Source organism: Spinacia oleracea, chromosome 4, assembly GCF_020520425.1.
Source record: "Spinacia oleracea cultivar Varoflay chromosome 4, BTI_SOV_V1, whole genome shotgun sequence".
In the NCBI taxonomy this organism is placed as follows: domain Eukaryota; kingdom Viridiplantae; phylum Streptophyta; class Magnoliopsida; order Caryophyllales; family Amaranthaceae; genus Spinacia; species Spinacia oleracea.
Genome location: NC_079490.1, coordinates 171,564,333 through 171,681,952, shown reverse-complemented (window position 1 = coordinate 171,681,952; position 117,620 = coordinate 171,564,333). Strand labels below are relative to the sequence as shown.

The 117,620-nt window shown below is 35.6% G+C and overlaps 7 protein-coding genes and 1 non-coding gene across 11 annotated transcripts; 6 read left to right on the top strand and 2 right to left on the bottom strand.

Annotated features, from left to right (window-relative positions):
• Positions 1-1,218: 1,218 nt before the first annotated feature.
• Positions 1,219-8,589, bottom strand: LOC110787771 (probable sulfate transporter 3.4). The gene is made up of 12 exons (XM_021992416.2): positions 8,134-8,589; positions 7,709-7,757; positions 7,370-7,577; positions 5,986-6,157; positions 5,697-5,762; positions 5,317-5,430; positions 5,045-5,161; positions 4,748-4,874; positions 3,548-3,834; positions 2,467-2,657; positions 2,282-2,367; positions 1,219-1,777 (listed from the first exon to the last, which is right to left on the bottom strand). Exons 1-12 carry the CDS (start codon positions 8,479-8,481, stop codon positions 1,557-1,559), a joined length of 1,986 nt encoding a protein of 661 aa, XP_021848108.1. The 5' UTR covers positions 8,482-8,589; the 3' UTR covers positions 1,219-1,556.
• Positions 8,590-63,371: 54,782 nt separating this feature from the next.
• LOC110787773 (40S ribosomal protein S21-2-like) lies at positions 63,372-65,557 on the top strand. The gene is made up of 4 exons (XM_021992418.2): positions 63,372-63,440; positions 64,272-64,359; positions 64,663-64,795; positions 65,295-65,557. The coding sequence occupies exons 2-4, from the start codon at positions 64,310-64,312 to the stop codon at positions 65,355-65,357; spliced, it is 246 nt and encodes an 81-aa protein (XP_021848110.1). The 5' UTR covers positions 63,372-63,440; positions 64,272-64,309; the 3' UTR covers positions 65,358-65,557.
• Positions 65,558-68,412: 2,855 nt separating this feature from the next.
• Positions 68,413-80,150, top strand: LOC110787770 (coatomer subunit beta'-2). 4 transcript variants are annotated; one of them, XM_056842862.1, is made up of 26 exons: positions 68,413-68,696; positions 68,879-68,899; positions 69,011-69,072; positions 69,176-69,230; positions 70,842-70,878; positions 70,973-71,298; positions 71,386-71,517; positions 71,607-71,755; positions 72,257-72,325; positions 72,625-72,775; positions 72,880-72,945; positions 73,323-73,511; positions 73,822-73,962; positions 74,095-74,169; positions 74,296-74,472; positions 74,562-74,653; positions 74,751-74,867; positions 75,626-75,740; positions 75,817-75,888; positions 76,120-76,316; positions 76,403-76,496; positions 77,749-77,855; positions 78,039-78,204; positions 78,436-78,532; positions 79,082-79,147; positions 79,681-80,150. In XM_056842862.1, the coding sequence occupies exons 1-25, from the start codon at positions 68,694-68,696 to the stop codon at positions 79,099-79,101; spliced, it is 2,730 nt and encodes a 909-aa protein (XP_056698840.1). In that variant the 5' UTR covers positions 68,413-68,693; the 3' UTR covers positions 79,102-79,147; positions 79,681-80,150. The 4 variants fall into 4 exon arrangements, 2 of the variants coding, with proteins under 2 accessions (XP_056698840.1, XP_056698841.1); XM_056842863.1 differs by having other exon boundaries at positions 68,415-68,696; positions 79,684-80,150; XR_008932340.1 differs by having other exon boundaries at positions 68,416-68,696; positions 78,436-78,609; positions 79,684-80,150.
• A 1,120-nt stretch (positions 80,151-81,270) lies between these two features.
• On the top strand, positions 81,271-81,358 carry TRNAY-GUA (transfer RNA tyrosine (anticodon GUA)). The gene is given in 2 exon segments: positions 81,271-81,307; positions 81,323-81,358. It is a non-coding gene; the product is annotated as a tRNA-Tyr (tRNA).
• Positions 81,359-82,991: 1,633 nt separating this feature from the next.
• LOC110787756 (terpene synthase 10-like) lies at positions 82,992-92,563 on the bottom strand. Its single transcript, XM_021992396.2, has 7 exons — positions 92,200-92,563; positions 91,134-91,389; positions 88,722-89,073; positions 87,523-87,741; positions 86,605-86,743; positions 85,554-85,802; positions 82,992-83,453 (listed from the first exon to the last, which is right to left on the bottom strand). Exons 1-7 carry the CDS (start codon positions 92,443-92,445, stop codon positions 83,160-83,162), a joined length of 1,755 nt encoding a protein of 584 aa, XP_021848088.2. The 5' UTR covers positions 92,446-92,563; the 3' UTR covers positions 82,992-83,159.
• A 5,518-nt stretch (positions 92,564-98,081) lies between these two features.
• On the top strand, positions 98,082-99,551 carry LOC110787757 (uncharacterized). Its single transcript, XM_056842638.1, has 2 exons — positions 98,082-98,136; positions 98,857-99,551. The coding sequence occupies exons 1-2, from the start codon at positions 98,082-98,084 to the stop codon at positions 99,534-99,536; spliced, it is 735 nt and encodes a 244-aa protein (XP_056698616.1). The 3' UTR covers positions 99,537-99,551.
• A 3,679-nt stretch (positions 99,552-103,230) lies between these two features.
• On the top strand, positions 103,231-107,007 carry LOC110787774 (nuclear pore complex protein NUP50A). The gene is made up of 2 exons (XM_021992419.2): positions 103,231-103,428; positions 105,397-107,007. Exon 2 carries the CDS (start codon positions 105,430-105,432, stop codon positions 106,708-106,710), a length of 1,281 nt encoding a protein of 426 aa, XP_021848111.1. The 5' UTR covers positions 103,231-103,428; positions 105,397-105,429; the 3' UTR covers positions 106,711-107,007.
• A 7,093-nt stretch (positions 107,008-114,100) lies between these two features.
• On the top strand, positions 114,101-117,400 carry LOC110787775 (F-box protein At1g10110). Its single transcript, XM_021992420.2, has 2 exons — positions 114,101-114,249; positions 116,103-117,400. Exon 2 carries the CDS (start codon positions 116,111-116,113, stop codon positions 116,927-116,929), a length of 819 nt encoding a protein of 272 aa, XP_021848112.1. The 5' UTR covers positions 114,101-114,249; positions 116,103-116,110; the 3' UTR covers positions 116,930-117,400.
• Positions 117,401-117,620: the final 220 nt, after the last annotated feature.

Below are 117,620 nucleotides of genomic sequence, written 5' to 3'. Positions count from 1 at the left end.
GCCATTTTTGTTTTTCGCAATATCATGTGTTTTGTGCAATATCACGATTCGAAGATGGAGGCATCACCCCTCTTGTCTTTGTCTTCTCTGTTGTGTGAAAGTGAAAGCCATTTTTGCTATGGATAATGATGTTCATGATGCATTAGTAACCCTAACCTAGCTTATGTTTTGGATAAGTTTGTTTCAACTTAGGTGTCAAAGACACACTCTAGTAAAAAATGTGATCTTTAATCAACTTTAATCAATAATTATGTAGTATCATATAATTAAGCACTTTTACACTATGAAATTAGTAACTTTTTTAAGTTAAGCATAAAATAATTCACACTTGTGTTGTGACAAAGACAAGAAGTCAGTTTTCTGATTGACTATTACATCCTACTCTCAATGGTTGAGAGTCAGCTCAACTTGGCAATTCAGCCCCATCTCAAACATTGCATTTTGCCTAAAACAGATAACAAACACATACTTTTAAATTATTTCAAAATATTTAGTGCTTTTGATCTTTGCTTTTTTTTTTTCTTCCTTTTTCTGGAAGAGTTAGGGAGCGTTCTCTTTACCTTGTAACACCTAAATTTAAATTCAACTTGTTTAAACCTGATTGAGACTTATTAGACTAATAGACTTGACCATACTTAATTTCAAGAGAGTAGATTTGAGAGAATAAATTTACAAATTTACAGGATCTGATTGGAACTTATAAGACCTGATTGCAACTTATCTAAACTTATGTTGACTTTATTAGACCTGAAACTTACTTTTTTTTTCTTTTTTTTTTTAATAATAGAACGCCCTCTGACTCATCTTTGAGATGAGAAGGCAGTTTTTCATGGTTTGTATTTATCAATTAGCCACTTCCCACTTTTTTTTTATAAGAAAAAAATGATTCTGTTTTGCAAAAAGTAGAATTGTGGTAGGGTTAGTCTATAATATGCTTATCACTTGCTTAATGGTTTGTACTGTTATCTCTTCTAATGTTTTCTGTAGAATCTTGTTAATGGGGTATCCCATATTTTTGGCAATTTTTTTCCAAAAAATCTATACCAATTAGCCAAATATACACACACTTTTCTTACTTTTTCTCCAACCATTCATTTAAATATGACAATGTTTTGGAACCACATTTCCCTTTACTTTCTAAACATGAGGTTGATTATTCTTTTTGATGAGGCTCTTCAACATTAAAGCGAAAACGACTAGAGAACGAACCGAAGAGAGGGCAAGAAAACCAACGGTTTATTTCTACCGTCTTTTGTTAGGATATTTTGACTATTACTCCGTGTTATACAACAACCTCGATCAAGGTTATAACAACGAGGTCTCTTTCGTGTTATTTTTTACGAACCTCTTTACATAATAGGGGACAAAAACCAAATTGATTGTACCAAAAAAGACTCGAAAACTCGTTCTTGAAAGAGCTCGAGCTTAATGGTTTATATTGGTTAATTACATTTACTTATATGATAATACACTACTAGGACTCTCTTCTTAGCTAGTTTCTAATCTAAAAACAATTCCGATTTTTTGTTAATGTTCTACTTATTGAGGGAGTTTATTCAAGGTTGAGCTTTCCATGATGAAGAAATATCAGCTATGGCTTCTCCTACAGTCATGTAAAGTCCTTGTGAACCAAAGGATTCCAATGCTTGTGATTGGTGCAGTTTTTCCATCACATTTCCTGCAGGATTTGCTAGTACAAGGTGCAGTGACATTCTTTCAAGCATCTTTCTCAGCTCACCAAGTAGTTCTATCCCACTTGTATCTATAGCTGTTACAGCTGCACGAAAGAGACAACGAATGGGTGAATTAGGTTGTGTAACATACTTTCTAGGAAAACTCGGTTTTGAGTTTGGAATCGGGTAGGGGTTAGTCTTTATAGACTTCACTAGAAAAATCAGATCATATTAGAAAAATTCAGATCAAAGCAGACTAGAAAAGGCAAAAATCACTCACAGAAAACGTTCAGCCCAAAACAAATCAGAAAGAATCAGACCAAGAGGGAGGGAGTAAAACATTAGACCGGACTAGACTAGGAAAATAGACCACATCAGACAAGAAACAAGAAAAATCATACCAGAACCAGACGAGGTGAAGAGAACAAAGGTTTGATGGCCAATTTTAAAAAGAAGGTGGCTAATAAATTGAGATATGTACAGATTAAACCGAATTTTTCTCACCCCATAGGGCATTGTAAAGAATTTCTTGAACATTTTTATGTGAATGACTTGAAAGAGATTGATCAAGTTACATAAGGCAAGAGATGCTAGATTTTCAAGCTTACCACTTGTGTCTAAGATTACACATTTGATCATGCTCTCATTATTAGCCTTAACCCTATCTTCCTCCTCTCTAATCCATCTTAGTATCCTGTATATGACAAGTTTACATTAATTAAGTTAGTAAACATCATTAATTTTCTTTAATAAGAATGCTAGGAAAATTAATTAATTAGGATAGAAATCGAACCTTTCTTGAAGATATGTTGAGTTTGCAAAGTAAATAGGAGATTCAATAGAGAGGATGAGAAATGAAGGGATCCTTATTGCTTCTCTATATCTTCCAATGCTTTGGAATATCTGAGTTCCGGGAATGTTTCCTAGAACTATTGTGTTTGGCCTTGTTACATGAAGCAAAATTTTGAATACTGAAATTCCTACCTGAAAAGTTACAAGTACACATAGATGTGAGCCATGGTTGTTACTTGTTACTACGTAGTTAAAAAGTCTAGGAAAATTTGCTAATTACTACCACCTACCCCCTCCGTTCCTTAATGTTTTTCCCATTTGAAATTTTGACACTATTCATAATTGAAGGAAATCTTTGAATTACTACCAATATAGTAATGTGATGTCTTATTTGATTTGTCTCGATGCGTACTTTAACAATATGAAAATTTTATAATTTTTAATAACACGTAATTAGAGATTTTAATGATGTAAAATATGCATTGACAAATGTGCCAAAATAAAATGGGAAAAACATTTAGGAACAGAGGGAGTAAACTTTTAGTGATTTTGCAAATTATTACCTACGTTGTTAAAAATTGTCAATTACTACTTAGGTGTTTAGTTATTGTTGTCAATTACTAGCTTAATCCATATCCGGTCAATTAGTCACTAATTATATGATAATCAACTATTAATCGAACTTTAATTAATTGATAAAATTAAAATTAGAATTAAAAAAAAAAACCCAAAACTAATTAAATCAGAAAATCCGAAAAACCCCCAAAATAAATCCCAGAATCCTTTTTAATAGTTTTTGGGTTTTTTTGGGTATGTTTAGTTTTGATTTTTTTTAAAAAAAAAAAACTTAATTTTAATTTCATTAATGAATTAAAATAATTAAAGTACAATTAATTATGATATGATTAGTGGCTAATTAGCCAGAATATGGCTGATTAAGGCAACAAATAACTAAACACCTAGGTAGTAATTTACAAATTTTAATAAGCTTGGTAGTAATTAGCAAAAAGTCATTAAAAACCTAGGTAGTAATTAACAATTTTTCTTTTTTTAAAAAAAGGTATTGAAACAGAGTAGCTTACAGAAATGGCGAGTCCAAGAGGAACTGAAACAAAGAGCACACCGAAGAAGGAGCAAACGCAAGCCAAGAAATCGATTTTATCAACTTTCCATAAACGAAATGCAGCTTGATAATCGATCAAACCAATTACTGCTGTAATTATGATACAACCTAATATAACTGTAGGTGTGTAATGGAATAGTGGCATCAAGAACAAAAGAGTAATCAGTACTGCTGTTGCCATTACTATGTTTGAGATTGCTGTTTGAGCTCCTGCGTTGTAGTTTACAGCAGACCTGGAAAATGATCCTACAAAGTCATGGTGTTTAGAGAGAATTAGTCAAGTAATTAAAGTATTTACAAAAACAATTAAAAAAAGCTAAAGATTATATTGTCTCCATTTCTGAAAGTGCTTTACCCTATGTCCAAAGTATACATCAAAAAGCTATCATGTAAGATCTGAATTCTCACTATTAGACCTGTCAAAAATCAACCCGACTCGAAAATCGACTCGAACCCGACCCGAAAATATTGGGTCCTGAACAAGATTTTGTGACCCGTAACCCGATTTTATATGAACTCTAGTAACCCGAAAAGTAATTGGTCAAAATCCGACCGAATTCCGTTTTTGACCTGACCGATTGAAAATCATTGTATTTATAGTAATAAATGAGATTATGAGAAAATTTAAGCATAATAAACACGTTGTTTTTACTATTGTTGTGTGTAATATGATTTTAATTTGAATTATACTCTGTTGAATTTTACTAAATATAAACTTGTGTAGGAAAATTTGTTAACTTGTGCCTATATGTTGTATATTCATTATCTAAATTAATGAAAATATAATGCGCGTTTTAAAATCTCTAATATGTTGGGTCGACCCGAACCCGAAAGTTCTGGATCTTGAACAAGCATTTGTAAACCCGAATTCGAAAGTAACGACCCGATTCAACTCGAACCCGAAAATAATTTTTTACAACCCGACCCGACCGACCCGTTTGACAGGTCTACTCACTATCATATACCCATCAAAAAGTTATCATGTAAGATCTTATTAGATTGGTTTCGGTCTGTATTTTAAAAATATCAAGTTTTTATAATTTTTACACATACGGAATTGGATATATTAGTGTTTAGGTATTGCATTAGAGTTTGTGTAAATAGTAAGCGTACGTAAAGAACTCTAAGGAATAGAGGTAGTAGGATCTGAATTTATTACCTGTTGTGACATAGCAAGACGAGCAAGAACCGGCCATGTTCATGAGACCAATGGCCATCATTTCTTTGTTGCCATCAACTTGGTAGTTGTTAAGGGTTGCAAATGTTCTTCCAACCGCTATTCCTTCCTACAAAACAAAAAGGTAAGCAGAAAACATCTGTTTGATTAGGCTCTGTTTTGTTCAACTTATTCCCACATATTTCAAGAAAAATAAGTTCAGACAAGTTCAATTAAGTTCTAATAAGTTCAGATAAGATAAATTCAGAAAAATATACTGAAAGGAGACAGAAAGCTTACGGTGAGAGCGAGAATGCCACTAACAATGCCGGTTTTGATGGCAAGAGCAAGGTGTGAGCCATGGAAATAGAGCATGTTTGTTGAAGGTGGATTGAGGCCTTTGGGTAAGTAACCAATCTAGTAAAATAGCAAGAGAATTAACATGACATTATGAAGATCTCTAAACAATGACATGAACTCAAACTACCAACAATGTTTTTTTTTCTTTTCTTAATATGACATAAATGTTTATGTTTAAATGTATGAAAATGTAAGTATAGGAATTTTCTTACGATTGGAATTTGTCGAGAGTTGGGTTTGATAGCGAAAACTATGACCGTAGAGAGGATCACTGATGTTAGAGGTGCAGCTGCTGATAACCAGAACAGTTTAGGCTTTTTGGCACTCTGAGAAAAATCAGTGGAAATTTTGTGTCAAGACATAGTAAACACCAAACAAATTACCTTTTAGTTTTACCAATTTCGGGTGTTACCCTTTTACTTTGTTTTGTGTAAACAACTACTTTAAACTCTGTTTTTGTGTTGGAAATACTATCACTTTACAGTTTGCTCATTTTAATATCTCTTTCGTTTCTTAATCGTTTTAACTGATTCAAAGCTCATAAACATGCAACAGAAAAAGAAGCAAAACCAATAGAAACAATGCTACTTACAATTTGTCTTGCTGAAAGTAGAAAGAAGAGGAAGCAGAAGCCCATCACAATTGTTTGCCATGCCCACTGCCACCCAAAAAAAAAAAAAGTTTATCAGTACGAATCTAGATCGGAAAGAAATAACAACCATGGTTTCGCTAATAGAATTACAGTTCTAGACAAATAAGAAATAACAACTTCATCGAGATGTACTCGATAAAAAAATAAAACTAGATTATACCCGTGCAACGGAAGAACTAAATAACAAAAGTAGAATATTTTAAAAAAAATAAATGTTAATGCAATTTACCTCATGTCTGTACTTCAAAACAGAGGACAAAACAGGAATTATCTGCATCTGGTTAGTAAAGTGGACCATCCCAAGCAGACCCTTGAGTTGTTGCAATGACACTATGACTGCTGCCCCAGCCATGAATCCAATTAGGGTTGCTTTTGACAGAAAATCTATTACAAATCCCAACCTGCATACATTTTTTCATACATTATTTTACAACTCATTTCTTTACAAAATTTTCTACTATAAATTATTGTTTTTGTACGAAGAATGGGAAAAAAAAAAAAAAAAAAAATCAAATTTTTCGGTTCATCTCTTTTGGTAAAAGTCCAAATTCCTTTGGCCTTTCTAACATCTCCACCGCTCCAAATTTCTATCATTTCATATTGATTACATTTCATGCAATATTATAATCAGGTGTCACTACAAGAAATTGTATCATTAATAACGGAATATTCCATCGTTAAAGATCAATAATCGTTGATTAATGGCGGAATTTCTTGTCACGAACCCACCATAAAAGGGGACCGTCATTCATGAAATTTTTTGTCGTTAACCCTTGGTAAAAGACATGTGCAACGGTTGTTCCCGTCTTTGTTTGATTGTTAGCCCGTTATAAAAGGCTCTTGCGACGGATTTTTGACCCGTCATTATTAGATTGTCATTAAAAATACAGATTCTTGTAGTGTGTCAAAGAGTTAGATGGGTAGATGTCAACCAGTTTAGCTCGTAAAATCTTTACCTTTTAGTAAAACTTATCACAATATAAAGTATATCTAATTGTGTCATCTAATAATTTGAGAAATCTCCCTCAAGTTAGGGGTTACATAGTCCTACACCTTTTAAGATATACAACGGTTATACTGAATTATTTACGTGGCGTACATACTCGAATGGACAATCACTATACTTTTACTTCTAACACGTTCAAATGGTATCACTGATTGGTTTTTTTTTTTTTTTTTGGTGCGAATGAATTATAAGGGTAGGGACGGGAGATTCATACCTGAGATTTATCATACACAGTCATTCAGTCTTAACCTATATTACCGAATGGTCTCACCGATTGTGAATTTATACCATCATTGATTTCTCTAAACAATTCAAATGCTCCGAACATTAAACATACATTTATCACAACATTTTGCAACCATCCAAAATATAATTTTATACATTGTTATTAATTATGATTATTAATTGTTATTTATTATTATTAGGGTAACTGAATTCAATAAAGTAAAGATCACATACACACTACCAATACTACATCATGATGATTATTTCCCATAAATTGTGATTCAACCAATTTTCTACCCCACCAAAAAACAAGGGAATATTCTCATAATATTCTTCACACAAAAAATAAAAAGAGTAAAAATTAAATTAAATAAAAACAAACCTGAGAAAACCAAGGGCAGCCTGAAAAACACCAGCAAAAAAAGTAGAAGTAAAAGCAAGCTTCAAATACAAGATTGGTTCTTCAGTTGGAGAAACAACTTCACTAAGCATTGTTCCCATCACTAATGAAGCTATTGAAACTGGGCCCACTGCTAAATGCTTTGAACTTCCAAGAATTGAGTATATCAATGGTGGCACAAAGCTCGAATCTGGTAATCGTTTACAAAAACGAAAGTATTAGTTGTTCGCAAAAGTTGTTACATTTTTTTTTTACTATATGGTATAATTTGTTATTTTGTTATAATATGTGAAAATTATACAATATGAAAATGATACTTACATAATCCAATGATTGGTGGTAAGTTTGCAAGTTTTGCATAGCTTATTCCCTGCAATCCAAGTAATATAAAGATTTGGTCAATTTATTTCATTATTGATTAAGACTTTTTATTTCAATTTTCCTGAAATAAAGGCTACGTATAAGCATTAAATATTTGTCTACAAGAACAATATTGTTATGTTATTGTTATGATAAAATCATATACGTACGTCCTTTGATACACTATAATATTATTATATACTTCCTCTGTTCTTTTTTTATTTTTTATTACGATCCCTGTATTATTCAGGGGATGTTGAGAGGATAAAACACAAAAACAAATATTTTCTTGAAAAATAAAATGTTCCCATGTGTTAGACACAAGCAAAAGACCCCCAAAAAAAAAAAAAAAAAAACTAGAGAGAGAAAGTAGAGAGAGAAACTACCTGAGGGATAGCAAGACTAGCAATGGTGAGGCCAGAGATAAGATCAGACCTAAGGAGTTTAAGGCTATAAGTGGGGCCCCATTGAAAAACAGGGAAGAAAAACTCAAGGGCAAGAACAAATTTCTTAAGCCATGTTTGGTTGTGAAATCTATGGAGGGGATTATCATAGAAGAAAATATCAGAAAGCCTTTGTTTAAGTTTTTGGAGGGTGGTTCTTTTAGGGGGAAGGCAAACATGGTGTATCTCTATAGGGGAGGGGTTGTTTGGTAATTGTATATCGAGGGTGGTTTCAAAGCATGCATGGTGGTGGCTTGAAAGAGCTTCTACTCTATTTGAGTTTACTCCCATTTCTTTGAATTTTTAATTTTTTTTTTAATTTTTTTTTTTTTTGAAATGAAATTTGTAAGGAAAATGGTTTTTCTTTTTGTATTGTGTTTTGTTTTTCGAGTTGGGGAAATGAGGGGAGTTTGGGATTGGAATTTATAGAGGTGGGGTGTTAATGTGTTATGGCCTGGGGAGGAATTTGGTGTAAGGGGTATTTTGGTAATTTTGATTTTACTAATGTTTTTTCTTTTTTGAAAAGTGTATTTTTATTTTGTTTTGGTTTTAATAAATAAAAGGGAATTTTAGGAGAAAGTGGACCAATAAGGTTTCTACAAGATTTGGGACAACAAGGTTTGAGCCTTTGAGGGGTGTTTGACTCGAAGAGTGTGACTCATTTATGTTCCTATTTGGCTCTATGTGCGTGTGTTATGTTCTTGTAGCAATTGTAAGTTGTAGCACAATGGTTTCTCTGTTGCATGCTTCTCTGAACAAATTGGAATTTATGGAGTGTATAAAAAAGTACATTGTATATGTATTTAGTATACACATTGTTTTATTTAAACGGGTAATTAAGGAGAAATGTTGTATCGGATTGGAAACTCGTAGCTTACTTATAATACTTCTTTATCATTCAAACGCTTTTTATCTATAAGGATAAGAGGGAGAATATCCGTTAGCACCCGGTTCACCCTTAGGGCTAATCCGGATTCGGAGCAAGTTATGGGTGGATAGGTTTAAGTCCCCTTCCAATTGTTATTGCGGGGGATCGAACACGAGTTCTTCCTACTAAGTTCAACATCAATCACCACTGAACCAACAAGCGATTGGTTGTGTTGGTTATAGAATGTGCCACTTTATTACAAGCTCTTCCATTAAAACCAAAACAACAAGAACTAAACAAGCTAGCTATTAACTTATTAAGTGAATAGTATCATAACTTATAAACCATGTACTTTAAATTGGCTCATTTATGTTTCTATTTGGCTCTTTGTGCCCGTGTTGTGCTCTTGGAGCTTATAACACAATGATTTCTCAGTTGCATTGCATGCCCCCTCTTCAAAAATTGTAATCTACGCATCCACCAAAAAGTACATTGTATATGTTTTGTTTGTTGATAGTGAAAGTACATAGTATTTTAGTATTTATATGCACATTGTTTTATTCAAATTGGTGTGGAGAGTGTCTTATTGGATTTGAATCTCATGTAGGTTAATCCGACAGAAAAATTATCGTATCAGATTTGAATCTCATGCAGGTTAATTCGAAACTCGTTAATATAGGCTATATACCTCGGGAATATATCAACATTCATATGAGAAAAGTAAAAGCCTAAAAGGCATCAATATCTCTAAGGCCAATAGTGTAACAAGTCATGAAATACATAAGTTTACAAGTAGATTATGAACTAATTGAATAGCTACTCCGTGGAGTATTATGTATGGGTGAAGTGGATGTTTATGGAATAAACTTTAATATAACTAAATCCAAGTGTTAATATTTAAAATTATTTGTGTCTAATACTTCTAAGATAATACTTAACATAATTACACAACACGGAGTAATTATCTTTATTCAAAATACGATATGTCAGTTTATTATTCTAGTAGACAAATTAACAATGATTTTTTCTTAATTTAAATGGTAATTCTGTGAATTAGCAACATAGTTAATTACCGGATTCAAATATCGGTTGTACATCTTGTATGACTTTTAATCAGTAACTAGTTGTTGGTTCGGGTGATATCTTATGTCATTTCAGATAATAAATATGGTCAGTTTTGATCGATACATATGAGCCAAACATGCAATATTTACTTTCAAATGAATGGGAATTCGGATATAAAATATTTCGTACACAGGCACTCAGTCTTAACTTTAAGCCAAGACCTCATTGGAAAAACACATATCATGTTCTGGTTCTCATTTGTCATTTCTCATTCCAGCAAAACATACAACATGTTCTAACTTGTAATGAGCAAAACATAGTTTAGTTGTGTTATGAGGCGTATGTTGACTCTTCTTTTGGGTTGGACGTCTTGAAAGATAACCAAAACTCTAACTTAGTTTCCCGGAAGCTGCTACATGTACCCCAGGGTACTAAATAGTAACATACCCTGGGTTCTCATTGGTTGTTTTCACATAAGCAACCCCACAAAGATTAAAATTTAAATCTAAAATATCAAATGGTATTTGAATTTGAAATTTTAAACCAATCACAGCCAAGGGTTTCATACCCTGAGGGTACATGTAGCCTTTTCGTAGTTTCCCGGATCAATTTGAATTGTCAACTTGAAATCAGTCAGAAAAGTCTCTTCTTTCCGATTAGACTTCTACTTCTTATATTGCATTAAGCTTTGTTTTCTTCACCTGATCTGGTCTGATTTTTTTAGTTTCTGGTTTTGTCCGGATTTTTCTTGTGAGTTTTTTTTGCTTTTTCTGACTTGTCTAATTGGTCTAAATTTTTCTAATCTGATCTAATAAGTAATAAGAATAAGGTGAATAGAACTAAACCTAAGTACATACGGATTATATTACACTCTAATTTAAGAACAAGAGCTTGATTAAGGAAAGTGTGCTGATTCATAAAATGGGTATATGAGAGTGATGGATAGCTCAGTTGGTTAGAGCTTCCATCCCGGTTCCAGGTGATCCTGGGATCGATTCTCATCCCCGTCCTTGTGGCTCATTTGCACCAAAAAAATAAAATGGGTATATCCTATATGGGTAATCTCACCGGTAATTGGGCCTTAGTAGTTCCAGGCCCAAACAATATGCAAGGAATAATCAAGTAAAACTGTGGTGAATAATCCAAGATAATAAAATAATAATAATTTCGATCAATAGTTAAATACACCACTCATCAATTGCTTGTTTCCTAGCCAGTAAGAAGAAAAGAGATCAGTTACCAAGTTACCATCACTGTTGCAAGTTTGCAACTTGGTGACCAAAACATTACAAAATCCAGTTTAAAGTAACCTTTTTACCTAATTGAACTTTCCACTATGGAAAGTGCGAGCAAGTAAATATACCTTTTTATATTGAGTTTATTTTTCTCTTTCAAAACTAACAAGTCATTCTCAAGAAAAATGATTATCTTGTTTTAAATTAACCTCTCAATTTGGCTGTATGCCCTAGAAATCAAAACTAGGATACCAATTAACTAACAATGATTTAATAATAATATTAATGGAAGTATGTGCTAACGAACTAATCTAAATGGAGCTAGTTATTAGCTACATGTGCGAGAAATACCCAACGGTGCAAGATTTGTAAGTAATGTTGTAATGTTCTCTAACAATTGTGTTATTGATGAATAATTTCTTTGTTTGATTCAATTTGTTATGTATATTTGTCAGATTTATATATATTTCTTTTGTATATATTGTTTACTTTTTATGACTGTATTGAATTTAATATTAAAAAGCGTTTTAGCTAGATTTAGATTCTGCTAAATTTTGATTTAATTAACTAGGATATCCTATTCAACAATCACACAAACAACATATAAATACGTTACATAGTACTCCATATTATTGAACGGTCACAAAATTCGTGGGTAGATTCTTGAGAAATTGCTAGCTAAGGTATTCTTCAGAAAATGTTTGATGGTAAGTTATGATTTTCCCAAGATCTCTAGCTAGCATCACAAGTTTTGTATTACTTGAGTATTGAATAATATATCAACATCTCAAAGTAGTTTAATCAATACATGAATCAACAGGCTAAGGCTTATGTTAGAGAGCATAACAAGTTGCCCTAGTGGCACACATCATATTCATACATGCCGAACCTAGTCAGGAACAAGACATACTCTCCGTTGTATATAGCCATATAGGGGTGGTAAGGGTGTGCTCGTTGTTGTACTAATATAACAATTACAGAGTATACAGGGTGGCGCATGATTGGACCTGGTTATTGAACAAGTCGGTTCATGTTTGGTGCGGGTCAAAACAGGTTGGTTCAAGAAATGGTCCTTTTAACAGGTCAATAATGGTCGGGTCAAAGCAGGTCATGGGCCAATAAACAAGCAAGGAAAAATGAAAAAAAGAAAAAACAAAAGTCAAATGCAAGTACAAGTGAATATAAACCTATACATGTAAATTTTCACTATCATAACTATTTAATTTCTCAAATTTATTGTGCTATCAGTTTGACCATATATCTAATATATCAAATAAAACCCCATATTAACTCAACCCTAATCCAATACCCATTAGGCTACGTGCCTTGTTTAATAACCATGTTTATACCTGATTATGTTTTTCTTAAGTATGTAAATTGTCAAACACAATTAAAGTAAAGTACTAAATCGAGCCAACTCTTGAGCACTTTGGTGTTTATGTAAAATATCAACAGTATTTACTAAATTTTTAATTAAAATGCACATTAAAATACATTATTAGAGTGTTGCAACCTTCTTGGCATATAAAATCCGATTTTTGAAATTACGTGCTCATCGCGTGGATCGGATACTAGTATCAAAAAACAAAGGGAGAAAGCATGAATTAAGCTCATCCGATGAGGGCATTCCCCCTTAATTGAGTAGTTAAATCGATCAACCATTAATTCCTTTAAAAGATTAGTTCGTTGCACAAGCTAAATAGTTTGGTAGGATATTCTAAAATATGCCAACACTATGCTATTCCATATATGGTCAATATTGTAAAATTCTTGTAATAGTGAAAAGAAAAAGGAAAAACCAAGTATGGACGGTTAAAAATGAGAGCCAATCTTTTTAATTGGATTGTCAAATATAGAATCCAAAAATGGACAGTCAAAAGTTTCAGCTTCTTAAACTACTCTAATATCACTCTATGTGCCTTCTGCCAACATCACATGATCGAGGAACCACTACTGATGTTGTCATAGGAGAATATTTTCCAATATGACTTTTATGAATAATAGACTAAATTTGAACTGAAATTACACCAATGGAAGTATTGATTGAATTAAAATTTCGGCAACTTTTGTGTAAGACCGCCTTATTGAAAAAACCGTTTTGATTATTTAACTAATTGTTTATATTTCTTAACTAATTAATTACATTGTTTAACTAATCGGTTTCAGTGTTTAACTAATTAGTTACATTTATTACTTTATACTAGCTAGAACAGACACCAGGAATGACACGTGTCACTTCCTGGTGCAAAATTTTCCCGCCAAAATCAAATTTCCTAAAAAGTATAAATGTTTAATATTTTTATTCTTTACCCTTTTTATAAACAATTTAAGTATGGAAAAAAGTTATTACTTTATAAATTATGGCAATAACATATATCACGCAATAATAATTTTGTTAATATATTTTTGGTAATATTTTAATCAAATTGTTATATTAGTGGTGATAAATATATGAACTCAATATTTTTGTAAAATTGGCATATTACGCATATTAAATATGCATATTAGATGATTAAATTATATTAGTATGTTCAAAATGTAATAATTATGTAGTTTGAGAGATATTAAATTAAATATTTTGTAAAAAACGTTGATCAAAATCCGTGTGTGTACGGGATCTAATCTAGTTGTTTAACTAATGGTTTCAGTGCTTAACTAATTAGTTACATTGTTTAACTAATTGATTTCAGTGCTTAACTAATTAGTTACATTGTTTAATTAATTGGTTCCATTACTTAATTTATATGACACTAAGACAGTTTTTGTGTATAGTAAGACCGCCTTATATAAAAGTTTGTATTAAAACTTTCCGAAAATGTGAAACCCTCCCCCAAGGTCCCCAATCCCCACTATCCGACCCCTCGAATATCATAGAGTGGATAAGCCGACAAGTCGCAACATGTGCCTCAATTAATTAGAACTTTAAACTGTAATTAATTGAATGAGTATTGATTAATTCTATTAGTGGTGGTTTCTAATTATCCAAATAATACCGAAGTAGGTTTTTTTTAAAAGAACTGGTCAGACCAATTAAATTTTTTAGAAGGCATTGACAAATAACAACAACAAAAAGTAAATATACATTTATGGTAATTCAGTAATACCTAGCTATTCTTTTTCCATCACATGATTGAAATATAGTAGTGGCATATCCATATACGGAACAATTTTTTATTTTGATCTAGAGAGAGTCATGATGACAAATGATATTAATCAAATTTACATTCTTCATAATTCTTATTTAAAGATGTGTACAATGAATATTGTATATCAGAGTATAACTCAAAATGTTTAAAAATTACCCCGGTCTAACATAAAAGTTATTTATCTTTTGGTGATAAAAAATTTCATTTTAATAAATATTTTTATCTAAATAACTCATAATGTATAAACCAATTATTTAATTCTTTAACATGTTTATCCATCAATTTTTTTCATAAGGTAAAAGCAATCAAAACATATTAAAAATTCAAAAGGTCTTGCATGCACAAGGTGTACAAAACATAACTTTTACCCAGTTTTCTCTAACTTTTACTCAGTTTTCTCTAACTTTTATATTATTAAAAAAAAAATTAATAGATAAACATTTTAAAGTATTAAATGATTAATTTTATAGATTATTAGTGATTTTGAAGAAATATTTTTTATTAAAATGAAAAAATTTATTACTAAAAAGTAGATAACTTTTACATATATAAGGGTAACTTTTAAGCATTTTACGTAAATTTTAACTTCGGTGTACAATATTTATTGTACATCCCATGTAAATAAGAATTTGTGTTAAAAATTACTCCCTCCATTTCTTTTTGATGTATCCATTTGGAATCTGGTGTGGTTTTTAAGAAAATTGGAATATTGGTTTGTATGGGTATAAGTGTAATGATTGGGTGTAAGAGATTATAATAAATAAAGGAGTGAGAAAATAATAAAGAAATAAGGTAAGAGAGAGGAGTGATAATGATGGGTGATAAAGGAGGTGAGAGAGTGGGTATATAGGGAAGGGAAAAAGAATTAAATATTATGGGTGGGGAAAATTAGGTGGGAATATGGGTAGAATCTTTAGGTATTTTGGTAATTAGATAGAAATGTAAGGGTATTTTAGGATAAAATATATGTCCAAAAATAGAATAGATTCTAAATGGATACAACAATATGAAACGCTTAAAATGGAATACGGATACAACAATAAAAAACGGAGGGAGTACAAAAAAAAATGAATAAAAGTTATCTCAATGTACTATAAATTTATTCTACACCTTTATGCGGCAAGACCTTTTGACCTTTTATTAGATTGACTATCAAAATCGAACAATAAAAGTAAAGAATGAAAAAAAAAAATCAAAAAACAAGAATGATTTGTTCTCTATACGCGGCGAGGGGCTAGGGCTTATACCCATATATTATAGGGTAATGACTAATGAAAATGACCCCATTATCGTTTATGGGACAACCACAATGGGTGAACCAGATTCAATCAAATTTACTTTTTTTGTTAAGGATTCAACTATTTTCTCCTCTAGGTGAAAGAGAATATTCTTGTTCTAATTTTGAGGCCAAAATAATGTTATGATGTGTACACTTGTAGCTCGATCATTGGATTTTATTATTCTTGATTTCTTATTGCTTATTCTTAATTTCTTATTGCTTTAATTTTCTATTTGGTATAAGCTTTTTAAGCTAGGGTTAGCAACAATTTTTAGCTTATATAACACTTGGTAGGAATTTGATTCTTCCCTTTTTGTGTATGCTTGAGTATGCCTTTAGTTACGAGTTTGACAAGTTCACAATAAGTATCTTAAACTCTGTAAGTGGACTAAAGTTTTTCTTTTTCAAAGTGTGTTGTTGATAGTTCGAAAACATCAAAAGACAATGTGTTGTGATTGCGGTTGATAAATTATTATCTGCTTTAAGATACCTGCTTATGTATGTATATAAAAATAACATCTATATAAAGTATTCAAACTTATAGAGTAAGATTACTTTGACCTTCCATCCTCCCAACTAATACAACCCGACCTAGCTAAAGAGAAATATTTAACTCTATTATGTACATAAAAAAGTTAGAATGTATTTAAATTTGTTCAAATTATGAGCTTCAGGGGTTTTTAGAATTCTTGGCAAACTGTCCTATTGAAGCTGAAGAGGAGAGTTAGGACTTGCCAGACGAGCAAATTCTAATGACAAGTGACGATAGTTGGCCGTTACACTTCGACGATGCATCAAACTATATACGAGGTTTGTAAGTAATAATGATGCTTGCTATGTGGTGCTGCTACTGAGAACCATAAGGCTGTCACTACAGCTCTCAATGTTGGGCTCACATTGCTGGTTTTTCGCACATTAGTCCCAGTAATAGATGTCTGCCTCAGTTGATTAGATGGATACATAGGAGGAACATATCAAAGTTCAGAAAAGGGGTGTATTTCACCTTTGTCTGGTGCACTGTCTATCACATATGGAAAGAAAAGAACAATGCCTTGTGGAACAATCAGATTAGCTGCATTGATAAACTGTGTAGCACTGTAAAGAGTAGTGCCTGTAATAGACTGCATTCTGTTCTGCCTAGAATTACACCCTTGTTGAAGGGTAGTTTGTTTGGCTTTGTGCCTGTCTGTCAGTTCCAGTGGAGATTTGTTCCACTTGATACCAGTTTGTAATTGTTGTGAATAATATATACTAATACTTGCTTACCAAAAAAGTAAGTAATAATGCAAAAACTTATGGAGAGTGGTAGTGTGTACATTTTATTTATAGTCCATACTTGACTCTTTTTTTTCCTTCAAATTAAAAATATTTAGACCATAATTTATTTATTTTTTAAAAGGATATGTTGGATCGCAAACTTTATTAAGTTACCACGAGGTTTATTTCGAAAGTACTTTTGTTGTCAGTATAGTTTTATTTTTATTCTGTAAAGCATGCATGTATTCTTTTAAATATATTAATTTATTCTTAAATTCAAAGCATAAGGAAATATAAATAAAATATAGCATTCTGTTATGCATTTCAACATAAATAAACGATCACCATTTCACCAATTGCTAAAATCGATTGTAAATACTTTGATTGAGATCACATTATGCATGCATGGGACCGCCATCTATCGACCATTCGACTGCTACATGTTCGTTAATTACCTATTTACCCAATTCTTTTACGGGACCGGAAACTTAAATAATATTCACACCATATTTTTTTTAGAAGTTACATATATACCGGTATAAGTTTTACAAAATCTTATTTGAATTTGATGTAATAATGATGTTGTTTCGGGGTTGAAACGATGGTAGGAGCGTCCTTGATATCCTGAGTTCCGGTCTCGTACGGTGCCTGCAAGATGAACTCCGGGCCAAGGGGGGGTCCCCGAGGCGGAGCCTCCGACGCTCAAGTCAGTACAATTTGATGTATAAAATGAGGTGTTTAGGGGAGAGAGAGAGTAGGGTGACTTCTCTAGGGTTAGAGAATGGCCCCTTTTTACCTTGCCCTTTGAGGGATATATATAGTGCCATTGTTGGGCCTTTGAGGCCATGTAAGTGATATTGGGCTTGAGTGGGTTTTATTGGCTTTTGGGTTAAAATGGTGGGCCCATTTTAACACCCCAACAAATGCCCCCAGACCCAATTCTATTTGAAAAATGGGTTGGGTTTTGATTTTGATCACTTGGCAGTGAAAGTTAATTTCAGCTCGGAATTTTAACCTCGGCTCGGATTGTAACATCGGTTCGAGTTGTAATCTCGGCTCGATTTTTAACCTCGGCTCGGATTGTAACATCGGTTCGAGTTGTAATCTCGGCTCGGATTTTTCCTTCGGATTTTTCCTTCGGATTTTTCCTTCGGATTTTTCCTTCAGATTTTTCCTTCGGATTTTACCTTCGGATTTTACCTTCGGATTTTTCCTTCGGATTTTACCTTCGGATTTTTTTTTGTCCAAGTTTCTTCAAATCCTTAGATTTTGCTAAGAGACTCGTCTTGCTTTGAGTTTTCAAATCCGTAGATTTTGCTAAGAGACTCGGTAGCTTTGGGACCTTTAAGGTCTGTAGATTTGTTTAGAGTCTTCTTTTGAGCTCTTCAGATCCGTGGATCTGTTAAGAGGCTGCTTTTGACCTCTTTAAAGTGTTGGACATGTTTAGAGTCTGCTTTTGAGCTCTTCAGATCCGTGGATCTGTTAAGAGTCTACTTTTGAGCTCTTTAACGTTTGTAGAAATGTTTAGAGTCTGCTTCCGAGCTCTTCAGATCCGTGGATCTGTTAAGAGTCTACTTTTGAGCTCTTTAACGTCTACTTCTGCTCTTCCGAGTTCTTGTGGTTCGGAAACTCCAAGTTATGGTGACCCGGAGATCGCTCCATAACTTGCTTGTTTATCCAAGGGACTTGCTTGGTTTCTATTCTTCCGATTTCTTGTGGTTCGGAAACCTGGGCAAGAAATCGCTAGTCTGACTCTTAGTTATGACTTTGGCGATCCATGGATCTGAGCCGAAGTTTTATAACTTGATTTGAGCGACTTTTGTTGCGAACAGAATTTTCCAAGACTTGCTCCAAGTTATGGTGACCCGGAGATCGCTCCATAACTTGCTTGCTCCAAGTTCTTCAAATCCGAGGATCTGGGCAAGAGTTTGCTGAATATCCGAGCGGATGAACCTTGGTTAGGTGAGATGCTCTATCACAAAAAGGGAATTTTAACATTATTCTTTGTTCATTTTGCTGTTATGAAGTTGACTTGCAAATTCGATAGTGTGATACATCAACAAATAAGTAATATGAGTATATGCAGTTTGCACTGTTTGACATATGTTCATGAAACTTGATTTCGTTTCTAAAAGAAATATTAATTTCTTACTCTCCGATACGTATTCTCATCATGCCCCCTACTCATGAGTTGAGTTTTGGTTGACTTATGAGTAGTATTGGATAAGGTAAGTATAATCTATATATAGTGTACTTATGTTTGTCAAACATGAATTTATAATTCATTTTGAACATGATGAACAATTTGAGGTGTATGCTCTTGCAAAATGACTTATTGTTAGACAATGTCTGTCAAATTAAGTCTCCAAGAATAGTTTGCATTTTACCAAATTAATCAAGTCAAGTAAATTATATATGCTGACAAAATATGAAGTACAAAACTTAAATAGATGGAGGACTTAGCTTTGGGCTGCAGAATGGGCAATTTGCCTAGGGAGATATTTGGGCCAGGGGACGAAGTCGGCCCACTCCTTTGTTGTGCAAAAACGACTTTAAGTGTTTAGGAAACACAAAATCATTTTGGTCGGCTCACCCATGCTAGACAGATTTCTTGATCATTTTGCCCATAATTAATGCATTTTAATGCCCACCTGATTTAATACATTTTGATTGCATTGAATATGCCTTCAAAATTAATGCTTCACTACTCAAGCGAGGGACCTTCCCTTTTGATCAATTCAAGCAACTGAAGTTATATGCCTCTTTGATTTTTGTGGGCTTTAGCATGTAATCCGGTTTCTAATCTTTAGTTAACCTTCTGATGGGTTAATTTTGGGAGCTTGGATTCGGACTTCAGGAACCAACTTCGGGAGTCATTGAGCTTCGATATTGAGCTCCGGTCCTGAGCCTCGGCACTGACTTTGGCACTGAGTTGGCTTTGAGTTCGGCACCGCTATATACGGGAGGTGAGATTCGGAACTCGGCTCAACCATGCTCGGCTTTGTCGGCCATTTATCATCACTATCCACCAAAATTAGGGTGCAGTCCTCGGAACTGAACAATGACCTTCGACACTGAGCTTCGGTGGTCATACCTCGGAGCCATGAAATTGCTTTGGGAAGCCTCTGGTTAGTTCCGCACCTTTCCTGACTTTTCTCTCGGTGTTCGACCTCGGTGCACCTTGGTTCAGATTTTGGGAAGGCATAACACTTACCTCTGGCACTGAGATTCGGTTCTGAGCTTCGTCATTGATTTGAGAGGTTCGGCCTTGCTCGGGAGCTTCGGCACTGAGCTTAGGGTGGCAAACAACTCCTATCAATGAGCCTCAACTGCTGAACTTCATTTGGGCATTTTAACAAACACCTTGTGGGCATCAACTGGAGTTGCAATAATGGAGTTTCCTTCGCAAGATAATAGTAGTTGCTTTGCTACTTTGCTCGGCATACTCTCTTGTAGTATGCTCTGCTTCGGGGTGCCTTATCTCGGACCTCGGGAAGCATGAGCTCGGTCCTTTCGGTAGATGATCTTCGTATTCAGTTCTGATGCAAGGAGGTTATTCTGCTTTCGGCAACACTTCTTTTGGCTCCGATGTTGGTGACATGAAGTACTCTATATCTCACCACCTTATTTTGCTTTGCATAGCTCTTAGTCTGCTAAAATGGAATACAACCTTGGTGGTGAACTTCGTCACCCGTGGCTGAGCTTCGGGAGCAGTTGCTCAATTTCGGCACTGACCTCAGCAAATGACCTCGGTGCTGAGTATATACGAACTGAGTGGAAATGCTCGGAACTGAGCTACAACCATGAGCTTCGGGAGCTTCTATGCTCGGCCCTGCTCTTCGGCACCGACTTCGGCATTCAGCTTGACTATGAGTTTCGGAGCTTTGCCTTGATAAACAGTCAGTATGAATCAATTCAATTCAAGCCGAGCTGGTAATGATGTCGTGAAGTATCACCAATTATGGAGCACTTGATCAAACCAAGTGAGTCCCTGCACCTTTTATTATTACTCAAACAAAGAGTAATATATGTATGAGCTTTATGATTTTGACATTCTGATAAAAATGAAGGCTGGTATTAGCATAGCTATGTAATGAGCAGTCAATGTCTTATTTTATGACAAGTCTCTTTTACTCAGTTAATAACATAATCTTCTTAATTATGTCTTGATGCATAGGCAATGTGCAGCAATCAAAATAGATAAAGTATAATGATTTTTCAAACATCAAAAAATAGATGGTGAAACTTAGCTCTTAGCTTGTGATTGAGGCATGGAGCTCGGCTCGGCAGGTCATCCCCGGGGGTTCGAGGGGGTTGTGCTCAGGAGCTGCTCTTTGGCAATCATCCTCGCCGATCAACCTCGACACTGTGCTCTGCTCCTGGCTCGGAGTTGGCATCTTGGGCTTCGACGTTGGAGGTGAGCTTCGGGAAGTTGTTAACCTCGGGACCGGGCTTCGGAACTGCTGTGTTTGGCACTGAGCTTATATGCTCGGCTCAATAGCTGGTGTTCTCAGCATACTCTTTTGCAGTATACTCTGCTTCGGGGTGCCTTATCTCGGACATCGGAAGCTTGAACTCGGACCTCGGGAAGCTTTGGCTCGGGCCACGAGGGATCAGTTGTTAGGTTATGATACATATGATATTACATAAATCATGCGGAAACAACCATTAACCCAGGATTACATATTATTTACACATAATCATATAGCATAATTTAGATGCATACTCTTTGTTGCGTGCCCTCCCTAGCTGCGCCCGAACCGAACAAGAACAAGTCTTTAGGACTCCAAGTGTCGTCCCTCCGTAGATAGTCCACAGCACGTCCGGATCCGCCTTAAGATTGACCAACTAGAATCGCCCTTAAGGTACTAGAATTTTCGGCACTTTTGAGCAAGATGTGTGACTGAATTTTTCTCTCAAAAACTCACTTTGAATACTTTGAAAAACTCGTTATAAATTGTGAGCCCAAGCCACATATTTATAGGGGTATGGAAAGGGAATTGGAATCCTATTCAGATACAAATTAATTAAACCTAGAATCCTACAAGAATTCTAATTAATTAATTTATCAAATAGAATTAGGAATTTAATCATTAACCGAACTCTGCACGTTTTAGGAATCGTGCATGAACACAAACACTTACGCACACACACACGGCAGCCACGATGGGCCGCCCATGCGCGTGCGTGCGAGCAGCCCACGCAGCGAGGCCTACGCGAGCTACAAGCCCACGTAGCTCCTGCGCGCGCTGCGCGCGCTGTGCGCGCTGCCACGGCCTGCTGGGCCTGGCCTTGCGCTGGGCCTGGCGTGGCCTTGGCTGTTCGTGTGGCGCGCTTGGCTTGCTGGGCGATGGCCTGGCTTCGTGCTGGGCCCTCGTCCGGCAGGCCTCGTCCGATGCTTATTCGTACGATACGCTTCCGATTAAATTTCCGATTCCGGAATTCATTTCCGATACGAACAATATTCAACATTTCCGATTTCGGAATTAATTTCCGTTTCGAACAAATATTTAATATTTCCGTTTCCGGAATTATTTTCCGATTCCGATAATATTTCCGATTCTGACAATATTTCCGTTTCCGGCAATATTTCCGATTCTGGTAATATTTCCATTTCCGATAATATTTTCCGATACGTACCATGTTTCCGTTTCCGGCAACATCTACGACTTGGATAATATTTATATTTCCGATACGATCCATATTTCCGTTTCTGGCAATATCATCGTTTCCGGAGTATTCATTTCTTGCCTGTGACGATCTCAGCTCCCACTGAAACCAAGATCCGTCGATTCCGAATATCCATAGATAGAGTATTTAATGCCATTAAATACTTGATCCGTTTACGTACTATTTGTGTGACCCTACGGGTTCAGTCAAGAGTAAGCTGTGGATTAATATCATTAATTCCACTTGAACTGAAGCGGCCTCTAGCTAGGCATTCAGCTCACTTGATCTCACTGAATTATTAACTTGTTAATTAATACTGAACCGCATTTATTAGACTTAACATAGAATGCATACTTGGACCAAGGGCATTATTTCCTTCAGTCTCCCACTTGTCCTTAGGGACAAGTGTGCATTTCCTAATTCCTTTGTCGCTCGATGCTTGCTCTTGAACATAAGGTAAGAGTTGTCATCCTTATTATGTCCAGAGGTGTTCCTCGGTTTCAGAGTTCAACTGATCAAATAAACAGATAATCATAGCCTATGATTCATCCGAGCACGGCCATGCATTTCACAGTTTCTAGCTCTCCGAGTGGCCTTGTACAACTTTTAAGCATCTCATCCCGATTTATGGGAGGACAATCCCAATCTTGCGATCTTGAGATTAGACTTCGTTTGATAGGTGATTACCTGAGCGTTGCCTTTATAGCCTCCTTTTACGGTGCGACGGTTGGTCAACGTCAAAGCAACCAGTTCTCAAACAAGTAATCTCAAATCACTCAGGTATTGAGGATTTAGTGTCTAATAATTTTAATGAAATTTACTTATGACAGATTTTCATCTCTTACAGTAAAGTTTCATAGGTCTTGTCCGATACTAGTCTTCCCAAAGTAAGTATCTATGCAAATGATTATGACATTGCCATGTCCACATAGTTCAAGAAACAGAACTACTGGTCATCTTGCATTCTAATCGTCTAACGTTTTCTATGCGTCCAATTTTATAGAAAACTCCGACCAGGGACCTTTTTCAACCTTTGACATTCAAGTTCACTTGATAGACATTTCTTAGTCACAGGACTGGTCCTGACAGTCTATCTTGAATATATCGTCAAATTTGAAGGGACTCATCATTTAATACTAAACCAAGATTAAATGGAATATGAAAATACATTTCATATATGATAAATGTTCAACCCCAATGTTTTATAACCATGGGCCTCAAACCCATCTTCTAAAACAATTCATGGAATTCAAAGCTATGCTTGATTTCCAGTGCTCCAACGTGAGTGTTGCTTCTCACTTGTTGCATAGGTTTAGTTATCATGCTTTGCCAATCTTAATATCCTTTTCATCGAATGTTCTTCGAGATATGATGATAAGATCTTTTCGAGTTTGTTTATTATGTGATCTAGTCTTTCTTACTTCGATGGTGGTTTTACTCATTTTGCAATGAAGAACCATCAAGTTAGCAGACGTTTTTCTTGCTTCAAGAGTGGTTCTACGCATTTTTCAATGAAGAACCATCAAGCCAGCAGATAGGTGATCTTCCCAAGTTTAATGAAGAACTCATTAATATAAACAACTCTGTTTTATTGCTTCTTAGGCAATAAGTACTTTTACTTCAACTGTTTAGGTTGCTAGTGATGCTTTGTTTGGATTTGCTTATCCAAGAAGTTCACAGATATGTGGAAGACTCTCCAACTATATCTTAGAACATAGAAATTATTATTTTAATTTCCCACGCAACAACTCATGGTCTCCAATCCATGTTGCCATTTCAAAACACAATGCTCTATAGCTCGTCCTTGTCAATGGTTAACTTCAAAGGAATCTTGCTTGATCCTTTGCCAGTGTTTATGCGTGTAGCATCAATATTTAGCATATCTTTATTTCCTTGAATCAAGAAGTAATCCTATGTACCTTTTCAAGTACCATAAGTTTTTCTTGATCTCAATCTAATTGGTCTTCACTTAGATCAATAGAGATTGGTATATGTTCGTCATGCCTAAAGTCATACGATACGGTTTTGGCGATCCTCATATTATATCATACATGATAAATTCTTTTGCAGAATAATTCCCAATTGAATTCTATTCATGTAACTTTAGCTCATTCAATTTCAGTAGATACTGAATCCAGCTAAATTCTTTGACATATAATATAGGTGAAGAATCTCATTAGATTCTTTGATGTTAACTTAGTAAATGCTTATACATAGTTCAAACATTCTTTTACTTAGATTTATTCACATGGGTCGAATATCTCCAATGGAGACTTTCGTGTTTGATTCAGTAAATGCCATTACTTAATCCAAAACATTAATATAAGATCTTTGTAAATAGATCTTAATACCCAGTATGCACTAAGTTTCGCCTTGGTCCGTCATTGATGAATAATCTCAAATCTAAGTATTTAGGATTTGAATGTTATTTCACAATAGAGAGATATGTGTGTGATACACATAGGACCAATTAAGTTTTATGTACTCCCACTAAACTTCTTATATATCTATAAGAATCATGTACATTTTATGAAACTAAAATGCTTATTAGCTTCACTTAAAATACAGTTCCAATTCCCAATTGCTTGCTTAAATCTGTACTTAGATTTTATAAGCTAGCTTTCCTTTTCAAGCATTTATTTGGATCCACAAATCCTATGACATTCCATGTACATAGTTTCTTCCATCATTTGATTGAGGAATACGTTTTGTCATCCAATTGTCATATGTACCAATATGCAATCATTGCTTGAATTATAGACTTGAGCATTATGATTATGCATGAGGTTTCAACACAATCCATGCCATGAATTTGCTTGTAACCTTTAGCAACTAATCTAGCTTTGTGTGTGAACACAATTTCATGTTTGATGGTTTTTATCCTTAAAACAAACTTGCAACCAATAGGTGTGAAACTATTCTTGCAAATCAACAAAATTTCAATTTTGTCATCAAAACATTGAGTATGTTTTATGGCCTCTAACCATTTAAAACATTTGGGTCTATATATGGCCTCTAACCATTTTAGGGAATCTGGGTGTCGTCATAGCTTTCTTACAGGTCACAAACTCATTAATAGTTTGACTGCAAGTTGTAGGTTTCTTTACTATCTAATAGAAGAATTGCATAGCTTCAGTGACCTGAACTCCATGTTTCTTCACTATCTAATAGAAGAATCTCATAGTTTCAGTGACTTGAACTCTATGCCTACTTGGGTATAGAACATCAAACAATAGAATATCAATAGCCACTTGAAAGTCCTTTGAATATTCTGTTCTCCTTGAAGCACTTGTAAAGTCTTCTAAGAGATGTCTATTCTTTAAAGCCACTTCTAAAGTCCTTAAAGAATAAGTTCGGTCTTTCTGAAGTACTTCGAAAAGCCTCCGGAATGTCCGTTTATGTTTGTTGTTCGCCTCGAAGACTTTCGAAGTCTATTTTCTCCCATTTGTCATTTTGGAAACGAATCTCCAAAATGACATTATTTCGAGCAAACAAACATTATGTTCTCAAAAATTCGTGGTAGAAACAATACCCTTGTGTCTCATTTGAATAAATTACAATGAAACATATATCTAGACTTGGGCCTTAGTTTGTTGAATAACAAACACTAAGCTCCCACTGAGTTTAGCAACTCTTTAGATATATATAATTGAAAAGATATCCTGAAATTACTTTTCAATAGCTTTGACGAATTTGGTTTAGTTTGGTGGTAGTTGAGCATTTTGTTTTAGAAATTATAGAAAAAGTCTTTATGATTCATCATTGATCGAATCAAGTACTAATTGACTTCGATTATTCCAACTAAGATATGCCATATCTTATGGACCTAGATTGTGAAATTACAACACACAATCATTGATGATCATATTTGGTCTCAAGTAATCATCAACATGATCTAACCTAGATCTTTATGATTTCTTGCCAAGTGGATTTTATACTTCTGAGTCTTTGAACTAGCCAAACAGATTCAACTTATATCACATTTGAGTAAATAAACCTATATTCACTCAAATCCATGTGAAATAATAAAGTCATAAAATCTTTCTTTAGCTTTGAACTCTATTGTCTAGGCGTTCTAACAATAGTTCATATCTTTTGTTACTTTCAACAAGTAAGACTAGTTGTCTTAAAATGATCTAGAAATCAATCATCTTTCAAAAGTCCATCAAAATAGAGCTTTTGAATGTTAACTTGTTGATATGGTCTAAGCAACAATGCCAAAGATTAGTGGAACTCAAATCAAGGGGTTGATTTGAACTTAGTAAAGTTCTTTAAAGAGTTGTTTGTTTTAATCAAGCATATTGACTCAACCTGTAATTGACCATTTCATTCAAATAAACAAACAAACATTGTTTTTGTTTTTCTTGAATGTGAGTCTTTTTGTGTTTGAAAACAGAAATTTAGGTATGTTGATTATGGAACAAAAATAGTCATTAAGTTCCAGCCTTTGAAAGGACTTAAAACAAACTAGATGACCCTACAACTAATGTAGCATTGCCATGCTCCATTTCCCACTTGTAGGTCATTAGTGTATCCTAGCTTCCATTGTTTGAGTTATTACCGAAGTAAGAACCTCAAGCGGTATATGATACCAAGGAAGTTTGATTGCTAGGTCACTTCTCTTTAAACATAAACTTATAGGTAGAAACGGAATCGTAAATTCCTTTCATATGTTCCTTTGTTTTCCTATTTCTTGTACCCTTTCTTATAGTCTTAAGAATTGAATTCTTTAGTGTTGACTTTTATACTTTGTTAGACATGTCCAATGTCACCAACAAGGTTCTTTACCATTTTATTGATGTTGAATATTTTGTTTCAACTAGATGATCTTACCAGAAGCTTCTAAAGTTCTCTAAGTATCGATCTATTCGAATGTCTAGGGACTAGACTCATTCGAGAAATAAATGGACAAAGATATTAGGTTGTTAACCATTGGTAAGGCTGAGCGTTTAAACTCAATGCTTTATGATCTCAAAACTACATTGTATTTTGAATTCACAAGCACCAATTGGTTTGCCATTCGATTTTGATATCCGAAAACAACCATAAGAGTCGATATAAGAAACGTACATTTTAAATTGCTCACTTTCTCTCTTTTCCGTGAATCGTTCTTGGATTCACTACCAATCGAGGAAATTTACTGTTACCTTTCTAAAAGGATTTACTACAGTGCAAGATATTTAATTATAAACAATAATTAAAACATATATTGAAGCATGCAAAGTCTAAACATTTATCATGAATAATAACTTGAAAATGAAAGCAATCATGCAATTTAAACAAGTCATTAGCATTTTATTCGAATTATGTGTTCTGGCAGGTGTGAATAAAATGATTCCAAGATCCTAAAATCATTGAAGAATTAAGCACAGTTTGTCGACTCAATTCTAAAACATTTTAGGTAAGCAAAAGCCTTTTGCTAATAGTCTAGAAACTATTCTTGGTTGATAGGTACGTCTAAGAACTTATTAGGTAAACCTATCGATTTTGCCACGACATAAAAGGACTCCTTACTTATATCGTTGAGTTTCACCAAAACTAACATGTACTCACAATTGTTTGTGTACCTTGCCCCTTTAGGACCAATAAGTAACACCTCGCTGAGCGAAAACTATTACTAGATTGATGTAAAGGATATCCAAGCAAGTGTATATTTTGGCATGGCACCTTTTAACTCAATTTTTTTAAGTTTGGAACTTAAGGCTCTTACTATGTTGGTTAGATTTTAAGTGAACTAAAATCCTTAATCATGCAACATAATCAAGCTTTTGATCTCATGCATTTTAAGACATATTTAAAAGCAATAAATAACTTAAAACATGCATAAGATAAATGTGATCTAGTATGGCCCGACTTCATCTTGAAGCTTTGACTTCAAAGTCCGTCTTGAAAATCTCCGTGGGAGGCACCATTTTCTTCAAATAGGATAAGCTATAACTAATTACAACTATTTGATGGTTCGCAGACCATATTTGAATTGAAAAATAACTTTGGTACTTTAGACCAATTACATTCAAATTAATGGTACGCAGACCATATTTTCTATCCTATTTGGGTCATACTAGTCACTTCATAACCTGCAAAACAGTACATATACAATATATATACCATTCACCCATTCATTATCATGAATGGCCCACATAGCTGGTTAGTAAAACACATTATGCATCACGTAAACATTTGCAGCAATTAATCAAGGGCACCAATAATCTACCAATTATTCAGTCCTTATTAATTCTAATCAAGTTGTTTTAACCTTAAGGATTTGTAGACCTAATCAAGAGTTTATGACTAAAAAGCGCTCCCACTTAAACCAATAAATTCATATGCTTTACTAATTTTAAACATAAAAATGTATTTCTAGTCTAACCGGAAACATACAAATTTAATTAAAATTTAAAGCTCACATAAATTTATAATTGAATCCAAAAAGTTTAATTTAATTTCAGTCGTCATTTAAATTAATTCATGATTTTAATTTTAGTAAAATAATTAGAATAAATAAAATTTATTATAATTACAATATTCAAAATTAAAATCCAAGAAAATAATTTAAATTATTAATTTTAAAATTAATTAAAATTACGTGAACTGAAATTTTTAAATTAAACATTCAAAACGACCTAATCGTAACGCAAATACCCTACGCATTGCACGCCCATGGGCCGCACGCACACAGCCATTGCTGGCCATGTGCGCGCAGCCCATGCGCTCGTCGCATAGCTGCTGCATCTTCCATCGCAAGCCATCGCACGCTGTGGTGCTCGCTGCGCGCGCGCCAGCGCTCGTCGCACGCGAGCCATCGCTCGCAGTGCGCGCTCGCCAGCGCTCGCTGCGCGCGCTCCATAGCTCGCTGTGCGCGCGAGCCACTGCTCGCTGTGCGCGCGAGCCATCGCTCGCTGGGCGCGCGACATCGCTCGCTGTGCGCGCGAGCAACGCTGGGAGCAGCGCTCGTGGCACACGAGCTTGCGCTCGCTGCGCGCGAGGCTGCGCGCTCTTGCGCGAGGCAGTGCGCGTTGTGGCGCAGCTCGCTTGCTGCCCACACGCGACTGCCTTGGCTTGCCTTTCGCCCATGCCCATTTGTTCATAGCTCGTGGCTCACGACACAAGGCAGGGCTGCTGCCTTGTGCCCGTGCACTACGCCCTTGCTCATTGCATTCGTGCCGCACGGGCGACGAGCTCCCTTGCTCGTCGTCGCATGCCCGCACTATACAACACCCCTTAAGGGTAACACGAAGCGTCCATTGCTTTGTGCGTGCAAGTTTTATGAACGAATCGAATAAAAATTTAAAATTTATATTTAAAATTAATGACAAATTAATAAATAATATTAATTTCATAATTTTAGGGCGAAAAATCGAAAATTTATTATTCAATTGATTTCCGATTTACATGGATTCAAGTCTAGGTCATAAAAATTTAAAATTTATCATAAATTTACAATTTTTATGGTGGTTTTTAATCATAGGTTTCTAATTAAATTATAATTAATTATGAAAATCAAATTAATTCTAAATTATTCTAATTTTCAACAAATTAATCATAATTACAAATTAGATTGCATAATTAACAAGGCTAGGCATTCAAACTTGTTAAACATATACAGTAGGTCAATCAAAAATTCAAGATTTATCAACAAGAATCGCAAATATTTAATTTAACATCTTAAATTTACGAAATTTTGCATTCGAAAAACTAAAACCTTCGAAAAGTCATAGTTAGGCTTCGAATTTGAGAGTTCTGGGTTCGGCAGAAAAATACTAATTTTGTCAAAATTTTAGAATGCCTTTTACGTGCGGAATTGACACAAAAATCACTCGATTTGGATGAGTAACGAAGTAACTGCCGAAAAACTGCGTACGTATAATTAAATAAACGCAATTTGCAATTAATTAACAATTACGAAAATTAATCACCCCTTTTAATTCTTGCAAATTTGTAATATTTAACCATGTTCATGCAAATTAGATTATGAAAATAATAAGGGGCTCGTGATACCACTGTTAGGTTATGATACATATGATATTACATAAATCATGCGGAAACAACCATTAACCCAGGATTACATATTATTTACACATAATCATATAGCATAATTTAGATGCATACTCTTTGTTGCGTGCCCTCCCTAGCTGCGCCCGAACCGAACAAGAACAAGTCTTTAGGACTCCAAGTGTCGTCCCTCCGTAGATAGTCCACAGCACGTCCGGATCCGCCTTAAGATTGACCAACTAGAATCGCCCTTAAGGTACTAGAATTTTCGGCACTTTTGAGCAAGATGTGTGACTGAATTTTTCTCTCAAAAACTCACTTTGAATACTTTGAAAAACTCGTTATAAATTGTGAGCCCAAGCCACATATTTATAGGGGTATGGAAAGGGAATTGGAATCCTATTCAGATACAAATTAATTAAACCTAGAATCCTACAAGAACTCTAATTAATTAATTTATCAAATAGAATTAGGAATTTAATCATTAACCGAACTCTGCACGTTTTAGGAATCGTGCATGAACACAAACACTTACGCACACACGGCAGCCACGATGGGCCGCCCATGCGCGTGCGTGCGAGCAGCCCACGCAGCGAGGCCTACGCGAGCTACAAGCCCACGTAGCTCCTGCGCGCGCTGCGCGCGCTGTGCGCGCTGCCACGGCCTGCTGGGCCTGGCCTTGCGCTGGGCCTGGCGTGGCCTTGGCTGTTCGTGTGGCGCGCTTGGCTTGCTGGGCGATGGCCTGGCTTCGTGCTGGGCCCTCGTCCGGCAGGCCTCGTCCGATGCTTATTCGTACGATACGCTTCCGATTAAATTTCCGATTCCGGAATTCATTTCCGATACGAACAATATTCAACATTTCCGATTTCGGAATTAATTTCCGTTTCGAACAAATATTTAATATTTCCGTTTCCGGAATTATTTTCCGATTCCGATAATATTTCCGATTCTGACAATATTTCCGTTTCCGGCAATATTTCCGATTCTGGTAATATTTCCATTTCCGATAATATTTTCCGATACGTACCATGTTTCCGTTTCCGGCAACATCTACGACTTGGATAATATTTATATTTCCGATACGATCCATATTTCCGTTTCCGGCAATATCATCGTTTCCGGAGTATTCATTTCTTGCCTGTGACGATCTCAGCTCCCACTGAAACCAAGATCCGTCGATTCCGAATATCCATAGATAGAGTATTTAATGCCATTAAATACTTGATCCGTTTACGTACTATTTGTGTGACCCTACGGGTTCAGTCAAGAGTAAGCTGTGGATTAATATCATTAATTCCACTTGAACTGAAGCGGCCTCTAGCTAGGCATTCAGCTCACTTGATCTCACTGAATTATTAACTTGTTAATTAATACTGAACCGCATTTATTAGACTTAACATTGAATGCATACTTGGACCAAGGGCATTATTTCCTTCATCAGTTTGCTCTTTCTCCGGAACTTCGTTAAGTAGCTATTACTTTAGCTACTTTGAAGGTCTTTGGGAAGGAACTGTTACTTTAGCAACTTTGAATATTTTCGTGGTAGCTTTCACTTTGCCTTGGGCCATATATACCTCGGCACCGAGCTTCGGGAGCTTTTGGGTTAGCCCTCCCTTCGGTGGTCTCAGTCGCAAAGCTTTGCTGGGTATAGACCTCAGCAATCGAGCTTCTGAAGTTTTGGTTAGGAGCCTCGACCTTGTCTTCGGCACTGAGCTCGGGAGCTTCGGCATTGCTTGAGAGCTTCGACGCTTAGTTCGGGAACCTTTGGTTGGACTTTTGTAGGCGTGCTATTTTGCCCAGACTCATCAGTTGAGGTAGTATCTAAACTTGCGGCCAACTCGCTGCAGTCATTGATATCCCAAAAATGGCACAAAATTGTGTAGCTAGCCCGACAAACAATAGTTTGACATCCCGAAGCTTATTTTTTTTTGTTGGAGCTTTCCTCTTTATCATTAATTAATGTAAATAGGGACCTACAAAATAAATTGCAACTTGTTTTAATCATTTACCGCCAGGAAGATGCTTTTCTTGTAGTCAAAGATTGTTTATCTTTTAAACAGATCTTTCTCTTGGCTCTTGATAAATGGAACTTGGTCATTAGATGTTTTGCTCGTAATTGATTTGTTTGTTTGCGACTGAAGTGTCGTCAAATGAGTTTTCCAAACACATTATCCACCTTCGAATGATGAAGATCTGTTAGTAAACTAGTAGTTATGGCCGGCTATCTTCAAATTTTCCGGCCACTTTTGTGCTTGAACACGATAGCCATGTAAGAGTGGATCTTTATGGGTTATTGTACTCTCTCCCCACAGACGGCGCCAAATTGTTTCGGGGTTGAAACGATGGTAGGAGCGTCCTTGATATCCTGAGTTCCGGTCTCGTACGGTGCCTGCAAGATGAACTCCGGGCCAAGGGGGGGTCCCCGAGGCGGAGCCTCCGACGCTCAAGTCAGTACAATTTGATGTATAAAATGAGGTGTTTAGGGGAGAGAGAGAGTAGGGTGGCTTCTCTAGGGTTAGAGAATTGCCCCTTTTTACCTTGCCCTTTGAGGGATATATATAGTGCCATTGTTGGGCCTTTGAGGCCTTGTAAGTGATATTGGGCTTGAGTGGGTTTTATTGGCTTTTGGGTTAAAATGGTGGGCCCATTTTAACACCCCAACAGATGTAAATGGGCAAAATATGGTTTATGCACCTGGGTGCACAATGCTCACTGTGCACCCTGTTTTACAAAGAACATATAGTTCAAATACAAAGAACATATTGTTCATACTCAAAGAACATATAGCCAATGAACATATAGTTCAAATCCATAGAACATATAGTTAAATATATATTTCACTAGTACATGTACATTAAAATCGTTCTCAATGTTCAATAGTTTTTCAATAAATGTTCAACAGGGTGCACAATGAGCACTGTGCATCCGGGTGTATAATCCAAATTGCGGTAAATGGGATAGTTAACAATAAATAGTAGAAAAAAAACAAGTGTGTGAAAAACTTACCAAAAATAAAAGTGTTTATGATTTAAGTTGGCCCACAAGAAAATATAAAATGATAAACAATTAGGCAGTGTAAAAATTACAAAAAACACGGTCTAAAGTAGTAATTGTAACTTCTTATAAAAAACACTAATACCTTATAACACTTCTACATTATGCAAAGTTGATCAAATGGTGTACAGTGTACGTATAATTTTGAAGAATTAATAACCAATGAAACAGAAAATTAGGGGAATTAAATTTTTAGTTATAGTCGATCAGTTGGAGTGTTGGACCTCCAAATCCCACATATATATGGTGAGTATTCTACTTTTAATTTTAATTTTTTTTTTAATTTAATTGGGGCCTAGCTAGAGAAATGGTGCCCTTTGAACATGGATATATGATTAATCAATTTTGTAGGATTTGGATTGTGCCGACCATATCGATCTTCAACTAATTCAAGTCGTTACCATCAACTATAATTAGATATGATACTCGTTATTATTTTTGGTTGCATATATAGAAAGTTTCCCTTGAATTTGCAATTCCAATTGAATGGGAGTCTCACTGCATAAAAGTGATTAAAATTGTTTGGTTGAATTCATAAAGGAAGTTCTACTTATTAAGGGGAGAACAGCTAAGTAAGCAACTTCAGGTCATATTAATTTTCAGTTCTTCACCTATTTCAAGGTGTTACCTATCACATAATTATATGATCCATCACCATCAACGATGGATCTTAGTGATTGCCAGGCCCAACTTGACCCCCCAATCGAAAAATTTGATAGTGTATTTATAAAAATCGTGTACTATATTGCTTAATTATCTATCGGCCCCGGTAATTAATTTGTTCAAGATCCGATACTGACCACCACAGAATATTTTATGATTTAGATTACCTCAAGTCTTATATGTGACCAGCCACACCATTAACTTGATGGTGTGGCATGTTCACATTTATAAATAAGCGCAATATGTTTAAAGCCCATAAAATAAAGTAACATCAGCATAGAAAATAAAGTAACATCAGAATAGAAAATAAAGTAACATCAGTATATACAAAGAACATGTAACCTGAAATTGAAGAAAATGCAATAAAACAAGAAAAGTAACAACGAATACAATGTATAAATAACACCAGCATAGAAAGTCAATAACACCCGTCTATACAAGTAACATCTAACATGAAATTGAAGAAACTGCAATAACTAAAAGTAACACCGACATAAAAAGTCAAGTAACACCAGTCTATTTAAGAAACCTCGAACAAAAAATCCAAGAAATTGTAGTAAAACAAGAAAATAACAGTAAATACAGCGTATAAGTAACATTATCATAGAAAATCAAGTAACATCAGTCTATATACAAGTAACTTCTAACATGAAACTGCAATAAAACAAGAAAGTAGCAACGAATACAATGTATAAGTAACACTAGCATAAAAAGTCAAGTAACACCCGTTTATAACTTTTCCATATCAGTTGCGCGCGTCTCACCATCAAGTTGATGGTGTACGTGGCTGGTCACACATGAAACGCATTGTTTAGATTATTAGAAATACCACTTAATATGGTCCCATACATTAATCCACCTATATATTATGTAGACATCTCAACAATTTACCAAAATATCCCTAATGCTTGAAGTTCTTATAATTAGCTTCGCTTTGAACTTGTTTAGAAAGAACCCTAAGATTTTGTACTTTGAAGCAAAGTATGTTTAATGTTCGATGTTTTGTAGTCGTAGCTACGTACGTAGTTTCCGGCATGAAGTGGTGGTTACTAAAAGTTTGTTGGAGAATACCCGGATATGCTACGAATATACCACTGACCCAACCCAACACATTCATGCGGTTACGGGTTACCTCTATTCGATCATGTGCAACCCTAGCTATACTTCTACTTTCTACTTTCTATTCTATACTTTATATTTCTCTGTAACTAAATAATATTCCATTATTTAAGTACATAATAAAGTCAAGTAAACACAAATAAATAAATTAAGTACTCCGTAACAACAAGTTGGGGTAAAATAAAAGTCACAATTTTTTTTTGAGGGAAAATTAGGCAGAGAATATTATTGTAAATTAAGTTCTGCTAGAGTAGCGATACCTGCGGATAATTATATAAGAGTTTTTACATATTAATTCAGAGCTATTCCAAGTATCTCACCTTGCCACTAAGTGAACTACCGTATTCCCTGCCCTCTTAACATGAGAAATTACAAAAGTCACATTTTATTTGACAATTTTGTTTTAGAGAGAGCCACAGAGGATAATGTGACAAATGATGTACACAAGATTCGATACCAGGTCTTAAACCCCAATTCTTCGGACTTAACAAATTGAAATAGAGTAATAAATTTAAGGAAAGCCTCAAAGTGAAGGTGAAAAGACTCCCATCATTTTATGCTCACATGATGAAATTTATATTAAGATGCTTACGTTTTTAACATGTCATACATTTAAGAACGAAAAAGATCTTGATCACAAACTAAGTCTTTTTTTTTTTTTTTTTTTTTTGCATATATGCTCGTAAGGTATAAGCACATAAGCAAAAATATAAATTGGTGGTTGTACCATGCAAAACAGCAAAAGGCATAACTTTGTGCATATAGAAAATGCGAATTGAAGAAGTGCATATATCATATAGTGGTATAAATATGATCGTTTACAGTACCACATAACGATCACATTACTGTCATAAATGGAATTGGAAGTGTCATGCTTAATTGATTGGTGTCCAAAGTGGAGGATATATAAGCGCAATTTAGATGGTGGACCAAGGTACACAGTGAGTATGGTACATTTAAATAACACAAGTACACATCTAAAAGAACATTGCCTTATATGTTAACAAGAGTATATTTATTTTTTCTTTTGTCGTAACGTCGTCACGTTCTTTTGCATGTGCACATATGTTATTTGGGTGCACCATGTTCATCGTGCACCCTGGTCTATGGTCCAAGAATTGAAGGATAAGCTAACATTTCGACATATAATTGTTCATCATTTTGCGCTGCATTTTCCCTCAATCTTAACCACAAGACTAAGACATTTACGAACATGCACTTTCAATGGTAAACCTTTTGAGTTTATCTCAAACAAGCAATGTTAGGTATTGTAGGAACTAGGAAGAGGAAAAGAACATTAATTTTTAAAGGAACTAAAATGCATATAGATACACTCATACACTCATTTACAACACCACAATGACAAATACAGGATTATGAAAGCATGTTTTATTTTACCGAAATGTTGCATGTTTTTCGTATTGTTTACTCTTAAGTGAAAAGGTCAACTGCTTACAGATCAGATAATTGTAATCTATGGTCTATTAAATTGGAAGTCCTTCGTGTCCAAACTAGTGATAACCTAACTCTTTCACATCGGATTCGACATTGGGAGTATGACGGTCCCTTTTACTACCAGCCTATAAATGTAATCCCGTCGTAATTAATTAATTGATGTTTATGTTGGACTAACAACTGAATTTGTCGTTAATAATACATTTTCTTGTAGAGAAAGAACTGTTTTTTACATTTGAAAACTTATATATACTCGTGTAAAATCGGAGATACTTACACTGTGTTTGGGAACTCTAGTTTAATGAGGGAAAATGTGTAAAATTGTGGAAATATGAGAATTCTTTAATTTTAACTTGTTTGGTAATTTAAAACGAAAAGAGAGGAAAATGAAATGCATGTGTGAATATCTGTGGAAATCAACCTAGTGGAGATGGATTTTGATAAAAACTAGTAATATATATTGCGTATATAAAACTTGAGAATCTAAGAGTTTTCCCTACCCGAACCTTTAAAGGGATTTTGGCAATTGTTCGTGAACATCGCATTTGTTAAGATAAATCTCTATTATATAAGAGAACGTCTAATTAAGAGGCATAAATAGTGATTGAATATTTTATCCTTTACTAAAATTAGAAAAATAAAAACAAATTAAACACAATATTACAATATATAAGGGAACCAATTATAAGACAGTTACTAAAATAACCAAATATATATTAAAACTAAAAATTATCAATAAAAGGGTAAAAAATTGTTTATGCATTTTTAATTACAAGCATGCATAGAAATATAGTTAGATAATATTGGAACCTAGCGGGGGAAAAAATCTTTAGAGTTTACTATTTATTCACGAGTTAAGAAAAAAAGTTTTTTACTTACGAATCAGCCAAAAAAAAAAAAAAACACATGCTAGAAATTTAACAAAATTGGGCACATGATCGAGTCACAAGCCACTTTGCTAGCTATTCGGACCACGGACCACACCTTAACGCCTTTCTTAATTGTTCTTTTCATTTTAATGATGGTAGTTGTAAAAGCAATTCTAGAAACAAATTAAAAAATTGATTGGATTATTATAAAATTACTCATCATTGGATATTCATATCTATTGAAAAAAAATTAGAAAATCATTGTGTTCCAAGACAACACATTAACTTGTTGAATGTTATTGGATTCACTTTAATATAAATTTTCCAAATAAGAATATTTTATAATTTTTATTGATACATAATCAAAGATATTAATATTTAAAAAAGTACATTGCACACCACGCTTGATTCAAAAGTGAGGAACTTAATGGAACGAATTGAGTACTATGGAGTATATAACTAATAGTCGATATGATTCATGATTCTATTGTTTATAAGCAAGGTTAGTTATATTTATTGTGCAATTATACGTCGATATATACTTTGTATGACGTTAGGTGTGTGCTCAACTTTTCGTTGACATGTGTGCTTATTTAAAATGTGTATTTACAAATGTGTCCTCTTCTTATGATGGCCCTATGACAACCCATCACACAATGTGCTTATAATCTACTCCGTACTATGCTAGTTCTCGAAGAAGATAGTTACTCATAATTTTAGCTTTTCCAATTACTTTTTCCCTAATTGTTGACTATGTACATGTATATGTCAAATATTGTGTAATCTCGTATCATTCTCATTAATCACACACGTATATATAGTACAACTCAATTACCTAAACCCTATGTTACACATTAGGTAACATACCATAGTTAGGACTCTACAGAATATTCACAGAATAATATCTAATATCTTAACATATCTTAACATCCCCCCTCAAGGTGGAGCATGTAGACATCGAATGCCCATCTTGTTCAAAAATACTCAAATTGCGCCTTCCCCAACGCTTTGGTGAAGATATCTGCTAACTGAACCTTCGTCGACACGTACGACGGACTGATGATCCCTTCCTTGATTGCATCTCGAATGAAATGACAATCTGACTCGATATGTTTTGTCCTTTCATGGAAAATCGGATTCTGTGCGATATGCAACGCAGACTGACTGTCGCAGTACATCCTCATGCCTTGGTCGTGTGTCACCCCCAAGTCGCGTAGTAGTTGTTTCAACCACTTCAACTCACACGTCAGAGCTGCCATCGACCGATATTCTGCCTCAGCAGACGACCGAGAAATAGTATGTTGTTTCTTGGTCTTCCAAGAAACTGGCGACATACCAAGTGACACAAACCATCCAGTCACCGACCGACGCGTCATTGGACACCCCGCCCAATCTGAATCGCACCACCCCTCCAACTGCAACGCACTATCCGACCGGAGTAGTATACCTTGACCCGGACACTTCTTCAAGTATATCACTACTCGCAAAGCTGCTTGCATAAATTGAGATAGGACATGTACGGAGTAAGCGACGTCTGGTTCCGTGACAACCAAATAAACCAGACGTCCGATCAGACGCCTGTACTGCTCACTATCCGGCAGGTCTGGCCCGTCTGCCAATGCCAACTTATGATTTTGTTCCATGGGAAAGTCCACAGGCTTTGCTCCCAACAATCCAGCCTCTGAGATGATATCGAGGGCATATTTTCTCTGACACACATAGAACCCTTGACTACTTCGTGCCACCTCTAACCCAAGAAAGTACTTCAGAGCCCCGAGGTCTTTCATTTTAAAGCACTCCCTCAAGTATGCCTTAAAATTCTCAAGCGCAAACTTGTTATTGCCTGCGATAATCATGTCGTCCACATAAATGAGCACACTCAGCTGCAACGTACCTTTAGACAGAGTAAAGAGCAAATAATCCGACATCGACTGTCGAAAGCCATAGTGCGTCAGTGCCGTCGACAACTTCTGGAACCAACATCTAGGTGCTTGTTTCAACCCATACAACGACTTTCTCATTCGACACACCTTGTCAGAGTTATTCTTCTGGAATCCAGGAGGAATCTTCATATAGATCTCTTCCTCCAAGTCACCGTGCAAGAAAGCATTGTGTACGTCCATCTGATGCACGTCCCACTGGTTGACAGCTGCGACAGCTAGGAAAGTTCGAACTGTCGCCATCTTCGCGACGGGAGCAAATGTCTCATTATAGTCCAACCCTTCCTCCTGATGATTCCCTAGACATACCAATCGGGCCTTCAGTCTCAACAAATTCCCATCCTCATCACGCTTCTCAGTATACACCCATTTACTCCCCAGTGCTTTCTTCCCTTCCGACAAATTTTCCAACGTCCATGTCCCATGTTCCTCCAACGCGTCGATTTCAGCAGCCATTGCTTGACGCCACCACTCATGCTGCATCGCTTGTTTAAAACTCTTAGGAACTTTCCCTTCTTGCAATGCTGCTATATAATGCATGTGCTTTGACGAAAAACGCTCATAATTAACAAAATATGTGAAAGCATAAGGAGTACCTGAGGGTGGTGACGCCGTAGGTGTTTTGTCGGAAGTACTATATTTTTCCTGTATTGTATGTATCACACAGTCTTTCAGCTTTGTCGACGGAAACTTCGCACGCTTCCCCCTTCCTAACTCCGTATCCTCCACACACTGCCTTGTCTCACTCTCATCACTACCCGTCGTCTCATCTACACCTGAGACGATGTCTGATTCCACTCGACTAGGTGTATCATGTTGTTGTTCCTCCCTCACAGTCGACGAGACCTCCTCCATGTCACCCGCAGGCAAAGACACCTCCTCAGTGGCACCTGCAGGTGACGACACTTCCTCATTGTCACCTGCAGGTGACACCTCCTGAGCACATCCAGTCCCACTCTCATCCAAACTGAAGGAAATAATGCCCTTGGTCCAAGTATGCATTCAATGTTAAGTGATGAGTCATATTTGTATAGGGTATTTTAGGCGCATTTAGGTTGCATTAATAGGCATTTATATCATTTTAGTTGCATTTAGGATCACATTTGCATAAGTTATCGTTGTCGTACTCTATTACGCCCCGTTTGTGTTTTCTTAATGTTTCAGGTGATTTTACGGTCATTTGGATGCTTTCGGAGTGTTATGAGTTGATTTGGATGATGAACGGATGGAATGTTGACTCGAGGATCATTGCATGTCTCTAGGGATAATTTTGAGTCAACAACGAAGCTAAACGCTATTTTTCTAAGCATCAAAACGGACAAGCGTTCACTCTTTTGATGATATCTCAAGTTCTACATGTCGGAATGAGACGAATTTGATTGGGCTAGAAAGTAGACTTCAAGAGCTTTCCAACGACAGGTCACACGCCCTTATAGGCATTGTAGAACAAGAGTTATGACATAAACAAGATGGCTCGACTATCCGATTCGCCTACGGCCCAAAACGCAGGCCCAACTCTCCTCCTTGGGCGCGAAAACCAGCGACCAACCAGCGGGCCCGCTGGTTTCTGCGCCCAAGTGATTTCCGCGCGTGTTTTGGTCTTCGTGATCGTCCAATTAAATCTTAGCTTATGTAATTGTTATTTTTTCCTATTTTGTTTAGAATTTGAGAAGCATATAAATACTTCAAGGGAATGCTTTTATCCCTCATGCTTTTATTTCCTCTAGGTTTCAATTCCCTAGATTTCGAATTCACGTTCTTTTTCTCTCTTTTCTTCTTCATGAACCCTAGTTTTTCTACATACTCCATCAATGTAATTCTTTGAGGTATAATTGATTTTTCTCTTTATTTTATTTATTGCTTTTAATTATGTTTTCATTCTTAGAATTGATTTTCATTGTTCGTTTCATGATTGAGTAGTTCGCTTTCTAGGGTTTGGGAATCCATGTTTATATTATGAATCCTTATTATTATTGTTGATGGTTTGATTATTCATTGATATTTCTAGTTGATTAGGTTTATATTGTTAATCTTTGCAATCTGATCAATTGTTTGATTAAATCATGCTAATAGGATTTAGAATCGAAAGATCGAATTTTAGAGGCTTACCTACAACTAGCAATTCTGATTATGTTAGCGATCGTACTGCATATGTTGAATTGAGAGTGTTAAGACCCGACCGTAGGATTAACTTGTGCTCTAGATAATTTGAATATTTGAGTTGTTGATGATGTTTTGATTGATTCTGAACTATGAATATGGTGAACCGTTGCCCTAGATATTTTAGTTTATTTTTCTATTTATTTTAGTTTAAACATTGAATCCTAAATTTCGTGACATTGTTAGTTTCGCCATACCTTGAAAGCTAGATTTAAATAGCCATCTCTCTGTGGATTCGACCCTGCTTACCCTACTACATTGTTAGGAGGTTTCGTTAGGATTTTATTTTTGACGGGTGTACGACAACCTATCAAATTTTGGCGCCGTTGCCGGGGAGACGGTTTTATTTTTCTTTTTAGCTTTTATTTTTGGTGAGGCTACATTGTATATAGTTTTTTGGTTTGTGTATAGAATTCCTTTTTTTTAAACAAAATACACATGGCTTCTATTTGTTTTCCTCAATTCGAGAATGAAGTGTTTTGGAGGTATTATTATAGGCTCGGAGATTTTCTTGGTCCAAATCATCTTTTTGAACAATGGGAACTATGTATGGTGATTTATGAGGGATTGAATGAAGATACAAGATTGGTGTTGGATTCCATGAGTAGTTATATATTTGTGGAGAAGACTCCAGAAGAGTGTTGGGATTTGATTGAGCAATTAGCTAGGGATACATATGAGTGGGAGACGACAATGTTTGTTGAACCTACTCTGCAAAATTTCTCTTTTCCTATTTCTCAAACTCACACCCCTCCCCCATATTATTGTTCTTATTGTCATTGTCATGACCTTGATACTTCTCTTTGTCCCTATAACGAGTCATATGTTAGTACTGTTAACCCTTTCCTTCGATTTAATATGCAAAATTTCCAACTCGAACCATCTTATTGTGACATGAAAATCCTTTATAATGATGATGATGATGATGGTGGATTTGTTGAGAATGTTAGTTCATTAGAGGAAGGTTATCATTTGACTCTTGGTACTGATGAGGAAAAGTTGGACATAACGGAGACTTTGGAGGATGAAGAAGCGCTAATGGTTGTAGAATCGTTGGTTGAGAAACCATTGGTTGCGAAACTTTTGGTTGAAGATTTTAGTGATAAGCTTATTCACGAGGGTGGAATTGTAGGTAAAAGCATTAATGTTGAGCCTATATCTCCTCCCGCCTATATCCCGTTCTCGCGGAGGCTTAATCTTGTTCCTTCATCCCCCATGTTAAGTCTTTCGAACTTTATCAATAGGTCTCCATTCCATGATACATTTGACCTTACCGACCTTGACGCTCATTCAAAATCGTTTACATTGCCCAAGGAGCAATTAGAGGGAAGTTGTAAATATTCTTCTTTTTCTTTTGATTTTTCTTCTACTTTTGACTCTTTTTCTTTTGGTTTTATTTTTTCTGCTTATTTATCTAATACCCTATTTGCGAGGATGAATGTGGTTTTACTCAAGCCATACGTAGTGCTCAATGACATGTTTGCAGGGGCATTTGATAAATTACTCAAGGCGTTGGATTCTTCTGATTAACAATTTGAGTGAAGTCAAGCTAATGACTTAAAACGAGCGCTTATCGGGAGGCAACCCGATTCCTAATTTTCCCTCACTTCATTTTTTTCATTTTTTTTCAATTTTAATTTTTTTTTTTTTTTCGATATTAATTTAGTATTCTTTTTTTATTTGGTTAATTTATTGAAAATAAAAAAAAATGAAAAAACAACAAAAGCCAAAAATATTTTTCTTTGGGTTCACTTGAATTCATAATTTTATTTTATTTTTAGATTAGTTTTCGTTAATCGTCTTTATTTATTTATTTACTTTGTGTTTAATTTTACTAACGATTCTAATTTTTGAGTTTAGTGGTGCTTGATTTTTTTTTAGGATGAGTAGGTGCACGATCAAGTTAATTCCAAGAATTTTGATGCATCGACAAGCTTGCAGCTCGCTCCAACACAAGCACAAACCAGCGACCAGCCAGCTAGCTCGCTGGCCGTTCTCCACTCGCGCTTGCACTTTCTGCCATACACGCTGGCGAACCAGCGCCCTCGCTGGACTTCCCTCCCAACAAAATTCAAAAAATAATAATAATAATAATAATAATAATAATAAAATCCCCTTCAACCTTCGCCAATCAACCACCAGAGCCGCCGTCCTTCGACCTTCTCTCCGCCGCCGCTGCACAACCAGTGGTCGGAGCGCCACCTGCACCACCGACTGTCACCACCACCTAACTGCTTCCCTCACCCAACAACGCCCCTCCACCCTCTCCCTCACCCACGAAACAGCCCACCAGCACCAACCAACACCAACCCGCCAGCCTTCCCTCTCCCTCCTTTGAACACCACCACCCGCCACCTGCACCACAGTCGGACGGCGCCACCACTTCTCACTCGCCAGAGCACGACCGCCTTCCCTTCGCCAACCACCATCACCCGTCGCCCCTCCACTCACGCAAAGCACCCCTCCCCTCGCCATCTTCCTCTGCCCACCAAATCTTCCACCTTCTCCCACTCTACGCCGTCCACTAGAAGCATCCGCCGCCGGCCCCTGCACCACGGTGGTCGGCGCGTCAGCCTTCCACCACCACGCCACCTTTCCCTCCTCTCCAACTCTCCAACTTCCACCTTCACCATTATTTTATTTATTCATGAATTTAAAACCCTAACTTTTGAAATCAATTTGGGGGTTTTTAATTTATTTGGCATTGGCAAATTGTAGTATTGGTGCTCGTTTCCGAAATTCATGAGAATTTGCAACCAAATTCTGGTTCAGTATTAATTAACAAGTTAATAATTCAGTGAGATCAAGTGAGCTGAATGCCTAGCTAGAGGCCGCTTCAGTTCAAGTGGAATTAATGATATTAATCCACAGCTTACTCTTGACTGAACCCGTAGGGTCACACAAATAGTACTTAAACGGATCAAGTATTTAATGGCATTAAATACTCCATCTATGGATATTCGGAATCGACGGATCTTGGTTTCAGTGGGAGCTGAGATCGTCACAGGCAAGAAATGAATACTCCGGAAACGATGATATTGCCGGAAACGGAAATATGGATCGTATCGGAAATATAAATATTATCCAAGTCGTAGATGTTGCCGGAAACGGAAACATGGTACGTATCGGAAAATATTATCGGAAATGGAAATATTGCCGGAATCGGAAATATTGCCGGAAACGGAAATATTGTCAGAATCGGAAATATTATCGGAATCGGAAAATAATTCCGGAAACGGAAATAATAAATATTTGTTCGAAACGGAAATTGATTCCGGAATCGGAAATATTAAATATTGTTCGTATCGGAAATGAATTCCGGAATCGGGAATTTAATCGGAAGCGTATCGTACGATTTAGCATCGGACGAGGCCCGCTAGACGAAGGCCCAACACGAAGCCAGGCCATCGCCCAGCGAGCCAACACGCACCATCGCGTGCCAAGCCTCGACCAGGCCCAGCGCAAGGCCAGGCCCAGCCAAGGCCTGGGGCGCGCGCGCGAGAGCACAGCAGCAGTGGGCCGAGCGCTGTGCGCCTAGCGTAGGCCGCAAGGCTTGCGCGGGTGTACGGTGCTCGTGCAATGCTTGTGCGGGAATCCTAAAGCAATCGGGATTCGAAATATGATTAAATCCTAAAACTATTAGATAATGATTATTTAATTAGAGTCCTAGTAGGGTTATAATTAAATAAATTAGTATCCTAATAGGATTCCAAATCCTTTTCCATAACTCTATAAATAGGTGCCTAGGGTCACATATTTATACAGATTATTCAAGTATTCAAAGTGAGTTTTTGAGAGAAAAATTCAGTCACACATTTGCCTATAAAGTGCCGAAAATAATAGTACCTTAAGGGCGATCCTAGTTGGTCAATCTTAAGGCGGATCCGGACGTGCTGTGGACTATCTACGGAGGGACGACACTTGGAGTCCTAAAGACTTGTTCTTGTTCGGTTCGGGCGCAGCTAGGGAAGACACGCAACAAAGAGTATGCATCTAAACTATGCTAAATGATTATGTGTAAATAATATGTTTTCCTGGCTTAATGGTTTTTCCGCATGATTTATGAATTGTCATATGTATCATAACCTAACAGTGGTATCACGAGCCTCTTATAATTTTCATAATCTAAATTGCATGAACATGGTTAAATATTACAAATTTGCAAGAATTAAAAGGGGTGATTAATTTTCGTAATTGTTAATTAATTGCAAATTGCGTTTATTTAATTATACGTACGCAGTTTTTCGGCAGTTTCTTCGTTACTCATCCAAATCGAGTGATTTTTGTGTCAATTCCGCATGTAAAAGGCATTCTAAAATTTTGACAAAAAGATTATTTTTCGGCCGAACCCAGAATTCTCAAATTCGAAGCCTAACTATGACTTTTCGAAGGTTTTAGTTTTTCGAATGCAAAATTTCGTAAATTTAAGATGTTAAATTAAATATTTGCGGTTTTTGTTGATAAATCTTGAATTTTTGATTGACCTACTGTATATTTTTAACAAGTTTGAATGCCTAGCCTTGTTAATTATGCAATCTAATTTGTAATTATGATTAATTTGTTGAAAATTAGAATAATTTAGAATTAATTTGATTTTCATAATAATTATAATTTAATTAGATACCTATGATTAAAAACCACCATAAAAATTGTAAATTTATGATAAATTTTAAATTTTTATGACCTAGACTTGAATCCATGTTAATCGGAAATCAATTGAATAATAAATTTTCGATTTTTCGCCCTAAAATTATGAAATTAATATTATTTATTAATTTGTCATTAATTTTAAATATAAATTTTTTAAATTTTATGCGATTCGTTCATATAACTTGCACGCACAAAGCAATGGACGCTACGTGTTACCCTTAAGGGGTGTTGTATAGTGCGGGCATGTGACGACGAGCAAGGGAGCTCGTCGCCCATGCGGCACGAATGCAATGAGCAAGGCCATGGTGCACGAGCACAAGGCAGCAGCCCTGCCTTGTGCCGTGGGCTATGAGCAATGGACGAATGGGCGAGGGCGAATGCAAGGCACATCAGTCGCGTGTGGGCAGCAAGCGAGCTGCGCCACAACGCGCACTGCCTGGCGCAAGCGCGCAGAGCCTCGCGTGCAGCGAGCGCAAGCTCGCGTGCCACGAGTGCTACGCCCAGCGTCGATGCCTCGCGCAGCGAGCGCTGGCTCGCACAAAGCGAGCGCTGGCAAGCGCGCGCTGGCCCGCATAAAGCGCGCGCAGCGAGCGCTGGCTCGCATAAAGCGAGCGCTGGCGAGCGAACGCAGCGAGCGATGGCTCGCGTGCATCGAGCGCTGGCGCGCGCGCAGCGAGCACCAGCTCGCGTGGTGCCTTGCGAAGGATAGCAGCAGCAGCGATGCGACGCAGCGCATGGGCTGCGCGCACATGGCCAGCGATGGCTGTGTGCGTGTGGCCCATGGGCGTACGTTGCGTAGGGTGTTTGCGTTGCGATTAGATCGTTTTGAAATTTTAATTTGAAATTTTCAGTTTACGTAATTTTAATTAATTTTAAAATTAATAATTTAAATTATTTTCTTGGATTTTAATTTTGAATATTGTAATTATAATAAATTTTATTTATTCTAATTATTTTACTAAAATTAAAATCATGAATTAATTTAAATACGACTGAAATTAAATTAAACCTTTTGGATTCAATTATAAATTTATATGAGCTTTAAATTTTAATTAAATTTGTATGTTTCCGGTTAGACTAGAAATACATTTTTATGTTTAAAATTAGTAAAGCATATGAATTTATTGGTTTAAGCGGGAGCCCTTTTAGTCATAAACTCTTGATTAGGTCTACAAATCCTTAAGGTTAAAACAACTTGATTAGAATTAATAAGGACTGAATAATTGGTAGATTATTGGTGCCCTTGATTAATTGCTGCAAATGTTTACGTGATGCATAATGTGTTTTACTAACCAGCTGTGTGGGCCATTCATGATAATGAATGGGTGAATGGTATATATTGTATATGTACTGTTTTGCAGGTTATGAAGTGACTAGTATGGCCCAAATAGGATAGAAAATATGGTCTGCGTACCATTAATTTGAATGTTATTGGTCTAAAGTACCAAAGTTGTTTTTCAATTCAAATATGGTCTGCGTACCATCAAATAGTTGTAATTAGTTTTAATTATAGCTTATCCTATTTGAAGAAAATGGTGCCTCCCACGGAGATTTTCAAGACGGACTTTGAAGTTAAAGCTTCAAGATGAAGTCGGGCCATACTAGATCACATTTATCTTATGCATGTTTTAAGTTATTTATTGCTTTTAAATATGTCTTAAAATGCATGAGATCAAAAGCTTGATTATGTTGCATGATTAAGGATTTTAGTTCACTTAAAATCTAACCAACATAGTAAGAGCCTTAAGTTCCAAACTTAAAAATTGAGTTAAAAGGTGCCATGCCAAAATATACACTTGCTTGGATATCCTTTACATCAATCTAGTAATAGTTTTCGCTCAGCGAGGTGTTACTTATTGGTCCTAAAGGGGCAAGGTACACAAATAATTGTGAGTACATGTTAGTTTTGGTGAAACTCAACGATATAAGTAAGGAGTCCTTTTATGTCGTGGCAAAATCGATAGGTTTACCTAATAAGTTCTTAGACGTACCTATCAACCAAGAATAGTTTCTAGACTATTAGCAAAAGGCTTTTGCTTACCTAAGATGTTTTAGGATTAAGTCGACAAACTGTGCTTAGTTCTTCAATGATTTTAGGATCTTGGAATCATTTTATTCACACCTGCCGGAACACATAACTTGAATAAAATGCTTAATAAACATTGAATTATGCATGTATGCTAGAATTTAAGTTTATTAAGAGAAACTGTGAATGGTTATTTATTTGTTTATTCTTTTCAATTGTAGTTTTAAAAATGGCAAACAACAATCAAAACATCATCATAGGTTCTGAGCTTATGGTCAAGCTGAACCTGGCAAATTTTCTTGAATGGGAAGCTAAGCTAGTTGAAATAGTCAAACTCAATGGACTTGAGTATGTACTGTCACATCCCATGCCAAGCTACTATGCCAGAGACATGACCCCTGAGAGATTTTACGCCTGGGATGCGGATCTCAAAAAGGTTATGAGTCTCATGCTGAACTATATCCCTGATGATTGGGCTAGAAGGTTTGTAGCCTATGAACCTTTTACGCTCATCAAGAATCTGAGGGATATCTGTCGTGGAAGCACGGAGGACAGGGACCTGAACGTCCATGAGTTGATTGAATCAATGTCTGGTCTAAAGGTTAGTTCTCCCAACAGGTGTTATAGGATGGAGGTCCAAGAAACACATGTTCAGCTCCTTCGCACTAAACAGAGGGTAGGCGTCCCACTGAGGTTCCATGTGGATCTTATGCGTTCATACTTTGATCGCCTAAGTCTACTAGGAACACCAATAAGCGAAAGAATGGCAGTCTCTATCTTGCTCAATTCACTACACAGTGGGTTTGGTCGCTTCAAGCAACTATACCTAAGTGAACCAAGAGAAGAAACAGTTGCAGAATTTGTTCACCTTGTCAGAAAGGCTGAAATAATACTGGACTGTGAAGCCAAAGATTTACTCAAGGCTAGAAGGAGACCGTTCAAGAAAAGTGGAAAGTCCAAGGGCAATGCTAAATCAAAGCAGGACAAGTCCACATCAAGCTGTCTTTATTGTGATGGAATAGGCCATTACAAAAGAGAATGTCCAAAGCTAAAGGAAGATCAGAAGAACGGAACAGTCGTTCCATCTTCAGGTATTTTCGTTATAGACTGTATACTTTCTAATTCAACTTCTTGGGTATTAGATACAGGTTGTGGCTCACACTTATGTTCCAATCCACAGGGACTAAGAAGAAGTAGAAAGTTAAGCAAGGGTGAAGTCGACCTACGAGTGGGAAATGGAGCACGGATTGCTGCATTAGCTGTAGGAACTTACTATTTGTCGTTGCCCTCCGGGCTAGTTTTGGAACTGGAAGAATGTTTCCATGTTCCAAGTCTTACTAAAAACATCATTTCAGTTTCTTGCTTAGATGCTAAGGGATTTTCCTTTTTAATAAAAGACAATAGTTGTTCGTTTTATTTTAAAGAGATGTTTTATGGATCTGCTAGATTAGTCAATGGACTTTATTTATTAGATCACGACAAACAAGTATATAACATAAATACCAAAAAGGCCAAAAAGGATGATTCAGATCTCACCTATCTGTGGCATTGTCGATTAGGCCATATAAACTTGAAACGCTTAGAAAGACTTCAAAAGGAAGGAATTCTAGAACCATTTGACTTAGAGGATTATGGTAAATGTGAATCATGTTTACTTGGCAAAATGACAAATCAACCTTTCTCTAAAGTTGGAGAAAGAGCAAATGAACTATTGGGTTTAATCCATACAGATGTATGTGGACCAATGAGTACAAATTCTAGAGGTGGTTTCAGCTACTTTATCACTTTCACTGATGACTTCAGTAGATATGGTTATGTCTACCTAATGAAGCATAAGTCTGAATCCTTTGACAAATTCAAGGAATTTCAGAGTGAAGTAGAGAATCAATTAGGCAAGAAGATTAAGGCACTGCGGTCTGATAGAGGCGGTGAATATCTGAGCTATGAATTTGATGACCATCTGAAAGAATGTGGAATTCTATCAGAATTGACTCCTCCAGGAACACCACAATGGAACGGTGTGTCAGAACGGAGGAACAGAACCTTGCTAGACATGGTCATGTCAATGATGGGTCAGGCCAAACTTCCATTAGAATTTTGGGGACATGCACTAAATACAGCTGCACTCACTATAAATAGAGCTCCGTCTAAAGCTGTCGAAAAGACTCCATATGAGTTATGGTTTGGAAAGCCTCCAAATGTGTCTTTTCTTAAGATTTGGGGATGTGAAGTATACGTCAAACGATTAATTTCAGACAAACTTCATCCAAAATCTGACAAATGTATCCTTGTGGGCTATCCAAAGGAAACAAAGGGGTATTACTTCTACAATACATCTGAGAACAAGGTGTTTGTTGCTCGAGATGGTGTCTTTTTGGAGAAAGATCACATTTCCAAAATGACAAGTGGGAGAAAAGTAGACCTCGAAGAAATTCGAGTCGAACAACAAACTCTAGAGAATGCTCAAGATGACATTCAGGATGAAACACAGAGATCTTTAGAAGAATCTGGTGAGAATCATGGTCAATCTAGAAATGTTACCCCGCATAGATCGCAAAGATATAGATCTCAACCGGAAAGGTACTTAGGTATTTTGACGAACGAGAGCTATGACGTTCTATTACTTGAAAGTGATGAACCTGCGACTTACAAACAAGAAATGACGAGCCCTAGCTCCAAGCAATGGCAAGAAGCCATGCAATCTGAATTAGACTCCATGTCTGAAAACCAAGTATGGGATTTGGTCGATTTGCCAGATGGCTACCAAGCCATTGGAAGCAAATGGGTTTTCAAACTGAAAAAGGACAAGGATGGGAAACTTGAAGTTTTCAAAGCTAGATTGGTTGCAAAAGGTTACAGGCAAGTCCACGGTGTGGATTACGATGAAACCTTTTCACCAGTTGCAATGCTAAAGTCTATTCGGATAATGTTAGCAATCGCTGCATATTACGATTACGAAATATGGCAGATGGATGTCAAAACTGCTTTCTTAAACGGCGTTTTAACAGAAACTGTGTTTATGACACAGCCAGAAGGTTTTGAGGATCCAAAGAATGCTAAAAAGGTATGCAAGCTAAAGAAGTCAATCTACGGATTGAAGCAGGCATCCAGGAGCTGGAATATACGTTTTGATGAAGCAGTCAGTGACTTTGGTTTCATCAAGAACGCAGACGAATCTTGTGTATACAAGAAGGTCAGTGGGAGCAAAATTGCTTTCCTAGTATTATATGTCGACGACATATTACTTATCGGAAATGACATTCCTATGTTGAACTCTGTCAAGATTTGGCTTGGGAAATGTTTTTCGATGAAAGATCTAGGAGAAGCACAGTACATATTGGGCATCAAGATTTACAAAGATAGATCTAAAAAGATGATTGGACTTAGTCAAAGCACTTATATCAATAAGGTGCTTGATAGGTTCAAGATGGCGGACTCCAAGCGAGGCTACCTACCCATGTCTCATGGAATGACTCTAAACAAGAATCAGTGCCCAAAAACACTTGATGAGCGTAGACGAATGAATGGGATTCCATATGCATCATTGATTGGTTCAATAATGTATGCTATGATATGTACACGCCCGGATGTTGCGTACGCACTCAGTGCTACGAGCAGATACCAGTCAGACCCAGGAGAGGCGCATTGGACTGCTGCCAAGAATATTCTGAAGTACCTGAAAAGGCACAAAGATGACTTCCTGGTCTATGGTGGAGATGATGAATTAATTGTTAAAGGCTATACGGACGCAAGTTTCCAAACCGACAAAGATGATTTCAGATCACAGTCTGGGTTTGTCTTCTGCCTCAACGGAGGAGCAGTAAGCTGGAAAAGTGCTAAGCAAAGCACCATTGCGGATTCTACAACTGAAGCGGAGTACATTGCTGCACATGAAGCAGCAAAGGAAGCTATATGGCTAAGGAAGTTCATAGGTGAACTTGGTGTAGTCCCCTCCATTAAAGGACCAATAGCCCTGTATTGTGATAATAACGGAGCTATTGCACAGGCGAAGGAGCCTAGACACCACCAGAGAGTCAAGCATGTACTTCGTAGATTTCACCTTCTACGAGAGTTCGTTGAAAGAAAAGAAGTCGAGATAAGCAAAATTGGAACTGATAACAACATATCAGATCCATTGACTAAACCTCTGCCGCAGGCGAAGCACAACTCGCACACTGCAGCTATGGGAATCAAGCATATTGGGAATCAAGCAAAATTGGAACTAATAACAACAATAAATGAAAAGAATTCATTTTTCCATTTAATTTATGGTTTATTAAATGATGAGTCCCTTCAATTTGACGATATATTCAAGATAGACTGTCAGGACCAGTCCTGTGACTAAGAAATGTCTATCAAGTGAACTTGAATGTCAAAGGTTGAAAATGGTCCCTAGTCGGAGTTTTCTATAAAATTGGACGCATAGAAAACGTTAGACGACTAGAATGCAAGATGACTAGTAGTTCTGTTTCTTGAACTATGTGGACATGGCAATGTCATAATCATTTGCATAGATACTTACTTTGGGAAGACTAGTATCGGACAAGACCTATGAAACTTTACTGTAAGAGATGAAAATCTGTCATAAGTAAATTTCATTAAAATTATTAGACACTGAATCCTCAATACCTGAGTGATTTGAGATTACTTGTTTGAGAACTGGTTGCTTTGACGTTGACCAACCGTCGCACCGTAAAAGGAGGCTATAAAGGCAACGCTCAGGTAATCACCTATCAAACGAAGTCTAATCTCAAGATCGCAAGATTGGGATTGTCCTCCCATAAATCGGGATGAGATGCTTAAAAGTTGTACAAGGCCACTCGGAGAGCTAGAAACTGTGAATGCCTGGCCGTGCTCGGATGAATCATAGGCTATGATTATCTGTTTATTTGATCAGTTGAACTCTGAAACCGAGAAACACCTCTGGACATAATAAGGATGACAACTCTTACCTTATGTTCAAGAGCAAGCATCGAGCGACAAAGGAATTAGGAAATGCACACTTGTCCCTAAGGACAAGTGGGAGACTGAAGGAAATAATGCCCTTGGTCCAAGTATGCATTCAATGTTAAGTCTAATAAATGCGGTTCATTATTAATTAACAAGTTAATAATTCAGTGAGATCAAGTGAGCTGAATGCCTAGCTAGAGGCCGCTTCAGTTCAAGTGGAATTAATGATATTAATCCACAGCTTACTCTTGACTGAACCCGTAGGGTCACACAAATAGTACGTAAACGGATCAAGTATTTAATGGCATTAAATACTCCATCTATGGATATTCGGAATCGACGGATCTTGGTTTCAGTGGGAGCTGAGATCGTCACAGGCAAGAAATGAATACTCCGGAAACGATGATATTGCCGGAAACGGAAATATGGATCGTATCGGAAATATAAATATTATCCAAGTCGTAGATGTTGCCGGAAACGGAAACATAGTACGTATCGGAAAATATTATCGGAAATGGAAATATTGCCGGAATCGGAAATATTGCCGGAAACGGAAATATTGTCAGAATCGGAAATATTATCGGAATCGGAAAATAATTCCGGAAACGGAAATATTAAATATTTGTTCGAAACGGAAATTGATTCCGGAATCGGAAATATTAAATATTGTTCGTATCGGAAATGAATTCCGGAATCGGGAATTTAATCGGAAGCGTATCGTACGAATTAGCATCGGACGAGGCCCGCTAGACGAAGGCCCAGCACGAAGCCAGGCCATCGCCCAGCGAGCCAACACGCACCATCGCGTGCCAAGCCTCGGCCAGGCCCAGCGCAAGGCCAGGCCCAGCCAAGGCCTGGGGCGCGCGCGCGAGAGCACAGCAGCAGTGGGCCGAGCGCTGTGCGCCTAGCGTGGGCCGCAAGGCTTGCGCGGGTGTACGGTGCTCGTGCAATGCTTGTGCGGGAATCCTAAAGCAATCGGGATTCGAAATATGATTAAATCCTAAAACTATTAGATAATGATTATTTAATTAGAGTCCTAGTAGGGTTATAATTAAATAAATTAGTATCCTAATAGGATTCCAAATCCTTTTCCATAACTCTATAAATAGGTGCCTAGGGTCACATATTTATACAGATTATTCAAGTATTCAAAGTGAGTTTTTGAGAGAAAAATTCAGTCACACATTTGCCTATAAAGTGCCGAAAATAATAGTACCTTAAGGGCGATCCTAGTTGGTCAATCTTAAGGCGGATCCGGACGTGCTGTGGACTATCTACGGAGGGACGACACTTGGAGTCCTAAAGACTTGTTCTTGTTCGGTTCGGGCGCAGCTAGGGAAGGCACGCAACAAAGAGTATGCATCTAAACTATGCTAAATGATTATGTGTAAATAATATGTTTTCCTGGCTTAATGGTTTTTCCGCATGATTTATGAATTGTCATATGTATCATAACCTAACACAAACCCCACTGGTCAAGCACCCCATCACCATCATGCATTGCAGGCAACATAGGCGACGTGTCTCCAAATGAAAACGTCCGTTCATGAAATTTGACATCCCTTGAGACAAAGAACTCGTGTGTCTCTAGGTCGTACAGTTGCCATCCCTTCCTGCCAAACGGGTAACCCAGAAACACACATTTGCGACCACGAGACGCAAACTTATCCCCTTTAATCCGGAGATTATACGCATAAATAGACACCCAAATACCCGGATAGACACATACGATGGTGGTTTTCCAAATAACATCTCATAAGGGGTTTTATTGTCAAGGACCGGTGTAGGTGTACGATTGATCAAGTGACAAGCAGCCAGAATACATTCCCCCCAAAATTTTATAGGAAGATTCCCTTGAAACCGTAACGCTCTCCCAACATTCAAAATATGTTGGTGCTTCCTCTCGACTCTCCCATTCTGTTGAGGTGTCCCAACACACGAAGACTCAAACAGAATCCCATTTTTAAGGAAATAACCTTGCAAACAATTAAACTCAGTACCATTGTCACTGCAAACAACTCTCAGGGATCGATTAAACTGACATTTAATCATGGCAACAAAATTAAGAAACGACGATTCAACTTCCATTTTATTGCACAATAAATAAATCCACACGCCCCTAGAAAAATCATCCACAATGGTAAGAAAATACTTCGCCCCACTCGACGAGGGTGTTTTGTAAGGCCCCCATAAATCAAGATGAACAAGGTCGAATGGGAGACTTGCACGACTATCACTATTTGGAAAACTCTCCCTACATTGTTTCGCCCCCGGGCATACATCACAAATGTTTTTATTCTTCCTAATCTTATGACTCACAGGAGGAAGTAACTGCAACACTTTTTCCGACGGATGCCCCATACGTTGATACCACAAGTCGACCACACACTCCACTGCTAGCACACGAACCCTCGGAGCCCCACGGAAAAAATATAGTCCTTCCTGTTGATCACCCACGCCAATCACCATCCTCGTCGAGCGGTCCTGAAGAACACACATTTTGTTAGTAAATTGAGCAGCACAATGTAATTCATCACTTAATTGAGTTACAGAAATTAAATTGCAGTTCAATTTAGGCACAAATAGAACGTTATCGAGCACGAAACCATCCTCCAAGACCACTGAACCATATTGATTTGAATTTGCAGGTTGACCGTCTGGTAACACAACCTGTTGATTTCTTGATGTTTTGATATTTCTCAGAATTGAAATATCACCAGTCACATGACGTGAGGCCCCACTGTCAACAATCCATCGTAAATCAAGATTACCTTGCAACTTGTTTGGTGGTCGTGACAAGATGTCAACAATTTGCTGGACTTGCTCCTTTGTCACACCAACAAGCTCATGATTGGTTGTCGTCACTACTCCCTGCGATCCGCCTCCACTCGTCACAGTGGTTGTCGCCCCTCCTGTGGCATTTCTCATGGTATTGGCACGAGCGACACCACTAGTCGCCGACGCTGCCCCACGAGCTCCTCTGCCTCCTCTAACCGACGGCCTGCCTCCTCGAACAGGCCCTCTTCCACCTCATTTCTTCTCATCCCACCATTCGGGAAATCCAATTAGCTGATAACAAGTTTCCTCCTCATGACCCTCACGGTTGCAATGACCACAAAATCTGTCACTCGCATCTCCCGACCTCGACCGAGCCTTAGTCTCGACCTTGAAAGCCATGACACTCTCCGGACCTCTCGTTGCCTTGGCGCGCATGGTCTCGGTATTCATAACCGTCTGGTACGCCTCGTCGAGGCCTGGCAACGGCGATCTTGCTAACAGTTGTGCACGAATGGCTTCATAGTGGTCATCTAGACCAATTAAGAAATAGTGCAGACGGTCTTCATCATGAATGTCCCCCACCTGCTTCGCTATGTTGCATGTACAACCCGCACATATACACCTTGGTACTCGTGCATACTGTATGTACTCCTTCCATACCTTGCGACAAGCGGCCATAGTACTCCATGACGCCCTTAGACGTGCCCTGTTTGCAGCCACTCAGAGCCATCTTAATATGACAAACCCTAGTGCCTGACACGACGCAGTACCGCGTCCTCAAATGACTCCACAACTCGTGAGCAATATCAAAGTCTTCCAGATTCGAACGCAAACTCTCGTCTATGGTGTTTGTGATCCAAGACACCACCATCGAATTGACCGCAATCCAATGTTTCATCTTCGTCGCGTCCGTAATGGGTTCCTTCACAGAACCATCAAGAAAACCAAATTTGAATTTTGAAATCATCGAGCGACGAACGGCTTTGGCCCATTCATCGTAGTTCGACGCTCCTCTCAGTTTCACAGGGGTGATAACAATATCGGGGTTGTCGCCTGACCCGAGATAATAGTCTAGGTCGACGGCGGCGGAAACTGTCTTTTGTGATGGCTCCTCTTCGGTACCCATTGTTATACTCGAGGAATTTGTAACTCCTAATATCTCAGTACTCAACTAACGAAGGAATTCAATGTTCTCAAAACTCTCTCAAACTCGTGCGGAAAAAAAATCTAGGGTTTTTAACCTAGGCTCTTGATACCATGTCAAATATTGTGTAATCTCGTATCATTCCCATTAATCACACACGTATATATAGTACAACTCAGTTACCTAAACCCTATGTTACACATTAGGTAACATACCATAGTTAGGACTCTGCAGAATATTCACAGAATAATATCTAATATCTTAACATATCTTAACAGTATATGAAAAGTTCATTTATATATATAGTACTCCCTCTGTTCCTAAATAAGTGTCACTTTTCCATTTTTGGCGTTCCCTTATAAGTGTCACATTTCTATTTTTGAACATGTACTTTTCCCGCTTTTCCATACACTTTTCACACTTTTCCATACACTTTTCCCACTTTTCTATAAATCATTACTAGCAATTTTACCCGTGCAACGCACGAGAGCATCATATGAATTGTTTGAAAAACTTAAACAGTTCGTAATACAAACTTTAGATGAGGTATCACAATTTTTTTTTTATGCTACGACAAATATTTGATTAGCGTAAATAGAACCATTTTATGTCTATGAATCTTTCTTTACATTAAGCTACGATTATTATAAAATTACTTCAAACAAAGTTTTGGGGAAACAATTAACGACAATGGTATAATTTTGAAGGATAATGTAACGTACAATATAATTTCTCTAAAATAGCAAAGAAAAATATTTAGCAATGAACATAATCAAAACAAATGAGAAAAATTGAGATTATACCATAGAAAAGAGGAACATACATAAAGTAAAAACATATTACCTTTGAAAATTGTACGATGAATTGGTACGGGGTAATATAGTTTGTTGTGTGAATTATATAACAAATAATGGTTGGTAGTCAAATTTATTTATAAGGGGCTTGGAATATGAGGGGTTGATGGTTAATTGGGAAAAGATGTTTAGCTTTCTTGTACTTTTGTAAGGTAAGAATTTAAAAAGACTATTAAGTAATAACATATCAGTACTAATATAAAATATTATTTTTATTGGCATAAAACATTAATTGATTAATCACAATTTATGTTAGTTTATTGATTAGTGATTATACCTAAATTTTTATTATGAGTGTCTTTTGAGTTGTTTATGTTATGGGAAGTATTGAATTAACATTAAAATGAGACAAACAACAAAAAAAAAGGAAAAATAAAAATAAAAAAAATGAAAAAAAAGAAGATAATGGAGAAGGTGACACATGTCAGTGATGTAACTATGGTTTGGGTTTTTAAATACTAGGTATAGATTACTTTTACTTACACATTCTACACTTTTACACTTTTCAATCCCCACATACACTTTTATTTGTACTTTATTCAATTAAACAATTATCTACTTTATCCTTTCCCCAAAAAAAACATTCTCAATCATTAACTCTTACACACTTTACAATTTTCTTAAGCACAATGCCGAGACCCAAAAGTGACACTTATTTAGGGAAAATGTTTGGTTGACCCTAAGGGTTGGCAACCCCTAAGATACATATAACATAAAATAATATATAAGCACAATTAATTGGAGAGAGAATGTGTTGTATGTAAAGTTTCAATGCATTTGTAACCAATGAAAATTCAATATTAGAAGGGTTACCAACCCTTATGGTCACTCTATCATCGTCCCTTATTTAGAAAAGGAAGGAGTACTAATATAAGAGGCAGTGATTATGAGTCTGTAATGGTGTTGGGATCTTCAAAGAATATTCTGTGTAAAAAAGGAGAAATTACTACAACTACTAAACCTAAGCTAGTGTACATGTAGCTAGGATACTTGATTTGATTTTCTTTTGCCTAAATATTGCTTGTAAAAATAGCTATTTTTGGTGTAAACTAAAGATGAACCGTAGATAGTGCGATAAAGATTGAGTCAACAATATACCTAATCATGAACATCCCATTGCGCGCATTTAAGCTTCTCTAAGTGAAAGAAACAACAAGCAATTTAACTGAATGCAACCGAGGTTTTGGCCATTTGGTTAAAATAAAGTTTATGCGGATAATAAGTCTCGTATTCGAATCCTTTCTCTCTTAGGGGGCGTTTGGTTGGGGGTATTCATCAAAGGGAAAGGGAATCAACTTGTATGATTCCTTTTGTTGTTGTTTGTTAAGCATCTTTTGTCATTCCCTTTACCCATTTTCCTTTTTGACTTACCCCAAAAAGTCCTCTACATTGAAACCCTACCCCCCACAAGGTATTTCCATTCCCTTTCCTCCCACACCACCCAAAATCGTTGACCACCATTGACCACCATTATAACAACATCACCACCACCTGAACCACCTTCACCGTCGACCCACCCCACCTAACCCCACCACCACCCCACCTTCTCCTTCGCAACACGGCCGCCTTCGCCTCCCTCCACCACGAAACCACCCTTCACCACCACACAACCACCATTGTCACATTAGAAATCACCCAAACTTCCACCTAACACCACCGAAACTCCACCCCAGCCACCAACCGCCACAAATCGGCCACCAAATAAACCTACCTAGCTTCGGCGGCGCACAACGAGGGAGAAGAAGGCCGCGCGAAGGCGAGGGAGAAGAAGGTCGCGCGAAGGTGAGGGGGAAGAAGGTCGCGCGAAGGTGAGGGAGAAGTCGCTGCTAGGGTGAAGCCGTTGCTAGGGTGGAGAAGGTGAGGGAGAAGCCGGCGAGGGTGAAGCCGTCGCTAGGGTGGAGACGACGAGGGAGAAGCCGGCGAGGGAGATGTCATTGCTAGGGTGAAAAAGGTCGTCGGCGGCTGCTGCAAGGGGTGGAGCTATTGTGAGAGTAGGAAATACGGAGAATTGAACAAAGTATCACCAAACAACATTTTAAATCAAAGGGATTCATTCCCATTCTCTTTCTTTCCCTTTGTTGATTCCATTCCGTTTACCCCGTGCGAACCAAACGCCCCCTTAGTCTCTTATTTGTAATTTATATAACAGCTCTTATGTCTCATACTATATCAGTTTTAAAATTATCTTTACAGTTACTATTTGCACAAATATTAAGACAAAATAGTGAAAATGTGTAAAAAAGTGGGTTGATATAACAAAATATGGATAAAACATGGTAAATGGGTAAAAAAGTGAGTGGGTGTAAGAAAAAAAAAAAAAGTTGTAAATGTTGTGGGGTAAAAGGGCTAAGATAATGAATTTTCATGTCCAAAAATAGAATAAAACAAAGTTTACTTTTCATTGTCACGGATCAAAGAAAAATGGACTCAAACGGAAAGTGTAAAGATCATTTTGAAACAGAGGTAGTACGCACCAAAAAAATATAACGGAATGAAAAGTAATAGTTTGGTTGAACGTATGAAATAGAGTCGTTTGGTTGAACGTTGGAAATAAAAATTCTTGGGAAATCTTTTTTCCCATATATGCATTTCCTATAAATTAGGGAATATTGTTGAACATGGAAAGTAAGTTCCCATGGAAAGTTCTACTTAGGGGGATCCAGATAAGCAACTTCCTCCATTTTGTAGAAACTGTGACTCTTCCATACTTTTGTCAACCAAACAACCATCGCAAATTTTCACTTCCTAAGAAGTTATACTTCGATTACTTCCCATGATTTTCCTTATAAACCAAACAACACCATAGATTTTATGAGATATACAAAGTAGGTTACTAATTAAAGAGGTAACTTGCGGACCAAACCAAACCAAACCATCCATAAGGAATTGCTCGAGGGTAAAGGTCTAATACATGCTATTGTGCAACGGCGGTTTTGAGGCGCATCGGGTGAGTGACGGTACAAGATCCTCTAATCTAAGATATGGTTATAATTATATGGTTTCTTAAATATAAATAAAAACAAATATAGAGTAATGGTTAAAGTGTTGTTGGGTAATACCCAATTTCTTAGGTTCAATTCTTAACAAATACTACTTTTTTTTCCAATTCTCTTTCCTTTTAAAAATAAATAAATAAAGGACTCATTTTGAGAAATTGCACAAGATTTATAAGTCGTGTTGCCCGGCACTGTATTGTGTTATTGGTTATGTTATTTTTGTTGGCTTTAGGTTGTAATTTTAAGGCTCGAGGAGGAAAATGTTTGCTCTACCACAAGAACTTTGTATTGCATGGTGTTTTTTGATTGACTGATTTTAATAAAAATTTAGTTACATTTCGGTAATGCATGATATATATCGGCTATGATTAGAAAAACCAAAACTGAAAAAACGTACAAAAGGTTAAAAAAATCGGATAAAACATGGTAAATGTATCAAGAAATTGACACAACCGGTTCAATTAAATGGCCCGATCGATTATTGTTTTGGTTTTTGACATAAAGGAAAATAGGAAAAGCAAATATATATTTTGTAAAGTTATACTTTTTCCGTTTTATTTTAATTGCGTCATTTGAGTTGCGCATAAATATTAAGGAGAAAAATATATATAATATCCATGTGAAATAAATAAATAGGAGAGAAAAGAACGGTAACAACTAATAAGAGTAAATATAAAATGTGTACAAGAGTAAAATTGGTATTTGGTGTGTGAAAACATTCCATAAAAGGAAATAATGCAATTAATATGCTACTTCGGGCGTGTTCGCCAATAGTGTTTAAGGTAGCGAATAACGTTTTAACCTATTCAAACCGTTATCTGTAAAATTTGCAAATATTTGGCATAATAGCGGTAAGCGATAGAGGCAATAATTACGTAGCTTTTCTCAAACATTAAAAAACATTGAACGGAAATGATAAAGGTCGCAACATGCGACTTTTAAGCCGTGTCACAGTAGTGACATGACACGCCTACGTGTCATAAATATATTTGGAAACTAATATATTTAGATTATATAACCTATTATATATGTTATAAAGAAGGTAGGGAAATCTTAATATTCTAATTTACAAATTGAATAATGTAATTTTTTATTTTAGAAAAATAATTATAATTTGTATAGGAAATTAGAAAAAAATACAATTTACTAATTTATACTTAGAAATATACAATACATTACTGTAGAAAATAAAAGATTAGAAAAGGTATTTCATCTTTATTAGTTTATTGAGTTTGTTCTTTCACATTCGTCTTTCCCGTTTACCCTGGCGCGCCAACAGAGTTGCTTGCGTTGATTAAGTTTATGGCTCAATTGCTTGCGTTCTAGTCTATGACTCAATTCCAAATTAAAATAATATTTTAAAGTAATGTATAATTATGAAGTTTTATTTACATAGAATATATTATTAAATTATAAATTAGTGTATTTTTTAAAATTAATTATATTATTATATTATAATTTTTATTTTATTTATTTGTAATTTATAAGATAAAAGGAAATATATATTTACTATAAATATAATAAATATTTGTTTACTTATTTTTATTCACTACCTTATTCATATATTTTCATAGTAAAAATATTAAATTGATAGTAAAAAAAATTGATGACGCGTAGCCTACATGAGGCCTATATATACCAATAAAATGCCAACACGTAAGATCGCGACAACATTTTGTTGTTGCAACTTACGACCTATATCATCGTCCTTCTACATTGAAATGTAGCATTTTATGAATCAACGCTCTTTCAACTACTCCTTAGTTTGGTAATTGAAAAAATATGAATATTAAAGGTAAATTAGACCGATTAAAACTGATTTTAGTGAAATAATGCATTGCTCCAAGTGATTAAAAGCTGCAATCATTCATTTCGGTGTGGGAGCCTGGGAGGAACACCGCTCTAAAATGAAAAGAAAGTACTAGGCCCAAAAGTGAAAAAAGTAACAGGCCCATGAAAACAAAAGCCCAAAATTAGCCCAAAACTTTTATTAAAAAAAGCCTAGAATTTATTGACACTTTATTTCTTCTCTTGGTCTTCGTCACTCTTGTGCCCTTCTCTCTCCTCTGATTCTCTTCAGGTTTCTCTCTTCTTTCACCTTTTCCTTCGAATTACTGTTCCTGCTTTTTCATGTGGCTTTGAATTGATTTGATGTTAATATATGATTTACACCATGCTTTTAGCTTCTTAGATTCGCAGTTTTGTATTTTGATTTTGATTCTAATTTGTGGCGTTTGTTGTAGTTGTTTTTGTATTAATTTTCCGATTTTTCTGGGCGAAATAATTATGAAAATGGTTGATATTGTTGCTTTGAAAGTATAAAGAATCGTAATATAATTTGGGTTTTAAATTATTTTGATCTAAATTTATGGGAAACAATTTTTGATACGAGTGTTTGATCCTTATAATTGGTGATTGTCAGATCAAAAAATGTGGGATTTATGAAATAATCTTAGTTAGATATGAGTGTTTTACCCTAGTTTTAGTTGTATCATGTTGTTACTGAATTGTTTGGTATACTGAACAAAATTTTAGAGTTTCTTTCATTTGATAAATATGAATTTAATCCGCATATTGTATATTCACGTTTTCAAACTCTGCCAAATCAATTCTATGTTCTCTTCTAGGTTAAAATATGCGACATTTGGGTAACAAACAGTATTAAACTGGAATTATTAATCATTGCCGTTTGTTAGTAGGTAGTAATCTATGGTTTCTGTAAAGTTCTTAATTGTTAGATATACTTGGTTTAATCCATTTAGTATGGTTTAGACCGCACCCATTTTGCCCACTGCTATTTTGAACTCTCTAATACTCTAATTAATAGAAGTAGTAAGTGTATATAATGCACTCTTTGTACCAAGGGTTATGGTTTAGCTTGGATTCTTATATTTTATTGTTTATGAACTAGGTATTTGCATTCTGTGATCACCTCAAAACTAAGCAAAGATGCAGAACGATGAGGGTGAGATTATCGATCTTTACATCCCCAGGAAATGGTATTTTTTTTGTTTATTTGATGCTAATTTGCTTCCGCTTCTTTAGTATACTATACTTCTGTTTATATGTTGCTAATTTGCTTCCGCTTCTGTAGGCTCTATTCAGACAAAATAAGTTCATATAATATAAGTTCAGAAAAATAAGTTTTTTTAAAAAAAATTCACACGACAAACTAAGTTTTTTTGGATAAAATAAGTACATATAAGTTTAGATAAGTTCAGTTAAAATAAATCTAATAGAACATAGCCTGTGTAGTCCATGTTCGATTTGAATAAGTGACCTAACTTTTTGGTTTGTTTCAGTTCGGCAACTAACAGGCTGATCTATTCCAAGGACCATGCCTCAGTCCAAATCAATGTCGGTCACTTGGATGACAAGGGTGTTTACACGGGTAGTGCCTCTACCTTTGCTCTGTGTGGCTTTGTTCGTGCTCAGGTATGGATTATGGATTATCTGTGTTCGTTGTAATTCATCTATGCATAATTACCTAGTCTATAAAAAGCAAAACCATAGATAATCAAGTGACACATAGCATCCCCTACTTTCATTATTTATTTTATTTATTTTTAATTCTCTTTTGTTCTTTGCTATATTTTACTGATATAACGCCTCTTCCACCTCATTTTCCTCATTGAACATCAATTCAACATTTAATTCATAAATTCATTCAACCTCTTTCACTCCATCTCCCTTTTTAACACTCAATATTAATTCACCATTTAACTTGTATATTCTTCTAACCTTCAAATTCCTCCTCTGTTTAAATCATATATATTCTCACTAAAATCACAAACCCTCAATAAAACTAGAACCCTAAAAGACGTTTATACAACCATTATATAATTGTCTGTTCGCTCAAAAGCTAGTTCTTGTTTACTTGTTGTCTGTGATAGTTAACCTTACAAAAAAATATTGGTTATGTCTTTATGTACAGGGTGATGCCGATAGTGCTCTAGATCGCCTCTGGCAGAAGAAGAAGGTCCAAAGTGGCCAGTAAGGAGTTTACAATTAGTGTTCCTAGTTAGCAATCAATCAGGAGGGAGTGGAAAAGTTTTAATTCTGATGTTATGAATTAAAAAGATTGGAAAACTCAAATTTGTGTTAATTTTTACTCCTTTGAAGTTTAGAGTTTTTTGTTGAACTTTATGGTAGTTAATTTTTACACATTATGAATCATACAACTACAGATTAGTCTCACCAACTTTATGAATCTCATAATGTGTGAACTATTAGCAGCTGACAGTCTCTGCTTTGGCAAAATACAGGGGAAAGATCAAAAACAGGTTTTATTTCGTGCAGCACTTCTTGTTGCAGGATTCAATAGTGTCAAATTTCATCATCTATTAGAGTATTACACACCAAAGTTGACTAAACTATGTGCCCACTAGGCCAGTATCCATGCTCAATGTTTTTCGTGTGCATTTATATCCATGTCCATGATAGAGCTGATCAACATGGGCCCGGCCTGTTTGCCTGACCCGATCCAGTCCAAAAATTATTGGGTTTTGGCAGAATATTTCGAGCCCGGTCCAAAAGGCCCGAAAGCATGCTATTTTTGGCCCGAACTAGTGGGCTTTGGGCATAAATAATTGGCCTGGAGCTTGGCCCGACTTAGCCCGACATAATTGGTATGTCCTCGGGTCGGGCCGACTTGCTTTTTGATCAGGTCTAGTCCATGACTTCGTCCTTCCATTAATTATCTTTATCCCAGTGCCTTTAAAAAGCTCCTGGTACAAGCGGGTTAAAGTAGGGCTGGATGTATGCAACCTTACCCCTATAATTGGAGAATTGCACATGTTCGAATAGGATAATAGTAGTATATTGTTTCAACCTCTTATTCATAGATAAAACCATAATGAGTGTGATGGATTTATGAATAGGATTTCAATTCCTGGTTTAGTTTAACAAGGTTCCTTCTCCTTCGAGCATGAATTATAAATTGATTGAATTAATTTCTCGATTCAATCAAATCAAATCCTAATGATCGTGTTTGAGAATTATAAGCTATGCGATGAATAGTGAATATGAAATTCACCAATTAAATTCGATAAAAATTAGAATGAATCATATAGGATAGACTCTTAAAGTGCCTCAGTGGGGAATGACCCTAACCTCAAGGTTGGAATTTGCTCTCCTTTTCACCTAGTCAAACTTAGATTGTTGAATTGAGTTCTTATATACTGCGTGCTCTCGTTAATACGAAATAGACAATTGATTGCAATAATTGATTTTGATCAATACTCCAGTGTACGGTTTTAATTTCTATTTTTTTATTACATAATCCAGTGATATAAAGGTTTATAAATTATAGACGGTATAATAAGCTTTTTTGGGGTTTTTTAATAAAACAATGCTTCAAAAATTCAACAAAATGTAAAAAAAGAGCATTGTTAGACTAACATATAAGTTTATTTATCAAGATTTTACTCAATTCAAAATATGTTGTATTTGACTAACTCGGTTATGCCCGGGTCTTTTCGAAAAATAGTCTTGAGTCATTCGGGTTTGTTTAACGTTGTTAAATCCTTCTACATACAAGTAAACGACTATAATTTTTAACTTTGTATAGTAATATGCAAATTTAGTTCATTTGAATATTTTTTTACACAACTTTGAATTTATAATTTTTCACATATCCTTTTTACTTTCATGTTTTCTTAATATCACAAGTCTTTTAATTACTATTAAAATAATAAATTGTTTTAGTAGTTACCGTGCGTTGCACGGGCCCTAAACTAGTAGGTACTGAAGCTATGTTATGTTCACCTTATTTCCACTTATTTTAGGAAAAATAAGTTCAGATAAATCTAGTTAAGTTTAGATAAGCTCAGATATAAGCTTAGTTAAATTTAGAAAAAATAAAGGTTATTTAAGTACAGTTAATAACTAAAATAAGTTTTATTTCATTTTCTGCATTTCATCAATTGATTTAGTCCTAAGTTTTTGAAGCAAAGTTGAACTTCCTCATCATAAAAAAAAACATCTTAAAAACTTGTTATACATTCTCATTACTTTTAAACACTGGCTCAGTGATGCATTAGAAACAAAAAAAAGCATTTTGAATTTTTTTACTTGTACGATACGCAAAGAAAGAAGATATTGTACAAAGTATTATGCGGATAAAGCTAATGGGCTTTAACTATAGAAATGAAACAATGTCTATGATATGTTGTCTTTTAGTAGTGGAACATAAGAAACAAAATAATTAACAAGCATTGGCGGATGTACATTCACTTAACTGAGGTCACATTGGCAAAATCAAAAGGTTCGAAGATTAGAAAATAGCCTGGTCATTTTCTAGAACATAGATCAATCTTGAATCACCTTGATTAATTGCCCCTGAATCCACATCACCACAATGACCTCCATTTCCTTGCTTTCTTCGTTAGTACTCTAATTCTAGGAGTATTCTTGTTTGCCTTTGTCGCTTAAAATTTTAAATCCTTAAATTGAATTAGCAATTCTGATGTCGCACTAACACCCATAACGCAACTAATCACTTTCCTAAAGCCTGTTTTTTTTTGGCGCACTTTCCTTGTTACTATCAGTTCCCCTTTACAAGGCTTGCCTATCCCGAGAACCGTGATTAATTTGGATTAAAGTCGATCACCTGCTTTTGCCCCAATTTTCCGCATTTGAAGCAAATTTGCTTGAAACCTTCATACCGATATCCCATACTCTTCCATTCAATTCAAATATCGAAAGAAGAGGTTTGTCTAAATCCAGTTCAACACCAAGACGAATATGTGGTCCTCGATCCATTGATCCAGTGTTCTTACAAAACCACCATACATAACTAATCATTAGATAGCTGAATTCCTAATATGTTCATTCGTTTTCATTTAATTAGTTTTTATTATATGCCTATATTTGTATATTATCTTACTACGTAATACTTATCGATATATTTGTATATTATCTTAATCCGTAATACTTATCATTCAAAACAATAACTAATAAATTATGAATTACACAACACTAATTATTTTTTTATTAAGCACCCCCAAATCTTAATTACTAAGCCAATAGAAAGTCTTTCTTCAAATTAATTTCATTTCGAGAGAGAAACGAAGTCACATTTTGGGTCTCCCCCAATATCAATCTCATCAAGAAATATTACACTCTCCAAAACGCCAACCCCCCTTCTCTCTCTCTTTCATTTCTCGTTGCTCACTTCACTTCGGGGCCATTGAAGCTCCGCTTACCTGAGATCTCTTTCTCTCTCCTCACTCACTCTCTCGTTTCGCAAATTGTTCATCGCTCGATTCTAAAATTCGATTCCGATTTCGATCACTACTCACACTTGATTGTCGGCAGATTTAATCCTCCAACAATGGTGCGTACTCTTTCAATTTCTCTGCATTTCTCACGAATTCCAGATCTGATTTGGTTTTAATTTGCTTCGATCCCTATTCCTCCAATTCGCATCATGAATTTAGGTTTTGTTTGTCTTTCGTTTGAATTTGCTTGAGATCTGATGGAATTTTTTGTTGTTTTTGTGTTCGCTTCAATTGCCAGCCTCTCCGCCTCAATATCAAGGTAATTTGATCGATTATGTTTTTGAGTTATGCTTGAGATCTTCTGCTTGTTTGTTTTGATTTGATTTCGCATTGCCGTTCAATTTGTTGATGGTTGATTTTGTTGGATCAGAGGAAACTTGCTCAAAGATCAGAGAGAGTAAAGTCTGTGGATCTACATCCAACAGAACCATGGTGATTTTCTTCTCTACATTCAACGCTATACTTATGCTACATTACGATTGCGACACTAGTGAAACCGATTACAATGGCATAATTTGTGATTAATGTGTTGCAGGATATTAGCGAGTCTTTATTCAGGAACTGTTGTTATCTGGAACTACCAGTCACAGGTATGATCATAATAATGGAAGCTATTTTTTTTTATTTTTTTAATTGATTTTATCTTATGTTGTTATTAGCTTGCCTTTTGGGGATCAGACATTTTTGTAATGTATGATCGTGCCAAAGTACTATACATTGCATGATAAGTCGATGTTTAGTCACTTATCGAACATGTTTCTACAAATTTTAAGCTTGAGATGGTTGATAACTTGATATGTAACTAGAACACTGAACGTTGAAGACATCATTGTACACCATGTCTTTAGTCTGCTTGTCATTTTGTGGATTGCACCTTTTTGGTTGGTTCTCAGATAGTATTTTGACCGTATGTCTGAAATAGACTGGAAGTTTAATTACGACTTATTCTTTTTCGTCAAGTTTATCAAGGGACTAGGCCCGGCCTGCATATTGGTATTCAATCACTGAACATGTTGGACATATTGGTTTATGCCCTACAATTGTGTGGATAGAACCCTGAGAGAGCGTGTGTTTCAAGGCTGGAATGACTACTAATGCTGTTAGTTTAAATTACTCCTGTGCTGTCAAGCCTGCCAAGGGACTAGGTTGATCTGAGCTATCATAGATTTAAGCAATTTTTCCAAGACAACAGATTGATTTCCGGCCATTACAGGTTGCATATGCTTTTATCTATTTGTGGGTTGGAAGTTTGGTGCTTCATGATCAATAACCAGTTTTAGTGTGAAGCACTACCAACTAACGCAAAGGCAGACTTCTTGAATGTCCTTCTTCAAATTTTTTGTTGACCCAAATGGCCCAACTATCAGTTGTTTGGAGTCCGTGCCTTTCTTTCATCTTTGTTCCCACATATGGCGTATTTCCATGTAAACGGGAAGGGTTAGATAGGCTCAAAATCCGGAGCTTCTGCAAGGAGAAGCCAAAAGACTGAAAAAGTCTGAGCTTGAAAACACAAAAAGTGCATACTCCAAAAGTTTAGGGCCTTCTATAGTTGCATTCCAGCTTCCTGTTATGAACTTAAGCCTTTCCCACTTATTTCATCCGCCTATAAAAAGGTCTTACCTAGTGCACAAGACACCCTTTCATAGAGAGGTTGTTTCCAGAGGATAGCAAGTAGATGCTTGGCCATCGTATTGATTTTTTTCTTGTGGCCATCTTCACCATCTTTGGACTATATCCATCTTTTGCCTTTTTCTAACCTGTGATAAGATAATTATCTTTCCCTTTTTTGTTTTAAATTCCTATCATCTCTGAGTTATCTAGGTCCTGTAATGTATGACATGTGAAGGTTAACTGGAATCCCAAATTTGGAAGATATTATCTGAATCTCTGTCTTCTTATTGATGTGAGGGTTTTTAGTTTAATGCTTTAAGCACCTGTGGCTAATCTGGGTAGCAATTCTATCAGTTCCTGTTTGTGTGGTTAACCATATGAAAGAGTTGTCTTGCCTCTGTTAGATTGTTTACATGCAGTTGAAGCTATTGCATTAGGTCTGTTATTTTAACATTTAAAATTGTGTTGTATTTAAAGTGGGTTGCAAGACTTACAATCAAGATGCTAATATTTTGAAAGTTCTGGTGTCTATATTGAAATTCTTATAAATCATCATCATTGACATCAAACACAATGTCTTCGTTTTACAGTCCATGGCAAAGTCGTTCGAAGTGTCTGAGTTACCAGGTATATCTTTTTTCTTTTTTTAAAACAGAAATTTGCACGCAGATGTACCATTATCTTCCCAATAGATTAAATTTGTTTCTTTAACTGTTTACAGTTAGGTCAGCAAAGTTTATTTCACGGAAACAATGGGTTGTTGCCGGAGCGGATGACATGTATATACGTGTGTACAACTACAACACCATGGATAAAGTTAAAGTATATGAGGCTCATACAGATTATATTAGGTGTGTAGCTGTACACCCCACACTCCCATATGTGCTTTCATCATCTGATGATATGCTCATTAAGCTTTGGGATTGGGAGAAGGGTTGGGTTTGCACTCAAATATTTGAAGGACATTCCCACTATGTGATGCAAGTCACTATTAACCCCAAAGATACCAACACCTTTGCCAGTGCTTCCCTTGATCGTACCATAAAGGTATGTGCTTGAGTATACGTTTACGTTCTATGCACTTTCCTTTCCATATAATTTTTAGCAGAATCATGTTAGTGTATTATTTTTCAGATCTGGAATCTTGGCTCACCTGATCCAAATTTTACTTTGGATGCCCATCTAAAAGGGGTAAATTGTGTTGACTACTTTACCGGCGGTGACAAGCCATATCTGATTACTGGTTCTGATGATCACACTGCGAAGGTTTGACATTTTGCTGAGGCTTGATTTTGTTTTTTGAACTGCTAAGACTTGATAATTGCAATATTAACGAGGATATCATTCTTATACAGGTCTGGGATTATCAGACAAAAAGCTGTGTTCAGACTTTGGAAGGGCACACACACAACGTTTCTGCTGTCTGTTTTCATCCAGAACTTCCCATAATTATTACCGGTTCTGAGGATGGAACAGTTCGAATATGGCATTCAACTACGTACAGGTGAGTTGCTACTTGACTCTCTGTTTTATACTCAAAATTCTGTTCATGGAGGGGTTTTGAAGATGGCATTGCTTTCTAGCTGCGGGCTGCGGTCTTTTCTTTCATGGTCTGAGGAGTTGGTTTATTGATTTTGAGTCCCAACTATTGGTTTTCTCCCCCTTCATGTTGATGAACAAAGTAATTGGCTTTTGGTTCTGTTTGGAATTGGTTGTTGAGATTTTCTGCCTAGGTCCTTTATTTTAGTTGGACTGGTAGAAGAATAAGGACATTGTATCCCAAGGATCTGACGGGCAATTTACATTTTTGAGAAACCCAGGCAGTAGCTTGATTTCTGGATTCTTTTGGATTGTTTCTTCTTCTTTACGCAGTATATACTCTTTTGTATATTAGTATGTTATTTATAGTGTATATATTAAAGCTTATGTTTCATCCTATGATTTATAAAATAATATTTTCCGACGTTTGAACTTCAGTCCCTAATTCCTTGAATTTGATTTGCAGGCTTGAGAATACCCTTAACTATGGTCTTGAAAGGGTTTGGGCTATCGGATACATGAAGAGCTCTCGTCGGTAAGTTCTTCTCTATTGTGCTATTTGTGAGTCACCTACTAGTTTTAAAATAACCTAACTCTAGGTTTAGAGGGACATCGGTTGAGTGCTTATTTGTTTGCTCCACTAGTAATGAAACTCCTATTTGTTTCTCCGTATTTATTCTAAAGAAAATTCATCTTTATTTATCTCTTGTTGGAAGAAAGTGTCGTGAGGAAGCCTTGGTATTTGAATTTTATACTGTACTTTATTAATTAGTTGATTTTAGCACGATTGTTGCAACCTATGGTCTGACACCGTTCATTTTGAATATCATTCAGTGTTGTGATCGGGTATGATGAAGGAACCATAATGGTGAAAATGGGTCGTGAAATTCCTGTTGCTAGCATGGATAATAGTGGAAAGATTATATGGGCTAAGCATAACGAGATTCAGACTGTGGATATCAGGCGTGTTGGTGCTGGTTATGAGGTTTGAACCTGATAGCATGTTCTTGCACTATATTGTTACCTAGAGGCAAATTATCTGTTCAGCTACTGTGATGATTTCGACTCTGATGTGTCTTTTTGTGTTAGGTGACTGATGGTGAAAGGTTGCCATTGGCGGTAAAGGAGTTGGGATCTTGTGATCTTTACCCGCAGGTGAGTCATTTATGCTTTCAAGTAGCATGACTTAAACTAAAGTTTACATTTAAAGATAAATGATTATGTTAAAATGTCGATGAGTAGCATGTCTTTCAGTGAGCAGAAATGCAGAATTACAATTTGTTTTCTGCCTTTCTTTTTGTCACAGCATTTATTTTAGCAGTGTTCAATGAATGCCGAAAGTGAACTCTTCAATATATTAGCGGTTTTCAATGAATACATTTAATGTCTTGATTAATTTTTATTCGCAGTCAGATATACTTCAGTTGTTATTACTTTATCAGTCATATATCAACCCTTTACTTGTTTTAACAGCTATTGGTTTTTCATCCTGGTTAAATGGATTCCTTACCTGTTGGCATTGCAATTTTCAGTTTTTAAAGCACAACCCCAATGGGAGGTTTGTGGTGGTTTGTGGAGATGGAGAGTACATCATTTACACGGCTGTCGCTTGGAGGAATAGGTCTTTTGGTTCAGCTTTGGAGTTTGTTTGGTCATCTGAAGGAGAATATGCTGTTAGAGAAAGCACTTCCAAGATCAAGATTTTCAGCAAAAATTTCCAGGTTCCTATTCTATGTTTCTTTGAACTTTGCCAATGTTCCATTTCTGTTGGGCATTTTGTGTATTCTTTTGGCCCAAGTGTAACTTCTTCTGTATGGTGTCCATTCTTTTTAATTGGTAAAATGAGTTCAGGAGTTTAAATTACGGTTGATAGGTTCTTGTTTTATTGTTATGTCTTCCAACTAATCCAAGAGAGCTTACATGAATTCTATGATAATTTTTGTTTTATTTTCTAATTAAGACTCTGGGTTTGCTGGTGCAAGAAGATTAATGATGTTTTCCTTGCTGAGTTGGTTTATGGTTGCTTTACAGGAAAAGAAGAGTATCCGTCCCACTTTTTCTGCAGATCGTATATATGGTGGAACTTTGTTGGCCATGTGCTCTAATGATTTCATTTGTTTCTATGACTGGGCTGAATGCAGATTTATCCGGAGGATTGATGTCAATGTTAAAGTAAGTAGAATATCCATACTGCACTTTACCATCAATTTTTTTTGAAGCGGTTGTCGATTTCCATAGTGTACTTCTCCATGTATTTATTTGAAGTGTCTATCGATATATTAATTCTTGTATTAATTATTGCAGAATCTTTACTGGGCTGATAGTGGTGACTTGGTGGCTATTGCTAGTGACACATCTTTCTACATCCTCAAGTACAATGTAAGAACTTCTCCCCCTCTCCCTCTTTAGCAGCCTCTCCTTTTCCCCCTTGCCACTATTATTCAAAGTCTTGTGAGTTTTGGGGTGCTTCCGGCTGGTAACTGGTGTGGTTTCTGATAATTTCAGCGCGATGCTGTGGCCTCCTACGTGGATAGCGGGAAGCCAATTGATGAACAAGGCTTGGAGGAAGCATTTGAACTTCTCCATGAAACAAATGAACGTGTCAGAACAGGAATTTGGGTTGGAGATTGTTTCATTTATAATAACTCCTCCTGGAGGCTTAATTACTGTGTTGGTGGTGAGGTATAGCAACTTAAATTTTATGTGAATGTTCTTTCTTGGCATTAAGTATACTAGATTCCCCTGAGCTGCCTTGATGTTATTGGTTTCAGGTAACCACAATGTTTCACTTGGACCGTCCAATGTACCTATTGGGCTACCTTGCTAGTCAGAGTCGGGTGTATCTTATTGACAAAGAATTCAAGTGAGCTTCAATCTTGCAACTTCCAATATAAATGTGGTAGTTCCTATGATCTAAATCGCTAAGCTCTCTTTTCTTTGTTCTTCTTTATGTACTGCAGTGTTATTGGATACACATTACTCCTTAGCTTGATTGAATACAAGACTCTTGTGATGCGTGGAGATATTGAACGTGCCGATGAGCTGTTACCTACAATTCCAAAAGAGCACCATAATAGGTCAGTTTGAGCTTTGATTGTCTGAAAAGTATGATTTAGAGATCCTTTTATCTTTCTCAGTCTGTGATAGATGTTTAGATATTCGATAAATACTGGTCTCTTAAATTTAGAGCGTAAGATTGATGATTTATTTATTATTTCTTATACATACTCCCTCCGTTTCTTAACACTGTGACACTTTGAGTTTTACTCTAATTATGTGCTAACTTTGAACACATGTTAAAACTAATATATAAAAAGTGTGATCATGTAAAATGTTGTTAGATTAGTCCGAATTTATCTTTTAAAAATATCTACTTTTTACAATTTTAACTGACAGATAGTTGAAGATACTATTAACGGTCAAAGTTGTGTGTTGTATGCCCTGAAAGTCAAATTACTGCAATTATTAAGAAACAAACTAAACACCTGCGGCGGGGGGTGGGGGGAGATTGGGAAGGGAGCAATAGTATGAATCTTTATGGTGTTTCTAATTGGAAAAGTTGACATGTTCAGGATTAGTGTAATTGACAAGCTATACATTTTATGCGCCCATTTGGTTTCAAATTGTTGTAGTGATAGTAGCACTAATCACATGGCTACTTAGGTTACTCTGCTTTTCAATTATTTCTTTTTACTCCTTTGTTTTTGGGTATTGAATGACTTTTTATGATTGAAAAAGGTTATTGGCATGAGTAATATTGATTTCTTGTTTGTCGTACACTATATCTTTATATAAAACTAATGTTGGATGTCAATGGTAAAAATCAAATTTCCAGTGTGGCTCGATTCCTTGAATCACGTGGTATGGTCGCGGAGGCTCTTGAAGTGGCGACTGACCCTGATTATAAGTTTGACCTTGCCATACAACTCAGCAGACTAGAAATTGCAAAGGTAAGTGGTACTAGTTGTATGATTTGTTGAAGCTACTGATTTGAGATTGCTTATTGTGGATGTTCCATTTCTGTAGGAAATAGCTACAGAAGTCCAGAGTGAGTCAAAGTGGAAGCAGTTGGGAGAATTGGCTTTGTCTTCAGGAAAGGTGATTGATTGCTTATATAGTATCCCATTATTCATCATTTATGTAATTTCTTGTTTTGGTTTTGCTGAATCATTAAATTATCTCACGAGAAGCAAAGAGAACATTCCACCTTCTCACATCTTTTGAAGCTGTCTAGTGTCTACATCTGGGCCTCTCCGTAGTTAGTTTTAGATTGTTGTGGCTCAATCCATCTTTAACATAGGATTCTCTTTGTTGTTCACTACATTGCAGTTTGAAATGGCAGAAGAATGCCTGAAGAATGCGATGGATTTCAGTGGCATGTTGCTGCTTTATTCATCAATTGGAGATGCCGATGGAATTTCAAAGCTTGCTTCCCTAGCTAAAGAGCAAGGGAAAAACAATGTTGCTTTCCTTTGCTTATTTATGTTGGGTAAATTGGAAGAGTGTCTTCAGCTATTGATAGACAGGTTATTTATCACTTCAGAGAAATGCTTTTGTACAACGTATCTTTTTATCACTTCAACAACACACTGACATATGTTTTTTCCATCAGTAACCGAATACCTGAGGCTGCTTTGATGGCACGTTCTTATCTTCCCAGCAAAGTTTCAGAAATTGTTGAATTATGGAGAAAGGATCTCAACAAGGTCAGTTGATTGTCAACTGCATGCTCATTTGCATATTTAGTTGTCAAATTATGAAATTAATGAGGCCTGGCATTCATTCGTCTTTGGTGAAGGATTTGAGACCTTTTTGTTACTCAATCTCTTGTATGAGATTGGAATGGATGAAAAATAAGATCTGGGATCACTTCTGGTGTGCCTTCGTGTATGTTCATTCTTCCCATTGATGAGATGCGTGGCATCCTTTGCATCCGAAAAGCATGTAACCCTCGATTAGTAGGAATACAACTGTGCATATCTTTTGATGAGTGCTAAATAAATAGTGTTCCATAAGTATGTTACATACAGAGTAAAATTTCAAGCCAAAATAATGCTCAGTTTCCAGTAAATTTTTATTTTATTTTTATTTAAACACTTAGATAAAGTGATGCAGAAGATCAAGTGATGCAATTGCAAGGGGTAGGGGAAGACCTAAGAAAACTTGGAGGAAGGTGATTGAGCACGATATGAGCTTTCTTGGGATTGAAGAAAATATGGCGTTGGATAGGACAAAGTGGAGGGAGAGAATATATATTGATAACTTCATTTGACTTATACAACTTTCATGTTTATGTTTCTTTCTATTTTGAATTGATTTTTATTCTTATTTTTATTTTATTTTTAAAATTCTTTTGAATTTTTTTAATTTTGCATGCTATTTTGAAATGTACTTATTTTACTTATTCATTTATTTTAAACTTTACTTATTTTTTATTATCTCTTACAATATTTCTTCTATAATATATATACATTTTGCTCTTATCTTACTTTCATTAATTCCACCTTCTCTTCCTTGCGTTTTTCTTTTTACTTCCTGCTCCTTTCTGGTTTGATTGGTGACAATGACGATTTCCTACGACGATTCATGTTAGCCGACCCCAAATCATTTTGGGACTAAGGCTTTGTTGTTGTTGTTGTTGTTGTTGTAAACACTTAGATGAGGTATTGAGCCCACAAGAGAGTCATTCTGGAGTTCCCCTTTAATCAAACTGTTGGGGAAGTTTAATTCTGTAAGTTGGTGGTAGTCCATGAATATATATAATAGACTGCCTGGGCTAGTAGAAAGATGCAAATGGCTGACCTGTATATTTTTACTTTTATTGTTTTGCATGGAAATGATGGTGATTTGCTTCAATTCCTTTCAAAATTAGTTTAATAATTTTTATTTATAGCTGTAGCAGATTCAGTTTTAAATCGTTCCATTTTAATCTCATAGAATCTTATGGTATTGCTACAGGTAAATCCAAAGGCTGCTGAATCGTTGGCAGATCCGCAGGAGTATCCAAATTTGTTTGAGGACTGGCAAATTGCTCTTGCTGTTGAATCTAAAGTTTCTGAGATAAGGTAAGGATAATTACAGGATATCCTCCTCCCATACATATACAGTTCTTTTTTTAATGGTTTTAGGTGAGCAAAATATGTCAAAGTAGATAGAGTATATGTGATGGACTTATACTCATTTGACTTTCTCGTGCTTTAGTGTGTCATACATAGAAACTTGAGTTCACCTTCTATTCATATTTTCAGGGGCAATTATCCTCCCGCTGAGCAATACTTGCAATATGCCGAGAAATCAAAAATTGATCTGGTTGAAGCCTTTAAGAGCATGCAAATAGAGGAAGATCAACCCCTCGAAAATGGAGACACAGTGCACGAGGACGAGGTGTATGAAGACGAGGTGCATGAAGATGAGGTACTTAATTAATCTTTTTGTTCTATGTCATTTGTCGTGTGGTCTAGTGGTCTCTAAGGATTTACCATTTACCATTAATCATGCTGTTGAAAAGTTTAGGTTCATTTTTCATCCTTTATAAAAAATGTAACATGTATTTTCAAGACTGATAGAAATTTATACTCTCTTTCTTGTTGAATACGTTCTTTGATAACAATCCTGCTTATCATTTCTGGTGTTTTCTTTGGGCAGAATGAAGCAGATGAAAGTCAGGAAGAGGGTGTTGTTGTAGATGCTGATTCTAATGATGGTGCTGTGCTCGTCAACGGTAACGAAACCGAAGAATGGGGTACGAATAATGACGGAACCCCATCAGCTTAAAGGCAATTGGTTGGGCCAGTGTTGAAAATCCAAATTTTGTCTCTGGTGATTAGTTGATTTTTTCCTCTTCTGAAGTGCAATTGCTGAAATCTTTCTTTCTTTTGCCCTTGTCATATGTTCATAATTATCTCATATTCATATTCTTTCTTGTTTTGTTTTTTGCGTTTTTGGTATTGAACCTTGTTGATTTTCAACTGTTGGCTATAATATATAACCGCTCTCTGGTGTAGTGTTGGGTACACTGGTATTGTTTTGATCTATTTACTAGAAATGTTTTGTTAACTCTATTTCTGTATTTAATTGTATGCAAGTCATAATCATGACATTGAGAAATAGGTGATTACCATGCCTCAGTCATATCTTTTCCAGCATTAACTGGAACATTTGGTCACTTTGTTGCTGCTCACTTATTAACGTTGCTGATTCATTTGTGCTACTTACGTTACATGTCAATATATTTGTGGTTTCTTAACATTTATGGCGTTGTGACTTATTCCTCGTTGTATTGATCTGGCAGTGCTTACTCAACATCCATAAGGTCCCTAAAACTGCTGGTTTTGGCTTGTACACATCTTTGCTTAAGGTAAGGAAATATGCATCAGTTAATTTTTGGTGTACTTAACGGCCCGTTTGGTAGCCGGTTATAAATGGTGTCAATGTGAATGATTTTGAATGTAAATTTGTTAGGAAAATCAAATATTCATTCCCATGGTAATGCTAGTTCACTCAAAATTATCTCATTTTCTTTATAAATTTACATTACCATTTGAAAAGTGATATTAGGTGGGAATGCAAATGTTTGTAGAAAAACACCAAGTTTGTGACAAAATTTCATTACTTGTCCATGATGTAATTTTCTTTCCAAATAACACTTATATTTATTCTTAGCTCACCATTTATTACCGGCTACCAAATGAGTCGTAAGGGGTCAGTGAAGCAACTGGCTTGCACAATACTTCATAGTTCAGTCGGTTTTCTTCTCAAAAATCAGATTTTACCCTCCTTCCAATTATTATATTTTAATGCTCCCGAACTAATTGAGGCTGTTTCTATCCGTTTTAACATTCATTTATATTCAGTGCTTACCATAACAGTCGCACTTAATGGTTCGTGTAGCAGGTTTGGACGGGACGGAAGGTTAAGGGGCTGGATTATTCAATCGGGTTGTTTTGTAGCGCTTGGAATTTCCGATGAAGGGTCACATTTTAGATACAGCTATTCATATTTCTGTTTCTTTTATCTTTTTAGTTAATTTTCATAGGATATTCTTTGTGGCCTTCTCCTAACCATCTTTAAAAGAGTAAAATACAAATTGTTATTGTGAATGTAGAAAGTTTTTTCCCCTTATATATATATAGTATGCGTTGTTTTTTTTAGTTTAGGCTGATCAGCCCATAATATTTGATCTACGTATTTGGGTTTGTAAGTTGCGGCACAGTTTAATAGGAGAATTCTGCAGAGGCCAGTCTCTATTGAGTGTAATAGAGTTTTGTCCTGTGAGAGAGTATGCTAATAAATATTGTGTATTCGACTTTTTTTTTTTGGTATTTACAGACTAGTTAATCTTAAGAGATTTAATTTTGATATTTTCCTGCCCTGTGAATCCATTTTCGAAAGTAATGGTGTACCTGTGTTATCCTTTGGAGTAATGGTGTACCTGTGTTATCCATTTTCAGTCCTCTCACAAATTGTGTAGTAGGAGATCCATTTAGCACGGTTTATACTAGACTTGATCAACTATAGCCGGCCTGACCTGATCTGACCCGAAAAATTACGGGGTTAGCCTAAAATATGTATTTTTTGACTAAAATCCGAGTTTGGCCTGAAGCCTGTTTCGACCCGCAAACTCCGCACCAAATTTATGGATTTGGGTAAGATTTTGTGCGTTAAATCCTGACCTGGCTCGAATTTTAATCACCTCTAGTTTATACTTTATAGAATTTGCGGCGAGCGTCAACTTCATTGGGTTGCCTCTAGTTTGGTAAGTGATGAACGGCTTTCTGTGAAAGAAAATAAACAGGTCCCAAACATGAAAAAGATGAAAGTGCTTAGCATTATAGTACAATCATTGGAAACGACGTAAGAGGTGGAATTTGAGGATTCTTGTTGGCAAAAGCTTAACATCATCAAATCAAACCGTTGTCTAATTTTCAACAGTACAGGGCCTATTGCCCAGATTTCTTAATTTGGAAAAGAGTGTATGTCTCTAATGAGACTGCCGTATGTGTAAGATAGTTAATGTCATCATTAAAAAAAATATAACTATGCAATGATAAAGTGTAACTATTTGATTGGTTATAATCATTGATTACAACTCTTTGATCACACAACGTAACTATTTGATTAGAGAAAATACTATTTAATAAGACGTTGATCTTATATACGAAGTATAAGATTGCCATATATAAGTTTTTGTATTTGAAAAATCTATTAATGCTCTTATGTTTAAATTTAATTTACAGCGCTATATCTTACTCCGTATTTTCTTTAGGAAGATATCACCGGTATATAAGTTGAGTCTTCGGGCTTAAAGGAAACAAGATCTTTATGCAACGAGAGAAGGGTAGAAGAGAAGGAGGATACAGACATACAATAAATCTTTGGCAATATTAAAGTGCGCAATGTCAGTATATTGGCATCATATTTATTTGCAAATAACCTTATTTTTTAAGTTATATAACTGTTATTGACATATAAAACATCTGTCCGACCTTAGCTCAGTTGGTAGAGCGGAAGACTGTAGTGGTAAACACAGCAAATCTTTAGGTCGCTGGTTCGATTCCGGCAGGTCGGATTTTTTAAATCATGGAACTCTTAATAATGGGAGTGGATCAACTATGATAGAAGAAATCTTTTTCTTTATTAGTTCGGGTGATCTATGAGACTATGACCATCTCCATGTTTCTTACTTTCAGTATATTAATCATGCGTAACCGATAGGGGTGTCAATTCTCAATCCGATCCAGTGAACCCGATGAGTTTGTCCGACCGTTTAGAATCCGCGAGTTGAAATCCGATCCGATCCGATTATATTCAACCCGAATCCGACCCAATCCGTTAGTATTGTTCCGATTAAGATCCGAATCCGTTAACATACCGATCCGTGACAATCCAAATCCATTTAATCCGATCCGAAACCCGTTTATGATCCGATCCGTTTCAATCCGAATCCGTTCCAACCCGAGGAATATCTGTTTAATCCGATCCGTTTTTAATCCGTGACCCGTTTAATACGACCCGTTCCAACCCGTGATCCGTTTAATCCGTGACCCGTTTAATCCGACCCGTTTCAACCCGTGATCCGTTTAATCCGATCCGTGATAGAAATATAGAATTATATATTTGTAAACTTATAATCTTATAAAAAAGTATATAGTTGTAGCTTATACAGTTATTTACTTTGTAATTATCGTTTGATAACCATATAGTTATATAATTATGTAGTTATAGTCTTACAAAGTTTATTGTATGGTTATAGTCGTACAGATGGTTATCATCATCAATCCATAAGATATCCAATTTTGTATATGAAAAATTATAAAAACTTGATATTCTGAAAATATATACCGAGACCAACATAACAAGATCTTACATGATAACATTTTGATGTATATAAATTATAATAGTGAGAATCTGCGGTCAAAGTTTTCATACTTTAGACACATATTCTAAGACGTAAAGAACTTTCAGGAATGGAGGTAGTATTAAACCAAGTTATACAATATATTCAATAACTTATATTACTGATCTTAAATTCTTATTACTTTTAAAAGTTAGTTATCGTTTTCGTCCCCTAATTAAGTTATCGATATGATAATATATAATTTGGAACCGAACTGACCAAAATTCCAACCCGCTACTAAATAAGTCGATCCGATAATTACCCGAACCAATATAAAACTGAATCCAATGTAACCAGGCTAAATTTGTTTCAATCCGACCCGTTTTAGTCTGTTACCGATTAATCCGATCCGATATGAATCCGACCGACATGAACCCGAACCCGTTATAGTCCGACTAAACCTGTTAACAATCTGTCATATTCCAATCCGATCTGATCCGACCCAAACCGACTACAATCCAACCCGTTTACAACCCGATCCGATATGAATCCGTGAATAAAAAATCCGACCCGATCCGGTCCGTTAAGTTTTTAATCCGATCCGATCCGACCCGTTAGCCAAATTAATCTATTTCAATTCGATCTGTTTCAACCCGAATCCAATGAATCCGACCCAAATCCGATCCGTTGATCCGATTTGACACCCCTAGTAACCAATGAATGAATCTAATGTTTAAAATTTTATTGATAACCCCAACTTATATTATCTTAACTTATAGCCCAGTTAGACTTATTTTGACTGAACTTATTTTATCTGAAAAAAACTTATTTTGTGTGAAATAAACTTATTTGTATGTAAAAATGTATGAAAAAAACTTATTTTTGCTGACAGTATATTATCTGAATTTAATTGAACTTATCTGAACTTATTTTGTCTGATAAATTAAAATACGTCGAATAGAACGTTTCCTAATACATTTATCCCATTATAGCTCGGGTTGGGGATAATTAAATCCGAGAAGGGGATAGAATTTTATAATTGGAGGGGATCAACTATGATAGAAGAAATCTTTTTCTTAATGAGTTCAGGTGATCCATGACCATCTCCATGTTGGTAGAAACATTGAGCGGTTCGAGCAAGATTCATGGCGGTTTCTATAAATTCTTTCGAAAATGGAGTGTTGTTAACAACTTGAATTTTATTAAGCCCTTTCCAGCTCTCGTCGATTAGCTTTTTGACGTGTTTACGTGCATCTTTCAGTGATCCACCTTCTTGTTTAGCATAACATGATATTGCATTTGCTGTTTCTCCTCTTTCTATTTCAGCCTACATACACCAAAATTAATCAAGCACAAAGACGTTAGCATGCATATTATGCATGCTAGTAAGCCTTTGTTTGGCAAAAACTAGCTGTACTTAACAGGTAGTGATTAGCGGTTGAGAAGCGGGTAGCGGTGAATAATAGCGGGTAGCGGTGAATACTAGCGGGTAATGGTTAGCGGTCTAAGCATGGGCGAACCAGAAATCATACATAAGGCCTAAAGGGGCCAAATTTTAAAATATAATTTTCATAACTTTGAAAAACAAAAATAAAATAAGAAGGGAGCTAAGAATTGAACCTTGTACCTCCACGAAGGTCTAATATTAAAGAAAAATAACTACCTTTTATTTAAAGGAAGGAAAATAATCACTTAAGTTATACTAGACATGTGCTTTTATAGTGCATATTTAATAATTAAACATATCATGGGGGGCTGGCGGGATTCCGCCCCTTTGTCAAAGTAGCGAGTAACTTGTATATGTGTTCGGTAAAAGTAGCACTTTGATATTGTAAAATTCAATAAAGGCTACTATATATATATATGGTTTAAAACTTTAATACAAATTTATCAAACACTACCGTTGAATGTTACTAATTTTAAAAAGTTTGACCATGAAATTTTCATTAACCTATAAAAAAAAATGGAGTCTTTTTAAACTCTGTTCAATATGTTAATATTTAAATTTATTTATATTTTAAAGGAAAATTTGTAAAAAATAATCCAACCTTTGGCCGCTCTTCTATTAACAGTACGACATATCGATTAATTCTAAATAATCCAAAGTTTATGGGGTATCTTCCGAAAACAGTTCATGACCTGTTGCCCTGTTGGTAACCAGATGAACAAGTCAAAACGACACATGTCTTTATCTAATTGATTTATATTCTTTTAATTTTTAATTTTTAAGATTTTGATTTTAATTTTAACTTTAACTTAAAAAAAAATCATTCTATTTCTCTCTGACTTCTTTCTGAATCCTCCATTCCTCCTCCTTCACCCTCCTTCGATTCCCCTTCATCTCCTCTCCTCTCCCATAGTTCCATGAAAACCCCTTCCTCATATATTAGTTTATATTCTATGCGACAATGGTGAGTTTAAAAATCACCACTAACCTTCTCTCTCCTCCCATCTCCATCGTTTCAACCACCATCTTCGACTCATACAACCACCATCTTCGACTCACCCACTCCCTAGAACTACCGCAATTTTCTTACCCGTCTTCGATATGTTCCCTCCCTCACTCATATAAATCTCCATAATGTGGGTCTCCTTTAATAATCTCAAAAAAAAAATGTAATTTCTGTTGAAAATTGGAGATGGGGATTTGGGGCCTTGGGGGAAAAATTGGCTGATTTTTTGTGGTTGTCGGTGGCGGCGCAAAAAGGAGTGAGAAACTTGGGGCTAGGTGGGGCGAAAAATCGAGGAGGGAGTTGGCTGGAGGTGGTTTTAGGTTTTGGCAGGGGAAGTTGTTGCGCGCACCGAGCGGTTGGTGGGGGAAATTGGTTTGGTGGTTACAGGTGGCGGCACAGCTGGAGTGAGAAATTTGGGCATATCGAAGAGGGGGTTGGCTGGAGAGTGGTTTTAATTAAGTTGTGGCAGGGGAGGCGATTGAGGTGGGTTCAATATGGTAGGACAGCGAATGGGAATCAGGAAGGAAGGGGGGAGTAGCTGGGTGGTTGCTTGCAATAGGTTTGGTGTTCGACATTTGTGGCAGCAGGGCAATTGTTGATGGTTGCAGGTGGAGGTACAGTGGTGGTTATGGTGGATTCTAGTGAGGAAGAGAGAGATTGAGAAGGGGAAGCAAGAAGGGAAGGAGATTTTTTTTTTTGAAATTATATATCCAAACCAATAAATAAGCGACATGTGGCATTCTTAATCTTAAAAAAAAGAAACTTGGCCTGCTACTAAGGTTGTCGGTAAAATGAACTGTTTTGGGAAGAAACCCCCTAAACTTTGGATTATTTAAAATTAATCAATATGTCGTACTGTTAATAGAAGAGCGACCAAAGGTTGGATTATTTTTTACAAATTTTCCTATTTTAAATTGCATTTTCAGAGACCATAAAAGTCAAACAAAGCAAATAATAAGGGACAGAAGGAGTACCTCGAAAGTGGCAAGGTCGTTGAAAAGTCGGAAAACCATGGAAGGCAAACGTAAAATGTCGTGGTTGTTTTGTAAGCAATGAAGAGCCTCCAAAGTAATTTCTGGAGTTACGAAGAAAAATGCGTGTGTTAATGCTACAACCCCTGAGACTGAAACCCATCCATTGTTGATATATTCCTCAAATGTTGGAGTTTGGCTATTGTATAGCCATTTAGCTTCCACCAAAAATGCTTTACACAAATCTTCCCACTGCGTAATGCAAAGTAATACTATTAACTTTAGTCCATAACAACTCCGGAGTAACATAAAATCATGAATAATAATCGTGATATTGTGGGATTTTATTCATCAGACCAAGTATTAGTTGAACAAAAAGCAGTTAGTGAAAGTAAATAGCTAATGGATACTCTGGATAAAAAAAAAATCCCTAGCAGTTCTCCTCTCTTTTTTTCTCTGCAGGGTTTACAAATCTCAAATGGTTTTTAGGCTGGAAATAGTCAAATTTCTTTGAAAAATTGGCTATTTCCAGCGCTTATGGTTTAATTATTCATGTTTGTGTGTTTAAATTCAATAAAACTACATCGTTTGAGTGTAGTAAGTTTCCCTATAGTGGGATTAGTTAGGTATTTTGGGTTTAGTATAGTTTTGGTGGAGTATTGTCGTGAATTCGGTTCGTTGATAAAGAATTATACGAGATCGAAACAGTTATCAAATTTTCAAATTGACTTAGATGAATCGGATGGAAATCGTCCTCGCGGGCTACATCAAATCGTTAGACTGTCTCTCCGAAAAGGTTGTATATTCCAGCAATATGTGCCAGAGATATCCTATAGTACAAGATCTTCACTACGATGATAATTTCGATGAAGGAATACCTCTTTTTATTATGTACGTAGTATTTGTTAAATTCGATTTCTATTGTAGATATCGTATGACTTTTTATTAATGGATTGATTTTACATTAAAAAAGAATAGCTAATGGATTAAACAAATATTTGATCAGACCCGTTTGACAAAAGACATAATTTTTCATTAAATTCAATTTACTTACTGTCTTCTTAAGGTAAGGGATGCAATTAACACCCTTTTGCTTGAGAATTTGATGTCCTATCTCATTGATTGTGTTGTATAAAGCAAGGAAGGTTAGCTTCATGTAGGCTGGCAGCTCGTCGATAGCGTTAATGTCCCACCTGCATATCACCATAACAATTTCTCAGTAAAAATCAATTGTAAAGTAATTCCAGTTCAGTAAAAATCGAGTGACCTGAACATGACAAGACCTAAAAGTAATTATGCAGCATAAGACTTAGCTCTGTTCTTTTCACATTTTTTTTTTTTTTTTTTTAAGAACAGACAAGAAAATGCAAAAAGTACTCACACAAAACATCCAGATCAAATTATAAACTAGAAAAATCAGATCAGATCGAGTGAAAGTAACAAAGTCTTATATGTCCCCACAAATATACACATACTACCTCCGTTTCAAAATGATATTTACACTTTCCGTTTTAGTCTATTTCATAACGTTCTTTACACTTTGGTTTATTCTACTTTTGGATATAAAAATTCACTATCTTACCCCTCTTCCAGTCTTCCCCTACAACATTTACAACTTTTCACTCACTTTCTCTTATTTTATTCTATTTTTTGACCTAAAAATTCACTATCTTACCCCTCTTCCAGTCTTCCCCTACAACATGTACAACTTTTCACTCACTTTTTCTTATTTTATTCATTTTTTTTCTTACACCACTCACCTTTTTACCCATCTACTATACTTTATCCATATTTTATTATATCCACCCACATTTTTACGCACTTTCTCTATTTGTCTTAATATTTATGCAAATAATAACCGTAAAGATCATTTTGAAACGAATATATTAGATGCTAATAGAACCACATCAACAATATTAATTATTCTTGTACTATTTACAAAGCAAAACTAATAGAAAAAGGTACCACAAACCTCTCAATGGCATTGGTAAAGAGTTCAAGCTCATCAATGGTTCCATAAACATCATAGATGTCATCGATAATGGTGATGAAGTTAAAGACTTTTGTTAAAACCTCGCGGCATGAGCTAAGTTCAAGCTTAGACGTTGTGCCAACACTCCAAACAAAGCACTCCATTAGTCTGTCCCTAGCAAAGCTCAATTTATCTGATAATCCAAGATCCTTCCACCACCTACAAATTAAATAATACTTGTATATGATAAATATCATTGGCCAAGTAAAGCTCAACGTTGTAGCAGAGTCTGATTATATACAAGTCTGATAGATTTCATCCTAATTAAAACCAAATGATGATATATGTGGATCGGAGTAGCCCACCTCTTCCTTTTTTTTCCTTTTTTTTTCTTTTTACGGGGGACAATGAGCTCCAACTCACATGTGGGTTGTAACTCCTAGAGGTGAGTACAACAGGGTACCTCTTAAAATTTCAGGAACCGAAACCTGTTGCAACAGGCTTCGATTCAGGGTACCTTGTCATTTTAAAAATCTAAACAAATTGTTGCTAATTTTTTGGGAAAAAAATATATATACTTTATGGTTTGGGCTTTGATTGTTTATAGTTTGGGCTTAAGTTGTAATTTTATATTTATATTTTCTAAAAATGAACTTGGATTGTTTTATATTTTGAGCATATGGAACATTTTTATATGGTTCAGTTTCTTATTTTGGGTACTCCGTGTTAGAATTAGTGTGTACAGATACCCTGAAATTGAGAATCTGGACTTAAATTTGTTACCCGGAACCCACACATTAGATTCCGATTCCAGAACCGCGAGTTACTAACAGGTTCTTGTTCCGATTCAGGGTACCCTGACTTTTTGCTCACTACTAATTACTCCTAATATATAGTACTTCCTCCATTTGTTTTTACTCGCAACGTTGATCACTTTCACAGATGTCAATGCACAACTTTGATCATTAATATGTTTAATTCTCTTTAAGCAAAAATTATAAAAAGTTGACATTTTAAAAATACAAATTGAGACGAATCTAACAAGATTTCACATGACTACGTTTTATCTTAAACATAAATCGCCAACAATTGTCAAAATAGAATATGTGAATAGTGCAAAATATTTAAACGTTGCGAGTATTAAAAAACAGAGAAAGTATATCGTTCCAAATTAAACAAAATTGCGTAGAAGAGTTTACCAAGCCATCTCATGGAGGTCATGTTGATGCATCATTTGCGTCCTATTGAAGTCGAGCATGGAAAGTTTGAGCAAAGCCATATCCTTATTCTTATAAGGATGATTTTCGATGTAGTGTCTAGCTTCGAGCCTTGGCATTCTATATTGTAACGGAAGCCCTAATGTGTAGTTCTCATCTTCATTATTCTTGTAATGATTAGTTAGATGATTCGTGGTGAAAGTTTTGGCCTCGTCCAATAGATGCTCCCCTTCAAACCCAAGGTATGAGGCTTCGTACAAACTTATCATCCCTTCTTTGTCATTGCATGAGGGCTTAAAGTTTTCGTTTTCATCCATGAATTTCTTAAATATCTCTGTTCGTTTCTCAAATGAAATGCATCCATGAATATACAAATTATATATACATATATCAACCACATTAAAGACAAAAGGACCATTGGTTGGTTAGTGTATATATCCAGCAAAAGGAAAGAATAGGGTTGGAGAAGAGAAAATGTCTAATTAATGCAATCGTTGTAAATTGTGATAGAAATTTGAAGACGCACGCGGAAGTTTTGATGGACCTCAATTATATAACAAAATTTTATTGTTATCATTGATTACATTAATTGATTACATTAATAAGAAATATACAACAATATTTGCTTTGGTAGAACACTTGTTTCTACCCTCACTCATATTTTGTGTGGGAGCTCTATTGATTAGCTCACATCTAAACTTATGCAAATACAACATATCTATAGTGGTTGTATTTTGGTTTCTAGATTATTCTACTCTTCTCATTTATCTAGATTTTTCTTAGGATATTTCCTAAGATTATTCTAGATTATAATTTACAATCACATATTTCTAGATTTTTCTAGATTAATACTTAACAAATTGTACTTCCTTAGCATACAGCCATACATACATAAATATGGCACTAGATCGGGTCGGCCCAATGCTATGCACGGCCCGGCAAGTTGGGGCCATACCTCTTTTTTTGGAAAAGGCATGACATGATCGACCAGGCACGTAGAACATTAAAGCACGTTAAATTGGGCTTAAACACAATGGCTCGGGCCGACACGTGGGCTTGGCTTGTGCATTGGTCGCACTTTTTTGAAATTTTTGGCCCGGTCGTAACAAGTGGGCTTCCCGTACGTGGGTCGGGTCTGTTCAGACCTTAGGCACATGGGCTCGACCTGAAACACGATCCAACCCAACATGTGGGCTTCGGCGGTGTCCGGTCGCACTTTTGAAATTTACTATTCGACATGTAACAAGTAGGCTTGACGTAAGTGTTGGGCCCGTTCAAGCCTATAGCACGTGGGCTCGACCTGAAGCACGGCCCGGTCTGACCACAACCATCTTATATATACAAGGATTCTAGCTTGTGATAGACCATGCCATAACATCGACATTTGATTGATGATTAATTCTAGAATCTTCTTTAACAAATTGCCGATGAATGTTTTCAAATAGTGATTTAGTCGAAATTCGTATGTGTTGTAGGAGTACAATGGTTGTGTAGGTAGTCAGAACTCAGAAGCGATGAATTTTACTTCATACACCATATATTTTCTTACTGTCAAACTAATGTTTTACAATTACACGTTACATAAATTTCCACTATTTAACTACTAACTAGTGTGTGGCTCGGGCGATACCCCGATTGCTACATTGAATAGTTAAAATTTTAGATTTTTCTTGAGCAAATTTTTTGATAAGATACATGTATAGCATTATATTAAGTGAAAGCATTCATCAAGTTCATCAACTACAAAAACACACTAAGTCATTTATCATGAGAAATAATTTTTCAATTGCATCAACTTACAATTTATAATTTGTTTTCTAGTGGAAATAAGTGATTCAAATTTAACAAACACCAAATTAGACATATGCAGTCATGCAATGCATTTATGTAGTTGATGCTTATGAGACTTATGACATCATGTTTATTCATGGTTGTCCTAATTCTTTAATTATTATTTTTTTCCAAAATAGTCAATAGAAAATAAAAAGTCACATAAAAGTTTAGTTGTTGTAAACTTTATATTAACATTCATTTATAAATTAATGTGAAGAGATATACCACAAATGGTTCTTGGTTAAGATGGTAATGGGAGTTATCCTCCACACTTAAGGTCAGGAGTTCAAACCTCATTGTACATATTGATTTTTGGTTGTTCATGATATGTGAGTGGATGATGTGGCGCAAAAGGAAGAGTATTATGTGCCACATGGACATTTTTCTCAACGCCTTTTAATATATTAGTATAAATTGAGATAAATCAATCTAATGATGAAATTGAGAGATAACTTTTTTTAATTTTCTAAGTTTATAAAACTAGCTTCATGACCTTACAACTAATTAAAATGGAGAGAAGTTTATACAATTATACATACATTATTTTAAAAGGATGCGTACCTTGAGACATAAAAATACCATTTTGCCTAAGAAGTCTGAACCCCAAAGCAGTCGTATGAAGATCAAGATTGAAATCACCAAAGTTGCATGCCAATCTACGTAATGCTCTCTCTATATCTTCCCCAAAATGATTTCCAATACCTAATCTTTGAATTTCATCAATTGTCTTGAAAACCGTCTTAGGTTTCAGTTCTTCATCGGCCATCATATTCTTCACCTCACATTTTAGTCTCTCTAATATGTTTGCATACTCATCCTAGATCCATTAGTCATAGAAAAATAAGGCAATGTTCTTTTAAGCTGGATTTTATTGAACTAAATTGAATTGAACTAATTGGTACTGAACTAAACCGAAACAAATAAGAATAATTATATAATAATAATAATAATAATACTCCCTCCGTCCCGGAATACTTGACCCGGTTTGACCGGCACAGAGTTTAAGGGACTTGAATTGACTTATTTAATTTAATAGGTAGTAGTTGATATTGGGGTATTATTTTAATGTGGTTAGTGGGAAATGTGTAAAGGGGTGGGGTTGGGGGAGAAGTAGGGGTTGAATTTTTAATTATTTTTTATATGGAGTAGGGGGTAGGTGGGTTAATAGGGGTGGAGTGAGAAATAATATAATATTGTTAGAATATTTCCATTTTTAGAAACAGGTCAAGTATTAAGGGACGGCCCAATTAGGAAAACAGGTCAAGTATTCCGGGACGGAGGGAGTATGTAATAGAATAGATAAATGTATAACACGGAGTAATAATGAGAACTATAATAGTAAAATTAAAAATCATAATCATAATAATATAATTAAAAAAAAAGGTTACCAGTAGAAATATAATGATAAGATAAATTGAACTGAATTGAATTAACTGAACTGAACTGAAATGAAAAAACTGAAATTTAACCAAATAGAACAACGCCTAAGCCAGTACGTGTACATTATTGAGTAAAACATCACTTGCATATAATATCGTCTTAGTCGGTCCAAAACCCTTTAAAAGCCTGTTTTAGATCGGACTGGTTTTTCGTTAAAAAATAACAAGAAGAACAAAATTTACAATACCTCTATGTTGAAGTGACAATCCCTCTTCAAAGACTCGAGGAACTCAAGATTCCAAATGCTAGGTTTATAACCTGCAGAACGTCTATCGGTTGTTGATGAAGAGCTCATGCTTTTTGATATCGTACTTGTGCTTATTGTGCACCTAACAATAGGCAAGATGTTGATATTGGGATAGTAATAACTAAAACTTGTTTGTACAAACAAGTAATTGTTTTTGTGAGCAAGAATATTGTTTGTGCTTCCCATATATTTATATTTTGTATTTTTTAACCTCTATATTTTATTTTAATTATTCTAGCTTCATTTGACAACAAATTAGCTAAATATAATTATTTTATTTTGAATTGGGATTTATTTGTATGTATGATCGATTAGGAATCGAAGTGATCCAGGATTTGCTCTATATATAGAAGTTCATACATATTTTTGTTCCAAATACAAATATGGGAGGAGAATTTGAACGTGTGATCCAGGGGCGAAGCTATGTGGGGGCCTAGGTAGGCCATGGCCCCCCCTAAGATTCTAAAATATATTGTAAAAGTTGCATTAATGAACAACTTACCTTTCCTTGGCTGAGTTGGTATTTGATGTTTGCTGCCTAAGTGCTAGTTCCATGTTCGAATCCAGTTGCTAGCATTTCTTTTTTGTTTTGTTTTTTTTTTAATTATTGTAATATTTGATAAATCTATCGTTTCTTGTTTACGAAATTCATTGAACTTATGTTCGTTTCTCAAACTTCTTTTATTGTTTTCATTACATTTTTTAAGTGCTTTAGATTTTTCATGAAGTATTCAATGGAAATAGATAAAAAGTATGTTGCCCAACAAAATATATATACGTTTAATACTTAATAGATGTTACTTAATTTTCGTTACCTAGCTACTTTAAACATAACGGTACTTATCCGGTGTTACTTAAAACTTCTTTGTTTATGGTGTTCAAGTATTTTAGGATTCGTATCTTCAAATATTAAAAAAATTTGGTCAATTTATATTTTACTATAATAAACAACAACAAAAAGATAGTTGAATTGATTATTGAAATTGTAGTATTTTATTTTAGGGAATTAGACAAGTACTCCAATACAAAATTCCGGCCCCCCTTGTACAAAAGATCTGGCTTCGCCCCTGGTGTGATCGATCTATCATCTGTAATTAGTACTTCCATTATTACTCCATATGTAATCAATTGCATGTTAGTTAAGTAGGGATGTCAGTGGGGCGGGTTTTGTGGGAGACCCGCCCCGCATCCGCCCCAAGTATGGAGGTAGGTTTGGCGGGTGATGGGGCGGGGATGGGTATAAAAATCGTACCCGCCATGGGTGATGGGGCGGGTGTAGATTTTGTGTTGAACCCGCCCCATCCCCACTCGCCCCGCCCCATCCCCACTCGCCCCGCTTCATACCCGCCATGGGTGATGGGGTGAATTTGGATTTATTTGCATCTTTATGTGATAATATAAATTTAGGTGAGATTTTTATGTTTTTTGTTTGGATTTTTTTTGTTACGACGAGTATTTTTTTCCGATTATATAGGTTATTTTAGTCATAAGGTATTTTTTTTCTATAGTTAATTTTGATTACTCCGTATATATGGCAAATGTTTGCTAAATAAGAAAAATTAGGCGGGTATTAGCGCGGGTATGAAGCGGGGATAAGACGGGGACGAATACCCAGTTGGGTGGCGGGGCGGGGATGGATTTTAGCTTACACCCGTTGGGGCGGGGATGGAGATGAATTTTGTACCCGCCATGGGTGATGGGGCGGGGATGGGGATGAAAATTTTAGGTGGGGATGGGGATGGAGGGACCTACATCCGCATCCGCCCCGCCCCATTGACATCCCTATAGTTAAGTGGTGATTGAGGCTGAACGTGGTAGGGCGGACCGCATGTTCGATACCCCGCAATAATAATTGGGAGAGGCTGAATTAACTTATCCTCCCAAAACTCGCGTTAAACCCTAAGGTGAACCGGTAGTAACACCAAAAAAAAAATATTACTCCATGCGTACGTAGTACATCTTTGTCATTTACGTAGTAAATGCAAGATTCTTTAAATTTGTAAAGACAAACATCTTATTGGTATTAATTTTGTTTTTCAGCATAAGTTTGTGGACTAAAATATGAGAGTGGGTCGTTGGTTATCAGCTTATCACTTTGCGATGGACTTTCTAAGACAGACATTCACATAAATTTATTTACAATTATTTAAAATTCTAGCTATTATTTTTTGATGCGTACTGATTTTGTTTCATATGTTACTGAAAGATGTTGATTGATACCTATTCCACAGATCAAGATCATCGGATCATTTCAAATATATAAAAAAGGAATCTCATTCTCATACGTAGAGCGAATAATAATGAACGATTATATAATGTAATTCAATTCAGGCACATATAATGGGGAAATATATACGAGGACTATCAATTGGATAAATAAAAACGTTTGGTGCACCTAAAAATTTATAGGTCTCCGTTTCTTCAAGATTGGATCAAATTGACTTTTAATAATATCAACTACTATAGTACCCGTACGATGCACGATTTACATATTTTAACTTTAAGTGCAAAGCTAAATTAATTTTGATAAGTGAAAAATATGTAGATTTTTTTATTCCTTTTCATGTGTCACCCATAGTTTCATGTTAGGTATAAAAATTAGTTATCATCATATACTATGAGAAATGTCAATTCTCAACCTGAACTGTTGAACCCGCAGGGTTGATCCGATCGTTTATTACCCGAACCGTTAAAAACCCGCGAGCTGGAACCCAAAACCCAATCCGATTATATTCAACCCAAACCAACCGGAAAATATTATCCCGATTAAGATACCCAAACCCGATAACAAACCGTTCCGCAGCAACGGACTCGTTTCAACCCGAACTGAATGGATCCAAATTTCGTTAATGACTCAATTTGTTTCAATCGAACCGTTTGAACCCGAGGAAAACCCGTTTACAACCCAAACTATTTTAACTCGTAACCCGCTTAATCCGAATCGTTTAAAACTCGTAGCCCGTTTAGTTCGAATCCTTTATAACCCATAACCAGTTTAATCTCGCAACCGATCTTAAATTCTTAACACTTTTAAAAGTTGTTATTTCCTTTGTCCCCTAATTAAGGCCTCGATATTATAATTTATAAACGTATTGAAAATTGTGATTTTATAATTTGTAACCGAATTCAACTGACCCGAAATCGTTCCGCTATTGATTTACCCACAATGTATAAATCTAAACCAACCTTAACCGATATAAACTTGAATCTGATGTAACCCAAATGTACCTGTTCAGCCCGACCCATTTCAGATCCGGTAAGTTTCAATACTATCTCATTTTTTATTGTATTACACATACCAATTTTGTTACCCGTCCCATCTCAAGTTTATTTTCTTGAAATCAAGTCTGATCAAATTCATAAATTTCAATTAGACCCTATTAGATTTAATCATGTCCAAGTCCAGAGTTTAAGTAAGTTCAGATAAATTCGAAAAATTTATTTCAAATAAGGTAAAGAGAATGCACCTAACCTCCATTTTTCTTTGTTCCAATCACTTATTATATATGTGCTCAAATAATTAATTAATAAATAAATAAATAAATAATTGATTGTACTTTATGGAGTATATATAAAAGAAAGAAATTATGTTGGCTAAAACTCAAAACCAAAACCAAAACCAAAACCAAACCCACCTCATCACCAGAGGAAACAAGTTTATCTCTATAAATTAATGTCCATCACTCGTCTAATCACTACTTATATATTCATGTCTTAACAGGGTGGAGACATACAAATGTTCATTGAACCCGCTTCATAGATTTTATTATTTTAATTGTGATTTAAAATATTTTATCGAGAAATTGAAGATAATAATATCATGCAATTGAGAATATTCCTTTATGTATGGGTTGTTAATAATCTCAATATATATATAATAAAAATTCCTATAAAATGGATAATTTAAAAGTATTAGAGAATAAAAGTAATGTAGTCAGCTAATTAAACATTGATGGTTATGTCTTTTTCATATTATAAGCTTTTAAATTTTATTACACCTTTTTTTTTGAAAAAATGTTGGAAAAAATATAAATCCATTCTTTATCATTCTCATCCATCACATAAGTATCCATATCCACTTAATATCTCTTATCAATTGTGATTTTTTTCGTATTTGTATAATTAATAACATTATTTTTTATTGTGTTCTTGATGATATAATTTTAATATTAAAAAAATGTGAATATATGACATGTGATAGTAGTTGTCAAATGGGTTGATGGTAACCATATATATTTGTAAGGATTGTACTATTCTAATACAGACAAAGAATTATTCAAGTTTGTCTTAATATTTTGATATTTTAATATGTCGATAACAATTTCTTTTGAATAAGCAAGTCTTAGACAACCTTGTTAAATACTCCTTCATGTATTAAACCACAGGTAAATCATCATATGCAGATTCACATTCAATATATGACACAATTTTTAAATAAAAGTCGATTGATAGTACAATTTTAGAATTCCGTGCGATGTATTATTTATAATCTAAATATAAATTTATATGAAATCTGGTAGACAATTTATCATCAAAATTCAAAATAGAGTTTATAGATAATCTCCAAATAAAAAATAATAATGATGGGTAAATTTGTTATTTTTCATTCCTGTTGTGTCTTTTAGTATATAGCAATAAAATGTGAATCATGTGATAGTAGTTGTATAATGGGTTGATGGTAACCATATATATTTGTAAGGATTATACTTTTCTAATACAGACAAAGAATCCTAAGTTTGGCAAAAGATATTTTCATTCCACTTTCTATGTATCACTATCTAGTCTAGGTGTAACTCTTTGTCATTAAATACATTTAGTTTAGTAGATGTAATATTTGAGATGTTATAGAAACTCTAGCTTAGTTTAACATAAATGTAAAATTAGAAGAGCAATAATAATAAAAATTATAATACAGAGACACTTGTCAGCCTCAGAATCCCGTATTTTAGTAGAGTATATATAGATAGATAGTGATATATATTTATGTGCAGTATGTCACCCCGCAACCCATATCCTAGTATTCGCAAAAAAAAAAATGGAATCAAATGATTTGGCATGCACGCTACATAGTAAACGCAATACTCTACTAATTTGCAATCTTACATATTTCTATAGTAGATTTTATGAATTATGAATATTCTATAGTAGATTGAGTTGTGAATATTCTATAGTATATTGAATTATGAATATTTCAGTTCAAACGATCGATTTGGCATGGAATTTATATAGTAAACGCAATACTCTGCTAATATTCTATAGTAGATTGTATTGATATAGTAAACGCAATACTAACTAATTTGCAATGTTACATATTTGGAACCATAAGATCTCAATAATTTAAAGTAGAATATTTTGAACTATGAATATTCTATAGTAGATTTATATCAAAAGTAATTGGTCCGTGCATTACTATTATAAAATTAAAAAAAAAAAACCGTGCATTACTTTTGATCTTATTCTATATTTGGAACCATAAGATCTTAATATTCTATAGTGGATTATATTGTATGGGTAATGAATATATTAAGTAATTAAATATATCCTCCGTAGCTAATTAAGGTTAGATTCAGTCTTTGTATTTTTATTAATTTGTTTCCTAATTATACTACTTCTTTATTTCCTCCTTTTCTTTTAAATATATGGTACTCCTACGATATATCTTTAAAGAAGGCGGTTAGCATCATTTTTGTGGGAAAAATTTCTGCTCATTTATTATTATTATTATTTTTTTATTTTTTATTTAGCTTCTCCAATTAAAGTAATGCCGCTCACCAAAATGCTCCTCCTTCCAACTGACATACTCTTCCAATTTTAGTAAGCTAATGTCCAAAAAAAAACTTTCCACTCTCAATAACCAACATAGAGTTGGCTCAAGTGGTAAGCAACTTGATGCCGCTTAAGGGAGGTCTCGGGTTCGAGCCTCGCCGTATGCAGAAATTCTTGTTGGGAGACTCACCCACCATAAGCGAGGTGTGCGACCCGGATCGGATCCAGATGTAGTCGGAGCTAAGCCCCGGTGAGCTGGGTGTGCTATGTGTCAAAAAAAAAATAACCATGATACTATTCATAACAAACTTTCACAACACATAATCTAAACGGTTTTTTCATGAAATGCCCCTGAGGTTTGCAATAATGCACCAAATACCCCTGCGTGTTTCAAAATTCATAGAATACCCCTATTTAAACTTAAAGTGCACCAAATGCCCTTGGATTTAACGGCCGTTAGTACTCCGTTAACGTTAATTTACGTTTATGCCCTTATTCACCCAATATTCTACATTTTAACTTTAAAAAAAAAAAAAAATCTTATTTCTTCTCTCTCCTCTCATCTCCTCTGTTGTTTCTGGCCCTTCTTAAATACTCGTCCCTCTTCTTCTTCTTCATCGTTTTTCTTCTCCCCTCACCCTCCTCTCTCCTCTCAATCTCACATCTCTTTTTCCTGGGTATCAAAATGGTGAACCCAACCACAATTTTTCCTTCTTTAAACCATCTTCATCAAACATCAATTGCTAACTCAAATCCCCAAATAATCGAACCCAAATTTTCTAGTGAATTGAAATCGTGAATTGAAGTTTGATGAAGAAGGGGAGGTTTAAGCCGATGACGAAGGACGGAGAACAAAAATAGATAGAGTAGAGAACATAGAGGGTAGCGCAACAATTAAGAGAGAATACATAACTAAATCGAGGGAGCTCCTCCTCCGCCGCCGTGCCGCCGCCCTTGCCGCTTTAGATGCCGGCCTCTTCACGGAGGCGATTAGACACTTTTCCAAGATATTAGAGGGTCGCCGCCCGGCCCCACAGGCGTTTCTTGCGGAGTCTTACCTTCACCGGGCCTCTGCTTATAAATCAGCGGGCCGGACTGCTGAGAGTATTGCTGACTTAAACCGGGCCCTTGCATTGGAACCGACCTCAACCGTGGCCCTACAATCACGGGCCGGGTTGTTTGAGTTCATTGGGTGTATTACTGATTCTGTTCATGATCTTGAACATGTGAAGTTGATTTATAATTCTATTTTAAGAGACCGTAAACCACCGGGCCCAGTGTGGAAACCGAGGGCGGTTCCGTATAGAGAAATTCCGGGCCGGCTTTGTTCTCTGGGTTCGAAAATTCAGCAATTGAAGCAGAGGATTGCAATGGGGGAGACAGGCAATGTGGATTATTTTAAGTTGATTGGGTTAAGGAGGGGTTGTTCGAGGTCCGAATTGGACCTGGCTCATTTGTTGTTAGTTTTGAGGCATAAACCCGAGAAGTCAATGAGTTTTTTTGTGTTTTAGTTAGGGATGCGGTTGTGCTCCCCTTGCTGTTTGTTTCCTTGTTATTTGGGTTTGTTCTTAACTGGTTTCTACCATTTTGGTAATAAAATTTGCCTTATTTACCAAAAAAAATATTATGGGTTTTGTTCTTCAATTTCCAGATGTATTGATCTTCAATTTTGGGCTTCAAATTCATTTATTAATGGTATAAGCTGTTTGGGTATTTGGTGCAAAAAACTTTATAAATAGATGTATATTATGCAAAAAGTTTATAAATAGGTGTATTTGGTGAATTATAAACATGACTTAACGGAGGACTAACGGAAAGTCATAATAGGGGTATTTGATGAACAGTTTAGAAAAAATAGGGGTATTCTATGAATTTTGAAACGCGGAGGGGTATTTGGTGCATTATTGCAAACCTCAGGGGCATTTCATGAAAAAACCGTAATCTAAAACAATACAATTTGTTCTAACTTTAAATGCATATTCTCATATGAGCGTAACTACTGAAAACCCAATGCATAACTTATGGATTTTATCAATTGGGCCTTTGTATAACTGGGCCTTTGTATAACGGTTGTCAATCTGATAAATTTGTAAATGGTCAAATGGGAGTCGACCTTGTTGGGTGAGCTTGAGCTTAACTTCTATAGCTCTACTTGGACCAAATAAGTATTGACTATCTGTGAAAATAATATGCTTACAAGTTAGAATATCTCTGTCACTATTTATAACTTGTATTGTTCCTACGACTCATTTGCATTCGAAAAAAATGTTTACAAGTTATAACATGTGCCTTCCTTGTTTACCCATACAACATGTACATTATAGACGTAAAATATGAATCTAATAAGTACATGATTCAATTAACCTCCATCACCATCACCACCGCCAATTTGCCGCATCATCCACCAGGCCGTTCTCATCTCAACCACTTTATCGCCGTCAAATTAACCTCCATCACCATCACCACCGCCAATTTGCCGCCGCAATCAATTTAACATCCACCATAACCGCCCATTTTTCTCCGCCGTCAATTGCTGATCATCAAAGACACTTTCTTATGCCCTCAATTTAGTAAATTATGAAGGTGAATTGTCAATTTACAATCTCCATCATCACCTACGAATATCCCTTCTTCCTTCATTCACTTTGAGTTTTGTAGATCTACACAAATTTGAGAGGAATTTGGCAAAATAATCGCTATCATTGATATTAGCCTCGAATTTCGTGCATGTTGATGTGAGTAACATCCAAAAACCCTGATTTTGTGGTGGTCGTCGCCAGTTTCACCGTCGTGAATGGTGGTTCTTAACAGTGACAGCCATTATTGAAGATAAAGATTTTGGTAGTGAGCATTTTTATATCTTGTTGTGTGGGTAAAGGTTACTCATGTACCAAACCTTTACAAATGAACAATTACCCTCTAAATAATTCCCCCAGAATCATCCACTCCCTCATTTATCCCTCCTCTAAAGCTTCCTCCCAATCCAGGCGACTCCTTAGAAGTAAAAAGATATTGGGATGTATTGTGTCTCTCGTTCATAGTCTTTTTGGAGCTTATAGAGGGTCTAGCACTTTGTTATAGCCATGAATATGGATAGTCAAGAGAATACCAATCCATACCTTCTTCCGGGAGTGTCACGGAGTAGTTAGAGATGGCAATGAGGCGCGATTAATGCAAATGTTTGTCCTATCCCTACTCTTCCCTCCCTACAATTTTGAGTCCTGCCCTCCCCTCGCTCATCAGTCATCACTCTTATTAGATGGAGAAATTTCATGACTATTCCTTCTTCGACACTACTTGATCAATTGGATTGACACACTTGTGTAATATCGATGTTACCCTCTCCACCATTTTTAGTTTCAAAAAGCAATTTCATAACAATTCAAATACAATATAATTATAAAAGTTTTATGATAAGTCATACTCTCTCCGTTTCATATTACTTTTTCATGTTCGGAGAAAAACACGTGTATTAAGAAAATGCACTTGTGTGTAAGAAAAACAATCATTGTTATGTACTTTTATGGGAAATAGGAGAACGTAAGTGATTGTTTAATGTAAAAGTACAAAAAAAAGAAGTGGACGTGGGATGGTTGGGTGGGAAAAAATAAGTTTGTGTAACAAAAAACAATCTAATTTATATAAAAGTGAGAAAAGTGTATGTCCAAAAATGAAATCAGAGAAAGTATTAGATAACGCCAAATTAGAAAAACATGAAAAGTAATATGGAACGGAGAATATACTTTTTACCAAACGGGGGTGGCGAATAAGGGTGAACTAGAATATTATTAAGTGGACGACCTAATATACAATACGAGGTGCTACATGTATCCGAGGATATATGAAAAACAACAAACACATATAGTATATGGCTCTATTTTTTTTTCTTTTTTGTTGAAGGGAATATGGCTCTATTTAAGTTCACCTGATTTTGACCGAAATTAACTTTTCTGAACTTATTTTACGAACCTTATTTTGCCTTTAAAAACTTTTTTTTGCCGAATAAAACTTATATATGTGTTAAATTGTTGGAAAAAACTTAATAGTGTGTTAGCACTTTGTTATAGCCATGAATATGGGTAGTCAAAAGAATACCAATCCATACCTTCTTCCGGGAGTGTCACATACTCACATAGTACAATGAGGCGCGAAGAATGCAAATGTTTGTCCTATTCCTACCCTTCCTTCCTATAATTTTGAGTTCTACGCCCTCGCTCGTCACTCACATTAGATGGAGAAATTTCATGACTATTCCTTCTTCGACACTACTTGATCAATTGGATTGACACACTTGTGTAATATCCATGTTACCCTCTCCACCACTTTTAGTTTCAAAATGTAATTTCATAACAATTCGAATACAATATAATTATAAAAGTTTTATGATAAAGTCATACTCTCTCCATTTCACATTACTTTTTAATGTTTGGAGAAAAACACGTGTATTAAGAAAATGCACGTGTGTGTAAGAAAAACAATAATTGTTATGTACTTTTATGGGAAATAGGAGAATGTAAGTGATTGTTTAATGTAAAAGTACAAAAAATAAAAAAGTGGACGTTGGATGGTTGGGTGGGAAAAAAAATAAGTTTGTGTAACAAAAAACAATCTAATTTATGTAAAAGTGAGAAAAGTGTATGTCCAAAAATGAAAACAGAGAAAGTATTAGGTAACGCCAAATTAGAAAAACATGAAAAGTAATATGAAACGAAGAATATACTTTTTACCAAACGGAGGTGGCGAATAAGGTTGAACTAGAATATTATTAAATGGGCGACCTAATATATAATACGAGGTGCTACATGTATCCGAGGATATATGAAAAACAACAAACACATATAGTATATGGCTCTATTTAGTTCACCTGATTTTGACCGAAATTAACTTTTATGAACTTATTTTTACAAAACTTATTTTGCCTTTAAAAACATTTTTTTGCCGAATAAAACTTATATACTTCGTGTTAAATTGTTGGCAAAAACTTTCCATTGTGTTAGTTGTTTGGGAAAAAAATTGCTAAACTTATGATCCCCTGAAGAAAAATTAGACCCCTAAGAAAGTCCAAGATCATTATTGAATAAATGCATAGAATCCAAAACACAATTAGATTATGAACACACATTTTTTTTACAGGAAATTAGTTAATTAGTGTGTCATAACTCAAAAAGTTAAAAAAGAAAAAAATTTAAATGGGTAGAACATGGTAATACGGTGCACCGTATAGCACCTCATCAATGCTTCTTCAAGAACTGAGTTCCAGAGTCTAACCCTAGCGTCACCACTGAGAAGTGAAGAACCTTTCTCTCTCCTCTGCCATCTCTCTCTATATTCACCACCGCCACCCAGTATCGCTCAAGCCGCCGACTTATTTGAACGCCGGTACCGCCGCCGGTACTCTTCTCTGTAAGCCCCTTTAACTCGCTCTTCTCATTTTCTTTTTGCTGTAATCTTAATCGTTGCTTTTTATCATCATAATTTGAAATTGATTTTTCGATTTGTTGGATTTAATTGCTTCAATTTCCCATTTCTTGAAGTGCGTAGAAGATTCGAAGTTAAACCTAGCGTATTTATTTATTCCATAATTTGAGCTTGAGTTGTGTGATTTTGTATGTTGTTTGTTTTGTGGGATTTGATGGTTGATAGGACTTTCTGTTGAAATTATTGCTAATTGAAGTGACGGAGAAATGAAAATTATTGTTTACATTTTGGGGTTTAGTGGGTTTTTAACCATTTCTTGGATCTCCTAGTTCGGGTATGAATTCTCATTCGAGAAGTCCTCTTAGGTATAGACAATATATGGTACCACAAAGCTAGGGGATTACAATTGAGTATGCCTAATTCTTTCTGTGAAAAGCTTCAAAGTTGTCTGGGTTCAATTGAAAATTGCCCTAAGATTGAAGGTTTGACCCCGAAGAACTGCCAACAAGTTGAAAGTGACATCTTTGTGGGTTTGGCCCTAAAGTGTGGATCATCGGGTTGAGTACAAAGCATGTTTCAGACCTTGGGCAGTGACTTATTTTTAGTATAATTGATGAAGTAAGAAGAGTTGTTCTCCCTTGTCTCTCTCCATTGTTGACTCAGCTTGTGCCTCAAGAAGGGTGTCCCGGCTCATAAGAACTGAAATTCGTATGCTTTTGTTTTCTGTGTCAAAAGCCACGAGAAAAGAGAACCTTTTCTCACCTTTCTTACTTAAGATATGAAACCGGTTGTTTCATAGGCCACGTTGGCTAGGTTGATCTTTAATCATCAAATCACGAGTTTCATTCTATTTCTGGATTCCCTCATGAGAGTCTAAAACTTCGTTATCTTATGCCCGAAAAGTGTTCTTCTTGAGGATTCTATGAGCGGGGCAGCTAGCAGAGAGAATTGGGTGAAATTAGTTTCATAATTTTGTTGATCGACCCAGTTTGTTCTTTTTGCAATTGGGTTGTTTACGGACAAAATAAGCATTCTTGTTTGTCATTTAGTATTGAGGCCATTTCATCCTTGTAGGTTCTTCGATTTTGATGGTGCTCAAAAGTTACATTGATCCTAGCATCCAACACCCTATGGGTTACATGGATCCTATGCATCCAACACCATATGGGTTACATCTCATATGGTGCCCAAAAGTCACATCTTAATCTCTCTTCAGTAGGCTCTTCTTTACAAGTGCATCGCACTTGGTCCTTTTTTGACCCTCAGATATTTGAAACCATTAGTTGAGTTATTCAGCTGTTTTCTGGAATCTGGATATGGCTGAATTTTTTTTACTCTGCCCCACAGGACCACAGTCTTCAAACAGTATCTGAATATGTGTCCGTGAATTAAATATTTTTCCGAAATTACCTTTTCTCATCATCACGTCTATGGTCTATTCACTGTCAGTGGTAGGAAATCAAATGGAATATTTGAGGCCATTTGTCTATTCACTGTCAGTGGTAGGAAATCAAATGGAATATTTGAGGCGTTTAAGTATTTCTAACAGTCTAACACTTGTACTTGATAAAAAGAATCTTTGAAGGGGAAGGGAGTACAGGATTCGATTGAAAGGAGGTTTTAAAAATAAAGGTCGGATCAATTGACCCCTGTTTCTATATAATGATGCTTTCGGATAAGTTGATTATCTGAGTTGCTGGATGAGTGATTTATTTAAGTGGTGTTGAGAATAACCGAAAATCCATTATGATGTTATTTTCAGTTGACGGTTCTTAGTTTCCCATGCTTGTGGATGGATCAATTGATGAATTTTATTTCACGAGTTTCTAAGGGATACAAAGATGTTTTAAAAATAATGACTCGCTGTTCAAATGTCATGCTTTAGCAGTCTTTGTTTATCTAGATATTCATGTAAACATCTGTAGTTGACACGTTTCTCGAATGTCTTCTCAGCGTGTTCTTATTGTTAGTATCTTTTTATCAACAATGGGTGATGAAAATCAGCCTTCTAAGAAAAGAGCTGCTGGTAGAGAATTATCTCGAGACAATCCCGGTCTTGATGATGAGGAAGAAAATGAAGAACCTGCCGGAACTTTCAAGAAAGCAGCTGATGATGTATTGGCCACAAGAAGAATAGTGAAAGTTCGCCGTCAGCAAACTTCTACAGCACCCTCCTCCACTCCTTCGTCGAATCCTTTTGCCGGAATCCGATTGGTCCCACCTGCGCTTGCTCCTGCAGTAGCACAAGCTGCTGAAGACAAAACAGGTAGCGAAGATGGAGATACCAAAGATGATGCTAACTCGGGGAGTGAAGTGAAAAAACTAGAACCGGAACAGAAACCTACAACAGAATCTAATGCAGATGATAAAGAGAAAGAAGCAGAAACAGCTGAAAAAGCTGTTGACCCCAAGCCAAGTGATGAGGCAGAAGCTGATGGCAGTACTGAAAAAACAGCTGAATCTGGTGAAATACAAGCTGATGGCAGTGCTGAAAAAACAGCTGAGTCTGGTGAAATACAAGCTGATTGTAGCAAGGGTGAAAATGATGACAAAAATGGAAATGAAACACCTGATGCAACAACTGGTACTCCTTTGAGTTCATTCCAGCAACTTTCTAACAGCCAAAACGCGTTCACTGGACTTAGTGGCACGGGATTTTCAACCTCTTCTTTCTCTTTCGGATCACTTCAAAAAGACGGGTCTTCTTCACAGTCATCTCTTCCTACCTTCAGTTTCGGCACCCCGACTAACGGAAGCACCCCTCTTTTCGGTTCACTGTTGACAGGGACATCCATTGGGACCAAGACTGAGGGGCCCACATTCCGTTCTATGCAGGAGGTACCAACAGAAACAGGGGAAGAGAACGAAGAGACGGTTTTCTCTGCCGATTCTGCCCTTTTCGAGTTTTTTGAAGGTGGATGGAAAGAACGCGGTAAAGGAGAGGTGAAGTTGAACATTCTAAAGGGAGAAACTCAGAAAGCTCGGTTGGTGATGCGGGCCAAAGGGAATTTGAGATTGATTCTGAATGCGAGTTTATTCCCTGATATGAAGCTCACAAAGATGGACAAAAAAGGCATCACTTTCGCTTGTATGAATATCGCTACTGAAGGTAAAGATGGTCTATCAACATTTGCTCTGAAGTTCAAAGATGGATCGATTATGGAAGAATTTTATTTGGCAGCTTCAACTCACAAGGATAAACCTGCTACTACTACTTCTACTGATTTACAGACTCCAGAAAACTCTCCAAAAACCTCAGAAGTTTGAGACTTATCTCTGCATATTTCTGCTGGTGTTGTTGCATGAAAAGGTTATTCAGGAATTTTGTACGTCAAAGCCTTTTTCTGAGATGAAAAGTGATAAAGAAGACATTTACCGTGTCGTTTGGTTGTGCATTTGCACTGTAACATTGTCATTGATGAGGTATTTGTCAACTTAGTTACTACTTGTAATCCGGGATGTTGAATAATATGTTAGAATGTTTGTTACTAAATTTGGATCTTGGATATATAGACCTGGGTTGTTGCGAACGCAATGTGAATCACTTGCAGTTTTTAGTTTTTAGTTTTAAAAGTTATATGATAAAATAGTCATACTTATAGTAATATTATGTTGATTTTGAAAACTGACAAGAAAAAACAGAAAACTACTTTTTATGGTTTTTATATTTTGATTTTTAGTTTTGTGAAAAACAGATAACTGAAAATAGAAAATCATACCGAACGTACCCTTAGATTCTAGTTTGTTGTGTTTGTTATGTTGATCAGAGTTCGAAAACAAAAGAACTTGACCTAATTGAGTAATTTCATAGTATCCCTTTCCCGATGAAAGTGGCGTAACGAGCTCGAGCTTGACATATTTTATCTTAGATTTCATGTCAGATTACAAGTACTCTAACCTGCTAGAAAGCTATGTACTCGAGCTACTATAGCTCGAGTTTGGCTTGAGAGTTGAGACCTTAAATGAGGTCTATTTTTTAAAAAATAATTAGTTCTTTGACCCGTTCTACGAACGGATGATTTATTAATTAGGTGGATAAATGTGAAATATTTATATATATATTGAAGCAACATTCCTGCTGAAATGATATGCCACAAGAACCGTCAAAAATTAGTAATTGGAACTTGCAACTCTTATGTATTAACCAATATTGCATCTGCATTCCGATTTATTAATGTAAGCTCCCTTGATTGGTCGGTTCCCCTCAGAAAATTAAATAAAAATGCATTAGCTAGCAAACTCATGTACCCGGATTACATACTTTTATTTCAATCTCAATGGTAACCAAATTATTGTCAAGCACGTGTAAAAGGTTGATATTTTTCACATCCTATACTATTTTTCACTATATCCAAAGAGAAAATATGTGGATTAGTGGTTAAATTGATAAATTGTTTGATATGTATTTTGAACCTTACTCGTTTGAACTTCTATTTTTTTCGTAAGATTGATAATGTAGTACTTTTTTAAGGAAAATAATTAGTAAAGTTTCTTGTTAATAAAAATTGTATATGTCTTTAAAATAATTAACTAAGGATCCGATTTCATAAACTTTCACCTGACCTTTATCGCAGGCTTTCGTGTGAGCCAATTTATTTTCTTTTGGTGTAGCCAATTTATTACACATTGTACGAGGTTGTTTTTTCGCATATCAGATTATCAGCTAAAAGACAAATATTTAAAAGGCAAAAAAGGAAGTACCATATTGTAAACAAAAAGTACCATTTTTGTTTAAAAAAGTACTACCATTTAATTTCTTTTTTGTCATTTTTCCTATTTTGTGGTATGATATGCTTTTGCAAGCACATATGTGGAGTTAAGCTAACAAATGGGGTCTAACCTTTCACTTTTTTCACCGTTTGGGACCTATACCTTTTATTTTCACCGTTTGGGACCTACTATTCTTTATCCGCCCAAATTTAACCAATGCACAAAAAAGATTAGCTCCTTTGGTTAAAAGTTTGAGTTAGGATTTTTTTATTAATACTTCAACCCACATTCATTGGAACCATCATCATTGCCGTTAAAACTGTCACCCTCACCTTCATCCTCACTGCCACCATCACCAAAACCAACCACGCACTAGTACACCACCCTCACCTTCATCCTCACCGCCACCGCTGTCACCAAAACCAGCCACACACCACCCTCACCAAAATCATTCAGTTAAAAAAAATGCCTCAAACAAATTCTTACTTGTTAAAATAACCCTTCAAGTTCATCTCCTTACCCAAATCCATTAACGCACAACCCAGTCTTCATTTCGAAACCCAACCAACGCAATATCCGCCTCCCAATCCATTCAAGAATTGATAATCAAAACACCATTTAACACTACCAACACCAACACCCATTGAGTAAAACCACCATTCAACACCCACTTTTTTTCCTCTCCTCTCCAAGATTACCCGACAATTTTTGTCCAGCAATCTCAATTCTACCCAGCTAAGGAATTAATCAAACACCTCGTCACTTCTAAAATCTTTATTTCTGTTCTCTCAAAGCTCTGTGCCGCATTTTTCTCTACAGTTCGCTGCTAACATGGAGTTTCTCCAGCTTGGTTTTAATTAAGATGCCTAAATGATCAGAATGTTCATCATCGTAAAAAAAAAATGATAGGATTTTAATTCTTGAATTGGGGTGTTTGATTGCGATTGAGGAGAGCAATTGAAAAAGAGGAAGATGACTGATAAAGAATGTCCAATGATTTTGACCCATTAATGAATACATGAGCAGCAAAGATTGAATCGCTAAATAACAGTGGGATTGCCATTTTTGTTTTTTTTTTGTTTTTTTTTTCTTATGAAGTTATTGCATTGAAAAAACATTTTAGATAGATTAACCACAGGTGAGTTAAGGTTGAGTTAAATGGCTGGAAAATGAGAATGAGGTCCCAAAAGGTGAAAAAAAAAAGTGTAGGTCCTGAATGGTGAAAAATGTGAAATGTTAGACCCCAAACATTACCTTAACTCCACATATGTGATATCCGAAAATACTTGTTCCACATTGTACCTTTAAAGACAAACCTATAATAATCAGACACTTGAAAATTAAACTTACAATATCATTAACTACAGTTAGTATCGTTGACATTTCCTTTCTCGTTAAAGGTAGCAGCTCAATTAGGGGTAAACAATCAGAATCAGTATTAACTTTGTAATCTCGCTACATATGTGATATTCCTGCAGACAACATAACATCACCAATACCATCACATTGACGCCGCATCCTATCCGTATTAACTTTGTAATGTCCTGTTACTGGTGGACTCCATCTATTATCGCCATCATCCTCCGCCTCCCTACTTTTTGGAGCACTATCCCGCTTCAATGTTGCTTCATACTCCCTTAAAAGGCCCAATTTGTTGATAAGACATATTAACAAAAAAGAAGACATACATTCTTTGTCGATTAGGAATGTCCAATTTGTTTATTTGGCCCGTTGACCTGCTGCAAGTCTGCAACTGTGAATGAACATTCATGTTAAAATTAGGAGAAATTGAAAAAGAAAGTCAAGACAGAACAGAACCTGCATTTTTAGATTACTCACCGGCGGTATCAATTAAGCCGCAATTGTAGCCCGTAAGGATTTTCGAGAGGAAAATATTATTGAGAGGAAAAGTTGAGGAGTTGATTGATGGAGGAAGGGAGAAGATGAGGGTGGAGCGTCATCAAACCTAATGCTGGGCATTAGGGAGATGAAAGGAAAGCCGAAAGAGTGTAAAGGCAAATGATATTTTTTTCTGTCTTTTTAAAATAAAATAAAAATAAAGATGAAGCTAGGTTAGATAATGACACGTGGCTATATGGGTTTGAACTTGTTTACATGTGGATTTGGTGGTTTCAGTTTTTAAATATTAGGTATAGATAGATTTGTACCAAGTATACTTGTTTTAAATTAGTAACACTACTGTCTACTGATATGATTTGTTTGGTTTACTCAATTTTGACAGAAATTAATATTACTATTCGTCAAATAGATGGTCTATCAAACAAACTGTTGAAACTTTGAATCTCTAATACGAATTATTGAATCGACAAGTAAAAGTTAAGCAAATTGGAGAAACTAATAATATTACTTGATTATTAGTAAACATGTTAACAAGTTAGCCACACTTTAATTTTATGTCGAGTTAATTCTGATTCAACTAAGCTTGATTTAAACTCATTTGTTTGGTTCTTTTAGGTTTCAAGTTGTAACTTAATTACAAATTATAAGTTTTGAATCATTTTCTGATTAAGTAACATGGCCAATATAGTATTCTAATCTAAGTCTAATTATAAAACTTTGGTTTGAAAGTAAAAAAAAAAAAAACTAAATTACGAAATAAGGACGTATAGCCTTGAGAATCTTATTCACCACCCTCACATACCAAACAACAACAACAACAACAATAACAAAGACGACGACAACATCAATAATAATACTTTGGAATCACTTTATATGTATACTTTTTGGTTGTACGTTTTTTAATTAACTTTTTGATACAACAACATCATAAACCCCCTTCAATAACATTAATAATTTTACTTATTCATATTCATAACATTGTGAATTTTATTGCTCTATGTGTAATTGTCTACCCATAAACACAATCATTATGCCCTTTTATGCATCATTTTATCAACCAAACAAATACTAGAACAATTTTTGAGACAAACATCCTTAGCATTAACATGTGTGCATGAGGTATAAGAACAACCAACATGACAATTTAAAGCTCTTGATTCTTCATCGGTGAATAATTGTTTACCATAGCAAGCTTTGATGCAAGCGGCTATATCAGCCATATCGTCATACTTGATAATGCACTTACCAACGCATATCGATGTACCTATAAAATTTCCATGAGATTGTCCTACGAGCATCATGGCCATAAAACTAATTATGATAATTGTTTTCAAAGTTCTTGCTTCCATTCTTTCTTTCTTTCCTTCTTTCTTTTTTGTTAAAAGTAGAACCTAGTTTTTTAAAACATTAAGGTGGAGGGATATTTTTGTGGTGAAATGAATTGTGTTTAAAGTGGTGACTTTCATGTGGTTTTTATAAGCATTGGAAATTTTAAGCATATCATGTGTATCTTGTTGTATTGGTAAATTAATTATCATAAAAGATCAAGATTGTTAGAATTATATGGCAATTAAGAAATTATCTATGATCATCACATATCACAAAGGTGATTTCATGTAGTTTTTATAAGCATACAAGTTTAACAATAATTGTTATATCTTTATTACATTGGTATAAGTTATCCAAAAAGATCAAGATTGTTAGAATTAGACAGTACGTAGAAAATTATCTATAAACAAAAAATCTCACAAAAATCTGTATGATCTTATTATGAATCATGGATAGTTTTTGTTATGTTTGAATATCTTTTGAATCAAGTACAATCCAATGTGATTTTAAATGATTTCATTACTAACCAAACAATTCTAAACCCAATGATTCAAATATTTGAATTCTTTTTCACCATTTGGATTCCTTCAATGGATTTTAGGACTTAATTAATAAAAAAAATTGATTCTAAAAAATACAACATTTAAGCAATTTATTTTAAATTGCCGACTTTTCATTTAACTAAGAATAATTTAACATTTGGACCTATCTTCTTTTAAAGGGCCCGAAAACTCTCCAAAAGCCTTAGAAGTTTGAGCATGGTTGTTAAAATCCCGATTCGGATCTTACGTTCCTACGACTCTACGATCCAAAAACACGCCACCGATCCGAATCTTAGGTAGGATCTTAATGTGTGTAGGATCTTACGATCCTACCTCGATAAAAATTTTGAGTGGTGGGATCTTAATACGATCCTGCGATTCTACGATCCAATCCAACATATATTTCAAGATAACAGTTTTCTTTTTATTAAATAGTTCATAATCGCATATCATTAGAAATATCATACTTTTCCATCAATAAACTAGTTATAAAAAAAGTATCTTGTTTACTTAAAAGTACAAAAGTTCAAATAATTTCAACAACCTTGCACATATCTTATTAAATGCACTTGAATCTACACTTGTATTAATTTTATGTGAGCAAAAATTGATCTTTAAGTATTAAAATTACCTGAATACATAATTGTACATTGCATTTTAATAATATAAACGGTATTTCTACTATTTAGCAGGATCTTACGATCCTACGATCCGATTCTACAGATCCGATCCTACCTCCCTTCATCAATCCAAGGTAGGATCCCGATCCTGACAATCTTGAGTTTGAGACGTATCTTTGCATAATTCTGCTGGTGTTGTTGCATACTTGCATGAGTGTTGTTGCATGAGTAGTTGTAACCATGTAAACCCGTTAATGTTGTCACTGGAGAGTGGAGACAGGATGGAGAAAAAGTAAAGTACGTCAAAGACCATGCCTACCAATATTCTTTACATTGAGACTTTTACTTTTAGTACTTTCTCCGTTTTAAAAAGATCTTTACGTTTTTCGTTTTGTTCCGTTACATAATATTCTTTACATTTTGTTTTATTCTATTTTTGGGCTTGAAAATTTATTACCTTACCCTTCTTACCCCACAATATTTACCATTTTCTATTTACTTTCTCTTGCTTTATTCATTTTTGTCTTACACCCACCCACCTATTTACACATTTATCTTACTTTATCCATATTTTATTATATTCAACCAATTTTCCTACTTTTTTCTTAATATTTGTGCAAACAGTAACTATAAAGAACTTTTTGAAACATAGGTAGTATTAAAAATTAAAAAAAAAGCCTTCACTGTGCCATTTGGTTGTGCATTTGCACTGTAACATGTCATTGATGAGGTATCTATCAACATAGTTACTACTTACTAGTTAGTAGTTACTACTTGTAATCCCGGATGTTGAATAATGTTTAGAATGTTTGTTACTCATCCGTTTTGGATGTCCCATTTTAATTTATGTTTGAAATATTCATTTTATAAATATATTCTTAAATGGACTTGTTTCGCGATAAACTTATTGTGGACCATGCCTATCAAAAAAGTGAACAACTTGTTTCTAATTTATTTTGGCATGTTTTTTAGGGTTATTATAAAAAAATTATCAAATAGGCGTCGTTAATACAAGTTGTGCTTGAATAATTTGAAGTTAAGTCAAGACTTAAAAAAAAACAAGGGTATTTTGATACAAAAAATGGTTACTACATCTAAGATAATATGTTTAATTTATTACAAGCATTATAGGAACAATAAAGGTTACCGTGCATATAAAAAGGTTCTAAAAGAATATTGTTGTTTTGGGTCCACGGTAATATTACCGTAGACCTGATCCACATAAGAATAACCCCACTTTATATTATAACGTAAATATCCTTAATATTTTTTCAAAAATCATATAAGTACGTTAATAACATTGGGCATTCCATATGAATTAGAATTCTAATCATATACGATTACCTTGTGCATGCAATGCACAAACAGAGTGCACGCTGGATAGCCTCGTACCATGGTCCATGGGCTTTGCTCGTCTTGTTTCGTACCATGGCCCATGGGCTTTTCTGGTCCATGCCTAAGTCTTGATGGATTAGGCTTAGGTCAGGACTTTTAAGTTTTCGTTCCATAAGATTCTTTTTCTCCATCCTGTGTATATATATATATATATATATATATATATATATATATAATTATATATTAACATATTTAGGGAACATCAAGTACAACTAGCCTCCAAACTAAAAAAGTAAAACAGAAAGTGAAAACAGAGAGAGAAAGAGAGAAAACAGAGACAGAGTGTGTGTGTTTTCTGGTTGACATTGAATCTAATCAACCAAATTGAATCTAAACAACCTGCGATAGAGGTCAGTGATTTTCTATTAAATTTTAATTCGTAAGTTTTCAACTTGATTTTATATTTTAGATTCGGATCTATCTTGATTAATTCAATTTTATATTTAGGCAAATTATGCTGTTTTGATTGAATTATTCCGTATACTGTTTTGATTGATTTGTTTAGGTGTTATTTTCATATTATAAATTAGCAATTCCATATAATCGGTAGAATTAATAGATATTGAATAAAGCTAATTTCTTTTAAAATTCATGTATATTGGTGTCCTGTCCATAGCCATAGCCCATAGCCCATAGCCCATAGGTGTTTATTATATGTAGAGGTGAACCCAATTGAGCTTGAATTGTTTTATCATGCATGGGCCGTTTCGGAAACGCCCCGAAACGGGCAAACGCAGAATCGCATATCAGAAACGGCAAACTGGCAAACCAAATAAATTAAATGCGATTAAGGGATGCCAAGTTTAATACAGAGTATTGGGCCCAATTTCACTAATTAGGCTATGTTCTTTTCCAGTTATTTAGTTCAGACAAGGCTATGTTAGTGTTAGTGTTAGTATTCCTCAATTTTTTTATTGAAATAAGATAAATTACGTTTATTTATAATGTTTTCACTTTTATCAAAATTCTGATATTGAGAAATGAGAAAATTTAATGTCCCAATAAAAATAACCCAATGAATTTAATTGGTTAAAATAATAATTGGACATAAATTTTGCTGGAATGCTACTCCCTCCGTTTCAAAATGTTTGGTACGTTTATTAACGTATAATTAAGATTTTTTTAAAAAAATTTAAATGTTCTAGATTCTATCATAAATTTGATTCTATCTTTTCAAATTCTGACATTTATTACTCTCTTTGAATACAGTGCAAATCTGCTTTCATCTTTTATTAAAAAAAATATACCTCAATCCACTAATCATTGAAACAACCAAAAATATTGTTTTATTATCAAAATGAACCAATAATTAAAAATCGCACGTATTGCTAACGTGTCATAATGTGACTTTTGGTTGCATGAGATTTATTGAGTTGAAAAGTTGGACCAATTAGAAATAAAAGTTGGCTCAAAAAATAATAATAGTAACAAGTTTATAAATAGAAAGATTCTTTATGTAACAAACATTTTGAAACACTATTAAAGGAATACGTAACAAACATTTTGAAACGGAGGGAGTAATTCATTTATGTGATAATATAAAAGGAAATTTAAAGAATATTTTGAAATACCCAAAAAGGGAAATGTAAAGAACAAAAAGAGATGTAGGGACTACAATTTATAACTACAATAAATTTTGATAAGTTCATTAGGTAAAATTATATTTCGTAGGATTTTGTTGGTACTCCTGTTTCTTCCTTGTCTTTTCTTTTTTGTTTACGTTTGACTTTTTACACGTTTATTAACGGCTAATTAATGTATATTGAGATTTCTCTATTTATTTTATTTAAACAACATCGATCATTAACAAAAAATTTAATATCAAATGGAAAAGTGTGAAATATTAAATGACCCAATTAATTTAATTGGTTAAAATAATCACTGTACACAAATTTTGATAGAATATTAAAGCATTATGTGATACTCCCTCCGTAAAATACGGAGATACTCCGTACAATTTACTTTTTTTGACATGATTTGGTCCACATTTTCCATTATATTAATATTTCACTCTTACTTGTGTAGTTGTGTTCTCCACATTTAGTCGCATTTACTCTAATAAATAATTCATCAGAGTGTAAAACATGGAGGGAGTAATATAAAAATAAATGTAAAGATTTGAAACACCAATAAAAGAAAACGTAAAGAACAAAAAGATAGGACTGGAATTCTAAACGGCTTACAAATTTACTAACATGTGCAGGCTTAAAAATGGCTGATTGGTCCAAATTGACTACTGACGTACTTTGTGAAATTGCATTGAAACTAGATGCCGTAGAAGATTTGGTTGATTTTTCTGCTGTATGTAGTTCATGGTATTGTGTTTATACTATGATTAAAAAGAAGTGGACCGCGAAAATGCCATGGCTGATGCTGGCGGAAAACACAGAAGAAGAAGACAACCCTAATTATATTAGGAAAACATTTTGTCATATGAGGGAACGCTGTTATTCGTTAAGCCTCCCTCAAAGTTTTGGGGCAAGATGTTGGGGTTCATCCTCTGGTTGGATTGTGACATTTGATTTTAAACTAGAGTTGCATATGTTGAACCCATTTTCCGGGGTTCGAATTCGCCTTCCCGATCCCCCTCCACAACGAGATCCTTTTATTCATAGTAATGACGAGGACAGAAAAATAATTTTAGAGATCAAAAGACTAGAACAAGTGGAGAAGGTTGTTGTTTTAGGAGGCGATGAGTATGACGATGATTGTGTTGTTGTTGTTATATATGATTTTAAAATGTGTCGTGTAGCTTATACAAGGCCGAAGTACGATCAATCTTGGACATTTGTTAGAACGCCAAAGACTTGTCGGGCTTATGATGTTGTGCGTCGTGGTTCACAGATTTTGATCGTATATGGTAATGGTGGCTTGGGGTGTTTTGACATTAGTGCAGATGAAGGCGGACAACCTGTAAGGGCTCGGGAATATGTACCTGCACCACCTCCAGAGTTTTTGGGTTCGCTACCTGGCTTGTTGCATGGAATATATTTGGTGATATTCTTATGTTTCTTCGGTACAAGGAATTAGATGATGGTCAAGATGATTATATTTCTATTTTTGATGGATATGTTAGATATCAAACAGTTTATATTGAGGTACACAAACTTAATTTTGACACCAAAATATGGGAGGAAATTACAGACATAGGCGATGTTGCATTATTTGTGGGCAATAATTGTTCTATGGCTGTTCGTGCATCTGCAACTCCTAATTGTAGACGCAACTGTATTTATTTTAATGATGATACGTCGAAATGCTGGGCTGCAGCAAAGGATGATGGATCATTACTTGTTGGAGGCCACGATATGGGAATTTATCGTATTGAGGATGAAGAGATTGAGCGCTTTTATCAAGGAGGGGATATACATTCCTTATTTTGCCCTCCTGTTTGGTTCATGCCTAAGTTTTAGACTATTAATAAAACAATTGTCGATTAAGAATAAATAACTTATTTTACGGAGTATATATTTTTTAAATTCATAACGTACTATTTCGGGATTTTTTTTGGTTACATTTAAATTAACTATTTCTTATTTGTTACTCCCTCTGAACCTAAATGTTATTCCCGTTTGTTATTTTATGCGGTTATTAAGGAAAAAGAAACATTGTAAGATTAACTATTATTAATGTAGTTTTATGGGGAATTGTTGCTTTTTGATTCCATTTTCACAAGAAAATAAAATAGTTGAACCAATAGAATTTAAGGGATAAAAATGTC

Excerpts from the sequence above, each read along its gene's own strand:
- LOC110787771 (XM_021992416.2), bottom strand. The coding sequence starts at position 8,481 with ATGGGAGTAAACTCAAATAGAGTAGAAGCTCTTTCAAGCCACCACCAT. Across the intron at positions 6,158-7,369 it reads GCTGCCCTTGGTTTTCTCAG|GTTGGGATTTGTAATAGATT; the intron begins GTTTGTTTTTAT and ends AAATGTATGCAG. Across the intron at positions 3,835-4,747 it reads GTCTTGCTATGTCACAACAG|GATCATTTTCCAGGTCTGCT; the intron begins GTAATAAATTCA and ends ATGACTTTGTAG.
- LOC110787773 (XM_021992418.2), top strand. The coding sequence starts at position 64,310 with ATGCAGAACGATGAGGGTGAGATTATCGATCTTTACATCCCCAGGAAA. Across the intron at positions 64,360-64,662 it reads CTTTACATCCCCAGGAAATG|TTCGGCAACTAACAGGCTGA; the intron begins GTATTTTTTTTG and ends GGTTTGTTTCAG. Across the intron at positions 64,796-65,294 it reads GTGGCTTTGTTCGTGCTCAG|GGTGATGCCGATAGTGCTCT; the intron begins GTATGGATTATG and ends CTTTATGTACAG.
- LOC110787770 (XM_056842862.1), top strand. Across the intron at positions 71,299-71,385 it reads CCCTTGATCGTACCATAAAG|ATCTGGAATCTTGGCTCACC; the intron begins GTATGTGCTTGA and ends ATTATTTTTCAG. Across the intron at positions 76,317-76,402 it reads CTTCAGCTATTGATAGACAG|TAACCGAATACCTGAGGCTG; the intron begins GTTATTTATCAC and ends TTTTTCCATCAG.
- LOC110787756 (XM_021992396.2), bottom strand. The coding sequence starts at position 92,445 with ATGGGAAGCACAAACAATATTCTTGCTCACAAAAACAATTACTTGTTT. Across the intron at positions 89,074-91,133 it reads TGGTATTTTTATGTCTCAAG|AGATATTTAAGAAATTCATG; the intron begins GTACGCATCCTT and ends AGAAACGAACAG. Across the intron at positions 87,742-88,721 it reads GACCTCCATGAGATGGCTTG|GTGGTGGAAGGATCTTGGAT; the intron begins GTAAACTCTTCT and ends TTTAATTTGTAG.
- LOC110787757 (XM_056842638.1), top strand. The coding sequence starts at position 98,082 with ATGTCCAAAAAAAAACTTTCCACTCTCAATAACCAACATAGAGTTGGC. Across the intron at positions 98,137-98,856 it reads ACATAGAGTTGGCTCAAGTG|CCGATGACGAAGGACGGAGA; the intron begins GTAAGCAACTTG and ends GGGAGGTTTAAG.
- LOC110787774 (XM_021992419.2), top strand. The coding sequence starts at position 105,430 with ATGGGTGATGAAAATCAGCCTTCTAAGAAAAGAGCTGCTGGTAGAGAA.
- LOC110787775 (XM_021992420.2), top strand. The coding sequence starts at position 116,111 with ATGGCTGATTGGTCCAAATTGACTACTGACGTACTTTGTGAAATTGCA.